Source organism: Rutidosis leptorrhynchoides, chromosome 7, assembly GCF_046630445.1.
Source record: "Rutidosis leptorrhynchoides isolate AG116_Rl617_1_P2 chromosome 7, CSIRO_AGI_Rlap_v1, whole genome shotgun sequence".
In the NCBI taxonomy this organism is placed as follows: domain Eukaryota; kingdom Viridiplantae; phylum Streptophyta; class Magnoliopsida; order Asterales; family Asteraceae; genus Rutidosis; species Rutidosis leptorrhynchoides.
In genome coordinates, this window is record NC_092339.1 from 267192054 (window position 1) to 267336232 (window position 144179).

Genomic DNA, 144179 nt, shown 5'->3' on the forward strand with positions numbered 1-144179 from the left:
AATCCGGGTCGTTACAACAAAGTAGCTACACGCTACGTAATCACCAAGCTAACATCACAAGATTAGCTACAACACAACAATAAGTAAATACGCGTATGTAACAAATAATCAACAACAACAATAAGGTTAACCCCTTAACCCAAACCACATGAAGGTCGGCCAAACTACCCGAGCCTTAGTGAATTCGCACTACCTGAGATTCACTTCCTTCACCACTTCTACAACCGAGGTTGGCCGAACTACCTAAGCCTTAGTGAATTCGCACAGCCCGAAATTCACCACCTTATCGCCAAGATGACCGAAACAACCTGAGTCATCATGAATCCACACTAACCAAGATTCATTTCCTCAACAACAAATGCTAGCAACCCATCGCCAAAAGGGTTATCCAAAACGCTAGCCAAATCACAATACCAAGGGTAAAAACCCACAACACATAAGCGTATCACATGGACCCAAAGCATAAGGTCCATTCTCCCACACGAACATAGAGTAAACCCAAACAAGGGTCACCCTACACACACGCACCCATTTTACACATACACATGTGCATAGTAAATTTACACTCACCTTGAAGTCTTGATGGATGCAACCGAACAATCCGCAACTCGTCAATTGAATATACCTATTCCATTATCACATAACAAATAACACAATTGGGGTGGATTTACAAACCAACCCAAAATCGACAACTAGTGCAATTTCGACCCAATTGCACTTTCAAGCTCAAACCGCGCCCAAACTAACCAATAATCACTAACACTAGTGACAATGGTCCTAATAAGCCAAGTAAACCCGAATTTGACACTAAAACCCTAATTTTGACCCATTTTAAAATTAGTCAACCGAATGAACCCTAAAGGCTTCCAACACCTCAATAATCACTAAATACTAGTGATTACACCCATTTGCAAGTCTTACAAACTTACACTTGTTCACCAAACCAAAAACCCACCAATAACAACAATAAGCCCGAATCTTGGTGTTAATCTTCAATTAACAACTAAATGGGTTCCATCTATGAACATACAAGCCAAAAGCCCCAAATTTGAATGATGAACACGAAAATGAAATTCAGAGTTAGAGCTTACCGCTAGTATCACTTTGTAGCTAAAAACGAGGAGAATAAACTTGTCTCTTACGCTTTCGATCAAAACCCGCTTCTTCCTTTTCAAAAATCCCTTTGAATCAATTGGGGTGTTTGAGTTTTTGAGAGAAAATGAAGAAGAAAAAAGGAAATAATAAATAGGAAATGAAATGGATGGATGAGATTAAGATCTCAAATCTGGCTCAAATGCAAAATGACCAAAATGCCCTTGAGCATCTTTTAAAATCACAAAACTGGTACCAGTCCGCCCAGATTGCCGTGCCGCGGCCTTAATCGTCATGCCCTGACCTATAACGTATTCTGGTGGTTTCCTTAACATGCTTCCTGGAATTGAAATCAGCTGAATGCCGCGCCGCGGCACCCTTCTCCGCGCCGCGAGATAAACCGTGGTCTGGTGCCCTTGTTTACATACCTCCTGATCCTGATTCCAGTTAATTGCCGTGTCGTGGCCTCATATGTCGCGCCGCGACATACAACATGACCTGAATCATTTTCTCATATACAAGACTTTAACCCTCGAACATGTCCCGAAGTCGTCATACACCTATCGTACATACACGATACACCTATAAATCATATATGGGGAAAACAGGGTGTTATAGAAATGCAACCAATCAACGATTATCAGTCAATTCGGTGCATCAAACAAGAGAAAAAAAAAGAGTTATTTTTATTTGTTAGAGTGTAGTTTAGAAATAAGCCCTACCCGTTTGTGGGTTTAGGGTTTCCTAGGGTTTATGCACTCTATATATAGCGTCTAATGTAATCGATAATAATATGGGGTTTACATTATCTTACATTTTCATGATATATCTTAACCTGCGAGTTCATCGATGAAATCCTAAGAGTTCATCAGAATTCATATGTAGGTCACCCGAGCCAAATCGGGTGTTAATTAGAGAGCGGTGATTGCATAACATGATTGGAAACTGGACCATGTGCCAGATCAAAAACCTTATGGCGATCTTCACTTTTTCTCCTAACAATGATAGTGATGCACCCGACTTCATTTTACCTCACGGGATGTATCTGTTCCATCCTTAAGGAAGTCAAGTCTTCTGAACGATGCACTTGCTGACTTATGTCAGAATTTGTAGTCCAGAACAGCTGCAGGGTGATGAAAAGTCTTGAAAAGTCATTTCTAATTATCGGCTAGAAATCCACCTGTCCTCACCATCTTCACCATCAAACAGGGACTTGTGGTCAAACTTATCTCGATGAGGGAGATCTGTCTTGCATACTAGGGAGGCACCATGACACTAAAAAATGTCAGTAGATTTATCAGATCTGCAGCAGTATGATCTCCTTAAAGATTAATCAGCTTTTTAGCATGATGCTCCTCAATCTTTACGGTTTGATTTAAAGGATAGAGTTTGTCACCTCATGACTTAGCAATGATATATAGACGTAATGTAGTATGTTCCTAACCTACATTATTTTCTTACCAACATCAATGCGATGTTAGGTACTGTGAGAAGGCTTGACTTAACCAAGAGCGGGAAACCCGCATGCAATAGCTTAGGTTTTGCAGTCTGTGACGATCATTTACATCGGTGGATGGTCCTTGTACATGATGTTCATATAACGGTTATTTCACAATCATTAGAGCCTTTTGAGGCTAGAGCCAAAACATGAGAGCTACTTGGGGCCAAATCTACGAAAATTGTCTAACTCAATATAAGTCACGTGGGACTTAAATTCCATGACCCTCCTTCATTTGTGTATGCTGCTTTAGAGTCAACAGAGTGGTCGTTGGTACACTTGATGAGTGTCGTTGTCCTGAACACGAGGATGATGATTTTTTGGCACACACACCTTGCAAATAAGTTTCATCCGTTTGAAGCTTTGGAATTTTCGAAATTTACGGAAAATGTGTATAGTGTAGCAACTAGATCGTAGTATGAAATTTGTACCATGATTCTATTGTCATTGCATACTTATGGTGTTCATTTGATTTGATGGTTATATATGCTTTTGAAGACTTGGATCTTGCTGGATGATTTCTTTTGTTCATAGCTGCTTGAGGACAAGCAAGATTCAAGTGTGGGGGATTTTATTATACTCAAGTCGTACACTTATTATCTCACAATATCAAATGGGTTTCCCTCGGTTGTGTGTTAGTTTGAACACTTTGTGGTGATATATATGAAGGTATTTTTTACGCCACTTTATCATTATGGGTGGTCCCAGTAAGAGTTGGTATCTAAAGTGGTTCATGAGGTGTTTATGTCAGTTTACACGTGTGGGGGGATTTCTACCATGGTTCTATTGTCATTGCAAACTTATAGTGTCATTGCATTCAAGTGTTGGGGGATTTGATATTGATCAAACCTGACATGTTTATCTTCGCAATATCAGTCCTTATTTGGTTAGTTTCTTGCTCATATTAAAGATTAATTGTGTATATTTGTTGAAGATTAATGATGTGAGTTATAGAGCGGATTTTGGAGTTTTGGTGTTGGTTTACACGCGTTTTGAAGTTCGATTATCAGCAAGGTTTATTCTGGTTCATAATGTCGATTAACATCATAATGTTAGAGAGTTTCAAGCTTCAGTTACATGGTACGTTTGACCATACTTCATTTGGGTAGAATCATTAAAGAATGGTAAAGTTGTGTGAGAAGTTAGTGGTTTTACCAGATTTGCGCGTCTGCACGAAAACTATCATATCTCACTCCTCGGGACTCAGATTAAGGTGAATCAAAGCCCAGATGTCTATAACTTAGAGCTCTATAACTTCCAAATTAATAATTTGACTTACTCATCAATAAATTACCTTATAAAAAATGTAACTTATAAAATTGAGCGTTGTGGTCATTTGCTTCTATAAATCAGTGACTCATTGTTTATCAAAATATATTATTTTAAATCAGGACGTTTTATGACTAAGTTATATATATTTATATTTTCATTTCGAAATATAAATTTGAATTATTTACTTAATATAGTTTTTCAAAACTAATGTCATTCAAAACTTATATATTTAGAAATCGTTTAAATATTAAGAATTACTATTTCGTAACATTTGTATTTTAAAGTTTAAAATTGATATAGTTCATTTATATACAAACGTTCATAAAAAATTTTAATAACCAAATTATTTTATATTCAAAAATCATTTTATTACAAAGGTTATAATAGTAGAAGTTGTTATGTCATAAGACGTTTTTAATAATAAAAGTCTATTATATCGAAAAGACGTTTCCGTTTAAGAAAGTAAAATCATATATGAATCATATCAGGTTTCAAGGTTTTAATTTCCATTTTAATCATGACTCGTAGGATTAAGTCTAAAGAAAAAATCAAACGTAAGGAACCATCTTAATGTAAAATGTCGATCTATTTAACTTGTCAAAGTTATTTACATTCCCTAATTTCACTTTCACGTTAAATAATATGAAAACTAAATCGTTATCTTAACAAAAGTCACGAGTGAAATATAATAAAGCATGTATTGTAAATCAAACAAGAATCTCCACTAACTTTTGTCTAACTCTTGTTAAGTGACACCATGTTCTTACTTGTAATCACTTTACCATTTATTCTGAATACCGTTAAAAAGGAAAAGTTTCCTAAATCAAAGTGGACCTCTCAACAGAGACTCGTAATCATACAATGTATCTGATAAATCAATCATTTGATCTTATCTTCTAATTCCATCGATAATCATATTGAAACAAATACGTTCACGTAAAGTATTATACGTTTAATACTTTGTTAACATTCTCAAGTTATAATATATATACATATACATATTCATATTCAATTATATAATGGTTCGTGAATCGTCGGAATTTGGTCGAGTTTAAATGAATGTATGAACACAGTTTAAAATTCTTGAGATTCAACTTACAAACTTTGCTTATCGTGTCGGAATAATAAAAAAATAAAAGTTTAAATTTGGTCGGAAATTTCCGGGTTGTCACAGTAAAGTGCAGGGATTATATTAGTTTGATTCAAAGTTACAAGAGTTAACAATGGAGACATCAAAATCAGAGGTAATTCAATCTTTCTTTTTCTTTATATCTTGTCGTTTGTTATGCAGGTTATTATAAATCTGGGTTTACATGAACTTTAATAATATCACAACACATGTTTGATTCTATAGCACAACTAGTTGACTATATAACACATCATGATTCACACGATTACCCAACACGATTGTAGACATTTAGTGCACACCTGGAGCAGAACTGGACATAAAAATGAAACACAACCATCAGACTATTTTAACACACCATGATTGACGCGATTACACAACACGATTGTAAACATCATATAACACTATATTAACAACATATAAACTTTATAAACATCATATAAAAACACTATATATAACCTATAACATATAAACCATTATTATGCAATGAAAGAAAGTTATACTATATAGTAACAATAGGCATCCACAACCTGCTAGTACTAGCAGAACCAACCGGGACAACTTAACCAAAACCTAGATTAGCTAGTTACCTGCTGCACACTATGGCAACAAAAAAAAACCAAATGTAGTCTATTATATATATGCCTAATTCAGAAACCAACCTATGTATGGTGATGTAATAACAACTCAACGCTCACTCCATGTTAGGAAAAAAACATGGAAAATCAGAGCTAATAAGCAATATGATTAGCAATGTTGACCTTATAACTACCTTCAGTGGCAATCATAACCCTAAGTACAATCATAACCCTAATCATAACCCTAAGTACAGTTACATTGGAAAATTACTATAAACAAAGACAATTATATTACCATAACAAAATTTCATACAAAAGTAGCATCACAAATATTCATTAACTTCAATAAAAAGTAGCATCACAACTATGCATTAACAATCACAGTTATAGTAGAATCAATAATATTCATTACAAATTACAATTTGATTGGATTTTTCTCACTCTTACCTTTGTCATCTTTGACGAAAACAGTTTTTGAAAGCTTCTGTAATAGGATTCTTTCAGACTTCCTTCTTCTTGGTGGAGGACTGGGTTTCATTCTGAAATTTGCAAGCTCTGCATCAATATGTTTAATCAATGGATCTTGCTCTGTATTAACTTCTTCGTTAACATCTTCATCAAGGTGTTCTTTTTTGTCGTCTTCCATCAACATTTCTTCATCAACATTGTCTTCAAACTCTGCATCTTTTTTGCTTCATTAACTTTTTTAAACACTCCATCTTTTATTTCTCGAACCACATAATCTTCTTCTTCATCAACATTTTCTTCTTCCTCTTCGTTCATCACCATTTGGACATCAACATATGGAACAAACTCTGCATCTGTTTCTGGTTCATTCACTTCTTCAATCACTGCATCTTCTTTTTCATTGACGTCGTCATCAACATTTACATTTTCATCAGGCTTGTCTTTTTCAACATCCTGTTCATTTAACAAACATGAAAAACTAACTGTAGTAAGTAATTTAAAAGGCTAGAAAAAAACAACATTAAGTTAAATCAGTTACCTTTATGTATATCGACTGTCTTACTAATTTTTTGGTGAACTTCTGATGTTGAACCCTCGGTGTAACGACCCGGAAAATTCCGACCAAATTTAAACTTTAATCTTTATAGGTTTCCGACACGATGAGCAAAAACCCAAATGTTGAGTCTAGAAAGTTTGAAATCTATATTTGGATATTCAATTACCCTTGACCAGGTCTGACGATTCACGAACTGTTATTTGTAAATAGATAAATATATATAAATAAGTAAATATAAATAATTATACATAAGAATAATAATAAATTATTTTATGCGAAATACAATTTGTAATATTAAAATATAAGATATTTTTTTTGTTATAATAATGTTATTATTACTTTCAATATTAATATAAATATCGATGTTATCAACGTTATTATTGATACAAGTTTGATATATGTAGATTGTTATAGTATTAATACTAACATTATTATTATCATTAATAATATTAGTATTATATTGCAATTAAATTAGTATTATCATTATTGTTATGGTTATTATTACCAATACATTATTATAAAGTTTATTATTATTATTGAGAATATTATTAATATAGTTATATATAAAAGATTTATATATTAATATAGTTGTAATTATTAAAATTAATTATAATTTATAGATATTGATATATGAATACGGATATATATAATCAATGTATATATATATATACACTATTATATTATATATAAATACATAAGAAACAGAAATATGTATATATAATTCCATGTAAGATCAATTATATATAAATACTGCATATAATTAAATAAATACATATATATACGTATTATGTTTTGAGTTTTTGTCAAACTGTGATTTAAAAACCAATTTCTAACTATAGTCTGGTCCAGCGAATTTGAATGAGATATATTAACAGATAAATACTGATATTGATACGCTATATCTGTCTGTTTCATAATATCTTTTTTTTCTGTTTGCCCGTGATAACATGTCTTCCACGTCCCCAACTAGCAACCAAAATTTATATTCCCTTCTGTTATCTCCTCATTCCTCTATATATAATCTAATTATTTGCTACCATCGGAATTAAAAAGAAACCACGAAGTTAAAAAAAAAAAAAACGATATCCCTCTGTTTCATATTTTGATTTTACTAAAACTAGGAATCAAATCATTGTTAAAATATAAAAATACGGTTGTGTTAGGAATCAATTATATAATCTGTCTGTAAGTTTCCAAGTCCAAAATTTTTTTTATTAACATCGAATTTACAAATTCAAGCTTAAAGTTCATAAAGTCAATCGACGTTCTAAGATCGAATTGAAGGATAATACGAAGTTTCTGTTGTAATTATTGGTCTCAGAAGTTTTTAAGAAGCATTGTGAACCTTTTTCATTCAAGAATCAAAAGCTAAAACGATCTCTATTTGTGAAATCGATTTTGAGTTCATACGTGTTCCAAGTAATCTGTTACATCGAGATTTCTTCTGATTTTAATTTGTTTTAAATTGTTTGCTCAACTGAATAACGTTTCTATAATTGTTGAGAGTCTTAAAAAAAATATATATATATTTATTGTCTGCTGGTATTCTGGTCGACGTGTTTCCAACGAAGAAGAAGGTGAGACAGTAAAGTATGTTAAATAAATTCGGGTCTAGTAATAAATCAGAAAAATAAAATGGAGCCGATGGTTGGGTACGAAGTGAAGGAACGAGATGGTTGTGGGATCGATCCTAGGCTGTTGCATATTCTATTTTTAATTCTAAATAGAAGCTGTTGGGCTTCTACTATCTGTTGGGCCGTATTATATTTGTTGGGCCGAGTCCCTTTACTCCTGTTGGGCCGAACATTGAGACTGACAGAACGGTTTATAAAATTTCGGGTGCCAAATAATTTAGAAAAACAGAATGGGTAGAGTGGTGTGAGTCTTTGGTTGCGAACGAGAGGTCGAGGGTTCGAGTCCTGATTGGTGCATTTTTTTTTGGGTATATCTTTTCTCCTCATTTTTATTTTCATATTCATTATTATTATTATTATTATTATTATTATTATTATTATTACTATTATAAATCATTATTGTTATTATTATTAAGAATTAGTATTATTGTTATTATTATTAACATTAATATTATTAAAGTATTAGGAATATTATTGTTATTATTATTATCAATATTAATATAAGTATCATTTATATAATTATTATTTTTTTTGTATTATTATCAGGATTATGATTATCATTATTATGAAGAAAATGCAAGTTATCATTATTTTTATTAAAATTAGTATTAAAAACACTTTTGTAACTATTAGTATTATTATTAACAACATCAATTTTGTTTATTAATATTTTACATAACTACAAATATATCAACCTTATTAATATGAGTTGTATAGATATTTACATATAACAAACTATTGATTTTAAATATAACACTAAACAATTATATATATAAATATGGATATATTAATATAACTATATAAATAATAAACATTTTGAATATAAACATCAATTAAAATATATATATATATAAATTAATATATAAATAAACTGTTCGATTGCAAGAATATGTTTTAATACATATATGAATAATATAGGTTCGTGAATCCGAGGCCAACCCTGCATTGTTCAATGATGTTATATGTATTTTTACTACAAAATACAGTATGGTGAGTATATAGTCCCACTTTTAAACTCTAAATATTTCGGGATGAGAATACATGTATTTTATGTTTTACATTATGGACACAATTAACTGAAAAATATATTCTACGTTGAGTTGTACCACTGGCATACTTCCCTGTAGCTTGGTAACTAATATTTACAGCGGTGTTGTAAACGCGAATCCTGTTGATAGATCTATCGGGCCTAACAACCCCAACCGGACTGGACGACCAGTATTCAACGGTTGCACAGTACTTCGTTTCGTGACTACACTTGGTACAGTGTAGTAAGATTTCATATTAAAGGGAATATGCGACGTGATTAATTGTTAAGTATGGTTACCAAGTGCTCAACCACTTAGAATATTTTTATTAAAATGTTTACATATGAAATCTTGTGGTCCATAGTTATAACGCTGCTAGCAACAAACCTATATATCTCACCAACTTTATGTTGACGTTTTAAAACATGTTATTCTCAGGTACGAATTAAGTCTTCCGCTGTGCATTTGCTCAATTTAAGGACATTACTTGGAGTCGACCATCGCAATGGGACCAAATGTTGAAGATATCGTCCGGATGGATAAGGACGGGTCTTTACAGGTGGTATCAGAGCGTTGGTCTTAGCGAACCAGGTCTTGCATTAGTGTGTCTGACTAGTAGTTGTTAGAATACATTAATGAGTCTGGACTTTGACCGTGTCTATATGTCAAAAGTTTTGCTTATCATATCTAGTTGGAAACCATCTGCTTATCATCCTTAGGAAATTTTCTGCTTATCATTCTTAAGTCTAGACACGTCTTACTGCATTTAGTGCATCGATAGTGTAAAGACAAAGTTCATATTTTAGCATATCTGTTACTTTGGACTTTAGTTGACATCTTTTCAAAGATTCTCCGTAATTTACGGGATTTTGGTATTATATATACATATGTAAAGTATGTATAGAAGAGTACCAAATCTAACTTCTATAATCTATTTCATACCAAAAATTCATTTTTCCGATTATACAAGATGGATTTCGCATCTAGTTCAAATTCCTCAGATTATGACAGCTATGCCGATATGGATTTTCATTCAAGCTCCGAAGGCAGCATCACCGGAATGGATCAACCAATCTCCCATCATCTATTCTGGATGAATTGGGGGTGGGTTCGTAATATACTAAGTCACTGGAGACATGAAGAGGGTGATCCCTTCCATCCACCAAATTGCCCTCTTGGCGATGAACCTGAAGCACTTACCGGCGAACCTGTTCGAGAAACCATTTTCACTCTCATTTCTAGAGTATCTCGTCACGATTATATACTATCCCATATTTCAGATCTTGTTCATTCGCTCACTCCAACCACCAATCATCCCGGTGTACTAGCAGAAGTTAACGAACTTCGCGCTCGCGTGACGGCTTTGGAGAATACGGTGCGAAGGTTACAAACACCAGCAGCAGCATCAGCAGCATAATCCGTACCACCATCATCAACACCGACAGTACCCATATCACCCTCAACCACAACCGCGTCGTAAACCTCAACATCACAATTTGTACCTCGGATATCAACATCACTCACCTCAATATCACTATCTGTACTTCGAGTATGATCTTCGTTTTACATATCATTCTATATCGATTATCTTCACTTTACTTATCGTTCTATCTCATTTATTTTCGTTCGACATGGCAATTATGTAGTCTCTAATGTTCTAGAGGTCATATAATCAAGTGCCAACAATAAATCAAATGAGTATAATATCTTATTGACTCATTAAATCTATGATTACATCCGAAGAAAATATATATGCAAGTATATTTTCATAAAGATTGTAATTAAAAATTCTTTCGTACAAACTGTTAATGATGAAAATATTTTAACGGGTGGGTAGTACCCGAGGAATATTTAGAATTTACATTAATAAGTTACATTGTACATTTTTCGAATCTGATTCAACGATCATTTGCTATCTTGCTTACAACTACCGATATTCGTATCTGTTCACCACCGAATAACCATTTTTATTCAAATTTCATATTTGGATTTTTATCTATCAGAATCCAACAAGTGGCATAATGAAGAAAACATTGGACAAAATAAAAAGTGCTAGAAACAAACAAATTAATTATGAGAAATTCTGTTAGGAATCCACGCTAACTGTTCCTAGTTTACTGTTCCCAGCTAACTATTAATTCCGTATTACATTTTATCGCAATTTAATTTATTGTCATTTAAGTTCTGTTATTTATTTTACGCACTTTAAATAACGGGACACGTACACAAGGTTTCGACCTATCATATCGACCCATCTATATATATATTTCGGAACAACCATAGACACTCTATATGTGAATGTTGGAGTTGGCTATACAGGGTTGAGGTTGATTCCAAAATATATATATACTTTGAGTTGTGATCGACACTGAGACCGGTACACGGGTCACGATACGTATTAATTATATATATTAAATTATATATGAATATATTGAACTGTTGAACTATTGGACCATTGGACAATCGGACTGATAGACTGCTAACTATGGACAAGTAAAATGAATTAAAATATTGATTATAACATATGAAACTAAACTAATCTTCAAGTTTGCCACTTGATTCTATCTTAAACCTCATTTGTATCTCAACGTTTACAATCCGCGTACAAACCTATTAGGATTCTTGAAAATACCTCAATCGAGAAGTTGAACCGACCGCACTTCATCTACAGAAGAAAAGATCTATACACATGAAAAACTCTTGAACCCAAAGTCATAGTTTAACACGTACCGCGACTAATTCTTTAGCATTTATTAGCAAAAACAACCTTACGATTCCTTTTCAAAGTAGCCAATTTTGTCACAGCTTCAGCAGAACAACTTCGACCTTTCATTCGAAAAAGTCTTATTATAACTTTGATATATACGATTGGTTTTCCTCATCGTTACCGGGAAACCTTTCATACTCCGCCATTTTATCATCAGCATTTAATCATCTAAAAACACAATTCGCCCAAAAACACCTCGGATTGATAATCGACGATTCAGATATGACTGCATTAAATGCAGAGGAAACAGTAAAATTTTAGATGGCCTAAATGGCCAAAAGTTTGATGATAAAGAAGGGAATGTTAGGAACGCTCGATAGAAAATTTAGTGCTGAAAAATGGATTAGGCTAACCGTGAAGGAAACAAAGAACAAATACAAGGAATGAACCTGCCTTCAAATAATGCAAATGATTCAGTGTCTGTTGAAACCGTCAGTATGAACCCTACTCCTTATTCTAAACTTTTTCAGATGATATTATTCATCATCATCTTATCTTAGATATTATAAGATATCTTCATATTCTCCGCTATACATATTCTCCATATTTCTAAAGATATTTTCACAACTATTCCCATCTGCAATTATCTATCTCCCCGTAATATCTGCGTTACAACATAAAAGAAACTGTGTTAGTTTCTAAATTCTAAAACCTTCGAGCTCAAAATAGGAATGTTCTGAAGCAGTGTTGGGAACTGATACATGAATTAGTATAATATAATGAAACTTGATCAACTTCATTATATTACAGTAAGTCATGTTAAGTTCTTAATGGAATGTGATGATACATAGTACCGTTATCATGTGCCATGTTACACGACTCTTACATTCTATTCAATCTCCAAACATATTAAGAACATGTCATCTTGATAGTTCTATATATTTTTTTTTTTTTAGGGTATCTTGGTAATTTAACGAATCAAAATCGTGCCATTACCATTCCTTTCTAAGAACATTAGCTATATTCATTCTGAATTTCATACCTACAAATTCCGGACCATTATTCGCTTGACTCAAAGTCGGGAAGAGAAAATGAAAGCACGAGGCTTTGAAAAATAATGAAGAATATAAAGGCCGATAACAACTCCGAAACTACAAACCGTGTATATCAATGCATATAGCAATATAAAGACACGGGAGAACTAGAAATACTATAAACCCAAAAGTATAGTAGAAGTAAAGAGATCCTTCCGGTGGTAGATGAAAGAGAAGGATAACAGATGTGAAGATTAAGAGAATATCAAGAATCAGGATTGGATGGAGCATATTAAGGAATAAGTAGAGGGAGAAAGAATATTAGGTGTGGAGAATAAGAAAAACGAAGGGGGTGGATTTATAGCAATATATCCAACAAGGAAATCGAAACAAATTGCCGCACTAAATCAAAGAAGATCTTGACTTCCTAAATCGCCGAAAACACCAAATCTTATTATGAGGATTTTCTTTAAATCCCGTGAATTCCGAAAATCAATTATAACTACGTCATCGGTTAAAACAATTATATAATTACTCATTTCACTCTTCTGTGATAGTTTCACTCGTGCGCTTCACTTGATCGAACCGTTTTATCTATACCTCTCAATAATGATAAGACTCAATTATCATCTCATATTCGTCATGAAAACATTTCTATTGTTATTTATGACAACCTCTACCAAATTTCGGGGACGAAATTTTTTTAACGGGTGGGTACTGTAACGACCCGGAAAATTCCGACCAAATTTAAACTTTAATCTTTATAGGTTTCCGACACGATGAGCAAAAACCCAAATGTTGAGTCTAGAAAGTTTGAAATCTATATTTGGATATTCAATTACCCTTGACCAGGTCTGACGATTCACGAACTGTTATTTGTAAATAGATAAATATATATAAATAAGTAAATATAAATAATTATACATAAGAATAATAATAAATTATTTTATGCGAAATACAATTTGTAATATTAAAATATAAGATATTTTTTTTGTTATAATAATGTTATTATTACTTTCAATATTAATATAAATATCGATGTTATCAACGTTATTATTGATACAAGTTTGATATATGTAGATTGTTATAGTATTAATACTAACATTATTATTATCATTAATAATATTAGTATTATATTGCAATTAAATTAGTATTATCATTATTGTTATGGTTATTATTACCAATACATTATTATAAAGTTTATTATTATTATTGAGAATATTATTAATATAGTTATATATAAAAGATTTATATATTAATATAGTTGTAATTATTAAAATTAATTATAATTTATAGATATTGATATATGAATACGGATATATATAATCAATGTATATATATATATACACTATTATATTATATATAAATACATAAGAAACAGAAATATGTATATATAATTCCATGTAAGATCAATTATATATAAATACTGCATATAATTAAATAAATACATATATATACGTATTATGTTTTGAGTTTTTGTCAAACTGTGATTTAAAAACCAATTTCTAACTATAGTCTGGTCCAGCGAATTTGAATGAGATATATTAACAGATAAATACTGATATTGATACGCTATATCTGTCTGTTTCATAATATCTTTTTTTTCTGTTTGCCCGTGATAACATGTCTTCCACGTCCCCAACTAGCAACCAAAATTTATATTCCCTTCTGTTATCTCCTCATTCCTCTATATATAATCTAATTATTTGCTACCATCGGAATTAAAAAGAAACCACGAAGTTAAAAAAAAAAAAACGATATCCCTCTGTTTCATATTTTGATTTTACTAAAACTAGGAATCAAATCATTGTTAAAATATAAAAATACGGTTGTGTTAGGAATCAATTATATAATCTGTCTGTAAGTTTCCAAGTCCAAAATTTTTTTTATTAACATCGAATTTACAAATTCAAGCTTAAAGTTCATAAAGTCAATCGACGTTCTAAGATCGAATTGAAGGATAATACGAAGTTTCTGTTGTAATTATTGGTCTCAGAAGTTTTTAAGAAGCATTGTGAACCTTTTTCATTCAAGAATCAAAAGCTAAAACGATCTCTATTTGTGAAATCGATTTTGAGTTCATACGTGTTCCAAGTAATCTGTTACATCGAGATTTCTTCTGATTTTAATTTGTTTTAAATTGTTTGCTCAACTGAATAACGTTTCTATAATTGTTGAGAGTCTTAAAAAAATATATATATTTATTGTCTGCTGGTATTCTGGTCGACGTGTTTCCAACGAAGAAGAAGGTGAGACAGTAAAGTATGTTAAATAAATTCGGGTCTAGTAATAAATCAGAAAAATAAAATGGAGCCGATGGTTGGGTACGAAGTGAAGGAACGAGATGGTTGTGGGATCAATCCTAGGCTGTTGCATATTCTATTTTTAATTCTAAATAGAAGCTGTTGGGCTTCTACTATCTGTTGGGCCGTATTATATTTGTTGGGCCGAGTCCCTTTACTCCTGTTGGGCCGAACATTGAGACTGACAGAACGGTTTATAAAATTTCGGGTGCCAAATAATTTAGAAAAACAGAATGGGTAGAGTGGTGTGAGTCTTTGGTTGCGAACGAGAGGTCGAGGGTTCGAGTCCTGATTGGTGCATTTTTTTTTGGGTATATCTTTTCTCCTCATTTTTATTTTCATATTCATTATTATTATTATTATTATTATTATTATTATTATTATTATTATTATTATTACTATTATAAATCATTATTGTTATTATTATTAAGAATTAGTATTATTGTTATTATTATTAACATTAATATTATTAAAGTATTAGGAATATTATTGTTATTATTATTATCAATATTAATATAAGTATCATTTATATAATTATTATTTGTTTTGTATTATTATCAGGATTATGATTATCATTATTATGAAGAAAATGCAAGTTATCATTATTTTTATTAAAATTAGTATTAAAAACACTTTTGTAACTATTAGTATTATTATTAACAACATCAGTTTTGTTTATTAATATTTTACATAACTACAAATATATCAACCTTATTAATATGAGTTGTATAGATATTTACATATAACAAACTATTGATTTTAAATATAACACTAAACAATTATATATATAAATATGGATATATTAATATAACTATATAAATAATAAACATTTTGAATATAAACATCAATTAAAATATATATATATATAAATTAATATATAAATAAACTGTTCGATTGCAAGAATATGTTTTAATACATATATGAATAATATAGGTTCGTGAATCCGAGGCCAACCCTGCATTGTTCAATGATGTTATATGTATTTTTACTACAAAATACAGTATGGTGAGTATATAGTCCCACTTTTAAACTCTAAATATTTCGGGATGAGAATACATGTATTTTATGTTTTACATTATGGACACAATTAACTGAAAAATATATTCTACGTTGAGTTGTACCACTGGCATACTTCCCTGTAGCTTGGTAACTAATATTTACAGCGGTGTTGTAAACGCGAATCCTGTTGATAGATCTATCGGGCCTAACAACCCCAACCGGACTGGACGACCAGTATTCAACGGTTGCACAGTACTTCGTTTCGTGACTACACTTGGTACAGTGTAGTAAGATTTCATATTAAAGGGAATATGCGACGTGATTAATTGTTAAGTATGGTTACCAAGTGCTCAACCACTTAGAATATTTTTATTAAAATGTTTACATATGAAATCTTGTGGTCCATAGTTATAACGCTGCTAGCAACAAACCTATATATCTCACCAACTTTATGTTGACGTTTTAAAACATGTTATTCTCAGGTACGAATTAAGTCTTCCGCTGTGCATTTGCTCAATTTAAGGACATTACTTGGAGTCGACCATCGCAATGGGACCAAATGTTGAAGATATCGTCCGGATGGATAAGGACGGGTCTTTACACTCGGTTCCCGTTTTCTCACCACCTCTTCATCATCATCCTCCTCACTAATATCCTTTTCATCATCAACATCATTTTCATGATCACCTTCAACTTCATCAGCACCTCCCACTTCATTATGACCTTCATCTTCATCTTCATCATCACCTTCATCTTCATCTTCATCATCACCTTCATCTTCATCATCATCTTCATCATCAGCCTTCTCATCAACATCCTCTTCATCATCATCATTCTCTTCATCATCAACATCCTTGTCATCATCACCTTCCCCTTCATCAGCTCCTTCCACTTCATTATCACATTCATCTTCATCTTCATCATCACCTTCATCTTCATCATCAGCCTTCTCATCAACATCCTCTTCATCATCATCATCATTCTCTTCATCATCAAAATTCTTTTCATCATCACCTTCCCCTTCATCAGCTCCTTCCACTTCATTATCACATTCATCTTCCTCTTTATCATCAGCCTTCTCATCAACATCCTCTTTATCATCATCATCATTCTCTTCGTCATCAACATCTTCTTCATCATCATCATTCTCTTCATCATCATTATCCTCTTCATCATCAACATCCTCTTCATCATCACGCTTTTCATTTTCCTGAGACTTCTCTTTAGCAAACATGAAATATAAGATGTAGTAAGTAAGCATTTAAATATTATAAGAAAATAACATCAGTTAAATCAGTTACCCTCGTTCCATTATCGTCTACTTTCTATTTCTTTCTGCTTTTGATGTAGCCTATTGTGTTACTCAAACCCCTTGTTCGACCACCGTGTTCCTTCCCCACATGAGCTAACAAGGCATCCCCGCCTTCTTTATCTGTCCTAACTTGGAAAAAACAACACAAGTAATCAATTATAGAAAAATTATTAGTTGGTAAGTCGAAAAATACAAATATAAATATATTACAATTTTCTCTATAAGCGGCGCAATTGTTTCTGGGCATACTGCCTTCTTCTCTGCGTCATCCGACTTCATCCTGCCCAGCACGTAATACCTCGCAGTAGGATCTTTGATATCATGATATGGTGTACATTTATCAGGATCATTTACTTCTGTCTCCCATTGTGCTTTTTTCCCACGATATCCCGAACGACCAACTCGAGCATACTTTTCTTTTTCTTTTTTCAAAGCGTTTTGCCTGCCTTTTTCTCTAAGATCCTACACAGTGTAAATAGGATTAAATACCTTTTTCAAAGCGTTACAATATCACAATGTACCTCCAAACCTGTTACAAATCATATGAATAGCACTTACTCGTTTAGCAGGCGTATCTTTGATTTCACAAAACTTTTTCCATTTTTCTGGAGTTATGAAATCGTATTCTTTTACTTCCTCATAAGGAAGCTTGTCTTCATCCATATACGTTCTTAACTTGTGCTTGAATCTCGTAAACGCTGTGTTGCATTTTTGAAGTGTTGTATTTCGTGCAAAATTGTCTTCAATCTTATGAAGTTCCTGTATAACTTAAACTAATGTAAGTGGTGAATGTTGTAACATATATAAATAAAAAGTAATTAAACAGAATCTTAGATTTTAATACCATTATTTTCAACCATAATTTTTGTTTTCTTATCAGGAGACACATGCTTCCAATCCTTTACAAGAAAATCACAATTGCTCCTAGTTAAAACTCCAATGTTGCTGAAAAAATAGCTTGGATTTTTCCAATAGCTTGGCCGTACTCGTCAAAGAAAATCTTTAACTAAACAACTGACTTGTAATAACATGCCTTTTTCCGTTAATTTATTTTAACGCCCGTCTTTTTTATATATAATATCTTTCGTTATCTAAATTCGTATCTTCCGTTTAATTATAACAGTCCGTTATTTAATTATAACATCTCTCGGTTACTCTAGCGTATTTAAGATAATTCGTATGGTTAATTCACGCACCCGCTTTAAAACTCGAGGGACTAACTTTGTCACTTGGCCAAACTTGATCAACTAGTAGTTGACTAAGTCAACTAATCACCACCTCCCTCCCATTTCCCCATTCATTTGCATCTCTTTTTCTTTTCCATTTTCTTTCATTTATTACTTCCATTCTGATATCCTTTTCATCTTCATCACTAAATCATCATCTAAATCAAATATAGCAAGTTTACATCAAAACAAATTACATATTTGGAATCCTCTCTTCATCCTCTCCAACTTGATACCAATTTCATTACTTGGGGTAAGGTTTTCTAAAAACTCAAATTTCTCTAAATTCGATTTATAAACTTAAAAGTGTGTTAGTTAGTGTCTATGGCTCAAGTCTAATATGAATATGTGAATTGTTTGCTTGTTCTTGTCATTTTTGTGTAACTAGCATAAACTTGAAAAGTGACTAGTTTAATCTTGGGTTTTGGTTGATTAAATGTTATTATATGTTAAAGTTCATGTATTAAATGTGTTACTAGCATCATTAGCTTCAATTTGATGTGCAGGTTGACTTGGAAAACTTCACTAACATGATTATTGAATTTGTGATTTTTGGTTAGGGTTTGATAGAATTTAAAATGAACTTTTGATGCATTGAATGCTATGAGATGTTATTGGTGAGTATTTTGTTGTATTGTATGCGTAATTATCTATGAAACGGCATATCATATGTGTGCATTTATTTCCAGAATCATCAAATTGCATTTATGAACTTGAAGCATTAATGATGAATATTCAATGATCATTCGACAAGGATTTAGTTATCGTAAATGATGTATTTGATTGATGATATGTGTTTAGTTATATTCCTTATTAAAATACCTTTCCAACGATGTATGATATGTGTTTTTAGTGTTTTTGGTTCATTAGTTATGAATGAAAGAAGTTTGATTCGAGACTAGTCAAAAACTTAGCAACAACACCTGGAAACAAGGGCTTCGCGATCGCGGAGCCCTGTGTGCCTGAAACTTCACGATCACGGAGAAAGGCCTGATCAAATTTATTTTGTGTTTTCACAATTCCATTCCCGCTTACTCGCAACCCCGATTAACATGAAACTTGGCTAACATGCTTATATATGACTTCTTATTATTGAACAATAGTCGGATACCCGACCCGACCTCGTTGACTTTGACTTTGACCAAGTTTGACTTTTAGTTAAACTTAATCAAAAACTTATGTAATCGTTCTAATCTTCTTTTATACTTATGTCTTACATGATACTTGAAAATTTGACTTACATGCTATATAATCGAGTCGTAACGAGCCATAGGACTAATTGAACAACTTTGACCGACCTCGTATTTTACCGGTATTGATACATCCTACTTTTTTAGGTCAAGACTAGCATCCGTTCTTGCACACGTTTACTTTGTGAAGTACCTTTATACTCGTGAACTCAAGGTGAGATCAGAGTCCCACCTTTTCAACAACTTATACTCTTTTAAATTATGGGATGAGAAACATATACGTTTTATACTTTTACGCTTTAGACACAAGTACGAAAACAAACATTCTACGTACGAGTTAGAACAAAAAGCCTCAATTCAATTATCATTAGTTACACTTGTAGGGTGTAAGCGTGAACTTATGTTGTGTTGATCCATACGGGTTTGACGAACCCTCATTTGGATGGTTAGCTACCGTTAGCGGATGAAATATATTTTTGGGTATAGTGTAGGTTCTAACACTATGATAACGGAGTTCGTCTACAGTTAAGTCTTGATAATTGGGTGCTCGTGATACAACAACTTTTGGAATGTAAACAATTTGGATAATCAACGTTATGTAAATACTAAATCTTGTGGTTCAAAAACAACGTTTACAATTACACCTATGATTTCATCAACGTTTTTCTTTGACAGTTTTCTATATGTTTCTCAGGTTCTTGATTGGCTAATTGATACATACTTCCGCGTACACTTTGATTTCTTGCTTGGGGTCAAGCATACATGCATACGCTATTGATAGCATCCGTGGTTTTTAACTTATATTATGTCGCAAATTAATTCATTTATACTTTATAACTTTTGTAAACATAAACATGTTGTCGAATCGTTGGGTAAACTTAAAACTTTGCAAGTATTACACGTTTCAAATGAATGCGACATAATTTTGGTCAAACATGTCTCATTTAGGGACTATGACCACGTAACGGGACCTAAGTTAACGGCGCCGTCAATGGCAATTTTGGCAGGTCGTTGTAGATGGTATCAGAGCGTTAGTTGTAGGGATTTAGAGTTCATTGGTGTCAACCCCGAGTCATAGGGTGCATTAGTGAGTCTAGACTACAACCGACCTTTAGACTTGAAAATAGGACTTACTTGGTAACTTGTGCATTTAATACGTGAGTATCCCTTACATATGAGCTTTCTTATTCGAATCTAACTCTTGAATTGTTTTCCTCATCTAAATTTCACATTACGATTAGTATTGTCACGTATACTAATCATCGGTGATCTCGTGCCGTGATAATCATGAACTAACCACGGGTACTTCCCTCTCAACAATTTCTAAGTCCTTTGTTTATTAAATATCGAGCTTTAGATGTCTGCTCCTAAACCCATTATTATTCATGGTTCGGATTCCGATTCCGAGACTGAGGCCAGCGTTGCCTCACCTACTAGTGTTGTACACACTAACTCTCACCTTATTGACGCGTACTCTATGACGACCCAGAAATTTCCGACCAAATTCAAACTTAATATTTATGTGATCTCGACACGATAAGCAAAGTCTGTAAAGTTGAGTCTCAAAAACTTTGAACTGTGTTCATGTATACTTTTGACTATTTCCGAGGATTCACGAACAATTGTTTGTAAATTACTATATATATATATATATATATATATATATATATATATATATATATATATATATATATATATATATATATATATATAGGGGCAGGATCAATGGGGAAGTAACCAATCGGGGGGAAGCAAAATTTATTTTTTTTTTGGAATTTTTTTTTCCGGAATCAAGATCACACGAAAATATGAACATTTAGAAGAGACACTTCGTGATGAATGTTATTATTTAGGCGGGAAATCGATCGACAAAAATAACATTCAAGATAATATTGTTCGTGAAGAATATGAACGTTTTTTTTCTTCATATTTTGTGAAGTAAAATTTAGCCCGATTTAGAGTTTAGGGTTTAGGGTTTAGGGTTTGGTAACCGTTCGTGTTAAAAACTCAATCTAAATCCTAAATCTAAACCCTAAATTTCTAAACCCTAATATCTAAACCCTAATATCTAAACCCTAATATCTAAACCCCAATAGCTAAAACCTCAACATACGCTCGAAAAACACGATAATTGTTATATATTGCTTCTTCGAGCGTTTTCCCGCCAAAATAAAAACATTTATCACAAAGTGTCTCTACTACATGTTCATATTTTCATCCCATCTATAATGTTCGTGAACAAACTTTTTTCAAAAAATGAAAAAAAAAAAGTTTTTGCGTCCCCCCGCTTCCCCCCGATTGGTTACTTCCCTCTTGATCCTACCCACATATATATATATATATATATATATATATATATATATATATATATATATATATATATATATATATATATATATATATATATATATGTGTGTGTGTGTGTGTGTGTGTGTGTGTGTGTGTATAACAAATTAAAATAACAAAAATACCATTAATCATTTAAAATTAAGTATGTAAAAATAATATACAAGATAATAAATTGGTTATTTAAAATAAAACCATATATAAATGTATATGGATTCTATAAATAATTATTATGATATACGTATATTGGATCATATATAAAAGGTATTATATGTTTGATAATGCTAAAAACGAACATATATTTCATAGCATTATCCCTCAAGAAAGACAAGCTTTTAGTTGCAACTGTTCTATTTACAAGTGATATTCGTTTAAATAATAAAAGGTGAAGACAAAAGACAGATTCGACGAATTGAAGACGCAAACGACCAAAAAGCTCAAAAGTACAAAATACAAAATACAATCAAAGAGGTTCCAATTAATGATAAGAAACGTCTCGAAATTACAAGAGTACAAGATTCAAAACGTAAAGTACAAAATATTAAATTGTACGCAAGGACGTTCGAAAATCCGGAACCGGGACCAGAGTCAACTCTCAACGCTCGACGCAACGGACTAAAAATTACAAGTCAACTATGCACATAAATATAATATAATATTTAAATAATTCTTATAATTATTTATATATTATATTTATTTAATTAAAACGTCGACAAACAAGAAAACAAGAATTTTGAGCTTGCACCTACCACCATGTGATCGCATGGCCTGGAGGCACAAAAGCCATGCGATCGCATGGCCAACTTTTTCAGTTCACAAGGCCTATAAAACACGAGCTCTGGTGTACCATATATCCATATTTTTCTCTCTATCTCGTAAACATATATATATATATATATATATATATATATATATATATATATATATATATATATATATATTATAATTTTAATTTTAATTCTAATAATAAGGGTATGTTAGCGAATGTTGTAAGGGTATAAGTCGAAATTCTGTCCGTGTAATGCTACGCTATTTTTAATCATTGTAAGTTATGTTCAACCTTTTTAATTTAATGTCTCGTAGCTAAGTTATTATTATGCTTATTTAATCCGAAGTAATCATGATGTTGGGCTAAAAATATTAAAATTGGGTAATTGGGCTTTGTACCATAATTGAGGTTTGGACAAAAGAACGACACTTGTGGAAATTAGACTATGGGCTATTAATGGGTTTTATATTTGTTTAACTAAATGATAATTTGTTAATTTTAATATAAAGATTTACAATTGGACGTTCCTATAAATAACCATATACACTCGATCGGACACGATGGGCGGAGTATTTATATGTACGAATAATCGTTCATTTAACCGGACACGGGAATGGAATAATAGTCACTAGAATTATTAAAACAGGGGTGAAATTATGTACAAGGACACTTGGCATAATTGGTAACAAAGTATTAAAACCTTGGGTTACACGCAGTCGATATCCTGGTGTAATTATTAAACAAAGTAATAAAACCTTGTTACAGTTTAAGTCCCCAATTAGTTGGAATATTTAACTTCGGGTATAAGGATAATTTGACGAGGACACTCACACTTTATATTTATGACTGATGGACTGTTATGGACAAAAACCAGACGGACATATTAAATAATCCAGGACAAAGGATAATTAACCCATGGGCATAAAACTAAAATCAACACGTCAAACATCATGATTACGGAAGTTTAAATAAGCATAATTCTTTTATTTCATATTTAATTTCCTTTATTTTATATTTAATTGCACTTCTAATTATCGCACTTTTATTTATTGTTATTGTATTTAATTGCATTTTTAATTATCGTACTTTTTAATTATCGCAAGTTTATTTTATCGCACTTTTATTTATCACAATTTCATTATCGTTATTTACTTTACGCTTTAAATTAAGTCTTGTATTTATTTTTAATATTTTACATTTGGTTTTAACTGCGACTTAAGTTTTTAAAATCAACAAACCGGTCATTAAACGGTAAAAATCCCCCTTTATAATAATAATATTACTTATATATATATTTGTATTTTTATAAAATAAAACTAATATAGCGTTAAGCTTTGATTAAAAGATTCCCTGTAGAACGAACCAGACTTACTAAAAACTACACTACTGTACGATTAGGTGCACTGCCTATAATTGTTGTAGCAAGTTTATGTATATCCATTCTCTAAATAAATAAATATCTTGTGTAAAATTGTATCGTATTTAATAGTATTTCCTTGTAAAATTTAATAGTATTTTATACCCCTTAGCTTTGACATCAAGTATTTTTGGCGCCGCTGCCGGGGATCAATTTCTTGCTTAAACGCCGGAAGCGCAACGCTAATATAAAAAAAGCTATTATTTAAGTTTACTTTTATAAAAAAAAATACGCTTTTGTAAAAATACGTTTTAAATATTCAAAAATATAAAAAGAAAAACAAAAATATAAATATTTTTAAGAGTTTGTAAGTTATATAAAAATTTTCTTTATCTTTATTTTATAAAAATATAAGTTTTATTTAATTTATATAAAAATATTACATAATTTTTTATAAAAACAGCAAAACAGAAAAAAAAAAAATAAAAACACTCGAGTCCAAGTACTGTAGCAGCCCAGTGTCTGGCCCGAAACCCTAGCCCATGCGATCGCATGGCCGGGTAACTTAGAACTCATGCGATCGCATGAGCTCTGCAGACACGCCAGAATTGACTGAAAACTGCAATCATTACGGTTTTATTATTAATTATTTATATAAACCCTAATTAGGTTATTCTTAATTTATTAATTAGTTATTAGTTTTTATTTAATTTGTATTATTTAGTTTAATTAGTTTAATTAGTTTATAAAATTAATAGTTTTATAAAATAAATAATATAAAAATAATATATTTATAAAAATTGTAATTTTTTACAACTTTTAATATATTTTTATATTTTGTATCTTTTTAATTGTTTTAGCGTAATTTTTGTATTTTTCGCTCGTATTTAGTTTTAAGATATAATTTTGGTCATAGTTATTTTTATATCTAGAATTTTAGGCTTTGCCGTAAAATCCCTTAAGTGCTTTTTCTTTAGACTAAGATCTAAGTGCTTTAGAATTTTGCGACGCCTTTTTAAGTTTTAGTTCCTTTTTAAGATATTGCCATTTGGGATATAGTTTTACTTGTAAGCTTTAATATTTTTAGACGCAACTTTTAGTTTTTAGTTTTTAGTTCCTTTTTAAGTTTCAACGCGCTACTTTCTTATTTTTATTTTTCGACGCCTTTTACCTATGTTTCAATTATCACTCCAATTAGTAATCTAAATTTGCAATTTTAATTTTAAGTTAGTGATAGTAATAAGGTTGGGTTAGTCGAGTGTTTTTAAAATTTTATAAGTCGCTCTTTTTCTTTTCTTTTTCGACCTTTTTCGACGCGCTCTTTTTCTTTCTTATTTCTCGCTATTCTAGTTTTTAGGACTTAGAATTTTCTCTACTTCTTATCTAAATTTCTTAAAATTACGAAAATTTATTTAAGTGGTTAAATTGATAGACATCAAAATTTTCTGGTTCGTAGTAATAGTTGGATTTGTATGTGGACCGGGTTATTGGAGCCAAACAGTACTCAATTATATTGAGACCAAACGAATCCTGCCCCTCTGCTGCATCTTTTGGCTATTCGAAACGTGGGCAAAATTAGAAAAGTCTATTAATTGGATAACTTATATAATTTTTCTTTCCTTTTAAAAACTAATAGGATATTCAGTGAATGCACCGAGCAAGATGTTCACCACCTTTTGTACGTTCACCACCTGTAACCAGATCAAGACATCTAGCAAATATTGTCGCCGTTGATTTTTCTTTAGAATCGTCATCCAGTCAACCAAGTACTCCAATTCAAATTTCCGATAATCCATTTTTTGAACCCGACATCACAATTGAGAATCCGGAGAATATTCAGGGACGATTCATAGATCCTGAACCATTAATTTTTCCTCCGGAACCACCAATCATTCAAACAGAGATTGTTGAGGAACGAACCATTAAATCAGAATTCTCTAGTGATTCAGATTCAACAAATTCAATTATGGAAAATCTGGAACCTTTAAGCATGGAAGACCGAATGAGAGCTAAACGCACTGGCCAAGGTCACGCAATTACTCATCCTGACATTAATGCGCCAGATTATGAAATCAAAGGACAAATTCTACACATGGTGACTAATCAATGCCAATTTAGTGGTGCGCCGAAGGAAGATCCAAACGAACATCTTCGTACCTTTAATAGGATCTGCACACTATTTAAAATAAGAGAAGTTGAGGATGAACATATATATCTCATGTTATTTCCCTGGACTTTAAAGGGAGAAGCCAAAGATTGGTTGGAATCGTTACCTGAAGGGGCGATCGATACATGGGACGTTTTAGTTGAAAAATTTCTTAAATAATTCTTTCCGGCATCTAAAGCCGTAAGACTTCAAGGAGAAATTGTTACGTTCACACAGAAACCGAATGAAACTCTATATGAGGCGTGGACAAGATTTGGAAAGTTATTAAGAGGATGTCCGCAACATGGTTTAGACACCTGTCAAATAGTACAAATATTCTACCAAGGATGCGACATCACTACAAGGAAAGACATCGATATAGCAGCTGGTGGTTCTATTATGAAGAAAACCGAAACTGATGCTTACAAAATTATTGATAACACTGCTTCCCTCTCACATGAGTGGCACCAAGAAAAAGATATCGTTAGATCATCTAAAGCAGCTAGAGCCGATTCTAGCCATGACTTAGATTCCATTTCTGCAGAGACAGATGCTGTCGAGAGACGAATGGAAAAGATGACTAAAGATATCCACTCAATACGAATTAGTTGTGAGCAGTGTGGAGGACCATATTTGACAAAAGATTGTCTCAGTATTGAACTAACAATGGAACAAAGAGAGAATGTTTCATATCTAAACCAAAGGCCTGGAAATAATTATCAGAATAATTATCAACCGCCAAGACCGATCTACAATCAAAACCAGAATTATAATCGAAATGTTCCATACAACAACCAACAAGGTCCTAGCAATCAACAAGTATCCAATAATACTTACAATCAGCAAAGACCTAATTTTCAAAACAAACCACCACAAACCGATGATAAAAAGCCGAATTTAGAAGATATGATGACAAAGCTAGTTGAAACTCAAACACAGTTTTTCACATCTCAGAAACAAACGAATGAACAAAATGCTCAAGCATTTAGAAATCAACAAGCTTCTATTCAAAAATTGGAACAAGATGTAAGTAACCTAGCAAGGTTAATAGGTGAAAGAAAACCGGGAAGTTTGCCTAGTGATACAAATGCTAACCCCCGGAATGAAACAGCTAAAGCCATTACCACAAGAAGTGGTACAACACTTAAACCACCTGAAATACCTGTAACTTCTGATGAAACTATTCCTACTCTACAAGAACCACAACCTGATCAAGATAAGGAAAAAGAACCAATAGTTGAAAAGGTTAATGAAGATAACATAGTTAAGGCTAAACCTTATGTTAAACCATACCAACCACCACTTCCTTACCCGAGTAAAATGAAAAAAGAGAAACTTGAAGCCGAGCAATCCAAATTCTTGGATATGTTTAAACAAATAAATGTCAATCTTCCTTTCATTGATGTGATTTCAGGAATGCCTAGATATGCTAAATTTCTGAAAGATCTAATCTCAAATAGAAAGAAAATGGAAGAACTCTCGGCTGTTACTATGAATGCTAATTGTTCAGCAGTGCTGTTGAATAAGATACCAGAAAAACTATCTGATCCAGGAAGTTTCACAATTCCATATTTTCTGGGTAGTCTTAGCTCAATAGAAGCATTAGCAGACTTAGGTGCTAGTATAAATCTAATGCCGTATTCACTATACACTAAACTAGACCTTGGAGAATTAAAACCAACAAGAATAAGTATACAACTAGCTGATAGATCAATAAAATATCCTAAAGGAATAATGGAGAAAATGCTAGTTAAAGTTGGTACTTTAGTATTTCCAGTAGATTTTGTTGTTCTGGACATGGAAGAAGATTCTCAAGTTCCTCTCATATTAGGAAGACTATTCTTAAACACGGCTAAAGCAATGATAGACGTGTTTGGTAAGAAACTGACCCTAAGTATAGAGGATGAGAGTGTTACCTTTTCAGTTGATAGAGCAATGCAACAACCGCAATCTGCAGATGATACATGCTATTATATTCAAACTATAGATTTACATGCAGAATTGTTAGAAGAATTTCCAGAATTACAAGGAACAGGAGAATGTTCTTTAGGAGAAGGAACTGAACCAATTGATGAAGCTGAAATGTTAGCTACACTAATGGCTAATGGATATGAACCAACAACAGAAGAAATTCAAATGCTAAAAGAAGAAGACAGATATCGATATAAATCATCGATAGAAGAACCTCCGAAATTAGAGTTAGAGCCACTTCCAAACCATTTGGAATACGCTTATTTACATGGTGAATCTGAATTACCTGTAATAATATCGTCTTTTCTTACTGAAAATGAGAAATTACAACTCATTTCTGTGTTGAAAGCTCATAAACCAGCTATTGCATGGAAGATTCATGATATCAAAGGAATAAGTCCTTCGTATTGCACACATAAAATCCTTATGGAAGAAGGTCATAAAACGTATGTGCAACGCCAACGAAGACTAAATCCTAATATGCAAGATGTTGTTAAAAAAGAAATTATTAAACTGCTAGATGCAGGTTTAATTTATCTGATTTCTGATAGTCCATGGGTAAGCCCAGTTCAATGCGTGCCTAAGAAGGGTGGCATGACTGTCATTACAAATGAAAAAAATGAGCTTATTCCTACTAGGATTGTAACAGGATGGCGTGTTTGTATTGATTATAGAAAATTAAATGACGCCACCAGAAAAGATCACTTTCCCTTACCTTTCATTGATCAAATGTTGAAAAGATTAGCCGGAAATAGTTACTATTGTTTTCTTGATGGTTTTTCCGGATATTTTCAAATTCCAATAGCACCCGAGGACCAAGAGAAAACCACGTTCACGTGCCCTTATGGTACTTTTTCTTACAAACGCATGCCATTTGGACTTTGCAACGCCCCTGCAACCTTTCAAAGGTGCATGATGGCGATTTTTCACGACATGATAGAAGAATGCATGGAAGTTTTCATGGATGACTTTTCAGTCTTCGGTGATACTTTTGAATCATGTCTAGTTAATCTGGAACGAATGCTTATTAGATGCGAACAATCAAATCTAGTACTTAATTGGGAGAAATGCCATTTCATGGTTAAAGAAGGCATCGTTCTTGGTCATAAAATTTCAAAGGAAGGAATTGAAGTGGATAGAGCTAAAGTAGATGTAATTGCTAAATTTCCACATCCCACCAATGTTAGAGGAGTTAGGAGTTTTCTAGGGCATGCCGATTTTTACCGACGTTTCATAAAAGATTTTTCTAAAATTGCCACTCCTATGAATAAACTCCTAGAAAAGGATGCTCCATTCATCTTTTCAGATGAATGTATCAAATCTTTTAATATTCTTAAAGAGAAACTCACTAATGTGCTGATCATGATAATACCAAATTGGAATCTACCGTTTGAACTTATGTGCGATGCAAGTGATTTTGCAATGGGAGCCGTTTTAGGACAAAGGATTAAAAAACGATTTCAACCTATATATTATGCTAGTAAGACGTTACAAGGAGCACAAACAAATTACACAACTACTGAAAAAGAACTCCTTGCTATTGTCTTTGCTTTTGACAAATTTCGTTCATATCTCGTTCTAGCAAAAACGGTGGTCTATACCGACCATTCTGCTCTTAGATACCTATTTTCGAAACAAGATGCCAAACCAAGATTGATCCGTTGGATCTTACTCTTACAAGAGTTCGATATTGAAATCCGAGATAAAAGAGGAGCAGAAAATCTCGCCGCTGATCATCTTTCTCGTCTTGAAAATCCCGGATTAGAAGTTCTAAATGAATCGGCCATACAAGACAACTTTCCTGATGAATATCTATTAAAGATAGATTATAATAAAATTCCATGGTTTGTAGACTATGCAAACTACTTAGTATGTGGATTCCTTGAAAAAAGATTATCGTACCAAAAACGAAAGAAATTCTTCAGTGATATAAAACACTATTTCTGGGAAGATCCACATTTGTTTAAAAGTTGTCCAGATGGAATAATACGCCGATGTGTATTCGGAGATGAAGCTAGTAAAATTTTAAACCATTGTCACACAGGACCAACAGGAGGGCATTATGGGCCTCAACTAACAGCAAGAAAAGTTTATGATGCTGGATTCTACTGGCCTACAATTTACAAAGACGCACACCTTCTTTGCAAATCCTGTGATGCTTGTCAAAGGGCCGGAAAAATAAGTCAGCGTGATGAAATGCCACAAAATGTCATTCAAGTATGTGAAGTATTTGACATTTGGGGTATTGACTTTATGGGTCCATTTCCAAAATCTCATAATAATCTATATATTCTCGTAGCCATTGATTATGTATCTAAATGGGCGGAAGCACAAGCTCTCCCAACTAACGATGCACGAGTTGTAGTCAACTTTTTAAAACGTCTTTTTGCAAGGTTTGGAACACCAAAAGCTTTAATAAGTGATCGGGGAACTCATTTTTGTAATAATCAACTTGAGAAAGTTCTCAAAAGATATGGAGTAACTCATAAAATCTCCACTGCATATCATCCACAAACAAGTGGACAAGTTGAAAATACCAACCGAGCTTTAAAACGTATTCTAGAAAAAACCGTAGGATTAAATCCGAAGGAATGGTCCATAAAATTGGAGGATGCACTTTGGGCTTTTAGAACAGCCTACAAAACTCCAATTGGAACCACACCTTTTAGACTCGTTTATGGAAAAGCATGTCATCTTCCAGTAGAAATTGAACACAAAGCATTTTGGGCTTTGAAGACATGTAATCTTGATTTACATGAAGCTGGACGTCTACGGTTAAGTCAACTAAACGAATTAGAAGAATTAAGACATGAAGCATACGAAAATTCGTTAATCTATAAAGAAAGAACAAAGAAATGGCATGATAAAAGAATCAGAAGTTTAAAAGAATTTAAAGAAGGAGACAGAGTTCTTCTTTTCAATTCACGATTCAAGCTATTTCCTGGAAAATTGAAATCAAGATGGTCTGGACCATTCATAGTCAAAAGAGTTTTCCCATACGGAATGATAGAATTAATAAATTCAAATGGAATTGAATTTAAAGTTAATGGTCACAGAGTTAAACATTACATAGATAGTCCAATGGAAGTTGACAACGAAGTTAATCACAATTTCGATACCACAGCTAACTAAGTGTGGGGAGAATCAAGTCTTTAAAGGATAATATGTATTTCTGTTAGAGTTAGATTTTCTGTTTTCGTGTAGTTCTCAAAAATGGAACCCAAATGGTCTTTCCCTAGCAGACCCTAAAGAACTAGTCTTCTCCCCCATTCTGAATATTTTTTTTTTTTAGGTTTTTACGAAATGAAGACTTCCTGTGAACTAAACCATGGTCTAATGCTATACGTTTTGATCACTAAACGTAATAATGACACACTTCTGAGTGAACAAGTATCAGTAATCAGAGAAAGATTGGACGGAGTAAGAAAAGAATCCAGATGCGAAGATAATAAGTTACAATTTGGTAAAGGAAAATCAAAATCCGCAGCGAAAAGAGAGCACGACACCTAGAAAGATGTCACAAATGCAGAAAATGGTCACATGGAGGTAAATGTTCAAATAATCAAACCTATTCAAACACCGAATTTGTTACTTTATGCAGAGACGGACCGTTCATATGTTTAGAAGAAAAAATACTGAATGCTCGAGGTTACGCCTATGTAGCTATGGAAAACCAATTAAATCGACTATCTTATGAGTGTGATAGATCGTATCACTAAGAATACTATCTCACAAGTAAGTCTGTACAGTTTTTATTTTTTATTTTTATTTTTAACCTTTTGATAATAAACGCTAATTTGTTCGCTATAAAGTATTAAATTGATATTCGATGAAATTAGGTTTGGCGACCGAAATTATTGATATCATTCAAAATTTTATTACATCACTGCGAAATTTAACGTTTATTCTTAAGGTATAAATATCTTTAATCAATCAACCCAAAATATTTCAAAAATTTGTCATGAGTTAAATTAGGTCATGGAACCGAAATTACTTTACCGAAAAGAGGGGCGCATATTTTTGATAATATTTGATTGATTAAAGTGGGATAAAAGCCAAAAAGATTTTTAATTTTATTTTTACTTTGTTTTTAAAATTAATATTAAAATAATATTGTAAACTTGTTTAAATTAAATCAATATATTTAAAATTGTAAATATTTGAAAAATTAATATAATTAATATACGTTTGTATGTATAAAAATAAAAATATAATATAAGTTTGGTGTGAATTTTTAATTTTATGCATTTTAAATTTAAGTTTGGTGTGAATTTAAAAACAAAAATTTACTTTATTTTGCTAAGTTAAAAATATGATTTTTAAAATTCGTCGTAAGTTGAAGACTAGGTCATTGAACCGAAATTGCTTTACCCGAGGGAGGGACGAGAACTTTTATTATCATTATTTTTAATCTTATTGAATTAAAGTATGCCAAAAACATTAAAAAAACCCAAAAATCTTTACTTTTAAAACCGCGCTTTGAATTGACAAATTTTAAAATTTTGTTGAGGGACAGACTAGGACATCGATCCGAAACACCCTCGCTCCTAAAGGAAAACAAAATTTTTAGAATTTAATTAATTATATGTTTTATAAAGTATAAGGTTGTTAAAAAAAAAAAAAAACTTGAAATCACTGTAGCCGGGCACCCATGCGATCGCATGGGATTCTCCCTATACCTCCATGCAATCGCATGGAGGTAAAAATCTGGCCAGACTCAAAACAGACAGCGAGCTATGTTCTTTACCACTTCACACACACATACACAAAAAATACCTTAAATCTTCACCAAATTTCATCATTTTTCCACCGTAATTCGTCATTTTTCTTGCTCTAATCATGCCTAGATTCTCATTCTTCAGCAAAATGGTAAAAATTACACCCCTAAACTCATAAATTTGCTAGTTTTTGTGATAATTACCAATATTTAACCTAATGCAATTTTGTTAATTTCTAGTGTAATTAGTGTTAAATTGTTAGTATTTTATGCATGTATAACCTAGATTGATGCTATTTAACATGATTTGAAGCCAAAAACTTCAAATTTTTTAGAAATCTAGGGTTTGTGTTCTTGAGCAATTTGGGGCTTTTTGATATAAACAGGTTATGGTCGATTTTTGTCATGAATTATTGCTAAATTGAGTAGTGTAACATGTTTAGATAGTTAAATGATCCAAACATTGATCCTAAACATGATTTTTAGAGATTAAAGTGGACTTTTTAAGTCCAAAATTTATGAACTTGATTAATTTGATATATTTGCCATTTGAGACTTGTTTAATTATTAGTAATGACTATTTTGACATGTTATTTGAGTTAAATGCTTATGAACTTTGTATACATTTTCATATGTGCTTATTTAAAAAGTGTAGAATTGTGAAAAATTTTGAAAATGTGTATAAGTTTAATTTTGATTTAACATGTTATAGTGATTGTTTTAAGCTGTTATTTTGCTAACACTAATGCATATTTGGATGCACAAATTTTGTGTTTAATGTGTTTTGCAGAAAGCCGATACGGGAGGTTCAGGAGCATCATCATCTAGACGACCAGCACCAGCACCAGAACCAGAACCAGAAATGCAACACGAACAAGAACCACAACAAGAACCACAACAATAGCCTGATCAGCACATACCTTATTATGATCCGGTACAGTTTGTTGATGAATTCATAGTATTCCCAATGAGGCCGCCAGTAGAATTCCCAACGATTCCTGAGCACACTCTGCATCCTAATCTGAGATTTGATAGGAGATGGAGAGATTACGAGACATATCAAAGGAACAAATTTAAATTGGTAACAAAAAATGTAGAGGTGCCAAGAGTAATCGATTGGGTTCCTTTAGAAACGGTCCATCTAGCTGACCGTGTTAGACAGCATTTAGTTCAAAGGTATGGCGGTTCTTCTTTTACAGATTGGGAACGTCTTTTCACCATTCGTAGACCAGTATATAAGGAATGGTGTGTTGAGTTGATGAGTACTGTATCACTTGATACAAATATAGTTAGAATAGATGATAGAAGATTTCTTAGGTTTATCCTTGGCGGTAGGATGTACAGAATGTCCATGCTGGACATGGCCAGGGCTTTACAGATATATACTCTTGGTGAGTTGCTACTACCCGATTGTACAAACTTGATTCATTATGGTGAAAGGGTAGATAGCAACTTCGACGCTGACGCCATTTGGAGGCGTATGTCACATTTTGATGTTTTTACACGAGCAGGAGGACACTCCTATACACATATTGCCAGAGCCGAGCTTCGTATTATTCATAGATTTTTGGCTAACTCGATTACACAGAGAGGTCACAATAAAGAAAAAATTACCTTACATGATTTATTCTACCTAAAGTGTATTCGGGATCCTAGAAGCTTTGTCAATATCCCTTACTGTGTTGCTTTTTATTTATCTAAAATGGTAGAGGGAATGCAGGACGGGAGTATAATAGGAGGAGGTATTTTTGTTACTCTCATTGGAGAGTATTTAGGTGTTGATAGGAACCAAGGGGGTCCATTATAGCTTTGTAGAGAACAGGTTGAGCCCTTAGGATTGAAAGTTTATGTGGGTGCTAAGGTATTGAAAAGTAGACGTAACCAGGTAGTACCCTATGAGGGACCTCATCCACAGGTAGAAAGGGGCTCAGACGAGGAAATAGAGGAAGCGGAAGACATTAGGGATGTCTTTCAAGATGCTATTCTTGACGTACACGTTCGCATAGATGAGGAATCAATGACGAACGCGGCCAGACATAGTATGTATGAGCAGTAGAACTCCAGGAGAGTATACGAGGATTATAGGCGACGCCAACACGATAGCTGGTTAGTTCATCAGCACCAAATCATGAGGCAGCTATCATATCAGGTACCAAATAACTATGTACCTACTCGACCTGCTTATTTTCTGCCACACAGCCCCGATATCCGACCACCCTTTAACCGTTATGACTATAACCAAGCCTATCAAAACACCTATAACTAACAATAGAACCCACCTGATGAGATGAAATGGAACCCATATCCAGACTGATTTAGTTCCATTTGGTTATTTTTATGATTGTTATGTTTTTATCTTTTGACTTTTTCATATTTAAACTTATGTTATTGGATATATTTGTGTAATTTTTATCATTTTTATTATTATTGTGTACTAATATTTCACATTTAGGATTTGAAAGTGGGATATTAAGTCCCATTTCAAATTGCCATGCATGTTTATATTTGTATGTATGTATATTGTCGATTGTACAAAACAGGGTAAAACAGCGCATTTCCAAAGACTGGCATTAAGTTCAGCAAAAGCTAGTTTTGACGACAAAATGAAAAACAAATGTGATGTAACAACAAGAAGGAATGAACAAATGATGTGCACCATTTATCATTCAGCAAACAAACGCCAATATGTTTGGAAACTTTGGTAAAATTTAATCATTTTTCTACGCTAATCACCCTCAATAATTTAAATTGTTACTGATTTCTTGCAAATGAGGGCATTGCAAGATCTTAAGTGTGGGAAGGGGTTAAATTCTTTGGGATTTTTAAATTTTTTTACTTTAAACACTTGGTTACCATTAGAAATACTAGTAAAGTAGTAGTTGTATTAGAATCTAGTGCTCTCTGATAATAAAGAACAGCCCTAGTCTTATATACTGACTATCAAATTCTAGTAAAATTTTTCAAAATTTTCAATTAAATGAACTCAAAATCATGTTTATACATATTTATGAACGATAAAACTAGGTGTTAACACCGAAATTATTGTTACCTCGGAAAGGACATAAATTGAGAAACAAACCAAAATGTTAAAATTCATTTAAAATGGAATAGAGGACAATAAAAAGGAAAATAAAAGCCAAGTGTGGGAAAAATTACCAAGTTATCTTAAACATATGTCACATATTTCTGTAACAAATAATTGAAGATACTTTTGCTTTGGACTAAACTAAACAGTTTTACCCGATTTACTGTAATATATTTGAAAGAAAGATGGATCTACACGATGAATCAATTCCATCGTTAAAAGGAAGTAAAGTCTTCCGAAAAAGAAACGCGCTTCTTGATTTAGGTCATGAAGTTGTCGTCCAGACCAGCTGTAGGTTGATGAAAAATCTAGAAAAGTCATCTCTAAAATCAGCAGGAAATCCACGGACCTCAGCATCAAACAGGGTCGCCATGTGGTCAGACTTATCCTAACCATGAGAGGATCTGTCTCGTAAAATGGGGAGGGCGCCGTGCAAATTAGCTTGATAAGACTAATGAATCAGACCCCCAGAAAGGATAATCTCCTTAAAGATTAAAAATCAGCTTTTAAGCCTGATATTACTCAATCCTTGAGATTGACTTTAAAGATTGAGAATTACAATCTCATGGAATTCGATGATATCTAAACTCGAGCTTGAACGAGAAAATATTTTGATCAAAATTAAAACCGATTTGTTTTCTGAAAACCTATTTTCAATGCGTTCATTACCATTGAACGTAAAATCCTGGGAATTCACCTGGAATTCATTAGGTCACCTGAACCAATTCGGGTGTCAACCGTAAGAACGGTGGTTGCATAGCATGGTCGAAGACAGGACCTTGTGCCAGACCGAAAAATTATAAGGGTGAGCTTTACTATTGCTCTTACAAAGGATAGTAATTGCGTCCGACACGTTATAGACCATAATTAAAAGCATCTCAGGGGACATTGCCTTAACAGTTGCTTGTTCAACGCTTTCCTTTACAATCGGACGGTAGTTTTCCGAAAGGTAATATACGGGACAAGTAAACTGGACGTGTTTCTTTCCTAATACAAGGTTAGCAAGTGGGTGACACAAAACCATAAGTTTTGAGCTAAAATTTTCAAATCTGAAACCCACAAAACCCACAAAAATATTTTGCAACACCCGTGAAGGGTTATTCCGGAAAACTTATCTAGGGTAAAAGCTAGATTTAATTTTCAAAAAGATCAAATGTTTTCATAAAGATCCAATTTCCTTAATGGATCTAAATTTTATAGTCATGTGGGACTGTAAACCACATCGTTACTACCATTGTTTATACCGCCGTAAAGAAATCACTGATGTACAAAGTGTGAAGAATAAAGAAGTGATTCTAGTATTTCAAGACTATATTGCTTGAGGATAAGCAACGCTCAAGTGTGGGAATATTTGATAATGCTAAAAACGAACATATATTTCATAGCATTATCCCTCAAGAAAGACAAGCTTTTAGTTGCAACTGTTCTATTTACAAGTGATATTCATTTAAATAATAAAAGGTGAAGACAAAAGACAGATTCGACGAATTGAAGACATAAACGACTAAAAAGCTCAAAAGTACAAAATACAATCAAAGAGGTTCCAATTATTGATAAGAAACGTCTCGAAATTACAAGAGTACAAGATTCAAAATGCAAAGTACAAAATATTAAATTGTACGCAAGGACGTTCGAAAATTCAGAACCGGGACCAGAGTCAACTCTCAACGCTCGACGCAACGGACTAAAAATTACAAGTCAACTATGCACATAAATATAATATTTAAATAATTCTTATAATTATTTATATATTATATTTATTTAATTAAGACGTCGACAAACAAGAAAACAAGAATTTTGAGCTGTCACCTACCACCATGCGATCGCATGGCCTGGAGACACAAAAGCCATGCGATCGCATGACCAACTTTTTCAGTAAGGCCTATAAAACACGAGCTCTAGTGTACCATATATCCATATTTTTCTCTCTATCTCGTAAACATATATATATATATATATATATATATATATATATATATATATATATATATATATATATATATATTATAATTTTAATTTTAATTTTAATTCTAATAATAAGGGTATATTAGCGAATGTTGTAAGGGTGTAAGTCGAAATTCTGTCCGTGTAACGCTACGCTATTTTTAATCATTGTAAGTTATGTTCAACCTTTTTAATTTAATGTCTCGTAGCTAAGTTATTATGATGCTTATTTAATCTGAAGTAATCATGATGTTGGGCTAAAAATATTAAAACTGGGTAATTGGGCTTTGTACCATAATTGGGGTTTGGACAAAAGAACGACACTTCTGGAAATTAGACTATGGGCTATTAATGGGCTTTATATTTGTTTAACTAAATGATAATTTGTTAATTTTAATATAAATATTTACAATTGGACGTTCCTATAAATAACCATATACACTCGATCGGACAAGATGGGCGGGGTATTTGTATGTACGAATAATCGTTCATTTAACCGGACATGTGAATGGATTAATAGTCACTAGAATTATTAAAAAAAGGGGTGAAATTATGTACAAGGACACTTGGCATAATTGGTAACAAAGTATTAAAACCTTGGGTTACACGCAGTCGATATCCTGGTGTAATTATTAAACAAAGTAATAATAACTTGTTACAGTTTAAGTCCCCAATTAGTTGGAATATTTAACTTCGGGTATAAGGATAATTTGACGAGGACACTCGCACTTTATATTTATGACTGATGGACAGTTATGGACAAAAACCAGACGGACATATTAAATAATCCAGGACAAAGGACAATTAACCCATGGGCATAAAACTAAAATCAACACGTCAAACATCATGATTACGGAAGTTTAAATAAGCATAATTCTTTTATTACATATTTAATTTCCTTTATTTTATATTTAATTACACTTCTAATTATCGCACTTTTATTTATTGTTATTGTATTTAATTGCACTTTTAATTATCGTACTTTTTAATTATCGCAAGTTTATTTTATCGCACTTTTATTTATCACAATTTCATTATCGTTATTTACTTTAAACTTTAAATTAAGTCTTGTATTTATTTTTAATATTTTACTTTTGGTTTTAACTGCGTCTTAAGTTTTTAAAATCGACAAACCGGTCATTAAACGGTAAAAACCCCCCTTTATAATAATAATATTACTTATATATATATTTGTATTTTTATAAAATAAAACTAATATAGCGTTAAACTTTGATTAAAAGATTCCCTGTGGAACGAACCGGACTTACTAAAAACTACACTACTGTACGATTAGGTACACTGCCTATAATTGTTGTAGCAAGGTTTAAGTATATCCATTCTCTAAATAAATAAATATCTTGTGTAAAATTTTATCGTATTTAATAGTTTTTCCTTAAAAATATAAGCTATTTTATATACACCTCGCATAACATCAATGTTATTATATGAAGATGTAATTATTAAATGATACATAATTAATAATATGTAATATTAATATATTAAATTTTATTACAAGTTAAAATATAGTTAATATATGAATATTGTTATTATTCCATTCTTTATTAATAAAATAAATAATAATATTAATATCAGTATTCTGAATATTATTATGCTAATATATTTGATACACTTAAATTATTACATCATTATACTAATATTATTGATATCATTATTAATATCATTATTATTAGTGAAGTTATAATTATAGTTATAATTATGATTATTATTATCATTACTACTAAAAATTATCAATTATATTTTATCATTATCATTATCCTTATTAGAATCATATCATTTGTATTTTTATCAATTTTATTGTTAATATTGATATTAACTGTTGTATTGTTAATATTATTATTTTAAAAAATATATATATAAAATTTGATATGAAAAAGTTATTATATTGTTATACTCATATTATTAAAATCAATATTTTTATTACTTTTATCATTTCTCTTAGTATTATTTTGTTATTAGTATTATTAACATTATTAATATTAATTCTATTATTATTATTATTATTATTATTATTATTATTATTATTATTATTATTATTATTATTATTATTATTATTATAATTTTTATTATTATTAATTATTAATATTAATTAAAAATTTAACGTACGATTACAGAATAAATTTCTGTTTAACATCACCATCCAAAACTGTATATTCTTGTCTCTAAACGTAATCAGATGGAATCACATCATATATATAAAACCAAAATCTGTTTAGGGTTGTTATCAACCTTTTTATTCTTTTATTTATTTTTTAAACTGCTTCTTTTCTTCTGATTTAACCAATTACGTACTACTTGACTGAATTGGTTACCAGTCTTTTTCAATTCTATTAATCGTTTGCTATATACACATACACCTGCAATTGAGAGAAGATAAAGAAAAATATATACACAAATAAAAACCATACGACCTCTGTTATTCCAACTTTTCGGCCAAAATTTGATTTTGAATAAATCTCTAAATTGTAAAAATGCCTTTGTGTTTGAAATCTCCCATTCAAACTATCTGCAAAAATTCAAAACCTAATTTTATCTATCAAGAAAGAATTTTGCGGTCAAAGTTTGTTTATCAAAAGTCAAACGTGTATTCCTTGATCAAATTCGAAAAATCTGTTATAGTTAAAGTTAAATTGATGATTCATAGAGTTTATATGAATGATTTAGAGCATATCTTATGTGGAACTCATAATCCAAAAGTGCCTAGAAATTTAAATCACGATTTGAGTTCAAAGAAATTTTTTCGCGACAGTTCACAGTTCTTGCTATCTGTTTTAAATTATTATTTTTTAAATTGTGTCTGTTAATTATAAATACGACCTTTTTATTTATGTCTCAAGGTTAAATCAAACTTTAAACTGAGTTAGGATTGAATGATGGTCGACTGGTTTAGTGTAGAAGAAGATGAACACAGGAAATAAACGGGTTATATTCAAATCAAGGGGATTTAAAACAGAAAACGGGCATCAGCCCAGCTGGTTTAGGGTAGTGACGGATTTCGAGAAGTCTCGGGTTCAATCCTTGCTTGGTGCAACTATTTTTGTTAAGGGCTTCTAAGGTAGTTTTTACTACCAAAATTATTATCATTATTATTATTATTATTATTATTATTATTATTATTATTATTATTATTATTATTATTATTATTATTATTATTATTATTATTATTATTATTATTATTATTATTATTATTATTATTATTATTATCATTTTCATTATTGTTATTATTATTAGTATTATTATTGTTGTAAATATTATTATTGTTATTATTAGTTATTATCAATACTACTAGTATTATAATTATTAAAAGTATTATAATTAATATTGTTAACATAGTTATAAGTATTATTATTATTATTATTATTATTATTATTATTATTATTATTATTATTATTATTATTATTATTATTATTATGTTAATATTAATAACATGACTATTATCATTATCATTTTTAGTTATTATTAAGTAGTACCATTAAGTATCATTAGTATTATTAGTATTATAAGTATTATTTTCGTAAATATTAGTATCGATATCACTTTATAAATATTATTATTATTATTATTATTATTATTATTATTATTATTATTATTATTATTATTATTATTATTATTATTATTATTATTATTATCATTATAATTATTAACCTAAGTATTATTAATATGATTATCATCTTGTTATCACTAAAACTATATTATTATTAGTACATCATTTTTTACTACCAGTATCATTATTAAAATTAATATTATTATTAATAATAGTACAATCAATATTATGACTATCACTCTTATCATTTTTAGTATTATTACAAGTATATATTTTTATATAAAGATACACTGCAATAATATTAATACTACATATCACTATTTTTTTTAACTAAACTATATATATATATATATATATATATATATATATATATATATATATATATATATATATATATATATATATATATATATATATATATATATATATATATATATATATATATATATATATATATATATATATATATATATATATATATATATATATATAATGTATTAATTAATATATAAATATATATTGATACCTTATATAAACCCAAATATAGATTTTTATTATTAACATATTAAAGAATGATAAATAATAGTTATATGAGCTATATAAATTAAATATATTAAACTATCTATATCTATATGACATATAATATAACAAGTATATTAATAATAATAATATATATAAACTTGCTCGACTACGATTACATGTATTAATAAATATACAAATGATATAGGTTCGTGAATCCGAGGCCAACCATATTTTTACTACAAAATATCATATTGTGAGTTCATTTGATTCCCTTTTACTCTTTACATTTTTGGGACTGAGAATACATGCGCTGTTTTTATAACTGCTTTAGTAAATGCTTTTGAAATATATTTTGAACTGTGAATACATGTATTGCTTTTATAAATGTTTGACGAGATAGACACAAGCAAAACATTCCTCGAATGAATTATGTGGACATGATAATTGCCATCATTGAATTATGTGGACATGATAATTGTCACCATTGAATTATGTGGACGTGATAATTGCCACCAATTGATATGAATATTTTCCCCTGATTATTATTGCTTGGTAACCTAAGAATTAGAATCGGGTATGGCCCTAATTCACGTGAATCCTAAAGGTAGCTACCGGGTTTGACACCCCCACCCAGGATGTTCACTTGACGGAAGAGCTAGTGGGCGTGGTGTTTAGTACTTCGAAGTTTATATATTATACAGACGAGATGTTCTGTTTTGGGGATATTATTGATGCGCATTATATGTTAAGGTCGGTTACCAAGCCAAGCAATGAAAGTAAAGTGAATGTTATGTATCGAGGAAATGATTTTATACACAAGTTATGTGTATGTTATTTTGTGCACGAGATATGTGTACGGTTACTAAATTTATGAAAAATGGATTTCGTACACGAGAAAGGTGTACTGTATTTAAAATATATCACATGTACATTACAGGTGGGTGTAGGATTCGGGTCAATTTGTACCATGCATCATTTAAATCTTGTGGTCTATCAAAATGATGAATTTTATTGTTTTATGATAAACCTATGAACTCACCAACGTTTTGGTTGACACTTGAAAGTATGTTTATTCTCAGGTATGAAAGAAATCTTTCGTTGTGTATTTGCTCATTTTAGAGATATTACTTGGAGTCATTCATGACATATTTCAAAAGATGTTGCATTCGAGTCGTTGAGTTCATCAAGATTATTATTAAGTTAATTATAGTTGGATATATTATGAATTGGTATGCATGTCGTCAACTTTCAATGTAAAAAAAGTTTGTCTTTTAAAAACGAATGCAATGTTTGTAAAATGTATCATATAGAGGTCAAGTACCTCGCGATTTAACCAAATGTAATGTATTCGTCCAGATGGATTAGGACGGGTCATGAAAGTTGGTATCAGAGCAGTGGTCTTAGCGAACCAGGTCTTGCATTAGTGTGTCAAACTGGTAGTTGTTTAGATGCATTAGTGGGTCTGGACTTCGACCGTGTCTGCATGTCAAAAGTTTTGCTTATTATTTCGCGTCGAAAATCATCTACTTATCATCCTTAGGAAATTACTTGCTTATCATTCCTAGTCTAGACACATCTTACTGCATTGATTGCATGAATAGTGTATAGACAAAATTCATATCCTAGCGTATCTGTTACTGTAGATTTGCCTGACATATGTCGTAAATTCCTCAGTAATCTACGAAATCTTTTATTCTATATATATATAGATATCTATGTAATTAGAATACCATCCGATAGCCGAAAATCATTTCATATTGAAAATCCTTTATTCGAAAGTCCGAAATGGGACTCGTCACTAGTTCAAGTTCTTCGTAACCCGACAACTATTCCGACATGGATGTTCACCTAAGCTCCGGAGGCAGCGCCACCAGAATGAATCAACCAATCAACCATCCCCAATTCATCTAATGAGTTCGTAGTTGACTTAACCGATGGAGACGAGATAAAGGAGATCCTTTCCACCCACCAACCTGCACTCTTGATAAAGAACCTGAAGCACTTACCAGCAAACCCATTCGAAACACCATTTTCACACTCATTTCCAGAGTATCTCGCCACGATTATATTCTATCTAAAATTCTAAACCTTATTCATTCGCTCGTTCCTACCGACAATCATCCCGGAGTAATAGCAGAAGTTAACGAACTTCGCGCTCGGGTAGTAGCTTTGGAGAATATGGTGCAAAGGTTACAAGCACCAGCAGCAGCACCGACACCAACAGTACCACCAACATCAACACCAGCACCACCAACAACCCAAATTTCAACATCACACGTCTCAACATCACAATCCATACCTCGAGCATAATTATCAATCTGCGAATCGTTCTACATCATTTATCTTCGTTCGACATGGCGATTATGTAATCTCTAATGTTTTAGAGATTATATATTTTTGTTCTAACGGTAAATCAAATGAGTTTAATATCATATTGATTCATTAAATCCATGATTACATCTGAAGAAAATATATATGTATATATATTTTTTCATAAAGATTGTAATTAAAAATTCTTTCGTACAAACTGTTAATGGTGAAAATATTTTAACGAGTAGGTAATACCCGAGGAATATTTAGATTTCACATTAATAAGTACACTGTACATTCTTTTAAATCTAATTCAACAATCATTTACTATCCTACTTACATCCACAGATATACGTATCCATTTACCGCAGAATAACCATTTTCATTCAATTTCATATTTGGATTTTGATATATCAGAATCCAACAAGTGGCATAATGAAGAAAACATTGGACAAAATAAAATTTGTTAGAAATAAACAAATTAACCCTGAGAAAATTTTGTTAAGATTCCAAGCTAACAAAATCCTAGCTAACTGTTCCTAGCAAACTGTTAATTCCTTATTACATTTTATTATCGCAGTTTATTTATTGCAGTTTATTTATCGCAATTTATATTCTCACAATTTTATTTATCGTCATTTAATTTCTGTTATTTATTTTACGCACTTTATTTATCGTCATTTAAATACTGTTATTTACGCATTTTAAATATCGGGACACGTATATAATGTTTTGATATATCATATCGACGCATCTATATATATTATTTAGAATAACCATAGACACTCTATATGCAGTAATGATCGAGTTAGCTATACAGGGTTGAGGTTGATTCTATAATAATATATATACTTTGAGTTGTGATCGAGTCTGAGACATGTACACAGATCGAGTCTGAGACATGTACACGGGTCACGATACGTATTAATTAATTCGAATATTATATATTAAACTATATATGAATTATTGGACTGTTAACTGTGGACTATCGACTGTGGACTAATAACATTGGACAATTAAAATGAATTAAAATATTGATTATAACATATGAAACTAAACATTTCTTCAAGTTTGCCACTTGATTTCATCTTAAATCTCATTGTATCTTGACAATTATAATCTGCGTTCAAACCTTTCATGATCCTTGAAAACACCTCAATCGAGAGGATGAACCAACCGTACTTCATCTACGGAAGAAAAGATTGATGCATATTGTTATGCACCTAAAAAACTCTTGGAACCTGAGTAAACGTTTAACATGTATCTGTGCTAGCTCCTTTGGCATTGTTATTACCGAAAATAACTTTGCAGTTCCTTTTTCAAATTAGCCAATTCTGTCACAGCTCCAGAAGGTCAACTTCGAATTTTCATTCGGATTAGCCTTATTATAACCTTGCTATATAAGTTTTCCTTTCGTCATCGTTACCGGGGAATTTTTTATATTCCACCATATTACCATTAGCGTTTAATCATCTAAAAACACAATTCTCTTGAAACCACCTCGGATTGATGATCGATGATTCATATATGGTAGCATTAAATGCAGAGGAAACAGCAAACTTGTAGATGGTCTAAAAGGCTAAAAGTTTGATAATAAAGAATGGAATGTTGGGAACGCTCGATAGAAAATTTGGTACTGAAAAAGGGATTAAGCTAACTCTGAAGGACACCAAGGACAAATAAAAGGACCATACCCTATATTCAAAGAATCCAGGTAATTCTGGATTCGTTGAAATCTTTAGAGAATATCTTGCTCCGAAGTCATGTTAAAATCTTACAGAAAATTTTTCTTCATCAACCTTCGAACTTGGAAATTCTAAAATATCATCATAAATATCATCGATATATCTAAGGATATTTTCATAAATAATCTTGTCCGATATTAATTATCTCTCTGCTCTATCTGTGTTATATCATAAAAGAAACTGTTTTAGTTTCTAAAATTCTGAAAAATTCGAATTTGAATTATGAATGATTTTGAAGTAGTGTTGGAAATTGATGCATGAGTTAGTATAATATAATGACACTTGATCAACGTGATTATATTACAGTAAGTCATGCTGAGTTTCTAATGGAACGTGATGATTCACAGATTATAACGTCATCATGTGCCATATTACACGACTCTTACATTCTATCTAATATATAAACGTATCAAGAACATAAATTCCTGATAGTTCTATCTTTTCTCCTGAAATCTGGTGACTTAACCAATCAAGATCGTGCTATTACAATCTATCTTAGAACATTAGTCATGTTCATTCGAAACTTCATACCTACGAATTCTGGACCTTTATTCGCTTGACTTAAAATTAAGAAGAGAAAACAAAGGTATGGAACTCCAAAATAATAAGGAAATGAAGGGAGTGGATTTATAGAGAAATATCCGACAGTGCAATCGAGACAGATTGTCGCATTTAACCAAAGAGAATCCTAAATTCTAATTTTCTTAAGAATCAAATCTTATTACAAAGATTTTTCCTCTAAAATCCCTTAAATTCTGGAAATCAACCTTGATTATGTCACCGGTTAAGTCAAATCTGCATTTAATCATTTCACTCTTTTGTGATAGCTTCACTCGTACTCTTCGAGTAATCAAGTTATTTTATCCATATTACTCAATAATGATAAAACTCTATTTATCAACTCATATGAGTCATGAAAACATACTTATTGTCAACCATGACCATCCCAATCAAATTTCGGGACAAAATTTCTTTAACGGGCAGGTACTGTGACGACCCGGAAATTTCCGACCAAATTCAAACTTAATATTTATGTGATCTCGACACGATAAGCAAAGTCTGTAAAGTTGAGTCTCAAAAACTTTGAACTGTGTTCATGTATACTTTTGACCTTTGACTATTTCCGACGATTCACGAACAATTGTTTGTAAATAACCATATATATATATATATATATGTGTGTGTGTGTGTGTGTGTGTGTGTGTGTGTGTGTGTATAACAAATTAAAATAACAAAATACCATTAATCATTTAAAATTAAGTATGTAAAAATAATATTCAAGATAATAAATTGGTTATTTAAAATAAAGCCATATATAAATGTATATGGATTCTATAAATAATTATTATGATATACGTATATTGGATCATATATAAAAGGTATAGATATTATATGTTATTATATGAAGATGTAATTATTAAATGATACATAATTAATAATATGTAATATTAATATACTAAATTTTATTACAAGTTAAAATATAGTTAATATATGAATATTGTTATTATTCCATTCTTTATTAATAAAATAAATAATAATATTAATATCAGTATTATGAATATTATTATGCTAATATATTTGATCCACTTAAATTATTACATCATTATACTAATATTATTGATATCATTATTAATATCATTATTATTAGTGAAGTTATAATTATAGTTATAATTATGATTATTATTATCATTACTACTAAAAATTATCAATTATATTTTATCATTATCATTATCCTTATTAGAATCATATCATTTGTATTTTTATCAATTTTATTGTTAATATTGATATTAACAGTTGTATTGTTAATATTATTATTCTAATATATATATATATATATATATATATATATATATATATATATATATATACATATACATATCAAATTTTATATATATATATATATATATATATAAAATTTGATATGAAAAACTTATTATATTGTTATACTCATATGATTAAAATCAATATTTTTATTACTTTTATCATTTCTCATAGTATTATTTTGTTATTAGTATTATTCACATTATTAATATTAATTCTATTATTATTATTATTATTATTATTAATAATTATTAATATTAACTAAAAATTGAACGTACGATTACAGAATAAATTTCTGTTTAACATTACCATCCAAAACTGTATATTCATATCTCTAAACGTAATCAGATGGAATCAACTCATATATACAAAACCAAAATCTATTTAGGGTTGTTATCAACCTTTTTATTCTTTTATTTATTTTTTAAACTGCTTCTTTTCTTCTGATTTAACCAATTATGTACTACTTGTCTGAATTGGTTACCAGTCTTTTTCAATTCTATTAATCGTTCGCTATATATGTAGTGACCCGAACTTTTCCATGTTTATATATATTAATTGAGATTGATATTTACATGATTAAATGTTTCCAACATGTTAAGCAATCAAACTTGTTAAGACTTGATTAATTGAAATATGTTTCATATAGACAATTGACCACCCAAGTTGACCGGTGATTCACGAACGTTAAAACTTGTAAAAACTATATGATGACATATATATGGATATATATATAGTTAACATGATACTATGATAAGTAAACATATCATTAAGTATATTAACAATGAACTAATATGTAAAAACAAGACTACTAACTTAATGATTTTTAAACGAGACATATATGTAACGATTATCGTTGTAAAGACATTTAATGTATATATATCATATTAAGAGATATTCATACATGATAATATCATGATAATATAATAATTTAAAATCTCATTTGATATTATAAACATTGGGTTAACAACATTTAACAAGATCGTTAACCTAAAAGTTTCAAAACAACACTTACATGTAACGACTAACGATGACTTAACGACTCAGTTAAAATGTATATACATGTAGTGTTTTAATATGTATTTATATACTTTTGAAAGACTTCAATACACTTATCAAAATACTTCTACTTAACAAAAATGCTTACAATTACATCCTCGTTCAGTTTCATCAACAATTCTACTCGTATGCACCCGTATTCGTACTCGTACAATACACAGCTTTTAGATGTATGTACTATTGGTATATACACTCCAATGATCAGCTCTTAGCAGCCCATGTGAGTCACCTAACACATGTGGGAACCATCATTTGGCAACTAGCATGAAATATCTCATAAAATTACAAAAATATGAGTAATCATTCATGACTTATTTACATGAAAACAAAATAACATATCCTTTATATCTAATCCATACACCAACGACCAAAAACACCTACAAACACTTTCATTCTTCAATTTTCTTCATCTAATTTATCTCTCTCAAGTTCTATCTTCAAGTTCTAAGTGTTCTTCATAAATTCCAAAAGTTCTAGTTTCATAAAATCAAGAATACTTTCAAGTTTGCTAGCTCACTTCCAATCTTGTAAGGTGATCATCCAACCTCAAGAAATCTTTGTTTCTTACAGTAGGTTATCATTCTAATACAAGGTAATAATCATATTCAAACTTTGGTTCAATTTCTATAACTATAACAATCTTATTTTAAGTGATGATCTTACTTGAACTTGTTTTCGTGTCATGATTCTGCTTCAAGAACTTCGAGCCATCCAAGGATCCATTGAAGCTAGATCCATTTTTCTCTTTTCCAGTAGGTTTATCCAAGGAACTTAAGGTAGTAATGATGTTCATAACATCATTCGATTCATACATATAAAGCTATCTTATTCGAAGGTTTAAACTTGTAATCACTAGAACATAGTTTAGTTAATTCTAAACTTGTTCGCAAACAAAAGTTAATCCTTCTAACTTGACTTTTAAAATCAACTAAACACATGTTCTATATCTATATGATATGCTAACTTAATGATTTAAAACCTGGAAACACGAAAAACACCGTAAAACCGGATTTACGCCGTCGTAGTAACACCGCGGGCTGTTTTGGGTTAGTTAATTAAAAACTATGATAAACTTTGATTTAAAAGTTGTTATTCTGAGAAAATTATTTTTATTATGAACATGAAACTATATCCAAAAATTATGGTTAAACTCAAAGTGGAAGTATGTTTTCTAAAATGGTCATCTAGACGTCGTTCTTTCGACTGAAATGACTACCTTTACAAAAACGACTTGTAACTTATTTTTCCGACTATAAACCTATACTTTTTCTGTTTAGATTCATAAAATAGAGTTCAATATGAAACCATAGCAATTTGATTCACTCAAAACGGATTTAAAATGAAGAAGTTATGGGTAAAACAAGATTGGATAATTTTTCTCATTTTAGCTACGTGAAAATTGGTAACAAATCTATTCCAACCATAACTTAATCAACTTGTATTGTATATTATGTAATCTTGAGATACCATAGACACGTATACAATGTTTCGACCTATCATGTCGACACATCTATATATATTTCGGAACAACCATAGACACTCTATATGTGAATGTTGAAGTTAGCTATACAGGGTTGAGGTTGATTCCAAAATATATTTAGTTTGAGTTGTGATCAATACTGAGATACGTATACACTGGGTCGTGGATTGATTCAAGATAATATTTATCGATTTATTTCTGTACATCTAACTGTGGACAACTAGTTGTAGGTTACTAACGAGGACAGCTGACTTAATAAACTTAAAACATCAAAATATATTAAAAGTGTTGTAAATATATTTTGAACATACTTTGATATATATGTATATATTGTTATAGGTTCGTGAATCAACCAGTGGCCAAGTCTTACTTCCCGACGAAGTAAAAATCTGTGAAAGTGAGTTATAGTCCCACTTTTAAAATCTAATATTTTTGGGATGAGAATACATGCAGGTTTTATAAATGATTTACAAAATAGACACAAGTACGTGAAACTACATTCTATGGTTGAATTATCGAAATCGAATATACCCCTTGTTATTAAGTCTGGTAATCTAAGAATTAGGGAACAGACACCCTAATTGACGCGAATCCTAAAGATAGATCTATTGGGCTTAACAAACCCCATCCAAAGTACCGGATGCTTTAGTACTTCGAAATTTATATCATATCCGAAGGGTGTCCCGGAATGATGGGGATATTCTTATATATGCATCTTGTTAATGTCGGTTACCAGGTGTTCACCATATGAATGATTTTTATCTCTATGTATGGGATGTGTATTGAAATATGAAATCTTGTGGTCTATTATTATGATTTGATATATATAGGTTAAACCTATAACTCACCAACATTTTTGTTGACGTTTTAAGCATGTTTATTCTCAGGTGATTATTAAGAGCTTCCGCTGTCGCATACTTAAATAAGGACAAGATTTGGATTCCATGCTTGTATGATATTGTGTAAAAACTGCATTCAAGAAACTTATTTTGTTGTAACATATTTGTATTGTAAACCATTATGTAATGGTCGTGTGTAAACAGGATATTTTAGATTATCATTATTTGATAATCTACGTAAAGCTTTTTAAACCTTTATTGATGAAATAAAGGTTATGGTTTGTTTAAAAATGAATGCAGTCTTTGAAAAACGTCTCATATAGAGGTCAAAACCTCGCAACGAAATCAATTAATATGGAACGTTTTTAATCAATAAGAACGGGACATTTCAGTTGGTATCCGAGCGATGGTCTTAGAGAACCAGAATTTTGCATTAGTGTGTCTTATCTAGTTTGTTAGGATGCATTAGTGAGTCTGGACTTCGACCGTGTTTACTTGAAAAATGATTGCTTAACAAATTTTGTTGGAAACTATATATTTTTAACATGTGAATATTATGTGATATATTAATCTCTTAACGCGTTTGATATTATGTGATAGATGTCTACCTCTAGAACAAGTCCCATTGATTCACCTAATAATAATGAAGAGTTAAATGTAAATTGGAATGATTCGTGGACTGATTCACAAGTTCCCGAAGAGGAACCGGAAGAAGAGTCGGAACCGGAAGAAGAATCGGAACCGGAAGAAGAATCGGAACCGGATGAAGAAATAGAACCGGTGGGGGAAATAATAAAACGGTTAAGTAAAAGAAAATCCTCAACCAACCGACCAAGGTTAATTATGGTCAATGGTGTTTCCGCCAAGGAAGCAAAATATTGGGAGGATTACCAATTCTCTGATGAATCAGATTCCGACGAGAATTCCAATGATGTTATAGAAATTACCCCAACTGAATTTAAAAAGGCAAAAGAAAATAATAAGGGAAAGGGCATAAAAATAGAGAAATCTAATTCCAACCCCGATGAACTGTATATGTATCGTCAACCCCCGAAGTCCTTAAGTTGTAACAATGACCCGGGAACCTCTAAACCACCAGGTTTTTCTAAACCAATGTGGATAACGACGGCTCGTATTAGGGGAACATCATATATCCCTAGAAACTTGGCAAAACGAACAAAAATCGAAGAAGAAGAAACGAACGAGTCGGAATAAGAGAGTTGTATTCGTGTGGTGTAATATATGTAATATAGTGTTCTTATGCTTTATGATATATGTAAAAATTGCTTGTATTATTAAGTATTTTTTTATGAATCTAACTCTTGTCTATTTTACAGTTTAAAAACACAAAATGGATAGACAACCCAATATTTTAAGAGACCTACCCGGAGACATGATTGATGAAATCTTGTCTAGAGTCGGCCAGAATTCCTCGGCACAACTATTTAAGGCGAGATCAGTTTGTAAGACATTCGAAGAACGTTCCAAGAATGTCTTGGTTTATAAGAGACTTTCGTTTGAAAGATGGGGGATATCACATTGGGAAACCCATAAGTTACGATGTGTTTACTTTGACGCATATATTGCGGGGAACCCAAATGCTATTTTACGCAACGGGTTAAGAAATTATTTTGACTCAATATATCCGAATATTGGACTTCGTGATTTAGAAAAAGCGGCTAACATGCAACATAAAGAAGCATGTTATGCTTACGGATTAGTAATGTTCGCTTCTCACCAAAGTGAGAACAAGAACATCGGGCTACAACTATTAAACAAAACATTTCCACAAGTGACGGAGTCGGTAATTGGGGTAAGAAATGAGGTTTTTAGATTGTTACGGGACTGTTGGACATTACATAACCCTCGTCCCTTTGATGACGTTACAACACGCTGTCTTATCAACGGCCATAACGGTTATGTTGCACAAGACCAAGGATGGGAAGTAGTCCTAGTAAAACCAGAATGCATGACTTGTTTCTGGACGTATGAATTACGTGTCTTTATTGCCTTTGCTGAACGACTTGTGTATTAGCTAGAATTATCTTCACAACTATCTTGTATCAAAGTTATTGTGTGCTATATTTCATGCTTTATGTAAAATAAGCGGTATTGTAAGTTTGTAAAATATTGTATAAAAGTTTGAACGCGAAATATTATTATAATCAGTTTTTCATATAGAATTGTAGTAGTTGAATTGTATATTAGCTACTAAGTATGAACTTAACGGGTAGGTACTACCCGAATTTAAACTTATAAAACGCTAATATGAAGAAAAAGCTTTTATAAATGAGTTCATATTATGCTACGAAATACTATTAACTACTCTTAATATTCTGTATGATTAACTTGTTCCATTTAACTATTTTGAAGGAAATGGCACCGACTACTCGACACACCATGAATATGAATGAAGAGGAATTCCGTACTTTTCTAGCTTCAAACATAGCCGCAGTACAGGCTGCGCTACATACCAACAATAACCTTGGATCTAGCAGTACAGGAAATCGTGTAGGATGCACCTACAAAGAATTCACTGCCTGCAAACCTTTGGAATTTGATGGAACCGAAGGACCGATCGGATTGAAACGGTGGACCGAGAAGGTCGAATCAGTGTTTGCCATAAGTAAGTGTACTGAAGAAGATAAAGTGAAGTACGCTACGCATACCTTCACAGGTTCTGCGTTAACATGGTGGAATACCTATCTAGAGCAAGTGGGACAAGACGATGCGTACGCACTACCGTGGTCAGCATTCAAGCACTTGATGAACGAGAAGTACCGTCCTAGAACCGAGGTCAATAAGCTCAAGACAGAACTTAGAGGGTTACGAACCCAAGGATTTGATATTACCACGTACGAAAGACGATTCACAGAATTGTGCCTATTGTGTCCGGGAGCATTCGAAGATGAGGAAGAGAAGATCGACGCGTTTGTGAAAGGATTACCGGAAAGAATCCAAGAAGATATAAGTTCACACGAGCCCGCCTCCATACAACAGGCATGTAGAATGGCTCACAAACTAGTGAACCAGATTGAAGAAAGAATTAAAGAACAGACTGCTGAAGAGGCCAATGTGAAGCAAGTCAAAAGAAAGTGGGAGGAAAATGGTGATAAGAATCACCAATACAACAACAACAACAACAATCGCAACATCAATCGCAACTACAACAAACGGCTCAACAACAACAACAACAACAACAACAACAGCAACTACAACAATCATCCCAACAACAATAATAACCGCAACAACAACAACAATCAGAAACAGCTATGCCAAAGGTGTGAAAAGTATCACTCGGGGTTCTGCACCAAATTTTGCAACAAGTGTAAAAGAAATGGTCATAGCGCGGCGAAGTGTGAGGTCTACGGACCAGGGGTTAATAGAACAAAAGGAACAAATGGTGTCGGAACGAGTAATGGCGGAGCAAGTAGTGTCGGAGCAAGCTATGCCAATGTAGTTTGTTATAAATGTGGAAAACCGGGCCACATTATTAGAAATTGCCCGAACCAGGAGAACACGAATGGACAAGGCCGCGGAAGAGTTTTCAATATTAATGCGGCAGAGGCACAGGAAGACCCGGAGCTTGTTACGGGTACGTTTCTTATTGACAATAAATCTGCTTACGTTTTATTTGATTCGGGTGCGGATAGAAGCTATATGAGTAGAGATTTTTGTGCTAAATTAAGTTGTCCATTGACGCCTTTGGATAGTAAATTTTTACTCGAATTAGCAAATGGTAAATTAATTTCAGCAGATAATATATGTCGGAATCGAGAAATTAAACTGGTTAGCGAAACATTTAAGATTGATTTGATACCAGTAGAGTTAGGGAGTTTTGATGTGATAATCGGTATGGACTGGTTGAAAGAAGTGAAAGCAGAGATCGTTTGTTACAAAAATGCAATCCGCATTATACGAGAAAAAGGAAAACCCTTAATGGTATACGGAGAAAAGGGCAACACGAAGCTACATCTTATTAGTAATTTGAAGGCACAAAAACTAATAAGAAAAGGTTGCTATGCTGTTTTAGCACACGTCGAGAAAGTACAAACTGAAGAAAAGAGCATCAATGATGTTCCCGTCGCAAAAGAATTTCCCGATGTATTTCCGAAAGAATTACCGGGATTACCCCCACATCGATCCGTTGAATTTCAAATAGATCTTGTACCAGGAGCTGCACCAATAGCTCGTGCTCCTTACAGACTCGCACCCAGTGAGATGAAAGAACTGCAAAGCCAATTACAAGAACTTTTAGAGCGTGGTTTCATTCGACCAAGCACATCACCTTGGGGAGCTCCTGTTTTGTTTGTCAAGAAGAAAGATGGTACATTCAGGTTGTGTATCGACTACCGAGAGTTGAACAAACTTACCATCAAGAATCGCTACCCACTACCGAGAATCGACGACTTATTTGATCAACTACAAGGCTCGTCTGTTTATTCAAAGATTGACTTACGTTCCGGGTATCATCAAATGCGGGTGAAAGAAGATGATATTCCAAAGACTGCTTTCAGAACACGTTACGGTCATTACGAGTTTATGGTCATGCCGTTTGGTTTAACTAATGCACCAGCTGTGTTCATGGACCTTATGAACCGAGTGTGTGGACCATACCTTGACAAGTTTGTCATTGTTTTCATTGATGACATACTTATTTACTCAAAGAATGACCGAGAACACGGTGAACATTTGAGAAAGGTGTTAGAAGTATTGAGGAAGGAAGAATTGTACGCTAAGTTTTCAAAGTGTGCATTTTGGTTGGAAGAAGTTCAATTCTTCGGTCACATAGTGAACAAAGAAGGTATTAAGGTGGATCCGGCAAAGATAGAAACTGTTGAAAAGTGGGAAACCCCGAAAACTCCGAAACACATACGCCAGTTTTTAGGACTAGCTGGTTACTACAGAAGGTTCATCCAAGACTTTTCCAGAATAGCAAAACCCTTGACTGCATTAACGCATAAAGGGAAGAAATTTGAATGGAATGATGAACAAGAGAAAGCGTTTCAGTTATTGAAGAAAAAGCTAACTACGGCACCTATATTGTCATTGCCTGAAGGGAATGATGATTTTGTGATTTATTGTGATGCATCAAAGCAAGGTCTCGGTTGTGTATTAATGCAACGAACGAAGGTGATTGCTTATGCGTCTAGACAATTGAAGATTCACGAACAAAATTATACGACGCATGATTTGGAATTAGGCGCAGTTGTTTTTGCATTAAAGACTTGGAGGCACTACTTATATGGGGTCAAAAGTATTATATATACCGACCACAAAAGTCTTCAACACATATTTAATCAGAAACAACTGAATATGAGGCAGCGTAGGTGGATTGAATTGTTGAATGATTACGACTTTGAGATTCGTTACCACCCGGGGAAGGCAAATGTGGTAGCCGATGCCTTGAGCAGGAAGGACAGAGAACCCATTCGAGTAAAATCTATGAATATAATGATTCATAATAACATTACTACTCAAATAAAGGAGGCGCAACAAGGAGTTTTAAAAGAGGGAAATTTAAAGGATGAAATACCCAAAGGATCGGAGAAGCATCTTAATATTCGGGAAGACGGAACCCGGTATAGGGCTGAAAGAATTTGGGTACCAAAATTTGGAGATATGAGAGAAATGGTACTTAGAGAAGCTCATAAAACCAGATACTCAATACATCCTGGAACGGGGAAGATGTACAAGGATCTCAAGAAACATTTTTGGTGGCCGGGTATGAAAGCCGATGTTGCTAAATACGTAGGAGAATGTTTGACGTGTTCTAAGGTCAAAGCTGAGCATCAGAAACCATCAGGTCTACTTCAACAACCCGAAATCCCGGAATGGAAATGGGAAAACATTACCATGGATTTCATCACTAAATTGCCAAGGACTGCAAGTGGTTTTGATACTATTTGGGTAATAGTTGATCGTCTCACCAAATCAGCACACTTCCTACCAATAAGAGAAGATGACAAGATGGAGAAGTTAGCACGACTGTATTTGAAGGAAGTCGTCTCCAGACATGGAATACCAATCTCTATTATCTCTGATAGGGATGGCAGATTTATTTCAAGATTCTGGCAGACATTACAGCAAGCATTAGGAACTCGTCTAGACATGAGTACTGCCTATCATCCACAAACTGATGGGCAGAGCGAAAGGACGATACAAACGCTTGAAGACATGCTACGAGCATGTGTTATTGATTTCGGAAACAGTTGGGATCGACATCTACCGTTAGCAGAATTTTCCTACAACAACAGCTACCATTCAAGCATTGAGATGGCGCCGTTTGAAGCACTTTATGGTAGAAAGTGCAGGTCTCCGATTTGTTGGAGTGAGGTGGGGGATAGACAGATTACGGGTCCGGAGATTATACAAGAAACTACCGAGAAGATCATCCAAATTCAACAACGGTTGAAAACTGCCCAAAGTCGACAAAAGAGCTACGCTGACATTAAAAGAAAAGATATAGAATTTGAAATTGGAGAGATGGTCATGCTTAAAGTTGCACCTTGGAAAGGCGTTGTTCGATTTGGTAAACGAGGGAAATTAAATCCAAGGTATATTGGACCATTCAAGATTATTGATCGTGTCGGACCAGTAGCTTACCGACTTGAGTTACCTCAACAACTCGCGGCTGTACATAACACTTTCCACGTCTCGAATTTGAAGAAATGTTTTGCTAAAGAAGATCTCACTATTCCGATTAGATGAAATCCAAATCAACGAAAAACTTCAATTCATCGAAGAACCCGTCGAAATAATGGATCGTGAGGTTAAAAGACTTAAGCAAAACAAGATACCAATTGTTAAGGTTCGATGGAATGCTCGTAGAGGACCCGAGTTCACCTGGGAGCGTGAAGATCAGATGAAGAAGAAATACCCGCATCTATTTCCAGAAGATTCATCAACACCTTCAACAGCTTAAAATTTCGGGACGAAATTTATTTAACGGGTAGGTACTGTAGTGACCCGAACTTTTCCATGTTTATATATATTAATTGAGATTGATATTTACATGATTAAATGTTTCCAACATGTTAAGCAATCAAACTTGTTAAGACTTGATTAATTGAAATATGTTTCATATAGACAATTGACCACCCAAGTTGACCGGTGATTCACGAACGTTAAAACTTGTAAAAACTATATGATGACATATATATGGATATATATATAGTTAACATGATACTATGATAAGTAAACATATCATTAAGTATATTAACAATGAACTACATATGTAAAAACAAGACTACTAACTTAATGATTTTTAAACGAGACATATATGTAACGATTATCGTTGTAAAGACATTTAATGTATATATATCATATTAAGAGATATTCATACATGATAATATCATGATAATATAATAATTTAAAATCTCATTTGATATTATAAACATTGGGTTAACAACATTTAACAAGATCGTTAACCTAAAAGTTTCAAAACAACACTTACATGTAACGACTAACGATGACTTAACGACTCAGTTAAAATGTATATACATGTAGTGTTTTAATATGTATTTATATACTTTTTAAAGACTTCAATACACTTATCAAAATACTTCTACTTAACAAAAATGCTTACAATTACATCCTCGTTCAGTTTCATCAACAATTCTACTCGTATGCACCCGTATTCGTACTCGTACAATACACAGCTTTTAGATGTATGTACTATTGGTATATACACTCCAATGATCAGCTCTTAGCAGCCCATGTGAGTCACCTAACACATGTGGGAACCATCATTTGGCAACTAGCATGAAATATCTCATAAAATTACAAAAATATGAGTAATCATTCATGACTTATTTACATGAAAACAAAATAACATATCCTTTATATCTAATCCATACACCAACGACCAAAAACACCTACAAACACTTTCATTCTTCAATTTTCTTCATCTAATTTATCTCTCTCAAGTTCTATCTTCAAGTTCTAAGTGTTCTTCATAAATTCCAAAAGTTCTAGTTTCATAAAATCAAGAATACTTTCAAGTTTGCTAGCTCACTTCCAATCTTGTAAGGTGATCATCCAACCTCAAGAAATCTTTGTTTCTTACAGTAGGTTATCATTCTAATACAAGGTAATAATCATATTCAAACTTTGGTTCAATTTCTATAACTATAACAATCTTATTTTAAGTGATGATCTTACTTGAACTTGTTTTCGTGTCATGATTCTGCTTCAAGAACTTCGAGCCATCCAAGGATCCATTGAAGCTAGATCCATTTTTCTCTTTTCAGTAGGTTTATCCAAGGAACTTAAGGTAGTAATGATGTTCATAACATCATTCGATTCATACATATAAAGCTATCTTATTCGAAGGTTTAAACTTGTAATCACTAGAACATAGTTTAGTTAATTCTAAACTTGTTCGCAAACAAAAGTTAATCCTTCTAACTTGACTTTTAAAATCAACTAAACACATGTTCTATATCTATATGATATGCTAACTTAATGATTTAAAACCTGGAAACACGAAAAACACCGTAAAACCGGATTTACGCCGTCGTAGTAACACCGCGGGCTGTTTTGGGTTAGTTAATTAAAAACTATGATAAACTTTGATTTAAAAGTTGTTATTCTGAGAAAATTATTTTTATTATGAACATGAAACTATATCCAAAAATTATGGTTAAACTCAAAGTGGAAGTATGTTTTCTAAAATGGTCATCTAGACGTCGTTCTTTCGACTGAAATGACTACCTTTACAAAAACGACTTGTAACTTATTTTTCCGACTATAAACCTATACTTTTTCTGTTTAGATTCATAAAATAGAGTTCAATATGAAACCATAGCAATTTGATTCACTCAAAACGGATTTAAAATGAAGAAGTTATGGGTAAAACAAGATTGGATAATTTTTCTCATTTTAGCTACGTGAAAATTGGTAACAAATCTATTCCAACCATAACTTAATCAACTTGTATTGTATATTATGTAATCTTGAGATACCATAGACACGTATACAATGTTTCGACCTATCATGTCGACACATCTATATATATTTCGGAACAACCATAGACACTCTATATGTGAATGTTGGAGTTAGCTATACAGGGTTGAGGTTGATTCCAAAATATATTTAGTTTGAGTTGTGATCAATATTGAGATACGTATACACTGGGTCGTGGATTGATTCAAGATAATATTTATCGATTTATTTCTGTACATCTAACTGTGGACAACTAGTTGTAGGTTACTAACGAGGACAGCTGACTTAATAAACTTAAAACATCAAAATATATTAAAAGTGTTGTAAATATATTTTGAACATACTTTGATATATATGTATATATTTTTATAGGTTCGTGAATCAACCAGTGGCCAAGTCTTACTTCCCGACGAAGTAAAAATCTGTGAAAGTGAGTTATAGTCCCACTTTTAAAATCTAATATTTTTGGGATGAGAATACATGCAGGTTTTATAAATGATTTACAAAATAGACACAAGTACGTGAAACTACATTCTATGGTTGAATTATCGAAATCGAATATACCCCTTGTTATTAAGTCTGGTAATCTAAGAATTAGGGAACAGACACCCTAATTGACGCGAATCCTAAAGATAGATCTATTGGGCTTAACAAACCCCATCCAAAGTACCGGATGCTTTAGTACTTCGAAATTTATATCATATCCGAAGGGTGTCCCGGAATGATGGGGATATTCTTATATATGCATCTTGTTAATGTCGGTTACCAGGTGTTCACCATATGAATGATTTTTATCTCTATGTATGGGATGTGTATTGAAATATGAAATCTTGTGGTCTATTATTATGATTTGATATATATAGGTTAAACCTATAACTCACCAACATTTTTGTTGACGTTTTAAGCATGTTTATTCTCAGGTGATTATTAAGAGCTTCCGCTGTCGCATACTTAAATAAGGACAAGATTTGGAGTCCATGCTTGTATGATATTGTGTAAAAACTGCATTCAAGAAACTTATTTTGTTGTAACATATTTGTATTGTAAACCATTATGTAATGGTCGTGTGTAAACAGGATATTTTAGATTATCATTATTTGATAATCTACGTAAAGCTTTTTAAACCTTTATTGATGAAATAAAGGTTATGGTTTGTTTAAAAATGAATGCAGTCTTTGAAAAACGTCTCATATAGAGGTCAAAACCTCGCAACGAAATCAATTAATATGGAACGTTTTTAATCAATAAGAACGGGACATTTCAATATACACATACACCTGCAATTGAGAGAAGATAACAGAAAAATATATACACAAATAAAAACCATACGACCTCTGTTATTCCAACTTTTCGGCCAAAATTTGATTTTGAATAAATCTCTAAATTGTAAAAATGCCTTTGCGTTTGAAATCTCCCATTCAAACTATCTGCAAAAATTCAAAACCTAATTTTATCTATCAAGAAAGAATTTTGAGGTCAAAGATTGTTTATCAAAAGTCAAACGTGTCTTCCTTGATCAAATTCGAGAAATCTGTTACAGTTAAAGTTAAATTGATGATTCATAGAGTTTCTATGAATGATTTAGAGCATATCTTATGTGGAACTCATAATCCAAAAGTGCCTAGAAATTTAAATCACGATTTGAGTTCAAAGAAATTTTTTTCGCGACAGTTCACAGTTCTTGCTATCTGTTTTAAATTATTTTTTTCTTAAATTGTGTCTGTTAATTATAAATACATCATTTTTATTTATGTCTCAAGGTTAAATCAAACTTTAAACTGAGTTAGGATTGAATGCTGGTCGACTAGTTTAGTGTAGAAGAAGATGAACACAGGAAATAAACGGGTTATATTCAAATCAAGGGGATTTAAAACAGAAAACGGGCATCAGCCCAGCTGGTTTTGGGTAGTGACGGGTTTCGAGAAGTCTCGGGTTCAATCCTTGCTTGGTGCAACTATTTTTGTTAAGGGCTTCTAAGGTAGTTTTTACTACCAAAATTATTATTATTAATATTATCATTTTCATTATTGTTATTATTATTAGTATTATTATTGTTGTAAATATTATTATTGTTATTATTAGTTATTATCAATACTACTAGTATTATAATTATTAAAAATACTATAATTAATATTGTTAACATAGTTATAAGTATTATTATTATTAGTATTATTATTATTATTATTAATATTATGTTAATATTAATAACATGACTATTATCATTATCATTTTTAGTTATTATTAAGTAGTACCATTAAGTATCATTAGTATTATTAGTATTATTTTCATAAATATTAGTATCGATATCACTTTATAAATATTATTATTATTATTATTATTATTATTATTATTATTATTATTATTATTATTATTATTATTATTATTATTATTATTATTATTATTAACCTAAGTATTATTAATATGATTATCATCTTGTTATCACTAAAACTATATCATTATTAGTACATCATTTTTTTTACTACTAGTATCATTATTAAAATTAAAATTATTATTAATAATAGTACTATCAATATTATGACTATCACTCTTATCATTTTTAGTATTATTATAAGTATATATTTTTATATAAAGATACACTGCAATAATATTAATACTACATATCACTATTTTTTTTTAACTAAACTATATATACATAAAAAAATATATATATATATATATATATATATATATATATATATATATATATATATATATAATGTATCAATTAATATATAAATATACATTGATACCTTATATAAACCCAAATATAGATTTTTATTATTAACATATTAAAGAATGATAAATAATAGTTATATGAGCTATATAAATTAAATATATTAAACTATCTATATCTATATGACATATAATATAACAAGTATATTAATAATAATAATAATATATAAACTTGCTCGATTATGATTACATATATTAATAAATATACAAATGATATAGGTTCATGAATCCGAGGCCAACCCTGCATTGTTCAGTTCCGTCGTATGCATATTTTTACTACAAAATATCGTATTGTGAGTTCATTTGATTCCCTTTTACTCTTTACATTTTTGGGACTGAGAATACATGCGATGTTTTTATAACTGCTTTATTAAATGCTTTTGAAATATATTTTGAACTGTGAATACATGAAATGCTTTTATAAATATTTGACGAGATAGACACAAGCAAAACATTCCTCAAATGAATTATGTGGACATGATAATTGCCACCATTGAATTATGTGGACATGATAATTACCACCATTGAATTATGTGGACGTGATAATTACCACCAATTGATATGAATATTTTCCCCTGATTATTATTGCTTGGTAACCTAAGAATTAGAATCGGGTATGGCCTTAATTCACGCGAATCCTAAAGGTAGCTACCGGGTTTGACACCCCCACCCAGAATTTTCACTAGACGGAAGAGCTAGTGGGTGTGGTGTTTAGTACTTCGAAGTTTATATATTATACAGACGAGAGGTTCTGTTTTAGGGATATTATTGATGCGCATTATATGTTAAGGTCGGTTACCAAGCCAAGCAATGAAAGTAAAGTGAATGTTATGTATCGAGAGAATAATTTTATACACAGGTTATGTGTATGTTATTTTGTGCACTAGATATGTGTACGGTTACTAAAATTTATGAAAAATGGATTTCGTACACGAGAATGGTGTACTGTATTTAAAAGATATCGTATGTATATTACAGGTGGGTGTAGGATTCGGGCCCATTTGTACCATGCAGCATTTAAACCTTGTGGTCTATCAAAATGATGAATTTTATTATTTTATGATAAACCTTTGAACTCACCAACCTTTTGGTTGACACTTGAAAGCATGTTTATTCTCAGGTATGAAAGAAATCTTCCGCCGTGCATTTGCTCATTTTAGAGATATTACTTGGAGTCATTCATGACATATTTCAAAAGACGTTGCATTCGAGTCGTTGAGTTCATCAAGATTATTATTAAGTCAATTATAGTTGGATATATTATAAATTGGTATGCATGCCGTCAACTTTCAATGTAAAGAAAATTTGTCTTTTAAAAACGAATGCAATGTTTGTAAAATATATCATCTAGAGGTCAAGTACCTCGCGATATAACCAAATGTAATGTATTCGTCCAGATGGATTAGGACGGGTCATGAAATACTCTACCACTTTCTAATAACACATGTAAAGATAAGATTTATACGCGTAAGAATAACGATGACTTCATTCATTAAACTAGTTCGAAAATTCTGTCTTCCCATGTTTTTCGCCGCCGTCCTGGTTTCTACCAGTGTGGTAAAACTTTCACAACTATTACGATCACTACTCACTACTCACTACTAATATTACACTAGTGCTCCTCACTATATATCACTATTCGTTACTACTACCACTACTATGGATGAGTATCGCCATCACTACCTATCACTACTATTGCGTACTACTCGTTACCATGATCCATTACTCTCTTTATACCTAAGGATACCACTAATCGACTTTGAACATTTTGACGTGAACAATCAGTTATACATTTCCCGCGGGAAACACATTTTCAGAGATTGCACTAACTCTTCCGACCAACTACGAGTCTTGTTAAAGACGTCGTTACACCTTATTCATTTGCAATCTTCACAATTACATAAACTTAACCATTTAGAGTGGTGTTGGAATGGAGGTATGAACTAGCAAAATATAACGACACTTGATCAACGTGGTTATATTACGGTAGGTCATACCAAAGTTCTAATGGCTCAAAATGGTAGTGGGTAAGGAATTCAAAATCTATTTAATACCTCTAGACCTAGAAAGCTTCGATGTACTCATTGGTATGATTTGGTTAGCCAAAACAAAATCTCACATCCTTTGTGATCTTAAAGCGATCTAAATTCCTATCGAGAATGGTGAACCCTTGATTGTTTATGGCGATAAGAGTTGCACCAGACTCAACCTCATCTCATGCTTTAAAGTTGAAAAGTATCTTCGAAAAGGTTGTTTTGCAATTCTAACTAACGTTAAAAGAGTGATGAAAAGCGTATCGAAGATGTGCTAATTGTTAGTGACTTTTCTGATGTTTTTCCCGAGGAACTACCGGGACTTCCACCTCATAGGCCCGTTGAATTCCAAATCGATCTTATCTAAGAGCCGCACCCGTAGCACGAACCCATATCACGTGCACCGCATAGACTTGCTCTATCCGAAATGCAAGAATTACAAAGTTAATTCCAAGAACTACTTGATCGTGGTTTTATCCAACCTAGCCGTTTACCATGGGGAGCCCCGATCCTATTCGTTAAGAAGAAAGATGGAACTCTATGAATGTGTATCGATTTTCGTGAACTAAAGAAATTGACAGTCAAGAACCGATATCCTTTTCCCCGTATCGATGACCTCTTGATCAATTACAAGGATCTCGTGTGTATTCCAAAATTGACCTCCATTCCGGTTATCATCAATTGAGGGTTAAGGGAGAATATGTCTCCAAAACCGCTTTCCGAACTAGTTGTAGTAGTTATGAATTTCTTCTAATGCCTTTCGGTTTAACTAATGCCCCGACCGTATTCATGGATCTTATGAATCGAGTATGCAAGCCTTATCTAGAAAAATTCATCATCGTGTCTCATCGAAGATATCTTAATATACTCCAAGAAAAAAAAAAGAACACGAACAACATCTTTATCTTATGCTCGAACTCTTGAGAAAAGAACAACTCTATGCCATATTCTCCAAGTGTGAATTTTGGTTAAACGAAGTCCAATTTCTAGGCCATGTTGTTAGTGGTCAAGGTATTAAAGTCGATCCCGCAAAAATCAAAGCCATAAGTAATTGGGAGACTCCCATTACTCTGACTCATATTCGTCAATTTTTGGGTCTCGCCGGTTATTATCGAAGGTTCATTTCCGACTTTTCCCGTATTGCTCGTCCTCTATGAAGGTATTTCGTATGCCCGAGAGACATATTAAATCAATGTGGCTAATATATTTTGATCCAAGTCGGGTCATACCCAATAACAAGCTTACCGACACCTTATTCGTATTTGATCGTAACAATTGGATCCTTGATTAAAATACGCGACACTTGAATTTTAAGAAAAAGGTTTCTAAAATAATAACACTTGATATGTATGTATAAATTATGGAATAATTTATATGATAAGGATTTAATTATTTATAGGTTAAATAATTAATTAAGTTATGTTACATTTTATAAAATTGGTTTTATAAAATAAAGTATACATAATAAAAAAAATGAAAGTTTATAAAATATGTTTTATAAATTTAGATTTTGTAAAAACAATTTTATAAAATGAAAGTTTATAAAAAAAATGTCTAGTTTTATAAGAACTATTTATTTTATAAACTTGTGAGTGGCATTGGAGTCCATGTAGGCATGCCATTTGACTAGCCATTTGAATGGCTACTTCCTTTTTCAAGAAGCATATGGACCAAGACATTGTGCTCTACACATACATGCATTTTACATATCAAAAACTACACAAAACACTCCCAAAAGAGCTGCTGTCTGCCGTGAGCTTTAGGGAGGAGAAAGAGGTTCATTTTCTTTATTTTGCAAGCTCATTTTAAGTGTTAATAAATCCTAACCATAGTACAAAGTGTTGGTATTAAGAGCTTGGGGTATTACAACTTGAGGCTTCATCTTTTGGAGCTCCATTCATCATCATCTTCATCACTCACTACCTAGCTTGGAGAAGGTATAAACTCCTTTCTTTCTTGTAGTTTGTAAGTATGTTTCACAACTTGATCCTATTTGGGATTTAACTTTAAAAGGTTAAAGTATCATGTTCTAAAATGGTAATTACATGGTTTTAAATCGGGTAATATACACATGCTTCCACTTAAATTTGATTCCTAAAATGTTTCAAGTATACGTTATGAACTTGTTAAATCCCAACAATGGTATCTAGAGCTGAAGTTGTTGAAATATGCTTCGAGATGGTTATTAAACCCGCTATACATTTTCCATTCTATGAACATGCATGAATGTAGAATGCAAAATTTTCGAGTTTTGGGTTGGTTGTTTGTTTGGCCGAATTTCATGGGTCCCAAAATGGGTTTTGGGTTGTTCCGTGTTGTTCATATTTGGTTGTATGATGATGTTCACAATCTAAGCCTTAGCCTTGTGTTTGGTTAAATGTGGTTGATGTATTATTCATTCATTTGGTTTGTAATAATATTTATTCATTTTGTTTGTAATATTATTCATTTAGTTATGTAATTTATTTTATATTTGGCATGTAAAATAGATTAGGTACTATTTAATTTTCTAGACAAAATGTATTAGGATATATTTTGTAACAAAATGAAGATACTAGAAGAAGAAAATGAAGAACACAAGAAGAAGCACTTGGATGCAAGATTTAGTGGGAGATGTAAAATCTCCTACTTTGTGTTTTGACCCATTAACCGGTGACATTTGTTTTCGGCTAAACAAATGTCTACCAAATTAGCTTGATTGTGAACATATTTATTTTGCATGCATGGTTGTTTATTGTTTGATTGTGGATTGTATAATTGTATGCTACAAGTTAATCACACAAGTTAACAACAAACAAAATTACAATTTAAATGGTTAAATTAAAAATGGCTAAAAGGATTATAATAATTGGTTATTAAAACATAATAAAATGGTTTATTTTCAAAGTAATAAAATTGGCTTTATTACATGACATGAAAATGGATTTCAAATGAACCATACGCTAAATGCATGTTGGTGTATGGTATAAAAGTTTTCTCAAACTAGAATTAATGAAAACTTAAAACCCTTTACACACTAGGTTAACAAGTTTAATGCCATCCTTTTGTATGACACTTAGACATATTAGGGAACTTACAATGGGATAAAGGTCACCTAACCGTTATGAGAAAACTAATATGATTAATGTAAATTTCACACGCTTGTGGGATAAAGGTCACCTAACCACTTGTATGTTAAATTTACGCATCTATACAAGTAGGACGACTTAATTTGGGAATCATGAACTTAGGGTCACCGAAGCATGAGGAACAAATAGGCGTTGATGGGATAAATATGCCATGCAAAAGGATTGCATGATCCCATGACTTAGAGGTTGCAAAAGGATTGTAATTGTCATATAATGACTACCTAGCTAAATCAAATGACGGGATAAAGGTCACCTAACCGAAATTTGGTTTACCGTTGGATTCTAAAATTTAATATATATATCAATTGGATTTAAAAGGTATTGATTGTTAAATTAAAATTGATACTTAAACGAACTTTGTTAAATTTTGTAGATGGCCGCCAATAACAACAACATTCCAAACGCACCAATCAACTTTAATAACCTATCTTTAAGGTCCTTACTCGAAAAGAAAAAACTCAACCATACGAATTTCATGGATTGGTACCGCAATCTAAGAATTGTCCTCAAGCTTGAGGATAGGGCGTATGTGTTAGAAGACCCCATTCCCGACCAACCCGAGGAGGATGATGCCGAATGTATGGCATATTGGGAGAAATATTGCGCCGATTCGGTACAAGTTTCTTGCCTTATGCTTGGGACCATGGTCCCCGAACTCCAAAAGGACTTCGAGCATCATAGTGCATATGACATGATCACACAATTGAAGGAGATGTTACTTCAACAAGCTCGTGTCGAGCGATTTGAAATGGTTCGAGCGCTTCATGCATGTCGAATGGATGACTCCCAATCCGTTTCATCTTATGTCCTTAAGATGAAAAGCCTAATTGATCGATTGCACCGTCTGAACTGCAACTCGTCTAATGAATTAGCCACGGACCTTATTCTCAACTCTTTGTCAAAAAGGTTTGACACATTCGTGATGAATTACAACATGAATGGTTGGGATAAAAGCATTGGCGAATTGCATGCCATGCTTAGTACGGCCGAATCAAGCATGGGTAAAAGGACTTCGCCGGTGCTTATGATCAATGAAGGTGGGTCCAAGAATAATTCCACTTCTAAGCCAAAGGTGGCTAAGAGAAAAGGACCCGCCTACCAAGGCAAGGGCAAGGGAAAACTGAAGATGGTTACCCCAACCAACAAAAACAAGAAGCAAAAGGTTGCCGGTCAAGCTAACCCCAAGGAAGATCCGTGCTTTGGTTGTGGTGAAATGGGTCACTGGAAACGCACCTGCCCGATCTACCTAAAGGAGTTGAAAGAAAAGAGGGATGCATGGAAAACCTCAGGTAATGTATATATGGTATAAATTGAGCTTAGTATTACTTCTTCTAATACATGGGTATTAGACTCAGGATGTGGAACTCATATTTGCAATTCTTTGCAGAGGTTCAAAAGAAGTAAACAAGATGCGGGAACAACAAGTCTCTTTATGGGAAATGGTTCAAAGGTGCACGTGCAAAATACAACCCCATTTGGACTCTTGACCCGCCCAAATGAACAACAAGTGCAAAATACACCCTTTTGCACTTTTAACGCTACCCGAAGGTCCAAAACTAATGAGACTAGTTCCCGCGTTCCCGAAATACCCAAATATGTCAACTTTAACCTATAAATGCATACTAGCTCGTATTTTACACAAAACCCATTCCATGGTTGACCAAGTTTGACTTTATTGCTAAAACACCAAATTTTAACCTAAAATCACTTCTCGCGAGTAATTACATAAAAGCATCATTTAACACTTAACAAAAGCGTTTAACATCCAATTAATCCAAATTAGTGTCATCCTCAATTTTGACCCAATTCCAATTGCTCATTTTGACCAAAGTCATAAAACGCCCCAAAATCACTAACGACTAGTGATTATATTTCCAAGACAACCACTAACACTTAAATCAAGTATTTACCTACTTGATTTACCAAAACTTGACTTAAAACCCATTTTGACACATAAACCCTAATCTTGACCCATTTCAAAATTAGTCAACTCAAATACACCCAAAAGGGTTCCAACGTTTCCAAAATCACTAAACTAAGTGATTACACCAAAAACCAAAGCCTAATCATGGTCAAAATGTCAATCAACCCAAAACCTGCCATGTATAAAAAATAACTAGTTTCCATAACCCACTTCGTCATCTAAATGGGTTTTACAACTAAAAAGCTAAAAAACCTAACTTGAATATCAAATCATAAAGATGAATTTCGGAGTTAGAACTTACCATCACTATCACAACGTAGCCGTGAACGAGGAGAACAACTTTAACTCTTGAGACCCGACCCGAATCACTCTTCTTCATCCCCGATTCGAGCTTTCTCTCTCTAAACCCTTTACTCTCTCTCTAGGGTTTGGGGTGTGAGTGGGAGGGAAGAAATGAGAAGGAAATGAGGTTTAGATAAGATTGGGATCAGTTTTATGGCCAAAGACCCATCCATATGTGAAATACCAACTTTGCCCCTCATTTAACTCATTAAAAGGCTAAAAAGTACCAGATCGTACCTATTGTCGCGCCACAGAGCAAATTTGTCGCTCCGTGGCCCAAAGGGTGATTTTAGATCACTTTTTTTAAGCTTTCTGACCCTCAAAATAGGCATTTGTCGCGCCGTGGCCATTCTGGTCGCGCCGTGACAATTGCCTGTTTCATCCGAACATCAGCAAACTTGTTTTGGCCATAACTTTTTGACCGTAACTCCATTTTCGATGAATCAAATATCGTTGGAAACGTAATAAGATTTTCTTTCCAATGGTAAGGCTTTGAAACATCAACATAAACTTTATTTAGGGTCGAAAAGGTATGTACACACCTTGTGACTCCAAACAACGTCCAGTTTTCTTCAACGTTCGAGCAAGCAACACGTACATGTCTCGTACACTTCATACACGCATCGTACACCATAAATACATTATGTACAATAAATATTTGGGTCTTACACCTAAGCATTACGTCCCTAATAAGTTGAATGCTCGATCCACGAGGTGTATCTTCATAGGATATCCCAAGGATGATATGGGATACTATTTCTATGATCCATCCGAGCAAAATATATTTGTTGCTCGAAAGGCGGAATTCCTTGAAACTAAGTTCCTAATGGAAGGTAATAGTGAAAGGAAGATAGATCTTGAAGAGGTTCAAGATCAAGTAGATGATACACATTGGTTGACACTAGCACTCAACATGAAAATGTTGAGAATGATCAAATGGATGATCAAGGTATACAAAACGTTCGTAGATCTGATAGGATTAGTAATCCTCCTGAGAGATATGGATTTCTCATGGATGATTGCTATGTGGTTGATTTGGATGAACCAACCAATTACCAAGATGCTTTATCACGGATTGATAAAGATAAATGGCAAGAAGCCATGAACGCTTAGATGCAATCCATGTATGACAACCAAGTTTAGGAACTAGTTGTACAACCTACTAACTCCAGATTAGTTGATTGTAAATGGATTTTCAAGATGAAAACTGACATGCTTGGAAACTTGAATACATATAAACTAGACTTGTAGCAAAAGGTTTCACTCAAACTCAAGGAATTGACTATGATGAAACTTTTTCACCTGTGGCAATGCTAAAGTCTATCAGGATATTATTTGCCATTGCTGCTCATTATGATTATGAGATATGGCAAATGGATGTCAAGACTGCTTTTCTAAATGGATATCTTGAGGAAGATGTCTATATGGTTTAGCCTGAAGGTTTTGTTGATCCGAAATATCCTAAGAAAGTATGTAAGTTAAAGAAATCAATCTACGGATTGAAACAAGCATCTAGAATGTGGAATCATAGTTTTAAGAGGCCAAGAAATTTGGCTTCATTAAAAATGGTGATGAAGCTTGTGTATACAAGAAAGCTAGTGGGAGAACTACCATGTTCCTTGTATTATATTTGTATGATATATTATTATTTGGAAATAATATCCCGATGATGCAAGGTGTTAAAACTTGGCTAAAAGGCTGCTTCTCCATTAAGGATCTTGAAGAAGCACAATACATTTTGGGGATTAGGATCTACAGGGATAGATCCAAGAAATTGATAGGTTTGAATCAAAGTGCATACATTGAAAAGATCTTGAAAAGGTTCAAGATGGAGAACTCTAAAAAAGGTTTGATATCTATTCAAAGAGGGACGCTTCTCAGTTCATCTCAGTGCCCTACCATGAAAGATGAACAAGAGAGAATGAAGAAAGTCCCGTACGCATCTGCTATTGGGTTAATCATGTATGCAATGATATGTACTAGACCGGATGTGTCATGCGCTCTTAGCTTGACAAGTAGATACCAGAATAACCCTGGAAACAGTCATTGGTTTGTGGTTAAAAGTATATTGAAATACCTTAGGAGGACTAAGGATATGTTTCTTATATACGGGTCTGGTGAGGAGGAACTCGCCATAAAAGGTTACGTAGATGCGAGTTTTCAAACTGATCGAGATGATTCTCGATCACAATCCGGTTATATCTTCATGTTAAATGGAGGTGCGGTCTCTTGGAAGAGTTCAAAACAGGATGTTGTTGCACTATCCACTATAGAGTTGGAGTACATTGCCGCCTCATTGGCAGCTCAGGAATCTGCATGGATGAAGAAATTCATCGACGAATTAGGGGTAGTCCCTTCCATTCAGGACCCTCTTGAGATCTTTTGTGATAACGAGGGTGCGATTGCTCAAATCAAAGAACCTCGTGCTCACCAAAAGACCCGTCACATTGACCAGAGATTCAACTACATAAGGGATGAAGCTGAAAAGAGAAAAGATATGTATTCACAAAGTTCACACAGATCTTAATATAGCGGATCCACTCACGAAGCTCTTACATGGAACAAAACATCAAGGACATGTTGTGCATTAGGGCTTCGATATTCTAGTGATTGGTTATTCTAACTACCCGTACTAATCCATCTGGACGAATACATTACATTTGGTTACATCGCGAGGTACTTGACCTCTATATGATACATTTTACAAACATTGCATTCGTTTTTAAAAGACAAACTTTCATTACATCGAAAGTTGACGGCATGCATACCATTTCATAAAATATCCAACTATAATTGTCTTAATAATAATCTTGATGAACTCAACGACTCGAATGCAACGTCTTTTGAAATATGTCATGAATGACTCCAAGTAATATCTCTAAAATGAGCAAGTGCACAGCGGAAGATTTTTTTCAAACCTGAGAATAAACATGCTTTAAAGTGTCAACCAAAAGGTTGGTGAGTTCATTAAGTTTATCATAAACATTCATTTCCATCATTTTAATAAACCACAAGAATTTCATTTCCAGTTCTCATAAATATACGTCCCATGCATAGAGACAAAAATCATTCATATGGATTGAACACCAGGTAACTGATGTTAACAAGATGCATATAAGAATATCCCCTATCATTCCGGGAAATCCTTCGGACATGATAAAACAACATCGAAGTACTAAAGCATCCGCTCCAACGGATGGGGTTGGTTAGGCCCAATAGATCTATCTTTAAGATTCGCGTCAATTAGTAGACTGGTTTACTAATTCTTAGGTTACCAAGCAAAAAGGGCATATTCGGCTTCGATCATTCAACCATATAATGTAGTTTCGATTACTTGTGTCTATTTCGTAAAACATTTATAAAAGCAGCGCATGTATTCTCAGTCCCAAAAATATATATTGCAAAAGCATTTAAAAAGGGAGTAATGAAACTCACAATACTGTATTTTGTTGTAAAAATACATATGACAAAACTTAACAATGCAAGGGTGGCCTCGGATTCACGAACCTATATCATTTGTATATTTATTAATATACATAGTTGTCATCGCACAAATATATATATAAATTTATTAGTCATATCCTTTTTATATTAATAATATATATTCATTTTGTATATAAAAATATCAGATTTTATTATGTTATATGTATTAAATATATTTATATATATAACATTTGTTTGTTAAAATTAGTAATTATAATGATACTAAAATTTATAGTAAATATGGTAAAATGGTTATATTATTTAGTATTTCTAATAAAGATGATAATGTTAATAATCTTACTAGTGATAATAATAACTTAAAAAAAAATATTACTTTTTATTAGTGATAGTTATGATAATGATTTTAGTAATTACCTAATAATAATACGCAGGATAATATAAATATTAATACTTATAATAATAACATTAGTCGTAATAATAATAATAATCTTAATATTAATAGTAATGATGATAATAATAATTATAGTTATGATAATAATACTCGTTTTAATGTTAATAATATGTAATGGTATTATTATAGTATTACTAATAACTAACTTAACAATAGTAATAATAATAACCATATTAATAATGATAATCATTTTAATAATAATAATTGTAATATTAATAATAACACTTATAATAATAATAATAATAATGATAGTAAAGATAATAACATTTGTAAATATGATGATAATACTAATATTTAATGATAATAATAATAAATTATTGTATGATAGTTATAATAATACTTAACTTAACAATAATAATATTAATATTCAGTTTTGTAATTATAATGCTAAAATGATGAAATTAATAATAATAACCATATGAATAATACTTATAATAACAATAATATTAATAATCATAATAATAACAATTATATTTATACTCATAATAATAACATTAATAATAATAATAATAACAACAATAATAATAATAATAATAATAATAATAATAATAATAATAATAATAATAATAATAATAATAATAATAATAATAATAATAAATATTAGAAAGGCTACCTTTGGGTAATAAGGCTTTTTAAAAAAATAAGTGTCCCTGCCCGGGCTCGAACTCGAGACCTATCGGTTAACCACGCATCCCCTAACCATCAAACCATTCTTGTATTTCTATTTTAATACCCCACCCTAATCTATATATTCGATATATCTATCTATTTTCCATCTTCCTCCTCAAAACTCAATCGACCCAAATCAAAAATCAGGAATATGTTGGCCCAAGTTATCAGCCCAAGTTAGAATCAGTATCCAAAAGTCCGTCGTTATTATATAAAATAAAAAAAATGGAACAGCAGTTGCCACAACACAGATGTGAGTTCATCGACCAGCTATAGTAGCAACAAATCCCATCTTTTGATTTTGATGGTTCTGGTTGTCGATAGCAGCAGAATCAGGAACAAGATTATCATTATAAATCGATCAAGCAACAGGTACCTTGTTCAATCAGATAGGTTTATCTTCACCAACACAAGCAGTAATCGATTTAAGCATTCAATCATGGAAAGTTTATCAATTAAAATAGAGTGTAAATTCATGATCCTTACACCACAAAGGGCCCTCGAAACCATTCAGATTCCATTAACCCTTGCAAATTCATGGAGATCTAAATCGTTTTCATCTTCGTTCGAACACTCACGGTAATATGCTCTCTGGAACGATTTGAACATAATTATATAAAATTAATCATAGATTCAGGTTTATGTTCATTAGCTTCAACTATTTGAATCTTCAATTCGAACTTAAATGATCAGAAGATCATAAATTTATGTTCGTTTGACTTTTCTCAAAAGTCAAAAATCAAACAATTGCTGAGATCAAGTTGTTTTCAGGAAAAGATAAAAAATTTCGAGCATTACTTGATGTAATTGTGACCAGTTTCATGAAGGATCCAAGTCCCGAAAGCATCTACATCGGATTTTAATTTTCTTGGTGTTCTTCGTTCCAAATTGGCAGAGTTCATCGAGAGTTTAATGGGTTTGATGAGATTTTTGTTGAATTCGCCACAAAACAAATAAATCGATGCTCAAGAACCGATTGAAATCGGTTTTTATCATTCAGTTCGGTTGTTTTATAAAAAAATTGAGTGTGATCAAATGAGTTAAGGATTATTTGGAAGTTTGCATTTTGAATGATGGTAAGAAAAATAATGAAATGTTATTGTCTCTATGATTGGTATATGTATTAGGTGATGAGGAATTATGATGGACAAGAAGTCACGAGTAAACCAGAGGAACATGAAACTGATATAGATAGATCACAGAATACGAACCTTTAATAATTAATAATAATTAATAAATATAAAAATGTTTATAATATTATTAATAATAATAGAAATTCTAATAACAATAATGATAGAATTTATAATGATACTGATAATAATAACAATAATAATGTATTAAATTTCATATGTGTATGTTATGAATAATAATATTAATAATACAATTTTTTATATTAATGTTAATAATAATAATGAAAGTAATAATAATATTATTATGACAATTATATATTAACTTATAATTAAAATTTAATATATCAATATTACATATTATTGATTGTGTAATATCTAATAATTATATATATTATGAAATAACATATTTTGGATATGTAATTTTTATACATTAAATATATATTACAATACACATATAATAATAATGTAAATAATATATATATATAGATTCATTTTAATTACAACTTAATTATTTTGTATCTTATTTTACTTATTTAATTCTAATGTTTAAATTATATATATAATTTCATATTATTATATATTCTTACATTTATATATATATATATATATATATATATATATATATATATATATATATATATATATATATATATATATATATATATATACATATTTATTTACAAACAATTATTCGTGAATCGTCGAGCAAAGTCAAAGGGTAATTGATTACATGAATAAGATTCCAAAATTTTTTTGAGACTCAACATTACAGACTTTACTTAACGTGTCGAAAGCATATAAAGATTAAGTTTAAATTTGGTCAAAAATTTTCGGGTCGTTACAGTACCTACCCGTTAAAGAAATTTCGTCCCAAAATTTGATTGGGATGGTCATGGCTGACAATAAGTATATTTTCATGACTAATATGAGTTGATAAATAGAGTTTTATTACCATTGAGTAATAAGGATAAAATAATTCGATTACTCGAAGAGTACGAATGAATCTATCACAAAAGAGTGAAAATGAGTAAATGAAGATTTGACTTAACCGGTGACGTAGTCACGGTTGATTTTCGGAATTTAAGGGATTTGAAGATAATTTTCGAATCTATATAAGATTTGATTCTTCGGTAATTCAGGAAATTAAAATCTCTCTAATTAAATGCGGAGATCTGTCTTGATTTCTTTATGAGATATTTCACTATAAATTAACTTCTTCCGTTCCATTACTTTTACCACTACTATACTAAATTCCCAAATTCAAAAGATTGTGAAAATGCTTAATCCAGTTCTGATCCTTGTCCTTATCCTGACTATCGCAGCAATCATTCTCCTTTTCCAACTTCCACCAGAGGAATCTGTTTACTTCTACTTCGCCCTTAGGGTTATAGTATTTTTGATTCTCCCGTGTCTTTATGTTGCTATAAACATTGATATACACGGTTTGTAATTTATGTTTTGTTATCGGGCTTTATATTCACCCTTATATTTCGTAGTTTCATACTCTTGTTTTCTCTTCCCGACTTTAAGTCAAGCGAATAATGTTCCAGAATTTGTAGATATGAAGTTGTGAATGAACATGACTAATGTTCTAAGAGTGAGATTGTAATAACACGATCTTGATTGGTCAAATTACCAAAATTCAAGAGAAAAGATAGAACTATCAAGAGATATGTTCTTGATATGTTTAGAGATTAGGTAGAATATAAGAGTCGTGTAACATGGCACCTGATGACGTTATGGTCTGTGAATCATCAAGTTCCATTAGAAACTCAGCATGACTTACTGTAATATAATCACGTTGATCAAGTGTCATTATATTATACTAACTCATGCATCAATTTCTAACACTACTTCAAACCTTTCATAATTTAATTTTGAAGATTTACAGAATATAGAAACCAAAACAGTTTCCTTTTGTGAGATAACACAGATAGTGCGGAGAGATAATTTCTAACACTACTTCAAACCTTTCATAATTTAATTTTGAAGATTTACAGAATATAGAAACCAAAACAGTTTCCTTTTGTGAGATAACACAGATAGTGCGGAGAGATAATTAATATCACGTTGATCAAGTGTCATTATATTATACTAACTCATGCATCAATTTCTAACACTACTTCAAACCTTTCATGTAAATAAGTCATGAATGATTACTCATATTTTTGTAATTTTATGAGATATTTCATGCTAGTTGCCAAATGATGGTTCCCACATGTGTTAGGTGACTCACATGGGCTGCTAAGAGCTGATCATTGGAGTGTATATACCAATAGTACATACATCTAAAAGCTGTGTATTGTACGAGTACGAATACGGGTGCATACGAGTAGAATTGTTGATGAAACTGAACGAGGATGTAATTGTAAGCATTTTTGTTAAGTAGAAGTATTTTGATAAGTGTATTGAAGTCTTTCAAAAGTGTATAAATACATATTAAAACACTACATGTATATACATTTTAACTGAGTCGTTAAGTCATCGTTAGTCGTTACATGTAAATGTTGTTTTGAAACCTTTAGGTTAACGATCTTGTTAAATGTTGTTAACCCAATGTTTATAATATCAAAAGAGATTTTAAATTATTATATTATCATGATATTATGATGTACGAATATCTCTTAATATGATATATATACATTAAATGTCGTTACAACGATAATCGTTACATATATGTCTCGTTTCAAAATCATTAAGTTAGTAGTCTTGTTTTTACATATGTAGTTCATTATTAATATACTTAATGATATGTTTAATTATCATAATATAATGTTAACTATATATATAACCATATATATGTCATCATATAGTTTTTAAAAGTTTTAACGTTCGTGAATCACCGGTCAACTTGGGTGGTCAATTGTCTATATGAAACCTATTTCAATTAATCAAGTCTTAACAAGTTTGATTGCTTAACATGTTGGAAACATTTAATCATGTAAATATCAATCTCAATTAATATATATAAACATGGAAAAGTTCGGGTCACTACAGTACCTACCCGTTAAATAAATTTCGTCCCGAAATTTTAAGTTGTTGAAGGTGTTGACGAATCTTCTGGAAATAGATGCTGGTATTTCTTCTTCATCTGATCTTCATGCTCCCAGGTGAACTCGGGTCCTCTACGAGCATTCCATCGAACCATAACAATTGGTATCTTGTTTTGCTTAAGTCTTTTAACCTCACGATCCATTATTTCGACGGGTTCTTCGATGAATTGAAGTTTTTCGTTGATTTGGATTTCATCTAACGGAATAGTGAGATCTTCTTTAGCAAAACATTTCTTTAAATTCGAGACGTGGAAAGTGTTATGTACAGCCGCGAGTTGTTGAGGTAACTCTAGTCGGTAAGCTACTGGTCCGACACGATCAATAATCTTGAATGGTCCAATATACCTTGGATTTAATTTCCCTCGTTTACCAAATCGAACAACGCCTTTCCAAGGTGCAACTTTAAGCATGACCATCTCTCCAATTTCAAATTCTATATCTTTTCTTTTAATGTCAGCGTAGCTCTTTTGTCGACTTAGGGCGGTTTTCAACCGTTGTTGAATTTGGATGATCTTCTCGGTAGTTTCTTGTATAATCTCCGGACCCGTAATCTGTCTATCCCCCACTTCACTCCAACAAATCGGAGACCTGCACTTTCTACCATAAAGTGCTTCAAACGGCGCCATCTCAATGCTTGAATGGTAGCTGTTGTTGTAGGAAAATTCTGCTAACGGTAGATGTCGATCCCAACTGTTTCCGAAATCAATAACACATGCTCGTAGCATGTCTTCAAGCGTTTGTATCGTCCTTTCGCTCTGCCCATCAGTTTGTGGATGATAGGCAGTACTCATGTCTAGACGAGTTCCTAATGCTTGCTGTAATGTCTGCCAGAATCTTGAAATAAATCTGCCATCCCTATCAGAGATAATAGAGATTGGTATTCCATGTCTGGAGACGACTTCCTTCAAATACAGTCGTGCTAACTTCTCCATCTTGTCATCTTCTCTTATTGGTAGGAAGTGTGCTGATTTGGTGAGACGATCAACTATTACCCAAATAGTATCAAAACCACTTGCAGTCCTTGGCAATTTAGTGATGAAATCCATGGTAATGTTTTCCCATTTCCATTCCGGGATTTCGGGTTGTTGAAGTAGACCTGATGGTTTCTGATGCTCAGCTTTGACCTTAGAACACGTTAAACATTCTCCTACGTATTTAGCAACATCGGCTTTCATACCCGGCCACCAAAAATGTTTCTTGAGATCCTTGTACATCTTCCCCGTTCCAGGATGTATTGAGTATCTGGTTTTATGAGCTTCTCTAAGTACCATTTCTCTCATATCTCCAAATTTTGGTACCCAAATCCTTTCAGCCCTATACCGGGTTCCGTCTTCCCGAATATTAAGATGCTTCTCCGATCCTTTAGGTATTTCATCCTTTAAATTTCCCTCTTTTAAAACTCCTTGTTGCGCCTCCTTTATTTGAGTAGTAAGGTTATTATGAATCATTATATTCATAGATTTTACTCGAATGGGTTCTCTGTCCTTCCTGCTCAAGGCATCGGCTACCACATTTGCCTTCCCCGGGTGGTAACGAATCTCAAAGTCGTAATCATTCAATAATTCAATCCACCTACGCTGCCTCATATTCAGTTGTTTCTGATTAAATATGTGTTGAAGACTTTTGTGGTCGGTATATATAATACTTTTGACCCCATATAAGTAGTGCCTCCAAGTCTTTAATGCAAAAACAACCGCGCCTAATTCCAAATCATGCGTCGTATAATTTTGTTCGTGAATCTTCAATTGTCTAGACGCATAAGCAATCACCTTCGTTCGTTGCATTAATACACAACCGAGACCTTGCTTTGATGCGTCACAATAAATCACAAAATCATCATTCCCTTCAGGCAATGACAATATAGGTGCCGTAGTTAGCTTTTTCTTCAATAACTGAAACGCTTTCTCTTGTTCATCATTCCATTCAAATTTCTTCCCTTTATGCGTTAATGCAGTCAAGGGTTTTGCTATTCTGGAAAAGTCTTGGATGAACCTTCTGTAGTAACCAGCTAGTCCTAAAAACTGGCGTATGTGTTTCGGAGTTTTCGGGGTTTCCCACTTTTCAACAGTTTCTATCTTTGCCGGATCCACCTTAATACCTTCTTTGTTCACTATGTGACCGAGGAATTGAACTTCTTCCAACCAAAATGCACACTTTGAAAACTTAGCGTACAATTCTTCCTTCCTCAATACTTCTAACACCTTTCTCAAATGTTCACCGTGTTCTTGGTCATTCTTTGAGTAAATAAGTATGTCATCAATGAAAACAATGACAAACTTGTCAAGGTATGGTCCACACACTCGGTTCATAAGGTCCATGAACACAGCTGGTGCATTAGTTAAACCAAACGGCATGACCATAAACTCGTAATGACCGTAACGTGTTCTGAAAGCAGTCTTTGGAATATCATCTTCTTTCACCCGCATTTGATGATACCCGGAACGTAAGTCAATCTTTGAATAAACAGACGAGCCTTGTAGTTGATCAAATAAGTCGTCGATTCTCGGTAGTGGGTAGCGGTTCTTGATGGTAAGTTTGTTCAACTCTCGGTAGTCGATACACAACCTGAATGTACCATCTTTCTTCTTGACAAACAAAACAGGAGCTCCCCACGGTGATGTGCTTGGTCGAATGAAACCACGCTCTAAAAGTTCTTGTAATTGGCTTTGCAGTTCTTTCATCTCGCTGGGTGCGAGTCTGTAAGGAGCACGAGCTATTGGTGCAGCTCCTGGTACAAGATCTATTTGAAATTCAACGGATCGATGTGGGGGTAATCCCGGTAATTCTTTCGGAAATACATCGGGAAATTCTTTTGCAATGGGAACATCATTGATGCTCTTTTCTTCAGTTTGTACTTTCTCGACGTGTGCTAGAACAGCATAGCAACCTTTTCTTATTAGTTTTTGTGCCTTCAAATTACTAATAAGATGTAGCTTCGTGTTGCCCTTTTCTCCGTACACCATTAAGGGTTTTCCTTTTTCTCGTATAATGCGAATTGCATTTTTGTAACAAACGATCTCCGCTTTCACTTCTTTCAACCAGTCCATACCGATTATCACATCAAAACTCCCTAACTCTACTGGTATCAAATCAATCTTAAATGTTTCGCTAACCAGTTTAATTTCTCGATTCCGACATATATTATCTGCTGAAATTAATTTACCATTTGCTAATTCGAGTAAAAATTTACTATCCAAAGGCGTCAATGGACAACTTAATTTAGCACAAAAATCTCTACTCATATAGCTTCTATCCGCACCCGAATCAAATAAAACGTAAGCAGATTTATTGTCAATAAGAAACGTACCCGTAACAAGCTCCGGGTCTTCCTGTGCCTCTACCGCATTAATATTGAAAACTCTTCCACGGCCTTGTCCATTCGTGTTCTCCTGGTTCGGGCAATTTCTAATAATGTGGCCTGGTTTTCCACATTTATAACAAACTACATTGGCATAACTTGCTCCAACACTACTTGCTCCGCCATTACTCGTTCCGACACCATTTGTTCCTTTCGTTCTATTAACCCCTGGTCCATAGACCTCACACTTCGCCGCGCTATGACCATTTCTTTTACACTTGTTGCAAAATTTGGTGCAGAACCCCGAGTGATTCTTTTCACACCTTTGGCATAGCTGCTTCTGATTGTTGTTGTTGTTGCGGTTATTATTGTTGTTGGGATGATTGTTGTAGTTGCTGTTGTTGTTGTTGTTGTTGTTGTTGGGCCGTTTGTTGTAGTTGCGATTGATGTTGCGATTATTGGGATAATTGTTGCGATTATTGTTGTAATTGCTGTTGTTGTTGTATTGGTGATTCTTATCACCGTTTTCCTCCCACTTTCTTTTGACTTGCTTCACATTGGCCTCTTCAGCAGTCTGTTCTTTAATTCTTTCTTCAATCTGGTTCACTAGTTTGTGAGCCATTCTACATGCCTGTTGTATGGAGGCGGGCTCGTGTGAACTTATATCTTCTTGGATTCTTTCCGGTAATCCTTTCACAAACGCGTCGATCTTCTCTTCTTCATCTTCGAATGCTCCCGGACACAATAGGCACAATTCTGTGAATCGTCTTTCGTACGTGGTAATATCAAATCCTTGGGTTCGTAACCCTCTAAGTTCTGTCTTGAGCTTATTGACCTCGGTTCTGGGACGGTACTTCTCGTTCATCAAGTGCTTGAATGCTGACCACGGTAGTGCGTACGCATCATCTTGTCCCACTTGCTCTAGATAGGTATTCCACCATGTTAACGCAGAACCTGTGAAGGTATGCGTAGCGTACTTCACTTTGTCCTCTTCAGTACACTTACTTATGGCAAACACCGATTCAACCTTTTCGGTCCACCGTTTCAATCCGATCGGTCCTTCGGTTCCATCAAATTCCAAAGGTTTGCAGGCAGTGAATTCTTTGTAGGTGCATCCTACACGATTTCCTGTACTGCTAGATCCAAGGTTATTGTTGGTATGTAGCGCAGCCTGTACTGCGGCTATGTTTGAAGCTAGAAAAGTACGGAATTCCTCTTCATTCATATTCACGGTGTGTCGAGTAGTCGGTGCCATTGCCTTCAAAATAGTCAAATGGAACAAGTTAATCATACAGAATATTAAGAGTAGTTAATAGTATTTCGTAGCATAATATGAACTCATTTATAAAAGCTTTTTCTTCATATTAGCGTTTTATAAGTTTAAATTCGGGTAGTACCTACCCGTTAAGTTCATACTTAGTAGCTAATATACAATTCAACTACTACAATTCTATATGAAAAAACTGATTATAATAATATTTCGCGTTCAAACTTTTATACAATATTTTACAAACTTACAATACCGCTTATTTTACATAAAGCATGAAATATAGCACACAATAACTTTGATACAAGATAGTTGTGAAGATAATTCTAGCTAGTACACAAGTCGTTCAGCAAAGGCAATAAAGACACGTAATTCATACGTCCAGAAACAAGTCATGCATTCTGGTTTTACTAGGACTACTTCCCATCCTTGGTCTTGTGCAACATAACCGTTATGGCCGTTGATAAGACAGCGTGTTGTAACGTCATCAAAAGGACGAGGGTTACGTAATGTCCAACAGTCCCGTAACAATCTAAAAACCTCATTTCTTACCCCAATTACCGACTCCGTCACTTGTGGAAACGTTTTGTTTAATAGTTGTAGCCCGATGTTCTTGTTCTCACTTTGGTGAGAAGCGAACATTACTAATCCGTAAGCATAACATGCTTCTTTATGTTGCATGTTAGCCGCTTTTTCTAAATCACGAAGTCCAATATTCGGATATATTGAGTCAAAATAATTTCTTAACCCGTTGCGTAAAATAGCATTTGGGTTCCCCGCAATATATGCGTCAAAGTAAACACATCGTAACTTATGGGTTTCCCAATGTGATATCCCCCATCTTTCAAACGAAAGTCTCTTATAAACCAAGACATTCTTGGAACGTTCTTCGAATGTCTTACAAACTGATCTCGCCTTAAATAGTTGTGCCGAGGAATTCTGACCGACTCTAGACAAGATTTCATCAATCATGTCTCCGGGTAGGTCTCTTAAAATATTGGGTTGTCTATCCATTTTGTGTTTTTAAACTGTAAAATAGACAAGAGTTAGATTCATAAAAAAAATACTTATTAATACAAGCAATTTTTACATATATCATAAAGCATAAGCACACTATATTACATATATTACACCACACGAATACAACTATCTTATTCCGACTCGCTCGTTTCTTCTTCTTCGGTTTTGGTTCGTTTTGCCAAGTTTCTAGGGATATATGATGTTCCCCTAATACGAGCCGTAATTTTCCACATTGGTTTAGAAAAACCTGGTGGTTTAGAGGTTCCCGGGTCATTGTTACAACTTAAGGACTTCGGGGGTTGACGATACATATAAAGTTCATCGGGGTTGGAATTAGATTTCTCTATTTTTATGCCCTTTCCCTTATTATTTTCTTTTGCCTTTTTAAATTCAGTTGGGGTAATTTCTATAACATCATCGGAATTCTCGTCGGAATCCGATTCATCGGAGAATTGGTAATCCTCCCAATATTTTGCTTCCTTGGCGGAAACACCATTGACCATAATTAACCTTGGTCGGTTGGTTGAGGATTTTCTTTTACTTAACCGTTTTATTATTTCCCCCACCGGTTCTATTTCTTCATCCGGTTCCGATTCTTCTTCCGGTTCCGATTCTTCTTCCGGTTCCGACTCTTCTTCCGGTTCCTCTTCGGGAACTTGTGAATCAGTCCACGAATCATTCCAATTTACATTTGACTCTTCATTATTATTAGGTGAGTCAATGGGACTTGTTCTAGAGGTAGACATCTATCACATAATATCAAACGCGTTAAGAGATTAATATATCACATAATATTCACATGTTAAAAATATATAGTTTCCAACAAAATTTGTTAAGCAATCATTTTTCAACTAAACACGGTCGAAGTCCAGAGTCACTAATGCATCCTAACAAACTCGATAAGATACACTAATGCAAAATTCTGGTTCTCTAAGACCAACGCTCGGATACCAACTGAAATGTCCCGTTCTTATTGATTAAAAACGTTCCATATTAATTGATTTCGTTGCGAGGTTTTGACCTCTATATGAGACATTTTTCAAAGACTGCATTCATTTTAAAACAAACCATAACCTTTATTTCATCAATAAAGGTTTAAAAAGCTTTACATAGATTATCAAATAATGATAATCTAAATTATCCTGTTTACACACGACCATTACATAATGGTTTACAATACAAATATGTTACAACAAAATAAGTTTCTTGAATGCAGTTTTTACACAATATCATACAAGCATGGACTCCAAATCTCGTCCTTATTTAAGTATGCGACAGCGGAAGCTCTTAATAATCACCTGAGAATAAACATGCTTAAAACGTCAACAAAAATGTTGGTGAGTTATAGGTTTAACCTATATATATCAAATCATAATAATAGACCACAAGATTTCATATTTCAATACACATCCCATACATAGAGATAAAAATCATTCATATGGTGAACACCTGGTAACCGACATTAACAAGATGCATATATAAGAATATCCCCATCATTCCGGGACACCCTTCGGATATGATATAAATTTCGAAGTACTAAAGCATCCGGTACTTTGGATGGGGTTTGTTAGGCCCAATAGATCTATCTTTAGGATTCGCGTCAATTAGGGTGTCTGTTCCCTAATTCTTAGATTACCAGACTTAATAAGAAGGGGCATATTCGATTTCGATAATTCAACCATAGAATGTAGTTTCACGTACTTGTGTCTATTTGGTAAATCATTTATAAAACCTGCATGTATTCTCATCCCAAAAATATTAGATTTTAAAAGTGGGACTATAACTCACTTTCACAGATTTTTACTTCGTCGGGAAGTAAGACTTGGCCACTGTTGATTCACGAACCTATAACAATATATACATATATATTAAAGTATGTTCAAAATATATTTACAACACTTTTAATATATTTTGATGTTTTAAGTTTATTAAGTCAGCTGTCCTCGTTAGTAACCTACAACTAGTTGTCCACAGTTAGATGTACAGAAATAAATCGATAAATATTATCTTGAATCAATCCATGACCCAGTGTATACGTATCTCAGTATTGATCACAACTCAAACTATATATATTTTGGAATCAACCTCAACCCTGTATAGCTAACTCCAACATTCACATATAGAGTGTCTATGGTTGTTCCGAAATATATATAGATGTGTCGACATGATAGGTCGAAACATTGTATACGTGTCTATGGTATCTCAAGATTACATAATATACAATACAAGTTTATTAAGTTATGGTTGGAATAGATTTGTTACCAATTTTCACGTAGCTAAAATGAGAAAAATTATCCAATCTTGTTTTACCCATAACTTCTTCATTTTAAATCCGTTTTGAGTGAATCAAATTGTTATGGTTTCATATTGAACTATATTTTATGAATCTAAACAGAAAAAGTATAGGTTTATAGTCGGAAAAATAAGTTACAAGTCGTTTTTGTAAAGGTAGTCATTTCAGTCGAAAGAACGACGTCTAGATGACCATTTTAGAAAACATACTTCCACTTTGAGTTTAACCATAATTTTTGGATATAGTTTCATGTTTATAATAAAAATCATTTTCTCAGAATAACAACTTTTAAATCAAAGTTTATCATAGTTTTTAATTAACTAACCCAAAACAGCCCGCGGTGTTACTACGACGGCGTAAATCCGGTTTTACGGTGTTTTTCGTGTTTCCAGGTTTTAAATCATTAAGTTAGCATATCATATAGATATAGAACATGTGTTTAGTTGATTTTAAAAGTCAAGTTAGAAGGATTAACTTTTGTTTGCGAACAAGTTTAGAATTAACTAAACTATGTTCTAGTGATTACAAGTTTAAACCCTCGAATAAAATAGCTTTATATGTATGAATCGAATGATGTTATGAACATCATTACTACCTTAATTTCCTTGGATAAACCTACTGGAAGAGAGAAAAATGGATCTAGCTTCAATGGATCCTTGGATGGCTCGAAGTTCTTGAAGCAGAATCATGACACGAAAACAAGTTCAAGTAAGATCATCACTTGAAATAAGATTGTTATAGTTATAGAAATTGAACCAAAGTTTGAATATGATTATTACCTTGTATTAGAATGATAACCTACTATAAGAAACAAAGATTTCTTGAAGTTGGATGATCACCTTACAAGATTGGAAGTGAGCTAGCAAACTTGAAAGTATTCTTGATTTTATGAAACTAGAACTTTTGGAATTTATGAAGAACACTTAGAACTTGAAGATAGAACTTGAGAGAGATCAATTAGATGAAGAAAATTTAAGAATGAAAGTGTTTGTAGGTGTTTTTGGTCGTTGGTGTATGGATTAGATATAAAGGATATGTAATTTTGTTTTCATGTAAATAAGTCATGAATGATTACTCATATTTTTGTAATTTTATGAGATATTTCATGCTAGTTGCCAAATGATGGTTCCCACATGTGTTAGGTGACTCACATGGGCTGCTAAGAGCTGATCATTGGAGTGTATATACCAATAGTACATACATCTAAAAGCTGTGTATTGTACGAGTACGAATACGGGTGCATACGAGTAGAATTGTTGATGAAACTGAACGAGGATGTAATTGTAAGCATTTTTGTTAAGTAGAAGTATTTTGATAAGTGTATTGAAGTCTTTCAAAAGTGTATAAATACATATTAAAACACTACATGTATATACATTTTAACTGAGTCGTTAAGTCATCGTTAGTCGTTACATGTAAATGTTGTTTTGAAACCTTTAGGTTAACGATCTTGTTAAATGTTGTTAACCCAATGTTTATAATATCAAAAGAGATTTTAAATTATTATATTATCATGATATTATGATGTACGAATATCTCTTAATATGATATATATACATTAAATGTCGTTACAACGATAATCGTTACATATATGTCTCGTTTCAAAATCATTAAGTTAGTAGTCTTGTTTTTACATATGTAGTTCATTATTAATATACTTAATGATATGTTTAATTATCATAATATAATGTTAACTATATATATAACCATATATATGTCATCATATAGTTTTTAAAAGTTTTAACGTTCGTGAATCACCGGTCAACTTGGGTGGTCAATTATCTATATGAAACCTATTTCAATTAATCAAGTCTTAACAAGTTTGATTGCTTAACATGTTGGAAACATTTAATCATGTAAATATCAATCTCAATTAATATATATAAACATGGAAAAGTTCGGGTCACTACAGATGATATCTTAGAATTTTAGAATCAAATTGTGATGAAGAATTTTATTCACGATGATTTAGAGTGATTAAGGAGCAAGGTGTTCGCTAAAGATTTCATCAGAATCAGAATCATTATGATTCTTTAAATACGGGGTTTGGTCCTTGTATTTGTCCTTGGTCTTCTTCGTGGTTAGCTCAATCCATTTTTCAGTTCCAACTTTTCTGAGCTTTTCCAACATACTATTCTTTATCATAAAACTTCCGACGATTAAGGTCGTTTACGGTTTTTGCTGCTTCATCAGCATTTCGAGGACTAGTTCGCAGTTCTGGGTATTTTTCAGAAACTTCACATTCAAGCATGTAATTCCAGATGATAGACGTTATATGTACACATATAACTATTAGCATAGGCATGATGCGAGAATTCAAAATACTGATTGCTAATTCCCGATGATTCGTATGGCAATTCTTGTTACAAGATGCAGATGAGTAAACGATAGGGTTTTAATGAATAAGTATAATGATTTATCAGGGAGATTTAAGTCAAGAAGCAACGAGGTTGCTGGTACGTCTGCTGGTAATATGGTGGAATATAAAAGGTTCCCCGGTAACAATAAAAGAGCACACGTATATATCAAGGTGTTAATAAGGTTGTTTCGAACGAAAAGTCGAAGTTGACTTGCTGGAGCTGTGACAAAATTTGCTACTTTTAAAGGAATCACCAAGTTATTTTGGGGTGATAATAACACTCAAGGAATTAGCACATATACGTGTTAAACGTTTACTCAGGTTCCGAGTGTTTTCAGGTGCATAACTATATGCATCAATCTTTTCTTCCGTAGATGAAGTACAGTTGGTTCATCCTCTCGGTTAAGGTGTTTTCAAGAATTATGAAAGGTGTGAACGCAGATTGTAATCGTCAAGATACAAATAAAGTTTAAGATGAAATCAAATGGAAAACTTGAAGAAATGTTTAGTTTCATATGTTATAATTAATATTTTAATTCATTTTAATTGTCCAATGTTATTAGTCCATAGTTAACAGTCCAATAATTCATATATAGTTTAATTTATAATATTCGAATTAATTAATACGTATCGTGACCCGTGAACATATCTCAGACTCGATCACAACTCAAAGTATATATATATATATATATATATTATTGTAGAATCAACCTCAACCCTGTATAGCTAACTCCAGCATTACTGCATATAGAGTGTCTATGGTTATTCTAAATAATATATATAGATGCGTCAATATGATATGTCAAAACCTTGTATACGTGTCCCGATATTTAAAGTGTGTAAAATAAATAACAGAAATTAAATGACGAGAAATAAAATTGCGAGATTATAAATTGTGATAATTAAATTGCGATAAATAAAATGTAATCAGTTAGCTAGGAACAGTTAGCGTGGATTCTTAACAAAAATTTTTTCTCATAGTTAATTTGTTTGTTTCTAACAAATTTTATTTTCTCCAATGTTTTCTTCATTATGCCACTTGTTAGATTCTGATAATCAAAATCCAAATATGAATTTGAATAAAAATGGTTATTCTTCGGTGAACGGATACATATATCTGTGGATGTAAGTAGGATAGTAAATGACTGTTGAATCAGATTCGAAGAATATACAATGTAACTTATTAATGTGAAATCTAAATATTCCTCGGGTATTACCTACTCGTTAAAATATTTTCACCATTAACAGTTTGTACGAAAGAATTTTTTATTACAATTTTTATGAAAATATACTTACATATATATTTTCTTCAGATGTAATCATAGATTCAACGAGTTAACATAATATTAATCTCATTTGATTTACCGTTATAACTAGAATATATAATCTCTAAAACAATAGAGATTACATAATCGCCATGAAGAACGAAGATAATTGATGTAGAACGATACGTAGAACGATGATTATACTCGAGCTACTAAATGGGATGTTGAGGCATGGATTGTTGATGGTACTGGTGCTATTACTAATGGTACTATTGGTGCCGGTGATGTTGTTGAAGCTGGTAAATTTTGCACCATATTCTCCAGATTGATTACTCGAGCACGAAGTTCGTTGACTGCTTCTATTATTCCGGGATGATTGTCGGTCGGAATGAGCGGATGAATAAGGTTTAGAATTTTAGATAGAATATAATCGTGGCAAGATACTCTGGAAATGAGTGTGAAAATGGTGTTTCGGATAGGTTCGCCGGTAAGTGCTTCAGGTTCTTCACCAAGAGGTGAAATTGGTTGATGGAAAGGATCGCATTCTTCGCGTCTCCATGGATTAAGTTGACTACGAAGCCATCCTCAATTCATCCAGAATAGATGATGGCTAAATGGTTAATCCATTCCGGTTATACTTCTTTCGGAGCTCGAGTGAAAATCCATGTCGGAATAGGTGTCGGAATAACTATCGGAATAGCTATCAGAATCTGAGGGACTCGAACTAGTTGCAGGATTCATCTCGTACGATCAGATGAAGGATTTTTGATAAGAAATAGATTATAGGATGTAGATTAGTACCCTGCAATACATAATTTACATATGTATATATAATACTAAAATCCTATAAGTTACGGAGGAATCTACGGAATATGTTAGGCAAAGTTACAGTAACAGATATGCTAAGATATGAATTAGCAGATACGCTAAGATATGAATTTTGTCTATACACTATTCATGCAATATAGGAAGTAAGATATGTCTAGATTAAGAATGATAAGCAAGTGATTCCCTAAGAATGATAAGCAGGAAATTTTTGACACGAAATGATAAGCAAAACTTTTGACATGCAGACACGGTCGAAGTCCCTCACTAATGCATCTAATCAACTATCAGTTAGACTCACTAATTCAAAACCTGGTTCGCTAAGACTACCGCTCTGATACCAACTCTAACGACCCGTCCTAATCCATCTAGACGAATACATTACATTTGGTTACATCGCGAGGTACTTGACCTCTATATGATACATTTTACAAACATTGCATTTGTTTTTAAAAGATAAACTTTCATTACATCGAAAGTTGATGGCATGCATACCATTTCATAAAATATTCAACTATAATTGTCTTAATAATAATCTTGATGAACTCAACGACTCGAATGCAACGTCTTTTGAAATATGTCATGAATGACTCCAAGTAATATCTCTAAAATGAGCAAATGCACAGCGGAAGATTTCTTTCAAACCTGAGAATAAACATGCTTTAAAGTGTCAACCAAAAGGTTGGTGAGTTCATTAAGTTTATCATAAACATTCATTTCCATCATTTTAATAGACCACAAGAATTTCATTTCCAGTTCTCATAAATATACGTCCCATGCATAGAGACAAAAATCATTCATATGGATTGAACACTTGGTAACCGACATTAACAAGATGCATATAAGAATATCCCCTATCATTCCGGAAAATCCTTCTGAAATGATAAAACAACATCGAAGTACTAAAGCATCCGCTCCAACGGATGGGGTTCGTTTGGCCCAATAGATCTATCTTTAAGATTCACGTCAATTAGTAGACTGGTTTACTAATTCTTAGGTTACCAAGCAAAAGGGGCATATTCGGCTTCGATCATTTAACCATATAATGTAGTTTCGATTACTTGTATCTATTTCATAAAACATTTATAAAAGCAGCGCATGTATTATCAGTCGCAAAAATATATATTGCAAAATCATTTAAAAAGGGAGTAATGAAACTCACAATACTGTATTTTGTTGTAAAAATACATATGACGAAACTGAACAATGCAAGGTTGACCTCGGATTCACGAACCTATATCATTTGTATATTTATTAATATACATAGTTGTAATCGCACAAATATATATATATATATATATATATATATATATATATATATATATATATATATATATATATATATATATATATATAAATTTATTAGTCATATCCTTTTTATATTAATAATATATATTCATTTTGTATATAAAAATATCAGATTTTGTTATGTTATATGTATTAAATATATTTATATATATAACGTTTGTTTGTTAAAATTAGTAATTATAATGATACTAAAATTTATAGTAAATATGGTAAAATGGTTATATTATTTAGTATTTCTAATAAAGGTGATAATGTTAATAATCTTACTAGTGATAATAATAACTTAAAAAAAAATATTACTTTTTATTAGTGATAGTTATGATAATGACTTTACTAATTACCTAATAAAAATACGTAGGATAATATAAATATTAATACTTATAATAATAACATTAGTCGTAATAATAATAATAATCTTAATATTAATATTAATGATGATAATAATAATTATAGTTATGATAATAATACTCATTTTAATGTTAATAATATGTAATGGTATTATTATAGTATTACTAATAACTAACTTAACAATAGTAATAATAATAACCATATTGATAATGATAATCATTTTAATAATAATAATTGTAATATTAATAATAACACTTATAATAATAATAATGATAGTAATGATAGTAACATTTGTAGATATGATGATAATACTAATATTTAATGATAATAATAATAAATTATTGTATGATAGTTATAATAATACTTAACTTAACAATAATAATATTAATATTCAGTTTTGTAATTATAATGCTAAAATGATGAAATTAATAATAATAACCATATGAATAATACTTATAATAACAATAATATTAATAATCATAATAATAACAATTATATTTATACTCATAATAATAACATTAATAATAATAATAATAATAATCATAATAACAACAACAACAATAATAATAATAATAATAATAATAATAATAATAATAATAATAATAATAATAATAATAATAATAATAATAATAATAATAAATATTAGAAAGGCTACCTTTTGGTAATAAGGCTTTTTAAAAAAAAATAAGTGTCCCTGCCCGGGCTCGAACCCGAGACCTCTCGGTTAACCACGCATCCCCTAACCATCAAACCATTCTTGTATTTCTGTTTTAATACCCCACCCTAATCTATATATTCGATATATCTATCTGTTTTCCATCTTCCTCCTCAAAACTCAATCGACCCAAATCAAAAATCAGGAATATGTTGGCCCAAGTTATCGGCCCAAGTTAGAATCAGTATCCAAAAGTTCGTCGTTATTATATAAAATAAAAAAATGGAACAGCAGTTGCCATAACACAAATGTGTGTTCATCGACCAGCTATAGTAGCAACAAATCCCATCTTTTGATTTTAATGGTTCTGGTTGTCAATAGCAGCAAAATCAGGAACAGGATTATCATTATAAATCGATCAAGGAACAGGTACCTTGTTCAATCAGACAGGTTTATCTTCGCCAACACAAGCAGTAATCGATTTAAGCATTCAATCATGGAAAGTTTATCAATTAAAACAAAGTGTAAATTCATGATCCTTACACCACAAAGGGCCCTCAAAACCATTCAGATTCCATTAACACTTGCGAATTCATGGAGATCTAAATTGTTTTCATCTTCGTTCGAACACTCACGGTAATATGCTCTCTGGAATGATTTGAACATAATTATATCAAATTAATCATAGATTCAGGTTTATGTTCATTAATTTCAACTATTTGAATCTTCAATTCGAACTTAAATGATTAGAAGATCATAAATTTATGTTCGTTTGACTTTTCTCAAAAGTCAAAGATTAAACAATTGTTGAGATCAAGTTGTTTTCAGGAAAAGATAAAAATTTTCGAGCATTACTTGATGTAATTGTGACCAATTTCGTGAAGGATCCAAGTCCCGAAAGCATCTACATCAGATTTTAATTTTCTTGGTGTTCTTCGTTCCAAATTGGCAGAGTTCATCGAGAGTATAATGGGTTTGATGAGATTTTGTGTTGAATTCGCCACAAAACAAATAAATCAATGCTCAAGAACCGATTGAAATCGATTTTTATCATTCAGTTTGGTTGTTTTATAAAAAAATTGAGTGTGATCAAATGAGTTAAGGATTATTTAGAAGTTTGTATTTTGAATGATGGTAAGAAAAATAATGAAATGGTATTGTCTCTGTGATTGGTATATGTATTAGGTAATGAGGAATTATGATGGACAATAAGTCACGAGTAAACCAGAGGAACATGAAACTGATATAGATAGATAACAGAATACAAACCTTTAAAAATTAATAATAATTAATAAATATAAAAATGTTTATAATATTATTAATAATAATAGAAATTCTAATAACAATAATGATAGAATTTATAATGATACTGAAAATAATAACAATAATAATGTATCAAATTTCATATGTGTATGTTATGAATAATAATATTAATAATACAATTTTTTATATTAATGTTAATAGTAATAATGAAAGTAATAATAATATTATTATGAAATAACTTATTTTGGATATTTAATTTTTATACATTAAATATATATTACAATACAAATATAATAATAATGTATAGAATATATATATAGATTCATTTTAATTACAACTTAATTATTTTGTATCTTATTTTACTTATTTAATTCTAATGTTTAAATTATATATATAATTTCATTTTATTATATATACTTACATTTATATATATATATACATATTTATTTACAAACAATTGTTCGTGAATCGTCGAGCACAGTCAAAGGGTAATTGATTACATGAATAAGATTCCAAAATTTTTTTGAGACTCAACATTACAGACTTTACTTAATGTGTCGAAAGCATATAAAGATTAAGTTTAAATTTGGTCGGAAATTTCTGGGTCGTTATAGTTATGATCCGTTTTAAGTATTGTAACAGAACGAAGTTGTTCAAACTCATTAATATAACTATGGTGTTAATTTATTTTGAGTCAAGCTCCTATTTTGCATATTTTATCCATGAATAAGCTATTATTCTAAATTTCGTAGTCGATCACATTTGTGGAAACAAATGTGAGGTTTAGACTATTATGAACTTGGATTGGTATACATTCACAGGCTGAATGTGGGGCAAGGTTGCTACCAAGGTTCATAGATATTTGTAGGATACAAATATTGGAAGACCCGCTCTCAAGATTTACTGAATGGAGCCTTTGTGGTTGATCACATGTAATCTTGAGTAAAGGTGAATATCATTGTATCTTCTGACCTGAGATACATATTGGGTTCGGATATTCTCTAAGTATAGTACCTTGATTCTTTCCTTCGCTATTCTGAAATATGGTAGTTCATAAGGAAGAGCTCAGGTGTAATACAAAGTATATATCTAGGATGTATGTAGTCAAGATGGAATTTGTCCCTCTTATTCGTTGAGAGTCAAATGTCTAAGGCCTGATAAAGTTAAATCTAGAAGAGAGTGATCACTCTGTGTCTCTTGGATTTAACATGACATCTAGGATGAAAGGATAAATGAAAGATTCACCTATTCATATTCGAGATGGGAACTCGAAAGAGATGATGTTATTAAATGGCACAAAGTCATAACATATTGGGGGTGATGGATGTGACGACCCGGAAATTTCCGATCAAATTTAAACTTAAATCTTCTATGATTTCGACATGATAAGCAAGGTCTATTTAACTGAATCTTAAAATATTTGAACTATGTTTCATGAATGCATTTGACCGTTGACTGTTCTCGACAATTCACGAACCTTTAATGTATATATAAATGATTATATATGTAAATAATTATATATAATAAATTAAATAAGTTATTGAATTTTTATAAGATAACTTAAAATAACCAAAACTTGTTATTTGAATATGTAGAATATATTGACAATAAATAAATTCGAAGATGATTTGTCAACGATTAAATATATACCTTAAATTACTTGTTTCAAAATAAATAATATATTTATCTAAGTAACAAAACTTAATATTTAAAAACAATATTATATATATAATTGTTGAATATATATATATATATATATATATATATATATATATATATATATATATATATATATATATATATATATATATATATATATATATATATATATATATATGATTGCAATACATAATCAATATTATATGTATATTGTATTTTATATAAAACATCTAGATATTAAATATTCAATATATGTCATCATGTGATAATTAAATATTACATATTATTATTAATAATATTATAAACATTTTTATATTTATTAATTATTATTATTTATTAAAGGTTTGTATTCTGTTATCTATCTATATCAGTTTCATGTTCCTCTGGTTTACTCGTGACTTCTTGTCCATCATAATTCCTCATCACCTAATACATATACCAATCACAGAGACAATACCATTTCATTATTTTTCTTACCATCAATCAAAATACAAACTTCTAAATACATATTTATTTACAAACAATTGTTCGTGAATCGTTGAGCACAGTCAAAGGGTAATTGATTACATGAATAAGATTCCAAAATTATTTTGAGACTCAACATTACAGACTTTACTTAACGTGTCGAAAGCATATAAAGATTAAGTTTAAATTTGGTCGGAAATTTTCGGGTCATCACAGTTATGATCTGTTTTAAGTATTGTAACGAAACGAAGTTGTTCAAACTCATTAATATAACTATGGTGTTAATTTATTTTGAGTCAAGCTCCTATTTTGCATATTTTATCCACGAATAAGCTATTATTCTAAATTTCGTAGTGGATCACATTTGTGGGAACCAATGTGAGGTTTAGACTATTATGAACTTGGATTGGTATACATTCACAGGCTGAATGTAGGGCAAGGTTGCTACCAAGGTTCATAGATATTTGTAGGATACAAATATTGGAAGACCCGCTATCAAGATTTACTGAATGGAGCCTTTGTGGTTGATCACATGTAATCTTGAGTAAAGGCGAATATCATTGTATCCTCTGACCTGAGATACATATTGGGTTCGGATATTCTCTAAGTATAGTACCTTGATTCTTTCCTTCGCTATTCTGAAATATGGTAGTTCATAAGGAAGAGCTCAGGTGTAATACATAGTATATATCTAGGATGTATGTAGTCAAGATGGAATTTGTCCCTCTTATTCGTTGAGAGTCAGATGTCTAAGGCCTGATAAAGTTAAATCTAGAAGAGAGTGATCACTCTGTGTCTCTTGGATTTAACATGACATCTCGGATGAAAGGATAAATGAAAGATTCACCTTTTCATATTCGAGATGGGAACTCGAAAGGGATGATGTTATTGAATGGCACAAAGTCATAACATATTGGGGGTGATGGATGTGACGACCCGGAAATTTCCGATCAAATTTAAACTTAAATCTTCTATGATTTCGACATGATAAGCAAGGTCTATTTAACCGAATCTTAAAATATTTGAACTATGTTTCATGAATGCATTTGACCATTGACTGTTCTCGATGATTCACGAACCTTTAATGTATATATAAATGATTATATGTAACGACCCGGATTTTCCCAATCGTTTTATACTTATGAGATTAGTATTTACATAAATTAAACCTTACCAACATGATAAGCAATCCAAATTGTTGAGACTTGTGTTTTTAAAAAGAGTTTTACATAACGTTTGACCGTCCAATTTGACCGATGATATCACGAACTATATAACATACGATAATTATACGTTTGTGTATATATATGTATTTATATATATTTAACATGATCTAAGGATGGTTTAACATCTCATTGTGTACTAATGACAATGAGTTATAAGTATATTTTGAAACTACTAACTTAAGTTTTCAAAACGATAACTATACGTAACATTCTTTGATATATATACTTATAACCTATAATGCTTATACATGTATCGTATATATAATGTATTTAATCACTTTTTAAGGACTTAAATACATAAAACAATATAAGTATATTCACAAAAGATAGCTATATTTGAATTCTCATTCCGTTTCCTCAAGATTTCTATACGTATATCTAGGGTATATGTACCCGTATCATACCCAGCTTCTATATGTATTTACTATTGGTATATACACATCAAATCAACATCCTAATCAACATTATTACTGCCCTAGATATGAGGTAACTAGGATTTGTCAAGTAGCATGAATTATTAGTAAGAAAACAAAATTAGGAATCCTTTTCTTTCTTTATAAACTAAAAACGTTTTTATGAATGAACACCATTTCTTCACTCCATTTTCTCATACCTACACCCTCATTTCTCTCTCAAAATACTCCTAACTTCATACTTGATCATCTCCAAGCATTTTCCCCATCATTTAGCTTCAATTACAAGCCTTAAACACCATAAGAAAACTCTTTCAAGAACATATCAAAATAACCACCCATTTGAAGAAGTATACTTCCAACCTTTTGATCTAACTCCACCACTCTTTGATTCCAAGATTTTTTCTTATCTCTTACAGTAACTTTGTCCAAGTAACTTGAGGTAGTAACCTTGTTCATAATCTTGTTCGATTCATAATTTTATAGCTATCTTATTTTATGTTGTAAAATTTTAACAACAAGAACATAGTTTGAATGATTTCAAACTTGTTTGCAAACTAAATAGATCCTTCTAACTTACCTTTTAAAACACTTCAAGACCTGTAATATATCATAATGATATGCTAATTTAACACGATATAACTTGGTTTTACAAAGAACACCTTAAAAACTGAATCTACGTCGTCAGAGTGCAACCGGGGGCTGTTTTGGGTTGGATAATTAAAAGCCATCTTGAACTTTGAATTGGAAGTTCATGTTCTGGAAAAATGATATTTCTTATGAATATGTTAACACATAAAAATTTCATGGTTTAACTCAAAGTGTAAGTATTTTTAGAAAAATGATCATTAAATGTTGTTTTTATGATGGAAAATGATCACTTTCATAAGTTTTACCAAAGCTTGACCTATAACCTGTGATTTCGAATACAAACTAAGGTATTTTCAGTTCATATTCTTAAAATTTGACTCGATCCAAGGAAGTGACAAGTTGAACCAACAAAAATGGAGTTGTAATGAAGAAACTACGACTAAAACAAGATTGGGTATCCGAAGCTAGTTTAGCTACGAAAATATTTGGAGATAAAGTAAATTAATCATATCTTTTCTAATTAATATGATATTTTATATATAATTACTTATGATTTGATTTTATATATTTCAGGACCACCCGTAAACAACACGAGAAGATTAATCATAAGACCTCATGATTGTACGCAACACGTCATTTGACAACACGGTACTTTATGTACGCAACACGTCATTTGACAACATGGTACCATGGGTCGAGATTAATTCTGATCAATACGAATACGATGGGGTCTTTATTTATTTTATTGAGCAACTAATTGTGGACCACTAACATCGGACTGCTAACTACGGACTAATAGATATTAAAAGTATTATAAGTATATACGTAACGATTAATTGAAAAGAAAATATGTTGATATATTATATATGGTTAGGTTCGTGATATCTATCGGAGACCAAGTCGTGTAAAATATCTTCAAGGCAAAAGTGAGTATATAGTCCCACTTTTAAACTCTAAATATTTTGGGATGAGAATACATGCATTTTATGATTTACGTTATGGACACAAGTGATTAAAAATATATATTCTACGTTGAGTTGTACCACTGGCATACTTCCCTGTAACTTGGTAACTACTATTTACATGCGGTATTGTAAACGCGAATCCTGTTGATAGATCTATCGGGCCTGACAACCCCAACCGGACTGGACGACCAGTATTCAACGGTTGCACAGTACTTTGTTTTGGTGACTACACTTGGTACGGTGTAGTGAGATTTCATAATAAAGGGAATATGCGACGTTGATTAAATGTTAAGTATGGTTATCAAGTGCTCAACCACTTAGAATATTTTTATTAAAACGTTTATGTATATGAAATCTTGTGGTCTATATTTATAACGCTGCTAGCATTAAACCTATATCTCACCAACTTTATGTTGACGTTTAAAGCATGTTTATTCTCAGGTTCCTAGAAGTCTTCAGCTGTTTGAATATATGTTAGAGAAACCATGTGCATGGAGTCATACATGTCTTATTCGAGGAAGCATTGCATTCACAAAATCATCACCGAGTATTTATTTTGATTGCATTGTCAACGGAAGTATTCTTGTAAACTATTATTTACGGTAATTGTCTATATGTAGAATTTATCAGATGTCGAAAACATTGAATTTGAAATATTCATTTATGGTATATCTTTTCAAAAGAATGCAATGTTTATAAAACGTATCATATAGAGGTCAAATGCCTCGCGATGTAATCATATGTTATTGTATTCGTCCCTATGGATTGGGTCGGGTCGTTTCATGTGGTATCAGAGCAGTGGTCTTAGCGAACCAGGTCTGCATTAGTGTGTCTAACTGATAAGTCGTTAGGTTGCATTAGTGAGTCTGGACTTCGACCGTGTCTGCATGTCAAAATTTTGCTTATCATTTTGTGTCGAAAATCATCTACTTATCAACCGTAGGAAATTACCTGCTTATCATCTTAAGTCTAAACGCGTCTTACTGCATTCATTGCATGAATGGTGTATAGACAAAATTCATATCTTAGCGTATTTGCTAATTCATATCTACGCGTATCTGTTACTGTAAACTTTGTCTGACATATTTCGTAAATCCCTCCGTAATCTACGAGATCTTTTGTTCTATATATGTAGATATTCTATATAATTAGAATACCACCCGATAGCAGGAAAATCATTTCATATCGAAAAATCCTTTATTCAATCATACGAAATGGAACTCGTCACTAGTTTAAGTCCCTCGAATTCCGATATGGAATACCACTCAAGCTCCGAAAGCAGAGTGACCGGAATGGATCAACCAATCAGTCATCATCTATTTTGGATGGATTGGGGATGGGTTCATAGCCTCCTCAATCATTGGAGACAAGAAGAAGGGGATCCCTTCCATCCACCAAATTGCCCTCTTGACGATGAACCTGAAACACTTACCGGCGAACCTGTTCGGGAAACCATTTTCTCTCTCATTTCCAGAGTATCTCGTCACGATTATATACTACATTAAATTCTAGATTTTATTTATCCGCTCGTCCGAACCGATAATCACCCCTGTGTAATAGAAGAAGTCAACGAGCTTCGCGCTCGGGTAGTGGTTTTAGAGAATACGGTACGAAGGTTACAAACACCATCAGCAGCATCAGCAGCATAACCAGTACCGTCAATAACATCAACATCGCAAGCCTCAATACCCTAAGCACCAGCAGCATCACCAGCATCAACATTATCACCATCATCAACATCAACAGGATCATTACCACCACCAACAATCACATCCGCATCACACGCCTCAATATCACCATCCGTACCTCGGATATCAACGTCACACGCACCATAGATACCAAGAAGTACCAACAACAACAAACGATGAAGTATTGATTCATAACTTCATCGGAGAAACATTCTATGGTGATTATGTAATCTCTAAAGACATAGAGATTACCTATTTCTGCCTTAACCATAAATCAGATGAGTGGACAGAAATGATAAAAGGAAGAGTAGAAACCCCGACAAGAATGATGCGTAAGGTACAAGCTAGACTTGTTTTACCAACAGCATCAGCAGTACCCTTAGCCTCACCAACACAGTCAGTGCTATCAACATCGTTAGAATTGTCAGCACCTTTAACATCACAAGCTCCACCAGTTCAAGAATCACCGTGGACATCATCAATAACGCGTATATTGCATCAACGAGTTATGAAGTATTAACTCATTCTTCTGAAGAATTTATATAAATATTTTATATATATGAATTCGGAAACCAAAATAAATCTTTTCGTACTAAGCTATTAAGTATGAATTAAAAAAGGGTAGATACTACTCGTTTAAATTCATACTACAAATATGCAATGATGTACGTCCTTTGTCAGCAACTTAATCATCGTTAACTACAATCCATGTTTCAATTCAATGAATTCCGTTTTATAATAAACCAAGTGTATTATTCAATAATATGTTTGATTTTACACTTTCATCTTCAATGTACTCGAAGCTTACTGGGAAACAACATTCATATCTTGCGAAGTTAGCAAGAGTTCAATGAGTATCAGCATGATTCACTAAGGAAATATATGTAAGAATAAATAATGAAGTATTGATCCATAACTTCATTAATATTCTGTGAAGAATATGTGGTTCCTAATCGTTTTAGAGATTACTTATTCTAGCTCAAACTGAAAATCAAATGAGTCTAATATAATATTGACTTATTAAATTCATGATTTCATCTGAAGAAGATATACATGATTACATCTGAAGAAGATATATATGTACATATATTTTCATAAAGATTGTAATAAAATTCTCTGGTACAAAACATTACTTGTGAATTTTTTTTAACGGGTAGGTAATACCTGAGAGATATATAAATTCACAATTAATATGATTATATTCTTCGACTCTGATTCAACAATCATCAACTATACTCACTACCTTCATAATAATATACATTCTTTCATAGAAATCAAAACAACTATTCTCATCCAAATTTGATTACGATAAAACGAAATCCAAGTCAAGACTTAACAGAAGACATCACTCTTAGGACTCTTACATCTTTCAAAACTATACTTTGACTTCAAAAATATGCTAGAACATCATTCGATTCTTGGAACCCAAAAAAATATTTGTATCATTCAAAGTCCTAAAACATCATATGTATATTAACAATTACAATCTATGATCAAACCCTTCGAAATTCCTGAAGACACTTCAAATAATGGACAATCGAGATGATGATCCAACCACACATTACCCGCAGTCTTGCACCTAAAAAGCTCTCGAAACCAAGGACATAATTTAACACGTATCCGCGTTAAATCTTTTAGCATTTATTAGCAAAAATAACTTTGCGATTCCTTTTCAAAATAGCAAATTTTGTCACAGTTTCAGCAAGTCAACCTCGACTTTCCATTAGAAGTAGCCTTATTATAATCTGTAATACATACGATTACCCTTTTGTTACCAGGGAACCTTTTATATTCCATGACATTATCAGCAGATGTACCAGCTACTCGTTACCCCTTTGGCGGAATCAACAATTGGTATTTTGAAATCTCACCGCGTTTCTATTTCAGCAGTTATATATATATATATATATATATATATATATATATATATATATATATATATATATATATATATACAACGTCTATCCCCAAGAATTACATATTTCAAATGTGAAGTTTCTGAAAAATGCTCCAGTCTACGAATTAGTGCTATGAAGTTTTGGAAAAGACTGATAAAGTGGTAAACACAGTAGACAACAATTACGGTCAGAAGTTTGACAATAAAGAATAATACATTGGAAAAGCTCGAACAAAAAATTTGTTACTGGAAAACGGATTGAGCAAAGTATAAAGGAGGTCGTGGACAAATCACAATGATGAAATCTACCTTCAAAGGATTCAAATGATTAAGTGTCTGCTGAAACCGTTAGTAAGAACCTTACTCCTTATTCTAGACCTTCACAGACAGATTTTCTGCGTCATTCCCTGATCTTAGATATTCTAAGATATCATCGTATCTTTCATTATAAATATCTCCGATATTCCTGAAGATATATTCCCAACTATCCTCATCAAAAATCATTTATCTCTTCACAATATCTGCGTTACAACATAAAAGAAACTGTGTTAGTTTCTAAATTTTGAAAAATTCGAGTTTAAAATATGAATGTTTTGTAGTACTGTTGGAAACTGAAGCATGAATTAGTATAATATAATGACACTTGATCAACGTGATTATATTACAGTAATTCATGCTGAGTTTCTAAATGGAACATAATGATTCACAGATCATAACGTCATCATGTGCCATATTACACAACTCTTACATTCTACCCAATCTCCAAACATATTAAGAACATATCTCCTTGATAATTCTATCTTTTCGAACATTCTGGTAACTTACCAAATCAAGATCGTGCAATTACTATTTCCTTCTTAGAACATTAACTATGTTTATTTCAAAATCTATACCTACGAATTCCGTACCATTATTCGCTTGACTCGAAGTCGGGAAGAGGAAACATAAGTATAGAACTGTTGAATATAAAAGAAAATATAAAGCTCGACAACAACAAATAAATTACAAACCGTGTATATCAATACGTATTGCAACGTAAAGGCACGGGAGAATTAATAATACTATAACCCCAAGGTAATAGTAGAAATAAATAAAATCCTCCGGAGGTAGATGAAAAAGAAGAATGACAGAGATGAAAGTTAAGAGTATATCCAGGATCAGTACTGGATGAAGCATACTGATAAATGTTTTAAAGTATGAATTGAGGGAGGAAGAATAGAAGGTATGAGTTGTAAGGAAATGAAGGGAGGTGGATTTATAGTAAAAGATCCGACAGAGCAATCAAAATAGATGATCGCATTTAAAGCGGATTCTAATTTCCTTGATTATCGAAGAATCAAATCTCATTATGAAGATTTTACTCCAAATCTCTTGAACTTGGAAATCAATCCTATCTACGTCAAAAGATATGGCGAATCTATACCTACTCATTTCACCCTTTGGTGATAGCCTCACTCGTACTCTTCACAAAAATCAAATTGCTTTATCAATATTACTTGATGATAATAAAACTCTAATTTCCAACTCGTATACGTCATGAAAACATACTTATTGTCAGCCATGACCATCCCATTCAAATTTCGAGACGAAATTTATTTAACGGGTAGGTACTGTAACGACCCGGATTTTCCCAATCGTTTTATACTTATGAGATTAATATTTACATAAATTAAACCTTACCAACATGATAAGTGAAAGGACCCGTTCATATACATTATAAACGATTCACAATAGTTGATTACATTGCGAGGTATTTGACCTCTATATGATACATTTTACAAACATTGCATTCGTTTTTAAAAGACAATCTTTCTTTACATCAAAAATTGACAGGCATGCATACCATTTCATAATATCCACTATCCAACTATAAATTGATTTAATAATAATCTTTGATGAACTCAATGACTCGAATGCAACGTTCTTCGAAATATGCTATGAAAGACTCCAAGTAATATCTTTAAAATGAGCAAATGCACAGCGGAATATTTCTTTAACACCTGAGAATAAACATGCTTTAAAGTGTCAACCAAAAGGTTGGTGAGTTCATTAGTTTATCATAATCATTTATTTCCATCATTTTAATAGACCACAAGAATTTCATTTCCAGTTCTCATATATACGTCCCATGCATAGAGACAAAAAATAATCATTCATATGGATTGAACACCTGGTAACCGACATTAACTAGATACATATAAGAATATCCCCTATCATTCCGGGATCCTCCTTCGGACATGATATAAATTTCGAAGTACTAAAGCATCCGGTACTTTGGATGGGGTTTGTTAGGCCCAATAGATCTATCTTTAGGATTCGCGTCAATTAGGGTGTCTGTTCCCTAATTCTTAGATTACCAGACTTTAATAAAAAAGGGGCATATTCGATTTCGATAATTCAACCATAGAATGTAGTTTCAATTACTTGTGTCTATTTCGTCAAACATTTATAAAAGCGCATGTATTCTCAGTCCCAAAAATATAAAGGGTAAAAAGGCAAATGAAACTCACCATACTGTATTTCGTAGTAAAAATACATATAACGTCATTGAACAAGTGCAAGGTTGGCCTCGGATTCACGAACCTAAATTAATTATATATATTTATGTGTTGGTCAATATTTGTCTAACAAATTAGGTCAAGTCATAGTGTACCACAATCCTAATGCTCGAGACTAATATGCAAAAGTCAACAAAAGTAAATTTGACTCAAAATAATTTCCAAAAATCTATACATGATTAATATATAGTTTAAATATCGTCGTTTTATATTTTTAAATATTTTTAAAAGATTTATTAGAGTAAATAATATAATTTATTTATTAATAAATAAAATTTTATATTATATTTATATAATAAAATATACTTTTATATATATTAAGTAATAAAATTTATAGGGTTCATTTAATATTATAAAGATAATATGATAGGTATTATTAAAGTAAGTTATTACACGTAGTAAAATATGTTTGTATCAAATATTTATTTGATAAAATAATATCTATAATGATAGTAAGTAAAAGTTGTATTATTTTGTATTAATAATTATTATTATAAAAATATCAATATTTATAATTACTAAGATGACATTATGATAAAACGATAATTCTAATTATGATAACTTTAATATTTACGATAATTTTTAATATTATCTTTAAAATAATAATTCTATTTAAAATAATAATAATATTAATGATATTTTATAGTAACAATGACATTTCTATTAAAATGATAATTTTTGTTAAAATGATAGTTTTAATACTAGCGATAATTTTAATAATAATAGTAATGATAAAAATAATAAGAACGATAATTTTATCTAAATCAATATCTTATAATATTTTAATTTCATCATGATACTCTTACCCATTATTTCCTAATCGTTTCGTTTAATAGCTTTTAATCGTCTTTTATATCGTGTTCATAATAATGATAATAATAGTAATCAAAATAATTAGGTGTTACAGATATTTGTTTTAATTACACTAATATTAATAATGATAGTTACTATAACATTATTAACGATAATACTAATAATTATCTTAATGATAGTATAGTAATAATAATAATAACAATAACAATAACCATTTTTAAATAATGATATATATATATTAATAATGATAATAATAATAATAATAATAATACCAATAATAATAATAATAATAATAATAATAATAATAATAATAATAATAATAATAATAATAATAATTGGATAATAATAATAATACTAATTATAACTTTAACGATAATAACGATAGTAATAATAAAAAAAATAACAATTTTTAATGATAAATCCTTTTATTGATAAAGATAATAATAATAATAATAAGATAAAACTAGAACGACGATAATAACGACGATAATAATAATCATTTTTAATAATAATACAAAAATTCGATGGACTATAACTTCAAATCCGTTCATCGAAATCATTCGATATCTAAATGAAAAGTTCTAAATTTTTCGCTAGCTTTCCAACGACATGCATATCTTATACCTTATCTCAGTCGCATATATAACTAATTCAGGATTCAACATAACCTAACTAAAGGCAATATCAAAAGTACAAACATGCATAATCCTATATACTCGAGCACTAGTCAGGGATACACTATTAGTATGTAAAAGTTAAATTATGAGTACTCACGTATCAATATTGATATTCAATATTGCAGGAAAGGTACGTAGACGCAACGGAGATGATAAACACTATATTGATCTCACGAGCATACCCATGAACCATACCCAATCACCTCCATAGCTATAACCCATAATTTCCTTAATCCAATCCCACTCGAAAAACAATTTCGAAATCACTCGGACAGCACTCTGACGTAATATTTTATGTATACTAATAATATCTTGAAATAATACGGAGTAAATATATATATGTAAATCGATTGAGAGAGTTTAGAGAAAAATATTTTCAAGTTTCTTATGAAATAATGAAACCTATTGAATTCTATTTATAATAGATTTTTGAATTATTAAAGTGAATTATTAAAGTATGAATTATTAAAGTGAATTATTAAAGTATGAATTATTAAAGTGAATTATTAAAGTATGAATTATTAAAGTGAATTATTAAAGTATGAATTATTAAAGTATGAATTATTAAAGTATGAATTATTAAAGTGAATTATTAAAGTTAAAGTAAAGTAAAGGTAAAGTTTAAGTATAGTAAAAGTATAAAACTATGTACGTATAATACGCGTATAAATATATATAATATTAATTTAAATCGTTATATATATTTAATAAAATAAAATATAACTATCGTTATCTTTATCATACTGGTTAAGTAATGAGTTGTCAAAAGTGGTTCTAGATATTTATAAAAGTTATATACGTTTTAATAATAAAGTTCTTTTTAAACTGAAAACGTTTTTGTACGTTTGAAACTAAATCAAATAAATATAATAATTTTGTTTTCCAAAACCAAATATATTTTTAAGAATCATTTTGTTTAAAGGTTAAAATAATGGAAATCGTTATATCATAAGATATTTTAGAAAAGTAGAATCATATATATTCATAATAGGTTTCAAGTTTTTAAATTACAGTTTGTTGGTGAAGCATGGGATAAAGTTCAAAGATTAAATAAACGTATGAAATCATCTTAATGAAAAATGTCGAGTTACATAACTTGTCGATATCCAACATCTAAGTTATTTACACTTCACGTTCTTACTTATAAATCACTTTACCATTTTCCGAATGTTGTCAAAAAGAATAGATTTCTTAAATCACAGTGGACCTCATAACATAGACCCGTAATCATATCATAATGTATCTGATAAATCAATCATTTGATATTATCTTCTAATTCCATCGATAAACATATTGAAACAAATACGTTCATGTAAAGTATTATACGTTTAATACTTTATTAATATTCTCAAGTTATAATATATATATACATATTTATTTATATATAACGGTTCGTGAATCGTCGGAATTTGGTCGAGGTTATAATGAATGTATGAACATAATTTAAAATTCTTGAGATTTAACTTAACAAACTTTGCTTATCGTGTCGGAATAATATAAAGATAAAGTTTAAATTTGGTTGGAAATTTTCGGGTTGTCACAGTACCTACCCGTTAAAGAAATTTCGTCCCGAAATTTGAGTGGAAAGGTCGTGAATGATAATAAGTATGTTTTCATGATGCATACAGGCTGAAAATTAGAGTTTTATCATCAGCGAATAATTTGGATAAACAATCCATTTATATGAAGAGTACAAATGAAGCTAACAAAGAAGAGTGAAATGAGTAAGTGTAGATTCATCTTATCATTTGACGTAGATATGATTGATTTCCAGATTTTAAGGGAATTGAAGAAAATCTTTGTAATAAGATTTGATTCTCCGGTAACAAAAGGAATTAGGATCCGCTTTAAATGCGATCGTCCATTTTAATTGTTCTGTCGGAGATTTTCTTATAAATTCACCTCCTTCATTTTCTTACAACTCACACCTTCTGTTGATGCATTTTATGCAAGTCCCTAGACATCTACCCACGTCCATTGCAGGTACAACAGTTTACAGGCCACCATGATCGTTCGTTATTATCCTATCCGTGTTTGTATGTGGTTACAGCAACTGCAGGAAGAGATTTGGATGTTTGACTATGTTAGACTTAGTCAGACGTCCGAGTGAAGCCTCACTCATGCGGCTGACAGGCTCATACGCACGGTTGATGCTGAGCTAAGTCACAATTACAACCTAAATGAGAAGACACGAGTGAGTGATCACCCGTACGGCTGATGAAGCCAACTCGTATGTGTGATGGATGAATCGTACGGGTGAGTCAACAGCAGGGGTATATAAAGTCTTATGTTCTTCATTTTAGGTTAAGCCTCTCATTTGTTACACACACTCAGATCTGGTGAGCTCCTCCGATTCTCTCTCAACCCAAATCACCCAGGTGGTGAATAATAGCTCTAGGTGTTGATCTAATCACACTTGATTTAGTTGTGGTATGACTAAATTAATCCCAAAAAGCTTAACCTATTCACTAGAGGGTTTGATTCACTTATTCCGTCATTGTGTGAGTTAAATCTGTTGATTTCTAAGTTCCTAGTCATGTTTCATCACCTTCTATTCTTTTCCCCTCAACTCATATTTTAAAGTATGCATCAATATGCTCCATCCAGTTCTGATTCTCGATATACTTATAACTTTCATATCGAACATTCTTCTTTTTCATCTACCGCCGGAAGAATCTATTTACTTCTACTATACTCTTGGGTTTATAGTGTTTCTAGTTCTCCCGTGTCTTTATATTGCTATATGCATCGATATATATGGTTTATAATTTTTGGTTTGTCGTTGGGCTTTATATCTTCCCTTATATTTCAAAGTCTCTGTTTCTATCTTCTATAATCATTGTCATCCACAGTTAATGCTCTCTTTTATTTGCTGCAATTTATACCCCAATTTCTATTTCGGAGTTTTGTCCTTTCGTTTCTTCTTCTTGCGATTAAGCACCGCTTGTAATGGTCCAGAATTCACAGATATGAATTTCGGAATGAACATTGTTAATGTTCTAGGAAGGAAATTGTGATGACACGATCTTGACTTGTCAAATTACTAGAATACCTTGAAAAAGGCCGAATCATCAAGAAATATTTTCTTGATATTTTAGAGGTTAAATAGAATACAAGAGTCGTATAACATGGCACATGATGATGTTATGATCTGTGAATCATCACGTTCCATTTAGAAACTCAGCATGAATTACTGTAATATAATCACGTTGATCAAGTGTCATTATATTATACTAACTCATGCTTCAGTTTCCAACACTACTTCAAAAACATTCATATTTTAAACTCAAAGGTTTACAGAGTATAGGAACTAAACAGTTTCCTTTTTGATGTAATACAGATAGCGCAAAGAGATAAATGATTCCAGATAAGAATAGTTATGGAAATATCTTCAGAAATATGGAGGATATTTATAATGAAAGATACGATGATATCTTAGAATTTCTAATATCAGAGGATGATGAAGAATATTGTCTGTAAGGGTTTAGTGTCAGGAGCAAGGTATTCGTTAATGACTTCAGCAGACACTGAATCATTTGGATTCTTTGAAGGCAGGTTCAGTCTTTGTGATTTGTCCACAGCCTCCTTCATACTTTGCTCAATCCGTTTTCCAGTTCCAAAACTTCTCTATTTCTGAGCTTTGTTAATACACTAATCTTTATCATCAAACTTTTTATTGCTAAGGTCGTTTACAGTTTTTGTTGCTTCATCAGCATTTCGAGAACTAGTTCGCGGTTCAGAGTGTTTTTCAGAAACTTCACATTCGAAGTATGTAAGCCTTGGAAATAGACGTTATGTATAACTGTTGGCATCAACATGCTGTGAGATTTCAAAATACTGATTGCTAATTCCCAATGATTCGTATGGCAATTCTCGTTACAAGAGGCAGATGAGTAAATGATGAGGTTTTGATAAATATAAAGATTCTTCGGAATGCCCAAGATCAGTGAAGTTGTTGGTAAGTTTATTGCTAATGTGGTGGAATATGAAAGGTTCTCCGGTAACAAAAGGGTAATCACATATATCAAAATTATGATAATGCTACTCTGAATGAAAAAATCGAAGTTGTCTTGCTGGAGCTGTGATATAATTTGCTACTTTGCAAAGGAATTGCAAGGTTATTTTGGCTAATAAATGCCAAAAGATCTGACACAGATATATGTTGAATTATGACTTTGGTTTCGAGAGCTTTTTAAGTACATAACTGTGGGTAATATGTGGTTGGATCATCATCTCGATTGCTTATTATTTGAAGTGTCTTCAGAGATTTTTGAAGGGTTTGAACACAGATTGTAATCGTTTGTATACATTTGATGTTCTAACACACTTTTGAAGTCAAAGTATAGATTTGAAAGATGTAGGAATCTAAAAGTGATGGTACCGGTTATATCTCGAATTGAATTCTGAGATTTTAAAATCAGAATATGTAATTGGGTTTGAATGAGTATGGTTGTTTTGATTTCTATGAAAGAATGTATATTATTGTGAAAGTAGGAAGTATAATTGATAATTTGCTTAACCTGATTCGAAGAATGTAACATATTAATTGTGAATTTATATATATCTCTCGGGTATTACCTACCCGTTAAAAATTTTTCACAATTAATATTTTGTACATAAGAATTTTATTACAGTCTTTATGAAAATATATATGTATATATTCTCCTCAGATGTAACATAGATTTTAATGAGTTAATACTAAATTAAACTCATTCGATTTACGGTTGGAACTAGAATTGAATAATTCCTTGAAGGCTTTAGAGGTTACATAAGTATTTCTTCAATAATATTGAAATTATGAATCAATACTTCGTTATTTGTTGAGATGTGATGTTGGTTTTCGTTAAATTCTTGTGAACTTCGCAAAGTACGAATGATGTTATCTGAAAAGTTTCGGTTACATAAATGATGAAGTGTAAAATCAAATATATACTTGATTTATTAGGAATTGGAACTTGTTGTATTGAGACAGAGATTGTAGTTAACGATGGTTAAGTTTCGGGCGAGGGACGTACATTATTGCATATTTGTAATATGAATTAACCGAGTAGTTAAGATTCACACACAATAGCTTAGCACGGAAAGATTTATTTTTTATTTCAAAATATATATATATAAAATATATATATAATTTCTTCAGAGGGAATGAGTTAATTCTTCATAACTTGTTGATACAATATACACGTTATTGATTCGTAATGATGTCCACAGTGATTCTTGAACTGACGGAGTTTGTGATGTTATAGGTGTTGTTGATTCTGATATTGACTGTACTGACGATGCTGGTGACGTTGACGGTACTGTTGATGCTGTTGGTAAAACAAGTTTAACTTGTTAATCACACACCATTTTTGTCAGGGTTTCTACTCTTCCTTCTATCATTTAGGTTCGCTTAACTGATTTATGGTTAGGGCTAGATTAGATAATCTCTAAGACTTTAGAGATTATATAATCGCCGCGGAATGTTTCTCCAATGAAGTTATGAATTAATACTTCGTCAGTTATTGTTGTTGGTACTCCTTGGTATCTATGGTGCGTATGACGTTGATGCTCGTGGGACAGATTGTGAAGTTGAGGTTTACAACGCGGTTGTGGTTGGAGGTGGTAATGGTACTGTTGGCGTTGATGATGGTGGTACTGGTTATGCTGCTGGTGCTGCTGCTGGTGTTTGTAATCTCTGCACCATATTCTCCAAATCCACTACCCGAGTGCGAAGTTCGTTGACTTCTTCTATTATTCCAGGATGATTGTCGGTCGGAACGAGTGGATAAATAAAATCTAGAATTTGATGTAGTATATAATCGTGATGAGATACCCTGAAAATGAGAGAGAAAATGGTGTATCGAACAGGTTTGCCGGTAAGTGCTTCAGGTTCTTCGCCAAGAGGGCAATGTGGTGGATGGAAAGGATCGCCTTCTTTTTGTTTCCAATGATTGAGGAGGCTACGAACCCATCCCCAATTCATCCAGAATAGGTGATGACTGATTGGTTGATCCATTTCGGTCACACTACTTTCGGAGCTTGAGTGAGATTCCATTTTGGAATCCGAGTGACTTGTACTGATGACAAATTCCATTTCGTACGATTGGATAAAGGATTTTCGATATAAAATGATTTTTCGGCTATCGGGTGGTATTCTATTTACATAGGATATCTATATATAGAGATCAAAAGATTTCATAGATTACGGAGGAATTTGCGGGATATGTCAGGCAAAGTTTAAAGTAACAGATACGATAAGATATGATTTAGCAGATACGCTAAGATATGAATTTTGCCTATACACTACTCATGCAATTAATGTAGCAAGATGTGTCTAGACTAATAATGATAAGCAGGTAATTTCCTGTGGATGATAAGCAGATGATTTTTGACTAGAAATGATAAGCAAAACTTTTGACATGCAGACACGGTCGAAGTCCAGACTCACTAATGCATCCTAAAGACTTATCAGTTAGACACACTAATGCAGACCTGGTTCGCTAAGACCACCGCTCTGATACCAACTGAAAGGACCCGTTCATATACATTATAAACGATTCACAATAGTTGATTACATTGCGAGGTATTTGACCTCTATATGATACATTTTACAAACATTGCATTCGTTTTTAAAAGACAATCTTTCTTTACATCAAAAATTGACAGGCATGCATACCATTTCATAATATCCACTATCCAACTATAAATTGATTTAATAATAATCTTTGATGAACTCAATGACTCGAATGCAACGTTCTTCGAAATATGCTATGAAAGACTCCAAGTAATATCTTTAAAATGAGCAAATGCACAGCGGAATATTTCTTTAACACCTGAGAATAAACATGCTTTAAAGTGTCAACCAAAAGGTTGGTGAGTTCATTAGTTTATCATAATCATTTATTTCCATCATTTTAATAGACCACAAGAATTTCATTTCCAGTTCTCATAAATATACGTCCCATGCATAGAGACAAAAAATAATCATTCATATGGATTGAACACCTGGTAACCGACATTAACTAGATACATATAAGAATATCCCCTATCATTCCGGGATCCTCCTTCGGACATGATATAAATTTCGAAGTACTAAAGCATCCGGTACTTTGGATGGGGTTTGTTAGGCCCAATAGATCTATCTTTAGGATTCGCGTCAATTAGGGTGTCTGTTCCCTAATTCTTAGATTACCAGACTTTAATAAAAAAAGGGCATATTCGATTTCGATAATTCAACCATAGAATGTAGTTTCAATTACTTGTGTCTATTTCGTCAAACATTTATAAAAGCGCATGTATTCTCAGTCCCAAAAATATAAAGGGTAAAAAGGCAAATGAAACTCACCATACTGTATTTCGTAGTAAAAATACATATAACGTCATTGAACAAGTGCAAGGTTGGCCTCGGATTCACGAACCTAAATTAATTATATATATTTATGTGTTGGTCAATATTTGTCTAACAAATTAGGTCAAGTCATAGTGTACCACAATCCTAATGCTCGAGACTAATATGCAAAAGTCAACAAAAGTAAATTTGACTCAAAATAATTTCCAAAAATCTATACATGATTAATATATAGTTTAAATATCGTCGTTTTATATTTTTAAATATTTTTAAAAGATTTATTAGAGTAAATAATATAATTTATTTATTAATAAATAAAATTTTATATTATATTTATATAATAAAATATACTTTTATATATATTAAGTAATAAAATTTATAGGGTTCATTTAATATTATAAAGATAATATGATAGGTATTATTAAAGTAAGTTATTACACGTAGTAAAATATGTTTGTATCAAATATTTATTTGATAAAATAATATCTATAATGATAGTAAGTAAAAGTTGTATTATTTTGTATTAATAATTATTATTATAAAAATATCAATATTTATAATTACTAAGATGACATTATGATAAAACGATAATTCTAATTATGATAACTTTAATATTTACGATAATTTTTAATATTATCTTTAAAATAATAATTCTATTTAAAATAATAATAATATTAATGATATTTTATAGTAACAATGACATTTCTATTAAAATGATAATTTTTGTTAAAATGATAGTTTTAATACTAGCGATAATTTTAATAATAATAGTAATGATAAAAATAATAAGAACGATAATTTTATCTAAATCAATATCTTATAATATTTTAATTTCATCATGATACTCTTACCCATTATTTCCTAATCGTTTCGTTTAATAGCTTTTAATCGTCTTTTATATCGTGTTCATAATAATGATAATAATAGTAATCAAAATAATTAGGTGTTACAGATATTTGTTTTAATTACACTAATATTAATAATGATAGTTACTATAACATTATTAACAATAATACTAATAATTATCTTAATGATAGTATAGTAATAATAACAATAACAATAACAATAACCATTTTTAAATAATGATATATATATATTAATAATGATAATAATAATAATAATAATAATACCAATAATAATAATAATAATAATAATAATAATAATAATAATAATAATAATAATAATAATTGGATAATAATAATAATACTAATTATAACTTTAACGATAATAACGATAGTAATAATAAAAAAAAATAACAATTTTTAATGATAAATCCTTTTATTGATAAAGATAATAATAATAATAATAAGATAAAACTAGAACGACGATAATAACGACGATAATAATAATCATTTTTAATAATAATACAAAAATTCGATGGACTATAACTTCAAATCCGTTCATCGAAATCATTCGATATCTAAATGAAAAGTTCTAAATTTTTCGCTAGCTTTCCAACGACATGCATATCTTATACCTTATCTCAGTCGCATATATAACTAATTCAGGATTCAACATAACCTAACTAAATGCAATATCAAAAGTACAAACATGCATAATCCTATATACTCGAGCACTAGTCAGGGATACACTATTAGTATGTAAAAGTTAAATTATGAGTACTCACGTATCAATATTGATATTCAATATTGCAGGAAAGGTACATAGACGCAACGGAGATGATAAACACTATATTGATCTCACGAGCATACCCATGAACCATACCCAATCACCTCCATAGCTATAACCCATAATTTCCTTAATCCAATCCCACTCGAAAAACAATTTCGAAATCACTCGGACAGCACTCTGACGTAATATTTTATGTATACTAATAATATCTTGAAATAATACGGAGTAAATATATATATGTAAATCGATTGAGAGAGTTTAGAGAAAAATATTTTCAAGTTTCTTATGAAATAATGAAACCTATTGAATTCTATTTATAATAGATTTTTGAATTATTAAAGTGAATTATTAAAGTATGAATTATTAAAGTGAATTATTAAAGTATGAATTATTAAAGTGAATTATTAAAGTATGAATTATTAAAGTAAATTATTAAAGTATGAATTATTAAAGTGAATTATTAAAGTATGAATTATTAAAGTGAATTATTAAAGTTAAAGTAAAGTAAAAATAAAGTAAAGGTAAAGTTTAAGTATAGTAAAAGTATAAAACTATGTACGTATAATACGCGTATAAATATATATAATATTAATTTAAATCGTTATATATATTTAATAAAATAAAATATAACTATCGTTATCTTTATCATACTGGTTAAGTAATGAGTTGTCAAAAGTGGTTCTAGATATTTATAAAAGTTATATACGTTTTAATAATAAAGTTCTTTTTAAACTGAAAACGTTTTTGTACGTTTGAAACTAAATCAAATAAATATAATAATTTTGTTTTCCAAAACCAAATATATTTTTAAGAATCATTTTGTTTAAAGGTTAAAATAATGGAAATCGTTATATCATAAAATATTTTAGAAAAGTAGAATCATATATATTCATAATAGGTTTCAAGTTTTTAAATTACAGTTTGTTGGTGAAGCATGGGATAAAGTTCAAAGATTAAATAAACGTATGAAATCATCTTAATGAAAAATGTCGAGTTACATAACTTGTCGATATCCAACATCTAAGTTATTTACACTTCACGTTCTTACTTATAAATCACTTTACCATTTTCCGAATGTTGTCAAAAAGAATAGATTTCTTAAATCACAGTGGACCTCATAACATAGACCCGTAATCATATCATAATGTATCTGATAAATCAATCATTTGATATTATCTTCTAATTCCATCGATAAACATATTGAAACAAATACGTTCATGTAAAGTATTATACGTTTAATACTTTATTAATATTCTCAAGTTATAATATATATATACATATATATACATATTTATTTATATATAACGGTTCGTGAATCGTCAGAATTTGGTCGAGGTTATAATGAATGTATGAACATAATTTAAAATTCTTGAGATTTAACTTAACAAACTTTGCTTATCGTGTCGGAATAATATAAAGATAAAGTTTAAATTTGGTTGGAAATTTTCGGGTTGTCACAATAAGCAATCCAAATTGTTGAGACTTGTGTTTTTAAAAAGAGTTTTACACAACGTTTGACCGTACAATTTGACCGATGATATCACGAACTATATAACATACGATAATTATACGTTTCTGTATATATATGTATTTATATATATTTAACATGATCTAAGGATGGTTTAACATCTCATTGTGTACTAATGACAATGAGTTATAAGTATATTTTGAAACTACTAACTTAAGTTTTCAAAACGATAACTATACGTAACATTCTTTGATATATATACTTATAACCTATAATGCTTATACATGTATCGTATATATAATGTATTTAATCACTTTTTAAGGACTTAAATACATAAAACAATATAAGTATATTCACAAAAGATAGCTATATTTGAATTCTCATTCCGTTTCCTCAAGATTTCTATACGTATATCTAGGGTATATGTACCCGTATCATACCCAGCTTCTATATGTATTTACTATTGGTATATACACATCAAATCAACATCCTAATCAACATTATTACTGCCCTAGATATGAGGTAACTAGGATTTGTCAAGTAGCATGAATTATTAGTAAGAAAACAAAATTAGGAATCCTTTTCTTTCTTTATAAACTAAAAACGTTTTTATGAATGAACACCATTTCTTCACTCCATTTTCTCATACCTACACCCTCATTTCTCTCTCAAAATACTCCTAACTTCATACTTGATCATCTCCAAGCATTTTCCCCATCATTTAGCTTCAATTACAAGCCTTAAACACCATAAGAAAACTCTTTCAAGAACATATCAAAATAACCACCCATTTGAAGAAATATACTTCCAACCTTTTGATCTAACTCCACCACTCTTTGATTCCAAGATTTTTTCTTATCTCTTACAGTAACTTTTTCCAAGTAACTTGAGGTAGTAACCTTGTTCATAATCTTGTTCGATTCATAATTTTATAGCTATCTTATTTTATGTTGTAAAATTTTAACAACAAGAACATAGTTTGAATGATTTCAAACTTGTTTGCAAACTAAATAGATCCTTCTAACTTAACTTCTAAAACACTTCAAGACCTGTAATATATCATAATGATATGCTAACTTAACACGATATAACTTGGTTTTACAAAGAACACCTTAAAAACTGAATCTACGTCGTCAGAGTGCAACCGGGGGCTGTTTTGGGTTGGATAATTAAAAACCATCTTGAACTTTGAATTGGAAGTTTATGTTCTGGAAAAATGATATTTCTTATGAATATGTTAACACATAAAAATTTCATGGTTTAACTCAAAGTGTAAGTATTTTTAGAAAAATGATCATTAAATGTTGTTTTTATGATGGAAAATGATCACTTTCATAAGTTTTACCAAAGTTTGACCTATAACCTGTAAATTTCGAATACAAACTAAGGTATTTTTAGTTCATATTCTTAAAATTTGACTCGATCCAAGGAAGTGACAAGTTGAACCAACAAAAACGGAGTTGTAATGAAGAAACTACGACTAAAACAAGATTGGGTATCCGAAGCTAGTTTAGCTACGAAAATATTTGGAGATAAAGTAAATTAATCATATCTTTTCTAATTAATATGATATTTTATATATAATTACTTATGATTTGATTTTATATATTTCAGGACCACCCGTAAACAACACGAGAAGATTAATCATAAGACCTCATGATTGTACGCAACACGTCATTTGACAACACGGTACTTTATGTACGCAACACGTCATTTGACAACATGGTACCATGGGTCGAGATTAATTCTGATCAATACGAATACGATGGGTCTTTATTTATTTTATTGAGTAACTAATTGTGGACCACTAACATCGGACTGCTAACTACGGACTAATAGATATTAAAAGTATTATAAGTATATACGTAACGATTAATTGAAAAGAAAATATGTTGATATATTATATATGGTTAGGTTCGTGATATCTATCGGAGACCAAGTCGTGTTAAATATCTTCAAGGCAAAAGTGAGTATATAGTCCCACTTTTAAACTCTAAATATTTTGGGATGAGAATACATGCATTTTATGATTTACGTTATGGACACAAGTGATTAAAAATATATATTCTACGTTGAGTTGTACCACTGGCATACTTCCCTGTAACTTGGTAACTACTATTTACATGCGGTATTGTAAACGCGAATCCTGTTGATAGATCTATCGGGCCTGACAACCCCAACCGGACTGGACGACCAGTATTCAACGGTTGCACAGTACTTCGTTTTGGTGACTACACTTGGTACGGTGTAGTGAGATTTCATAATAAAGGGAATATGCGACGTTGATTAAATGTTAAGTATGGTTATCAAGTGCTCAACCACTTAGAATATTTTTATTAAAACGTTTATGTATATGAAATCTTGTGGTCTATATTTATAATGCTGCTAGCATTAAACCTATATCTCACCAACTTTATGTTGACGTTTAAAGCATGTTTATTCTCAGGTTCCTAGAAGTCTTCAGCTGTTTGAATATATATTAGAGAAACCATGTGCATGGAGTCATACATGTTTTATTCGAGGAAGCATTGCATTCACAAAATCATCACCGTGTATTTATTTTGATTGCATTGTCAACGGAAGTATTCTTGTAAACTATTATTTACGGTAATTGTCTATATGTAGAAATTATCAGATGTCGAAAACATTGAATTTGAAATATTCATTTATGGTATATCTTTTCAAAAGAATGCAATGTTTATAAAACGTATCATATAGAGGTCAAATGCCTCGCGATGTAATCATATGTTATTGTATTCGTCCCTATGGATTGGGTCGGGTCGTTTCATGATATATGTAAATAATTATATATAATAAATTAAATAAGTTACTAAATTTTTATAAGATAACTTAAAATAACCAAAACTTGTTATTTGAATATGTAGAGTATATTGACAATAAATAAATTCAAAGATAATTTGTCAACGATTAAATGTATACCTTAAATTACTTGTTTAAAAATAAATAATATATTTATCTAAGTAACAAAACTTAATATTTAAAAACAATATTATATATATAATTGTTGAATATATATATATATATATATATATATATATATATATATATATATATATATATATATATATATATATATATATATATATATATAGTGGTAGGATCAAGAGGGAAGTAACCATTCGGGGGGAAGCGGGGGGAAGCAAAAACTTTTTTTTTCTTTTCATTTTTTGAAAAAACTTTGTTCACGAACATTATAGATGAGATGAAAATATGAACATTTAGTAGAGACACTTTGTGATAAATATTTTTATTTTGGCGGGTAAACGCTCGAAGAAGTAATATATAACAATTATCGTGTTTTTCGAGCGTATTTTGAGGTTTTAGCTATTGGGGTTTAGATATTAGGGTTTATAGGGTTTAGATATTAGGGTTTAGAAATTTAGGGTTTAGGGTTTAGATTTAGGGTTTAGATTTAGGATTTAGATTGAGTTTTTAACACGAATGGTTTAGAGTTTAGGGTTTAGGGTTTAGGGTTTGGTGTTTATGGAATAAACACAAAACACCAAACCCTAAACCCTAAACTCTAAATCGGGCTAAATTTTACTTCACAAAACATGAAAAAAACGTTCATATTCTTCACGAACAATATTATCTTGAATGTTATTTTTGTCGATCGTGTTCCCGCCTAAATAATAACATTCATCACGAAGCGTCTTTTCTAAATGTTCATATTTTCGTGTGATCTTGATGCCGAAAAAAAAATTCAAAAAAATGAAAAAAAAAATTTTTGCTTCCCCCCGCTTCCCCCCGATTGATTACTTCCCCATTGATCCTGCCCCTATATATATATATATATATATATATATATATATATATATATATATATGATTGCAATACATAATCAATATTATATGTATATTGTATTTTATATAAAACATCTAGATATTAAATATTCAATATATGTCATCATGTGATAATTAAATATTACATAATTAGTAAATGATAATATTAATATATTAAATATAATTACAAGTTAAGAATATAGTTGTTATTGTAAAATTTTCATTTCTTTCATTATTGTTATTAGTATTAGTATCAAAATTAGTAATATTAATATTACTATTATTATTATTATTATTATTATGATTACAATTATAATTTTTAAAATTTTGATTATTAAAATGAAGATTTTAAATATAAATTTTAATAAAAGAATAATAAAAATTATATTATAATTGTAATTCAAATATTTTTAATTATCCCTATTATTAGTTATGATTAAACTTATTAAAATTGTTATTGTTATTATTAATTTCTATTTTTTATTAAAATCACTAAAAGAATGATATCATAAATTAATATTACAGAATTTAATAAAACATATATATATATATATAAGCGGATATACATATAAATACAATTATATAAGTATAACTATATAAATGGATATATAAGCAGATATAAAAGAATTTAGATATTGATATATATACAGAAACATATATGTATATAATACAGATAAATTGCCTGCTTACGTATTCAGTTCCTAGTCGCCTTTCTTCTGTTGAATTTGTCTCCTTAATTGGTTAACAAATCGATATCAGTAAATCACATGGTACAAATCTAATACATCATCGATTTTGTTTTCTTTTATTTTTCTTTCTTCAATTTCTGTAAGCTAAATGAAGAATTCTGTTGAACATCAACATCCTAATACAATACACAACAAATTAGGATATATTATTAATATTATAACTCACTCAATCACTCAGACACCTTTAATTATCACTGTATTTCGAGAATCAAACAAAAAATAAAGAGTTACCCTCTGTTCTTACACTTTTTGGCCAAATCACGATTTCATAATAAATTTTAAAATGTGTTAATGCAATTCAACTCTAAATCTTCCATTTAAACTAACTGGAAAGTTTCAATTTCCAATTTTCAGTATCGATTTCTAATTTTTGAAGTCAAAGTATCATTTTCAAAAGTCAACAGATATGTTCATCAAGAAATTAGAGTTCAATTCTGTGTTTCAAGTTAAATTAACGGTCCAGAAAGTTTCTAGGAACCTTTTACTATATAATTCGTGTTATAAGTTTTATCTAAAACGTTTTGGAATTTGAAATTTGGATTCGAGTTGAAACTTTGTTCATACAACCGCATAACAGGTTTGTTTTTTTACATTTTTTTTTAGTTTAATCGAATCAGCATTCATTACAAATAATTTCCAATTAAATTTCAAATCCTATTTTAAACATCAATTAATAAAATGATTGAGAGTTAGCTCTCTGGTCAGTTTGATCGTCGAAGATGAAGGTGGAAATTGGGTGAATAATAAATATGGGTTAAATAAATTAGGAGGTGAATTTATTCAGGAAAATTTGAAACAGAAGAGTGGTCTGGAGGGTGTTCGTGTATGCGAGGGATCCGGGTTCGAGTCCCGTATCTACCATTTTTTTAGGAAAGGGCTTCATGAGGTAGTTATCATCTTTTATTATTATTATTATTATTATTATTATTATTATTATTTTTATTATTATTATTTTTATTATTATTATTATTATTATTATTATTATTATTATTATTATTATTATTATTATTATTATTATTATTATTATTATTATCTTTATTATTAATTATTGTTATCCTTATGTTATTTATTGTTATTAATATCTTAATTATCATTATAAGTTAGGCTATTATCATTACTAAGTATTATTATTATTTATAATAAAAATGAATGTAAGGATTATATATATATATATATATATATATATATATATATATATATATATATATATATATATATATATATATATATATATATATATATATATTGATTATAGATACAAATATGAAAATTATTGTTATTACTAAATATTTAGAAGTATCACTTTCATTAATTAAATTAAGAGTATTAACATTATCATAAGTGTTAGTATTAGCATCACAATTATTATGATTAAAATGATTATCATTATCAATATGGTTTTTATTATTATTATGAAAATAATACAAGTTAATATTATTTTCATTAATATTAGTATTAATATTATTTTTGTAATTATTAGCGTTACTATTATTATTTTTATTAACATAAGTATCAATTTTAACAATATCGTTATTTTTATTAGTATTATCGATATTAAGAAAGTTATTATTATTAGTAAATCATTATTGTCAAAACTATCATTTTTATTACAGATAAATATTTTGTACCTAAAATATACTTAATACATATATTGTAATTATATTAATAGCTTACATACCTATATATCAAACATAATAACATTTTTTTATATAAATACTCATATATAACAAACTAATGATATTCTTATATAATTCTAACCATATATATATATATATATATATATATATATATATATATATATATATATATATAACTAAATATATAGATATTAAACATTTTCAATAAATACACAAACTAAATAAGTATAATATATAATTTAAGATATAATATATAAACTTGTTCGATTACGATTATACATATTAATTTATATATAAATGACATAGGTTCGTGAATCCGAGACCAACCCTGCATTGTTCAGTATCGTCGTATGAATATTTTTACTACAAAATATTGGATTGTGAGTTTCATTACTCCCTTTTTAAATGCTTTTGAAATATATATTTTTGGGACTGAGAATACATGCGCTTTTATAACTTTTTTACGAAATAGACACAAGTAATCGAAACTACATTATATAGTTGAATGATCGAAGCTGAATATGCCCCTTTTTGCTTGGTAGCCTAAGAATTAGTAAACCGATATAGTAATTGACGCGAATCCTAAAGATAGATCTATTGGGCCTAACGAACCCCATCCATGGTTGCGGATGCTTTAGTACTTCGATGTTGTTTTATATCATGTCCAATGGATGTCCCAGAATGATAGGGGATATTCTTATATGCATCTTGTTAATGTCGGTTACCAGGTGTTCAATCCATATGAATGATTTTTGTCTCTATGCATGGGACGTATATTTATGAGAAATGAAAATCTTGTGGTCTATTAAAATGACGAAAATAAATGATTATGATAAACTAATGAACTCACCAACCTTTTGGTTAACACTTGAAAGCATGTTTATTCTCAGGTATGAAAGAAATCTTTCGCTGTGCATTTGGTCATTTTAGAGATATTACTTGGAGTCATTCATGACATATTTCAAAAGACATTGCATTCGAGTCGTCGAGTTCATCAAGATTATAACTAAGTCAATTATAGTTGGATATATTATGAAATGGTATGCATGCCATCAACTGTTGATGTAGTGAAAGTTTGTCTTTTAAAAACGAATGCAATGTTTGTAAAATGTATCATATAGAGGTCAAGTACCTCGCGATGTAACCAAATGTAATGTATTCATCCAGATGGATTAGGACGGGTCATGAAAGTTGGTATCAGAGCAGTGGTCTTAGCGAACCACGTCTTGCATTAGTGTGTCTAACTGATAGTTGTTAAAATGCATTAGTGAGTCTGGACTACGACCGTGTCTGCATGTCAAAAGTTTTGCTTATCATTTCGAGTCGAAAATTACCTGCTTATCATCCTAAAAGTCTAGACACGTTTTATTGCCTCTATTGCATAGACAGTGTATAGATAAATTCATATTTTAGCGTATCTGTTGTTGTTACATTTGCCTGACAGCTTCCGTAGATTCCTCAGTAACTTATGGGATTTTAGTATTATATATGCATATGTAAATCATGTATTGTAGGGTACTAATCTACATCCTATAATCTATTTCATATTCGAAAATCTTTCATCTGATCGTACGAGATGGATCCCTCAACCAGTTGAGTCCCTCAGATTCCGACAGCTATTCCGATATGGATTTACACTCGAACTCTGAAAGCAGTGTAACTGGAATGAATCAACCGAATTCACCTCTTGGCGAAGAACCTGATGCACTTACTGGCGAACCTATCCGAAACACCAATTTCAGCCTCATTTTCAGGGTAGCTCGTCACGATTATATTCTACCCATAATTCTAAACCTTATTCATCCACTCGTTCCGACCGACAAACATCCCGGAATAATAATAGAAGTCAACGAGCTTCGCGCCCGAGTTATAGCCTTGGAAAATATGGTGCAAAATGTACCAGCTTCAGCAACATCATCGGCACCAACAGTACCATCAACAATCCATGCTTCAACATCTCATTTTATACCTCGAGTATTATAATCATCGTCCTACGTATCGTTCTACATCAATTATCTTCGTTCGACATGACGATAATGTAATCTCTAATGTCTTAGAGATTATGTATTCTAGTTCTAACGGTAAATCAAATGAGATTAATATTATATTAACTCATTAAATCTATGATTACATTTGAAGAAAATATATATGTAAGTATATTTTCATAAGGATTGTAATTAAAAATTCTTTCGTACAAACTGATAATGGTGAAAATATTTTAACGGGTAGGTAATACCCGAGGAATATTTAGATTTCACATTAATAAGTTACATTGTACATTCTTCGAATCTGATTCAACAGTCATTTACTATCCTACTTACATCCACAAGATATACGAATCCGTTCACCACAAAATAACCATTTTCATTCAATTTCATATTTGGATTTTGACTTACCAGAATCCAACAAGTGGCATAATGAAGAAAACATTTGACATAATAAAATTTGTTAGAAACAAACAAATTAACTATGAGAAATTTTGTTAAGAATCCACGCTAACAAAATCCTAGCTAACTGTTCCTAGCTAACTGTTAATCCCTTATTACATTTATTTATGGCAATTTAATTATCGCAATTTTAATTCTCGCAATTTTATTTATCGTCATTTAATTTCTGTTATTTATTTTACGCACTTTAAATATCGGGACACGCATACAAGGTTTTGACATATCATATCGACGCATCTATATGTATTATTTGGAATCACCATAGACACTCTATACGCTGTAATGTTCGAGTTCGCTATACAGGGTTGAGGTTGATTCTTAAATAATTTATATACTTTGAGTTGTGATCGAGTCTGAGACATGTACACGGGTCACGATACGTATTAATTAATTCAAATATTATATATTAAACTATATATGAAATTATTGGACTGTTAACTGTGGACTATTGATTGTGGACTAATAACATTGGACAATTAAAATGAATTAAAATATTGATTATAACATATGAAACTAAACATTTCTTCAAGTTTTCCACTTGATTTCATCTTAAACCTCATTTGTATCATGACGATTACAATCTGTGTTTAAACCTTTCATGATTCTTGAAAACACCTCAATCGAGAGGATGAACCAACCGCACTTCATCTACAGAAGAAAATATTGATGCATATAATTTTGCACCTGAAAAACTCTCGGAAACTAAGTAAAAGTTTAACACGAATCCGTATCAGATCCTGTAAGCGCTATTATTACCCAAAATAACTTGGTAATCCCTTTCAAAGTAGCAAATTTTGTCACAGCTCCAGCAAGTCAACTTCGACTTTTCATTCGAAACAACCTTATTATAGCCTTGATATATATGCGTGCTCTTTTATTGTTACCGGGGAACCTTTTATATTCCACCATATTACCATCAACGTTTAATCATCTAAAAACACAATTCTCCTGAAACCACCTCGGATTGATAACCGATGATTCAGATATTGTAGCATTAAATACAGAGGAGACAGAAAATATGTAGATGGTCTAAACGGGCAAAAGTTTCATGATAAAGAAGGGAGTGTTAGGAACGCTCGATAGAAAATTTGGTACTGAAAAATGAATTGAGCTAACTCTGAAGGAGACCAAGGACAAATACAAGGACCATACCCTATATTCAAAGACTCCATGTAATTATGGATTCATTGAAATCTTTAGAGAATATCTTGCTCCGAAGTCATGTTAAAATCTTGCGGAAAATTTTTCTTCATCAACCTTCGAACTTAGAAATTCCAAAATATCATCATAAATATCTTTGATATTTCTGAGGATATTTTCATAAATATTCTCGTCCGAAATTATATACCTCTTCGTGCTATCTGTAATATATTATATTGGAAATTTCTGTAAAATCTAAGTATAAACTATGAATGAATTCTGAAGTAGTGTTGGGAACTGAAGCATGAGTTAGTATAATATAATGACACTTGATCAACGTGATTATATTACAGTAAGTCATGTTGAGTTTCACAGATATTAACGTCATCATGTGCCATGTAACATAACTCTTTCATTCTGCTTAACCTCTGAACATATCAAGAAAGTATATTCTTGATAGTTCTATTTTCAGTGATTCTGACAATTTGACAAATCAAATCGTGCTATTACGTTCTTTCTTGTATAGAATATTAAGTTCATTCAAAACTCCATACCTACTAATTTTGGATCATTACTCGTTTTACTAGAGGTCGAGAGGAGAATAAAAAGGCAAAGAGCTCCAAAATATAAGAGAAAATATAAAGCTCTATAGCAACACAGAAGTTACAAACTGTGGATATTAATACGAATAGCAATATAAAGACACGGTATAATTAAGAATAGTATCACCCCAAGGGAGATGTAGAAGAAAAAAGATTCCTCCGGTGGAAGTTGGAAAAGGAGAATGATTGTTGCGATATTAAGGATAAAGACAAGGATTAGAACTGGATTAAGCATTTTCACAATCTTTTGAATTTGGGAATTTAGTATAGGAATGGTGAGAATAAAGGAACGGAGGAGTTTAATTTATAATGGAAATATCGGACAGAGTAATCGAGGTAGATCACCGTATTTAATCATAGAGATCTTAATTTCCATAAATCCCGAAGAATAAGGTCTTATAGATTTCCAAGATTTTCTTTTAAATTCCTTGATTTCCATAAATCAACTGTGACTATGTCAAAAAGTTAAATCTCTATCTCAATCTTTCGTGATAGCTTCACTCGTACTCTTCATAAAAATCGAATTATTTAATCCCTATTACTCAATGATAATAAAACTCTAATTTCTAGCTCGTATGTGTCATGAAAACATATTTATTGTTAGCCATGACTATCTCACTCAAATTTCAGGACGAAATTTCTTTAACGGGTAGGTACTGTGACGACCCGAAAATTTCTGATCAAATTTAAACTTAAATCTTCTATGATTTCGACATGATAAGCAAGGTCTATTTAACCGAATCTCAAAATATTTGAACTATATTTCATGAATGCATTTGACCGTTGACTGTTCTCGACAATTCACGAACCTTTAATGTATATATAAATGATTATATATGTAAATAATTATATATAAAAAATTAAATAAGTTACTGAATTTTTATAAGATAACTTAAAATAACCAAAACTTGTTATTTGAATATGTAGAGTATATTGACAATAAATAAATTCGAAGATGATTTGTCAACAATTAAATGTATACCTTAAATTACTTGTTTCAAAATAAATAATATATTTATCTAAGTAACAAAACTTAATATTTAAAAACAATATTATATATATAATCGTTGAATATATATATATATATATATATATATATATATATATATATATATATATATATATATATATATATATATATATATATATATATATATATATATATATATATATATATATATACATATATATATATACACATATACATATATATACATATATATATATATATATATAAAATCAATATTATATGTATATTGTATTTTATATAAAACATCTAGATATTAAATATTCAATATATGTCATCATGTGATAATTAAATATTACATAATTAGTAAATGATAATATTAATATATTAAATATAATTACAAGTTAAGAATATAGTTGTTATTGTAAAATTTTCATTTCTTTCATTATTGTTATTAGTATTAGTATCAAAATTAGTAATATTAATATTACTATTATTATTATTATTATTATTATTATTATTATTATTATTATTATTATTATTATTATTATTATTATTATTATTATTATGATTACAATTATAATTTTTAAAATTTTGATTATTAAAATGAAGATTTTAAATATAAATATTAATAAAAGAATAATAAAAATTATAATATAATTGTAATTCAAATATTTTTAATTATCACTATTATTAGTTATGATTAAACTTATTAAAATTGTTATTGTTATTATTAATTTCTATTTTTATTAAAATCACTAAAAGAATGATATCATAAATTAATATTACAGAATTTAATAAAACATATATATATAAGCGGATATACATATAAATACAATTATATAAGTATAACTATATAAATGGATATATAAGCAGATATAAAAGAATTTAGATATTGATATATATACAGAAACATATACGTATATAATACAGATAAATTGCCTGCTTGCGTATTCAGTTCCTAGTCGCTTTTCTTCTGTTAAATTTGTCTCCTTAATTGCTTAACAAATCGATATCAGCAAATCATAGTGTACAAATCTAATACATCATCGATTTTGTTTTCTTTTATTTTTCTTTCTTCAATTTCTGTAAGCTAAATGACGAATTCTGTTGATCATCAACATCCTAATACAATACACAACAAATTAGGATATATTATCAGTATTATAACTCACAATCACTCAGACACCTTTAATTATCACTGTATTTCGAGAATCAAACAGAAAATAAAGAGTTACCCTCTATTCTTACACTTTTTGGCCAAATCATGATTTCGTAATAAATTTTAAAATGTGTTAATGCAATTCAACTTTAAATCTTCCATTTAAACTAATTGGAAAGTTTCAATTTCCAATTTTCAGTATCGATTTCTAATTTTTGAAGTCAAAGTATGATTTTCAAAGGTCAACAGATATGTTCATCGAGAAATTAGAGTTCAATTCTGTGTTTCAAGTTAAATTAATGGTCCAGAAAGTTTCTAGGAACCTTTTACTATATAATTCGTGTTATAAGTTTTATCTAAAATGTTTTGTTTGAAATTTGGATTTGATTTGAAACTGTGTTCATACGACCGCATAACATGTTTCTTTTTTACAATTTTTTTAGTTTAATCGAATAAGCATTCATTACAAATAATTTCCAATTAAATTTCAAATCCTATTTCAAACATCAATTAATTAAACGATTGAGAGTTAGCTCTCTGGTCAATTTGATCGTCGAAGATGAAGGTGGAAATTCGGTGAATAATAAATATGGCCCATATATGGGTTAAATAAATTAGGAGGTGAATTTATTCAGGAAAAGGTGAAACAGAAGAGTGGTCTGGAGGGTGTTCGGGTATGCGAGGGATCCGGGTTCGAGTCCCGTATCTGCCATTTTTTTAGGAAAGGGCTTCATGAGGTCGTTATCATATTTATTATTATTATTATTATTATTATTATTATTATTATTATTATTATTATTATTATTATTATTATTATTATTATTATTATTATTATTATTATTATTATCTTTATTATTAATTATTGTTATCCTTATGTTATTTATTGTTATTAATATCTTAATAATCATTATAAGTTAGGCTATTATCATTACTAAGTATTATTATTATTTATGATAAAAATGAATGTAAGGATTATATATATATATATATATATATATATATATATATATATATATATATATATATATATATATATATATATATATATATATATATATATATTGATTATTGATACAAATATGAAAATTATTGTTATTAATAAATATTTAGAAGTATCACTTTCATTAATTAAATTAAGAGTATTAACATTATCATAAGTGTTAGTATTTGCATCACAATTATTATGATTAAAATGATTATCATTATCAATATGGTTTTTATTATTATTATGAAAATAATACAAGTTATTATTATTTTCATTAATATTAGTATTAATATCATTTTTGTAATTATTAGTTTTACTATTATTATTTTTATTAACATAAGTATCAATTTTAACAATATCGTTATTATTATTAGTATTATCGATATTAAGAAAGTTATTATTATTAGTAAATCATTATTGTCGAAACTATCATTTTTATTACAGATAAATATTTTGTACCTAAAATATACTTAATACATATATTGTAATTATATAAATAGTTTATATATACCTACATATCAAACATAATAACATTTTTTATATAAATACTCATATATAACAAACTAATGATATTCTTATATAATTTTAACCATATATATATATATATATATATATATATATATATATATATTTGTATATATATATATATATATTTGTATATATATATATATATGTATGTATATATATATATATATGTATGTATATATATATATATATTTGTATATATATATATATATATGTATGTATATATATATATATATATATATGTATGTATATATACATATATATATATATATATATATTTATATATATATATATATATATATATATATATAATATAACTAAATATATATATATATTAAACATTTTCAATATATACACAAACTAAATAAGTATAATATATAATTTAAGATATAATATATAAACTTGTTCGATTACGATTATACATATTAATTTATATATAAATGACATAGGTTCGTGAATCCGAGGCCAACCCTGCATTGTTCAGTATCGTCGTATGAATATTTTTACTACAAAATATTGGATTGTGAGTTTCATTACTCCCTTTTTAAATGCTTTTGCAATATATATTTTTGGGACTGAGAATACATGCGCTTTTATAAATGTTTTACGAAATAGACACAAGTAATCGAAACTACATTATATGGTTGAATGATCGAAGCCGAATATGCCCCTTTTTGCTTGGTAACCTAAGAATTAGTACTGATCTACTAATTGACGTGAATCCTAAAGATAGATCTATTGGGCCTAACGAACCCCATCAATGGTTGCGAATGCTTTAGTACTTCGATGTTTTTTTATATCATGTCCGATGGATGTCCCGGAATGATAGGGGATATTCTTATATGCATCTTATTAATGTCGGTTACCAGGTGTTCAATCCATATGAATGATTTTTGTCTTTATGCATGGGACGTATATTTATGAGAAATGAAAATCTTGTGGTCTATTAAAATGATGAAAATGAATGATTATGATAAACTAATGAACTCACCAACCTTTTGGTTGACACTTGAAAGCATGTTTATTCTCAGGTATGAAAGAAATCTTCCGCTGTGCATTTGGTCATTTGAGAGGTATGACTTGGAGTCATTCATGACATATTTCAAAAGACGTTGCATTCGAGTCGTCGAGGTCATCAAGATTATAACTAAGTCAATTATAGTTGCATATATTAAGAAATGATATGCATGCCATCAACTGTCGATGTAGTGAAAGTTTGTCTTTTAAAAACGAATGCAATGTTTGTAAAATGTATCATATAGAGGTCAAGTACCTCGCGATGTAACCAAATGTAATGTATTCATCCAGATAGATTAGGACGGGTCATGAAAATGGACGGTCATTAGGTGGTATCCATCACTTGCATTAATTTCTTATGTTTCTCGTGCAAGTGGGAGATTGAAGGTATTTCGTATGCCCGAGAGACATATTAAATCAATGTGGCTAATATGTTTTGATCCAAGTCGGGTCATACCCAATAACAAGCTTACCGACACCTTATTCGTATTTGATCGTAACGATTGGATCGTTGATTAAAATACGCAACACTTGAATTATAAGAAAAAGGTTTCTAAAATAATAACACTTGATATGTATGTATAAATTATGGAATAATTTATATGATAAGGATTTAATTATTTATAGGATAAATAATTAATTAAGTTATGTTACATTTTATATAAAATAAAGTATACATAATAAAAAAATGGAAGTTTATAAAATATGTTTTATAAAATTAGATTTTGTAAAAACAATTTTATAAAATGGAAGTTTATAAAAAAAATGCCTAGTTTTATAAGAACTATTTCTTTTATAAACTTGTGAGTGGCATTGGAGTCCATGTTGGCATGCCATTTGACTAGGCATTTGAATGGCTACTTCCTTTTTCAAGAAGCATATGGACCAAGACATTGTGCTCTACACATACATGCATTTTACATATCAAAAACGGCACAAAACACTCCCAAAAGAGCTGCTGTCTGCCGTGAGCTTTAGGGAGGAGAAATAGGTTCATTTTCTTTGTTTTGCAAGCTCATTTTAAGTGTTAATAAATCCTAACAAAGTACAAAGTGTTGGTATTAAGAGCTTGGGGTATTACAACTTGAGGCTTCATCTTTTGGAGCTCCATTCATCATCATCTTCATCACTCACTACCTAGCTTGGAGAAGGTATAAACTCCTTTCTTTCTTGTAGTTTGTAAGTATGTTTCACAACTTGATCCTATTTGGGATTTAACTTTAAAAGGTTAAAGTATAACATGTTCTAAAATGGTAATTACATGGTTTTAAATCGGGTAATATACACATGCTTCCTCTTAAATTTGATTCCTAAAATGTTTCAAGTATACGTTATGAACTTGTTAAATCCCAACACTCTAACCCCGTTAACTCACAAGGGAAAGAAATTCGTTTGGTCCGCCGAACAAGAGTCGGCATTTCGAATCTTAAGGAAGAAGTTAACCACCGCACTGATCTTATCTCTTCCTGAATGCAATGATGATGTTGTGGTATTTCATGATGCCTCCAAACAAGGTTTTGGGTGTGTAAATACAACGAAAGAAAGTTTTTGCTCACGCTTCTCGACAATTGAAAATTTATGAACAAAACTACATGACACACGATCTTGAATTAGGATCCGTTGTCTTTTCACTTAAAATGTGGAGACACTATCTTTATGGAACCAAAAGTACCGTCCTCACCGACCACAAAAGCCTTCAACACATTTGATCAAAAACAACTCCACATGAGACAACGACGATGGATTGAAACATTGAATGATTATGATTGTGAACTTCGTTACCATCCGGGCAAGGCAAATGTTGTAGTCGATGCCTTGAGCCGAAAGGAAAGAATTAAACCTCTCCGTGTCCGAACCTTGAACGTGATTATCCACACCAACCTTACTAGCCAAATTCGTGTAGCACAAGATGGTGCTCAAAAATGAAAATATTTCTAAGTGAACACCTGAAACGGCCTCCTCTCTCGACTCGAAATCAAAGAAACTGAAATTCGTTGTTTTGCCGGAAGAATTTGAGTACCTAATTATGGGCTCGATCCACCTTCTCATCACCACATATCATGTTACATGACTCTGTCATTTTCTTTGCTACCATCTGAAAAACCCCGAGAATATTGATAACACAATCCAAGGATACATCTTTCTTCATTGACTTATCATCCTTATGCTTCTGATAAATGGCCAGCTGCTACTCAACTCCAATATATATATATATATATATATATATATATATATATATATATATATATATATATATATATAACTACGTGTACTATCTCATTTCCACCAAGTCTCAACTTTTGACCACAAGATGTGCTAGGTGGCTATATCAAGATGAAAACTTCTTCTATCATTACACTCGTGCTTCTGTATAAGGAGATCTTACCACCAGATCTCTCAATGGAGAGAGACCCACACACTATACCAGTTTCACCACGAGGGGGAATAATATTATCAAACGTTTTCAGAAACCAACAAGATTGGAAAACTTGCACAACTATACATTGAAGGAATTCTATTCCAATACGTTGTGCCATTGTCAATTATCTCGAATCGAGATGCTCGTTTCATTTCTAGATTTTGGGGTACCTTACAAGAAACTTTAAGAACAGATTAGATATAAGTACCGCGTATCATCCACAAACCAACGAACAAAGCAAATGTACGATTCAAACCTTGGAATTCATAATACGAGTTTGTGTTATCAACTTCAAATTTACTTGGGAAAAGTATTTGCCTTTAGCCAAATTCTCTTACAACAATAATTATCATTCGAGTATTAAAGCCGCGCCTTTTGAAGCCTTATATGGCCAAAAATGTCATTCTCCCATTTGTTGGGATGAGGTGGGTGATGGACACCTCACCCCGCTTGAGATTATTCATGAGACTACCGAGAAAATTGTTCAAATTTAAGAAAGGCTCAAGACGGCTCGTAGTCGCCAAAAGAGCTATGTCGATGTTAGACGAAAACCCCTCGAATTTCAAGTGGGCGACCGTTTGATGTTAAAAGTCGCACCTTGGAAAGGTGTAATTCGTTTCAGAAAACGTGGAAAGCTAAACCCGCGATACTGGTCTTTTTGAAATTTTGGAACGTATTGGGCCCATCGCCTATCGATTAGATGTACCAACTCAATTAAGTTTCCATTCATCCTACATTCCATGTATCAAACTTAAAGAAGTGTCTTGCAGAACAAGAACTTGTTATTCCTTTCGATGAGCTTACTATTGATGACAAACTCCACTTCATGGAAGAATCGGTTGAAATTGTGGACCACTCCATCAAGAAGCTAAAACATAGTAAAATCCCGATTGTCAAAGTTCGTTGGAATGCCGAAAGAGGACCCGAGTTTACGTGGGAAAGACAAGATCAAATGAAAAGGAAGTATCCTCACTTATTCATAGAATTGGCAACGCAAGGTCTCGAGAAAGAAACAACGACTACTACTTCCAACTAAATTTCGAGACAAAATTTCTTTTAAGGAGTAGGTAATGTAATAACCCGCCTTTTTCCATTAATTTATTTTAACGCCCGTCTTTTTTTATATAATATCTTTCGTTATCTAAATTCGTATCTTTCGTTTAATTATTTAAAAGTATGTTATTTAATTATAACATCTCCCGGTTACTCTAGCGTATTTAAGATAATTCGTATGGTTAATTCACGCACCCGCTTTAAAATTTGAGGGACTAACTTTGTCACTTGGCCAAACTTGATCAACTAGTAGTTGACTAAGTCAACTAATCTCTACCTCCCTCCCATTTCCCCATTCATTTGCATTTCTTTTTCTTTTCCATTTTCTTTCATTTATTACTTCCATTCTTATATCCTTTTCATCTTCATCACTAAATCATCATCTAAATCAAATCTAGCAAGCTCACGTCAAAACAAATTACATATTTAGAATCCTCTCTTCACCCTCTACACCTTGATACCAATTTCATTACTTGGGGTAAGGTTTTCTAAAAACTCAAATTTCTCTAAATCGATTTATAAACTTAAAAGTATGTTAGTTAGTGTCTACGGCTCAAGTCTAACATGAATATATGAATTGTTTGCTTGTTCTTGTCATTTTTGTGTAACTAGCATAAACTTGAAAAGTGACTAGTTTAATCTTGCGATTTGGTTGATTAAATGTTGTTATATGTTAAAGTTCATGTATTAAATGTGTTACTAGCATCATTAGCTTCAATTTGATGTGTAGGTTGACTTGGAAAACTTCACTAACATGATTATTGAATTTGTGATTTTTGGTTAGGGTTTGATAGAATTTAAAATGAACTTTTAATGCATTGAATGCTATGAGATGTTATTGGTGAGTGTTTAGTTGTATTGTATGCGTAATTACCTACGAAATGGCATATCATATGTGTGCATTTATTTCCCGAATCATCAAATTGCATTTATGAACTTGAAGCATTAATGATGAACATTCAATGATCATTCGACGAGGATTTAGTTATTGTAAATGATGGATTTGGTTGATGATATGTGTTTAGTTGTATTCCTTGTTAAAATACCTTTCCAACGATGTATGATATGCATTTTTAGTATTTTTGGTTCATTAGTTATGAATGAAAGAAGTTTGATTCGAGACTAGTCAAAAACTCAGTAGCAGCACCTGGAAACAAGGGCTTCACAATCGCGGAGCCCTGTGTGCCTGAACTTTCGCGATCACGGTGAAATGCCTGATCAAATTTATTTTGTGTTTTCACAATTCCATTCCCGCTTACTCATAACCCCGATTAACATGAAACTTGGCCAACATGCTTATATATGACTTCTTATTATTGAACTGTAACGACCCGGATTTTTCCGATCGTTTTATCCTTATGAGATTAATATTTACATAAATTAAACCTTACCAACATGATAAGCAATCTAAATTGTTGAGACTTATGTTTTTGAAAAGAGTTTTACACAACGTTTGACCGTCCAATTTGACCGATGATATCACGAACTATATAACATATGATAATTATATGTTTGTGTATATATATGTATTTATATATATTTAACATGATCTAAGGATGGTTTAACAACTCATTGTGTACTAATAACAATAAGATAAAAGTATACTTTGAAACTACTAACTTAAGTTTTCAAAACGATAACTATACGTAACGTTCTTTGACATAAATACTTATAATGTTTATACAAGTATCGTATAGATATGTATTTAATCACTTTTAAAGGGCTTTTATACATAAAACAATATAAGTATATTTACAAAAGATAGTTATATTTGAAACCTCGTTCCGTTTTCTCAAGATTTCTACAAGTATATCTAGAGTATATGTACCCGTATCATACCCAGCTTCTATACGTATTTACTATTAGTATATACATATCAAATCAACATCCTAATCACCTTTAATACTGCCCTAGATAAGAGCTAATTAGAATTTGGAAGTTAGTTGACTAATTACACAAGATTACAACACAAAATTTTGTTTTTGTTCCCCATTAAATCACACCATCACCACCATATATACACCATCCATCTTCAATTTTTACTACCTATTTCTCTAACCAAAAACACACTCTTAGGAACCTTAAGTGTTCTTCACAATCTCAGCAAATAACCATGAAGATCTAGCTTCAAAAACAAGCCTTAATCATCATAATAAATTCCTTACAAGAACACTTCAATAATCCTTCCAAGAATACAAGTTTACTTCCAATCTTTCAATCTCACTCCACCACTCTTTTGGTTCTAGGATTTTTCTCATCTCTTACAGTAACTTTGTCCAAGTAACTTGAGGTAGTAACCTTATTCATAACCTTATTTGATTCATATTTATATAGCTATCTTATTTTGTGTTGTAAAATTTTAACAACAAGAACATATTTTGAATGATTTCAAACTTGTTCGCAAACTAAATAGATCCTTCTAACTTAACTTTTAAAACACTTCAAGACCTGTAATATATCATAATGATATGCTAACTTAACAAGATATAACTTGGTTTTACAAAGAACATCTTAAAAACTGAATCTACGTCGTTGGAGTGCAACCGGGGGCTGTTTTGGGTTGGATAATTAAAAACCATCTTGAACTTTGAATTGGAAGTTTATGTTCTGGAAAAATGATATTTCTTATGAATATGTTAACACTTAAAAATTTCATGGTTTAATTCAAAGTATAAGTATTTTTAGAAAAATGATCATTAAATGTTGTTTTTATGATGAAAAATGATCACTTTCATAAGTTTCACCAAAGTTTGACCTATAACCAGTGATTTCGAATACAAACTAAGGTATTTTCAGTTCATATTCTTAAAATTTGACTCGATCCAAGGAAGTGGCAAGTTGAACCAACAAAAACGGAGTTGTAATGAAGAAACTACGTCTAAAACAAGATTGGGTATCCGAAGCTAGTTTAGCTACGAAAATATTTGGAGATAAAGTAAATTAATCATATCTTTTCTAATTAATATGATATTTTATATATAATTACTTATGATTTGATTTTATATATTTCAGGACCACCCGTAAACAACACGAGAAGATTAATCATAAGACCACATGATTGTACGCAACACGTCATTTGACAACACGGTACTTTATGTACGCAACACGTCATTTGACAACATGGTACCATGGGTCGAGATTAATTCTGATCAATACGAATACGATGGGATCTTTATTTATTTTATTTAAGCAACTAATTGTGGACCACTAACATCGGACTGCTAACTCCGGACTAAGAAAATATTAAAAGTATATATATGTATATATATATATATATATATATATATATATATATATATATATATATATATATATATATATATATATATATATGTAACGATTACTTAAAAAGAAAATATGTTGATATATTATATATATGGTTAGGTTCGTGATATCTATCGGAGACCAAGTCGTGATAAATACCTTCAAGGCAAAAGTGAGTATATAGTCCCACTTTTAAACTCTAAATATTTCGGGATGAGAATACATGCATTTTATGATTTACGTTATGGACACAAGTGATTAAAAATATATATTCTACGTTGACTTGTACCATTGGCATACTTCCCTGTAACTTGGTAACTATTATTTACATGAGGTATTGTAAACGCGAATCCTGTTGATAGATCTATCGGGCCTGACAACCCCAACCGGACTGGACGACCAGTATTCAACGATTGCACAGTACTTCGTTTCGGTGACTACACTTGGTACGGTGTAGTAAGATTTCATAATAAAGGGAATATGCGACATTGATTAAATGTTAAGTATGGTTATCAAGTGCTCAACAACTTAGAATATTTTTATTAAAACGTTTATATATGAAATCTTGTGGTCTATATTTATAACGCTGCCGGCATTAAACCTATATCTCACCAACTTTATGTTGACGTTTTAAGCATGTTTATTCTCAGGTGATAACTAAAAGCTTCCGCTGCAACATGTTGAATTTAAGCAAGATCTTAAGTATGCATATTTGTGTCAAAAATAAAACTGCATATCGGAGAAGTTGTAATGTAAAATACGTTGGAAATCGTGTTGTTATCATCATATGTAAAGTTTGTAAGGCTAAGATTATCGCTAAATGATAATCATTATTATGTTGTTTAAACTTTGTATTTTTAATAAAATTTATGGTTTGTATTGTAAAAACGAATGCAGTTTTCTTTGAAAAATGTCGCATATAGAGGTCAATACCTCGCGATGAAATCATATGTTATTATATTTGTCCTTATGGTTTAGGACGGGTTATGACATGTGGTATCAGAGCGTTGGTCTTAGAGAACCAGAAAATTTGCATTAGTGTGTCTTATCGAGTTTGTTAGGATGCATTAGTGAGTCTGGACTTTGACCGTGTTTGATTTAGAAAACTATTGCTTATCCTTGTTGGTTAAAAATTAATATGTAAATATTATGTGATACTAACATGCTAGTTGTTATGTGATAGATGTCTAGCTTAGAACTTGTTATCACATTCAGCGACTCCGAACCAGAATCTTCAGATGGTGTTCCAGTCATTAACCTATCCGATGATGAAAACGACACCTTTGGGGAAGACTCACAAGTTCCAGATGAATCAATTGAAGAGGAACCGGAAGATCCTGAGGGTGAAGAAATACATGAAATTACGAAAGACAAGTTCGAACGAGGAAAGAAACGAAAGGCTACTGAATTGGAAAATCCAAATCCCGAGTTTAGAGAGGATGTTGTGGCACCAACTCCGCCAGATACTTCCACACCTATTCCCGCTATTCCTATTAGTTCTATCCCGGCATCCAGTTCTTCAGCCCCTCAGTCAAAACGCAGGGAGACAACCATGATAACCTTTAAGCGATTCCTTTGAACACAAACGCTTTTGGTTAAATGATACGATGTTGTTTTAAACCATGGAATCATATAACGTTTTGTATAATATTACTAGTGTGGTTTGCTTAATGTTTGATGTAAGATAAGCATATGTAAAATAGTGAAGTGTGAAATGCAATAATTTTCCATGGTTGAGTATTATTTGGGTGATAGTAATTGATTTTTGTACTAAGCTATTAAGTATGAACTTTGACGGGTAGGTACCACCCTAGGTATAATTATAAAATGCTAATAAGAAGAAAAGGCTTTTATAATAATAACTGGTTCATATTATTAATAAGCTACGATGTACTGTAAATACATACTACATCTATAATATTCCATGTGAATAATTAATTTTTTTTCCATTTTTATTGAATATTATGGCGCGATTGAACCGAATGACGGAACAAGAAATCCAGGAACTCATCAATCAGCGAGTGAACGACAGAATGTTATGGGTCGAGGCTGCAAGAGGTGCTGCAGTTAACCCAAATCCTCGTGTGGGATGCACTTACAAAACTTTTCAATGTTGCAAGCCCTCATCATTCAGTGGAACAGAAGGACCGGTCGGTTTAACCCGGTGGATCGAAAAGATTGAGTCTGTGTTTAAAATCAGTGGTTGTATTGAGAAGGACATGACCAAGTATGCATCGTGCACCTTACAAGATAGTGCACTCACGTGGTGGAAAAACTATGTGAAGGCCGTAGGAGGAGATGTAGCTTATGATACTCCCTGGGAAGAATTCAAAACAATGCTAATCAACGAGTATTGTCCAAGGAACGAGGTTAGGAAGTTGGAAACTGAATTACGAAGCCTGAAAGTTGTTGGTACTGAACTCACCAACTATAATTAGCGATTCATAGAATTAGCTTTGCTATGTCCCGAATTAGTACCAACCGAAGAACGGAAGATAGAACTGTACAAAGATGGTTTGCCTAAAAATGTCAAAGCAAATGTTACAGCATCTAAACCCAAGACTATTCACGAAGCCATCACCATGGCAAACGAGTTGATGGATCAGATTATTCTGGATAAGAACACCGATGTCAAGACATCAGAAAACAAAAGAAAGTGGGAAGGTAATCAACAATCCAACAAGAAACAAGAAACCACGCAAGGTGTGGGTAGTGGTTCAAGCTTAGGTTACAAAGGACGAAATTCTTTATGTAACAGATGCCACAAACATCACTCTGGTTATTGTAATGTGGTGTGCGATAATTGTAATCGAAGGGGTCATCTTGCTGAAGATTGTAGGATTCCTGTTAGAAATACCAATGGCACCAAGACTCCTGCCACCAATGCAAATAGAACTGCCTTGGCCACTGTTACTTGTTATTGGTGTGGGAAACAGGGTCATTATAAGAGCCAGTGCCCGAATCCGGAGAAGAATAACGGACCTGCACGTGGAAGAGCATTTATAATTAATGCTAGAGAGGCGTGTGAAGACCCGGAGCTTGTTACGGGTACGTTTATCATTAATAACTTATCAGCATCTATTATATTTGATACTGGTGCCGATAGAAGTTACGTGTGTAGAGACTTTTATGCTAAATTGAATTGTTCATCATTACCTCTAGATGCTAAGTACATGATTGAGTTAGCTAATGGTAAACTAATTAAAGCCGATAAAATTTGCCATGATTGTAAAATAAATTTAGCCGGAGAAACATTTAAGATTGATTTGATACCCATAGAATTAGGAAGTTTTGACGTAATTATCGGCATGGACTGGATGTCCAAAGTAGGAGTCGAAGTGGTGTGTACTGAAAAGGCAATTCGTATTCCTCGAAAGGATAAATCAATGATAATGATTTACGGAGATAAAGGTAACCCAAACCTAAATCTCATTAGCTGGTTGAAAGCTCGAAAGTGCTTAGAAAAGGGATGTTATGCCATCCTAGCACATGTAAAGAAAGTTGAATAAAAGGAGAAGAATATTAACGATGTAAATGTAGTAAGAGACTTTCCCGATGTATTTCCGGAAGAATTACC